Genomic DNA, 144,179 nt, shown 5'->3' with positions numbered 1-144,179 from the left:
AACAATCATGGATTCAGTGACCTCTCTGGCCCTTCTCCTCACTTATGTCTCCTTGTAGGATGTGCTTCACAGACATAGTACAATGTCTTGGCCCTCAGCACTAACATAGATCTGCTACTGATTCCTGAGTAAGGTTGTCTTAACTAACTTGCAGGAGAATACATTTAGCACAGAAAAACTGACAAAACTTTTGCTTTCCTTCAGGAAAGAAAGGGATTTTGAAGATATCACATACTGTTTAAACAGGACGTGCTGGTCCAGACTTCACTAAATGACCTCTTGTATTAGGTGTATCAGCCACAATATGATATACTAATTTAACAAGGCTGAGAGAGCAAGAAGAGTGAGGTGGAATAAATACAGAGCAGAGATTACCACATGCAAATCATTTCTGGCTTCTCTAAAAGGTCAGTCTGTCCTTACTTTGCTCTATTCAGCATATCCGGTTTGCCACAATTATCACTGCCCTATTAGTTACTTTTTGTAAAAGAACACTACAAAATGCATACAGTTTCAAACAAATAACTCCTTTGTGTGTGTGTATATATATATATGCATGCATTTATAAAAATAGATATGTGTATATATATGTGCATATATAAACCCATTCTATAAAGAAAGGCTAGTTACATACAGATATAAGTTTATAGAAAAATTAATATATAGATTTGTATTATACATATAAAGCTATTAGTACATGGATTATTTATATAATTATTGCTATTATCATTATTCTAAACATGTAATATTGAAAATGCCTCCTTGAGTTTTCACACTGCTTTCATCTTATTACCTAGTGAGCTACTGCTTTTGATGTTGGCACCCTTCATATTTTTCAGTTTGGTGTTTGGATTTAAAGGTAATATTGCTGCAATGTTGGTACCATTTGCATTGGCCTTTTAAAACAATAATATTTTTTCTAAAATCTTTATTCACTGAACATATTTTTGCCAGTAGACGAAATCCTTTGTTGACCTTATACTGAACAAGGCCAGGGTTATCTCTTGTTAAGCCATGAACTCCTAATTTGAATTTGTAATGTTTTATGCAAAGACACTTTAAAAAAAGAGAAATGATCTTTTTCTGCATGCTGTACAGTAGCTCTGATGAAGCTAAATTGCACAGGGAAACATATTGGGCCATAGGAAATAAGCAATGAATATTGGGGTTTGCAAAACCAAAGCAGAATGAACCTCTGGAGAGGTGCAGGCTGTACTGGCAGCATGCTAAACACGGTGCAGTGATGGATGATAGATGATTGCCCATGGGAGAAAGCAGAGAATGAAAGACATGTACATACACCAGCACAAAGCTGTACCATATGGCAGCACCCGGGAAGGGAGAGCTGAGGATGTGTCTTGTTCTGTTGCTTCCTCCTATCATTCCCACTCCAAAACACCTTGCTAGTGTGAGAAATGCAAGCAGAAGTGGCATGAAATGCCCTCTGTGGGTTCTGGCTGTCTTTTGGAAAAGAGGGTACAGCTTAGAGAGGATTTGTTTTTGTTTCTCAGGACTTGCAAGTTGATTTAGATTATTAACTTTAGGGCCAGGTTCTGGATGGAAGCTCGAAGCCTTAATTTTTTGAGATGAAATAAGTGCATGATGGCCAAAACAAAAAAGAAGCAAACTAGATATCTGTGTACTTGCATGTGGAATGAAACCCTGGATGTTGGATTTTATTTTTTTTCAAGTTTATTGTTTTACCTTTGTCATGAGATTTAATACTGGGAACCATGAGAAGAAAGGGGAAAAAACGACAGGTTGATTCTGTAAGTGTGGTCGTATTCTCTGGTCATTATGACTTAATGAGGATGACTAGACAAATTAGGATTTTCTGTAACTTTAACGGAAATTCTTTAAGTATATCGAAAGATGTATAAATTCTTCCACAGAGCAGACATGAAAACCAAAAAGTAAATTTCTTCACTCTTTTCATTATTCATTCCAAGTTTTCAGAAAATCCACTTAGGAAGTGTCAGCCTAATTACTTCTGCAGATTTTAAAATTGAAAGCAGAGATCCCCTTTGTAGATTTATGATCGTTAAATGTCTCAATATGATATTTTTTTATTAAAAAAGGTTGAATAAGGACTTTTTATTTTGAATAATGTTATTGCATTGGATGACGCAGAATAAAATTTTACCATTTATTTTAAGGGACTGCCAAATATTGCTTGTTAGATATTTTTATTCCACTTCATTAAAAGAAATTTTTAGAGTACAGTTTAGGTCCGTGATTGATCAAGTACTGATAAACTAATTCATTACGTACTTGAGGGATAGGTAAAATTGCAGTCCTGGCAACTGCAAAATCTCCCTTAATAATTTTCTTGGAGTAGGCTAAGCTGAAGAACTGCACATCAAACGATGATGCAGCATCACATCACAGGGCTCAATGTGCTGGTCTGCTGAGCTGTCTAGGTGAACCCAGAAAGAAGCATAATGATTTATGCATTCCCTTATTCACAGGTAAGCACTGAAAGAGACAATTCTCACCCGTCTAAGTCATTCCTAACTGTGTAAATGTCAATTTATCTCCAGGAATATATGTTAAATTTTGTAACTCTCAAAAATCTGAGCCCAGTGATACTCCTTCTATTTTTTAATTGAGGAATGATGCTAAAAACTGTAGTATTTTCTGGACTGCAAGTTTTAAAAATTACTTGCTTGCATGTGAAGACCTCAAGTACAACCTCTAGGAGACACATCTCTTGATTACCTGGCCATATTAAAGAGAGAAATTAGTCTGAAATATTTTGGATAATGAATTGTTGTGACTAAATTGATAATTGTAAGCAAAAAAGCTGAGAGTTGATATTTCCATCTCAAGGATGACTTTTAAATCCTTCTTGCGTAAGACTGGGGTCCTACTTGTCTAAAAAAGTGATATGCTGTTTATTGTAGTAGACTTTGCAGTATTTTATGTCTACTTATTTTCCTCAAAAATACAAGTCTTTCTCTATCCCAAATATCTATTTAAAAACCCTAAAGTATTGAGGGAAAGTACTGAAAGCAAGAGAAGGCAGCTGTCTTTCATAGATCCTGAGCGCTTGTAGCATATGAATCAACTACAATGTTATGAATACTCAGTGCTAGGAATTTCCATGTATATTTCAATGGACATTTCTATACATAGAAATGTGATCTTTTGTTTCTGAATGTTTGCATAAGAAAAGCATAGAATCATCAAGGTTGGAAAGACCTTCAAGGTCATCTAGTTCAACCATCACCCCAGCACTATCACTGTAACCCCTAAACCACATCACAAAACACCAGATCCAGACACTTCTTGAACACCTCCAGGCAGGGTGACTCCACTACTTTCCTGGAGAACCTATTCCAATTCCTGACCACCCAAATAGTGAATTTAATCTCCCCTGTCACAACTTAAGGCCATTTCCTCTAGACCTCTCACTGCAGGCTTGGCAGAGGAGACCAGCCCCCACCTCACTGCAACCTCCTCTCAGGTAGTTGTAGAGTGTGATGAGGTCCCCCTTCAGCCTCCCTTTTTTGAGACTAAACAAACCCAGCTCCCTCAGCCATTCTCATAAAACATGTTTTCTAGACTCTTCACAAGCTTTGCTGCCCTTTGCTAGACATGCTTGAGCACCTCAACATCCTTTTTAAAGTGAGGGGCCCAAAACTGAACACTTGAGATGTGGCCTCACCAATGCTGAGTACAGGGGGACAGATACTTCCCTAGTCTTGCTGGCTTTACCATTCTTGATAGAGACACTACTCTCTGATTCCAAAATATGGGGGAAATATTTGAAAGAAATCTGTAGTGGTTTTTTTCCAACCATTGTAGATGAATATTGTACACTTTCATGAGTCTGTGGAATTTCTAAGTAGGTGAAATAGTTCTGAACTTTTTGAAGGATAAGACATAATAATCCTTGTAGTGTCTCTGTCTCCTCTTAAGATTTCCTGACAGTTTCATTGAATTGTGGACATTTTTTTAGCTTATCATAAGAAATCATAATTTTGCATTATTGCCCTTACCCTTTCCACTCAGTTCATGCCTCTGTGTGAGAGAAGAATGCTACAAATTCTTTTTCATCAAACCCTACCTCTTACCACTGATGTTTCTGTAACATCTGACTTGCCTGCTTTTTCCTAATGTGATTCAGAGAAATGAGAATGGTACAGCAGTGGACATCTTACAGATTAATGCTGTGTCAGTCTTCAAGGACTTGTGTCTTTTGCTTCAGGGACTCCAGGAAAAATTATTTCTGAATGATCAGTTAATTCCCATTAACTGTATGTCCACATATTCACTGGACAATTGTAACTTGACAATTCTCAAATATGTGTGTCTGGGTAGACAGGAAAAAAATACTGCATTGTACAGACAACTGACTGCAGCTTCGTGGCAAGTCTCCATGTAATCACACTAGATGTGTTTCTAAAGTGTTCTTACAGCATACCAAATTGTTGTCTGAATTTTAAATAAGTATGAAAACAAAGACTCAGTTGCCATCATATACAGATACAGCTGTCTTTCTAAAGCCAGTTTCAACAATGAAAATTATAGCTCAGCTGTTCAATCAACACAGCAGCAGGCAAATGTTGGTGTGAAATATACTCAAAGTAATTTCAATTAACAATAATTAAATTGTATTGGGTTTTAAAATAGAATGCCAGGAGTGGATACGGAGGAGGGGTAAGGTGCCCAGGTCATAAATGCAGATCTGGTCTGCTGCTCACTTGGGTTTTTCAGATTTCTTCTAGGCAATGATAGTATCAGTTGGAACACAGAAATGAACAAAACAGTTAGTGGGAGGATATAATGTGAAGAGGGAAGGGAGAAGTAACATGTTCAACCTGATGGAAACAGAATGAACCCAACCTTTTCTCAGCATCTATTTTCCTCCTAGCCTGGGAGGAGAAGAAGAGAAGAGAAACAGTTGTCAGCCAGGATGAAGATATCACACAGTGGAACAGCACAACTACTGTTCTCAATTTATGGCAGAAAGTATATTCATCAGCACAGAGATATCAGAGCTTCAATAATAATTCAGACAGCTGAATGTTGCTAAAGTGCACAGCTTGGCAGAGGTCTTGTAACTCTGTATTTTTTTTCAGCAAGATGTTTGTACTTATCCTGAAGAATTAGTTGAGCAAATAATTGAATCCAGAAGCACCTAGTTTTCAGTGATGTTCTCAGTAACAATTCTCTGTATGCTTGCAGGTGGGGAGTCCTGACAGATAGCTAGGCAATTTATGTTCTCATCAAAAGAAAAAAAAAAAAAACAACAAAATAAACACCACACTTTACTTTCTGTAGGGATTCTCAAATGCATAAAAATATGGGAGGAATCTTTAAACAGTAAAACAGAAGTAATATAATTAAAAATACAATGTACATGCCAACTAATGCCAGATATTTCTTACTGTTAAATTACAGTAATATTACATAACATGATCAACATACTGTTAACATTCCTATTTTATCTTCATAATTTTATTTCAAATTCATTAATTTTACTTAGCTGCTACATTATATGGTAGAGTCAAACTTGTTTAGCATTTGGGAATGTTGTTCTCAACCTGATTTCTTCTCAACCTAATTTGTTTTCAACTTGTTCTCAACCTGATTTCTGCCAAGTAGGGGCAAATGACAAGACCGAAGCTTTACTTATTAGCAGAACATCCACTCATTTCCTATACTTCTGACAATCTCATTACCATTAAAATCAGATAAACTCGATTTAACCAGGTGAGTCAGGGGGAAGGTAAGCCAATAGGAACTGTAATGAACTTGTCTGGTAGCATGTTCTTTGCTCATAGACAGCTGCAGAGAATGGCATTTTGTAGGAAATCTTATCTATTCCTAAGTTAAAAACAATATATATAGAAATAAAAAATATAGATAGTACTAAATAAGTGTATTACAGATAGTGGAGAGTGGATAGTAAAATGTGCTGAATCTCTGTTATAGATGCATGCATTTAGGTTGCTCATTTCCTGTGATAGTTTTGTTCCTCCAAAAGTTGTGGCAAATGTTAAGCCTAAACCCAACCTTAAATTTTTTTTATGTGAGAAAAGGAAATTGTGAAAAGATATTTACACTTCATGTTTTATGATATTTTTTATGAGGTTTCAAACATGAGATTGACAAACTCATTCCTGGAATAGCTGAGATACCAGTAATTATTAGCATAAACCATGGTGGAAGAAACCTTATGGTGTTTCAAGACCACCGTTAATCAGCTTTTTCAATACTTCTGAAAATTAATAGGATCAAAGTCATGTGTTGTGTTTTTTCCAGACCAAAAATATGTGTTAGGCATTTTGTAGGTGGATTCCTTTCTTTTGTGTGTTATTGGGGGCAGCTTGTTCAAGTCATATTACATAGTGCTTTAATCTTCATTTTAGGCACGGCCACAGAATGATTTTCAAGGATATTTGCTGTTGACCAATGTGAGCAAAGAGCTTGCAAAAGAAATGGCATAGTAAGAGCATAAAGCCAGATTTCTAAGGGGCCTGTCAGTGTGCAACAGTTGACACACTGATTTGCAGACGGAATGACAAAGAGCTCTTCTGAAAATCTGTCCACTTAATATCAGTCTGAAACCAAGTGAATCTGCACTATGGAAATTAAACTCTTCTTTATTATTCAAATAATATTTCAACTCTTCTTTATTTTTCAAATAAAATTATCACAAATATCATCTTCATAAACTCACTTTTCCCTGGAGCAGTATCTCCTTGCTGATCCCAAATCAAACCTTTTTCTTTTTTTCCTATGCATGCATAGATCAAGCTGAATGTTAGATAGATAAATAATAAATCAAGTTACTTGGGGTTATATGTGTTGTTTACCCAGTTGACCAAATTGTTCCTACTACACTGTCCTTCTCCATTTCCACAGCTATTAATACCCTCAGCATGACTTCAGAATTAATTGCCTATTTAGTGCTGTTGTTCTGAGGAACAGTTGAAAACTTATACTAATAAATTACTTGATTAGTGTCATTTGACACAATGTAAATAATTTGTCAATGGCAAGTGTTGTTCCTCTTGGGAGAGCGAAGGTTAAGCAGAGACAAAATAGAAAAGCAAATATATGAACATCAGCATCATTATTCCTGGAAGAGAACATGAATATCTTTTCTTTTCTATGCCATGGAGGTTCTTGTTTACTTTTTGATAGCATTTCCTGATACCCAAACTATTTTCATTGTCTTGCCTGATAAAGGACTAAAAAAGCTACTACGAGTCTGAGGAAATAAATGTTAAAATATTTCCATACTCTGGGTTACAGTAATTGTTGTCCTTAAAAAAAATATACATTACAGTAAAAATATTTAAAAGGAAAAGGTGGATTGTTTAAAAAGTAAACTTTCAAACTAAAATCTCTTTTAGAAAACTTTTTAGTTTTTTTTTTTTCTTTTTTTTTTTTCTGTCTGTATGGAAACTTGTGACTTCCAATAGTTTGCCTGGTATATAATCAATAGGATATGAATTTTGCCATCTTTATAGAACATTTGAGAGGCAGATTTTACAAGATGTCTGTCCTTTTGAAGCTGTGGGATGTACCAGAGTGTAGTCTGAAGAGATGTGGCAAACCCCTTAGAGAGGCATGCACCTTATTTTCCTACACCAACACATTTTTATCTTGTTGACCTCAATATGTCAATTTAAGCCTTACTATACAGTAAATGAAGCCTTCTGAAGGTGATTTTACTTGTTCTCTTCTTGTTTTATTACTCAGTCTCAAGTAATAAAATTATATAATATGTGTTTTCCTTTATGTATTAATTTTAAACAAATACTTTTCATTTGACTTTTACTGTGCAGTGAATGTGGTTTCATGATTTAAGGCTGAATATGTAACACAATAGCATTTACGTTCTCTAACTCTGCCAGATCACAATTACAGTTCTGCTTTAATTTGTTGCAACAAGACGCTTTTGTGTTAATATGCAAACCAAGCTGAAATACATCCTTTCAAAAGAACTGTTGTCTCCATTATCTATTGCTTGTATTTCTGTAATATTTAAGTATGCTAATCTTGGATGATGGTCCCACTGTTCTAGTTACTCTAAAAATACAGGACAAAAAAGTGCCAAATAGTCTGTGCTTGAAGTTTATCACATGAGATAGACATGGAAGGGATGATTTGTGATCATAAAGAAAAAGCAGAGTAAATTACAGCATAGTGGATATGGTGGGTAATCATTGCTCCACATTTTCAACTTTATTACTGTTTCTTAAGAAGGTTTAATGGATTGGGAGGTTTGCAGAAAGATATTGTAGTGCTGATTTTCAAAAACTGAGTGTCAGCATGAGGGAGAGAAAAGTGACCAAAACCAAAAACACACACAAAACCAGCAATGACAGCTGTCACCATGAAGCAGTCAGAATTGAAACTGATATTTCTTATATACTGTAGGAAATGTTTAGAAGGCAAGTGGAATTGAACATCAGTTGTAGAATTTTAATATTACAGTAAAAGGGAAAAGGTGATAAAAGCATTCAGAGATATGAATCATATGGTCAAAGAGACAAATCAGGGATCTGATCTGTCAGACAAAAATCAGAATGGTTAGCAACAGAACCCCAATCTTGTTCAAAGAAAAGCTTTTTGCATTAAATGGAATATAAAATGACAGCTGAGTGAGAATTTCAGTTGTACAGATGGAAAGGAAAGTAGATCCTAGACATCTTCTGCTGACTGATTCTGAAAATATGATAACTTTCAGTGTTGCTAAGTTTCTTGACTCTTTTTGCAGGTGTTTTAGATGATTTTACTAATAGCTACATTTAAGAATAGGCAGTTGTCATAAATCATTCTTAGACCTCTGTAAGATAGAAAGCAGAACATAACTAAACACAAGTTTCACCTGAGTTTCAGGATTACAGAAGCCAAATGATGCTTTATTAACTAAAGTTTATTTTACAAAATAAGTTGTTCAAAGCTAATATTCACCAACAGACTGGACAGTAATTAGGAATGAAATTGTATGACGTTTTTCTTTTGGAAAAAAAGGAACTCTTGAGTTCTATCACATGCATGGTTCTTGTTGAAGACTTTCACATGCCTTAGAGAGATGGTGTCTTTATGAAATAATAAAAAGAAAATATAATACATCTTATTAGAAAGTTCAGGAGATAGGAGCAGACTTGGCATCAGTCTTTACACCAACAGTTTGGAAATTAGGGAAGAAAATTTGTTGAGAGACCATCAGCCTGGGACTTGATGGATCAGTAAACAGGGAAGTTGTTGAACTGAGAGCAGCAAACAAGTAGGGTTTTGGGCCATGTGAGAAGGGAATTTGATGAAGATGTAATGAGTAGAGACACATAACACAAATAGTTGTAGGACAATTATTTCTTAGCCTGACAAGAAAAATCCAGTCATCCTGAAGCTGAAAGTCTGCATGATTTTTATGCTGTATTCTAGTTCAGAGGTACAAAACAGGGAGTCAAGATGTACATACTAGGAAGAAGATCAGAGATGATAAAGATGACATTTTCTTTCATTTAGACTTCATTGTTCCAGACAAGTGAATTATTGACATGCTTTGTGGACCAAAAGAGCCAGCAACCAAAACACTTACTAAGAAACTTGGAAGCATCCAGATGGAATGGTATATCCTGTACATCACATTCACTGAAAACCTACCTGTATCCACAAAGAATAGAAGAGTTGAAACAATAGATTACATAAGGAGAAAGAATGACTAAGATGGTGAGATCTGCCTCCAAGGCAAAGATATTTGCTTAGCAAATGTCCTTATAGATCTAGAGCATTGGCAAGAACTGTATAAGATATTTAGAAAAAGATGAAGAGGAGTTACACTTAAAACTTAGTTCCAAAAATCAGAGAAATCCACACACAGATTTTTTTTGTTTTCAGACTTATCCTTTCTAGTCATCCACTGCTGTCAGCTGGTGAAACATCAAGCAGTAAGCAATATCATTTCACACTATTCAAACATTGATATCGTGGTCATTTACACCATCTGTCACACAAATGTTATTGGACAGAGAAAGCACTTCCTGAGAGCAGTGTTGAAATGGCACTGAGACTCAGATGAACACTTCCCATGGCAAAAATCAAAGAAATCAAAGATACTGTTGCAGACAAAACAGAGGAAGAGAATAGAGGAACAAAATACTTCTGTTGAGTCCTGAAAGAACCTGTTTCAGCTCTATTCCTACCATTCTCATTGAGTCAAAAAGATGAAATCCAGACTAATGCTACAAAAGATTGGCATATTTTGAAGACAGAAATAATGCAGAGCACACACCTTCTTACGTGATATCATGATGCAGAGGAAGAGTATGCATTGCATGCTGTTATATGCTTTGGACACTGCCACAGTGATGGATGACCTGTAACTGCTAGTAAGCATGCCTCCCAGTGAGACCATTCACCATATTCACAGCTTTCAAGCCTCAGTGATTTCTTTTACACTGTATTTCCCTGCACTGTGAAGTTACTCAACCTAACTTGAAAAAAGCAGGCAGGCTAACCACGCTAATGCAGAGCTCAGCTGGAGGGAATTACCAAGCCTTCTCAGCAAGGTAAATTTATATACATTTGTGCAGCTGCAAGAGCCCTGTGCAGCTGCTGTTAGGCTGCCTCTGGTACCTGAACTAGATCATTTAAACTGTCTACAGTACCAGTATGATGCAATGCCATCCAAAGCATGAACATAGCCTACCTCTATGGCAATAAAGATATCTTAAATTCAGTGCAATAACCATGAAACCTCTGAAGCTCTCTGACTGGAATAATTATGCTCCCTTAGAAATTTCTTCTTAAATTTCAAACTTATAGCAAGGCAGTATTTGCTAAAATCAACGCTAGTGGATAGTTCCCCAAGCAACTACTTTATTTAAAAGGCAGAATAAAAAATTATTTCCTGTGTTATCATCACATATTAAGTATTTGTGTCACTGGTATCTCTGGTTGTTTTAAGTAACAGCCAATGTAAAAGTAGATATTTCTAGAGATTTTCCCCTCCTGCTGTTCTAGCCTATCCTAATTAAGCATGTTTGATTTTTAGATTTGGGAGATTATCTGTGGTATTAGGCCCCTACTTGCAAGGGTTTGCAAATCAAGAAACTATGAAGGGGTTTAGGTATTTTCTTCCTTTCCCTTTCCCTTTCCCTTTCCCTTTCCCTTTCCCTTTCCCTTTCCCTTTCCCTTTCCTTTTCCTTTCCCTTTCCCTTTCCTTTTTCATGTTAACTCTCATATTCCAATATAGATATTGTTACTTAAATCCCATAAACACTACTGAACCCAAAAAGTTTCCATGAGGCCTAAAAGGCTTTCTTTTCAGGCAACATGAAAGCAGATGGAGTTAGAGCAACATATTTTGTACAGGTTAGCCTGTTCTTGCAGTACAAAGAAACTCAAAAAAAAAAAAATTGCTAAGTGTCATCACATGTTACTGTCACATGGAATTCAATTTGAGAAGACTGCTTATTTGCTAGTGTAATTAGATTGCATTTCCTGCAGTAGAAAGATGCTTAGCCTTAAGGAGCTAGGGATGCAATTTCTCTGAATGACTGCCTTATGGCTAGAAATTGCCTCAGGAGAAAAAGGAATGACTGTACTTTTGTGCTCAGTGGTGCAAGTAGAATATGGATATCCATCCCATGCCTGTTTAACACACTTTTTGAGGAAAGCTTGTACTTTAAAAATCTTCTATGATCACTATAAGTATTCTGTCCATATGGAAGTTGGCAGATAAACATGGATTACAATATCTATGTTAGTGAAAATAATGTTTATTAATAACTTCCATCTAATATAATTTTACATCAGTTTATAATCATTTTGTGTGCAATTGGTAAGTAAGCATGTGCTTGTATGTGTGAGAATGTGCTTGTATGCATTTCTTAAATTCTCCCAAAGTTTATGCTGGTGCATTCTACAAAGAATACACAGTGAGCAAACCATTCAGGCTAACAAGTCTGACTGGTTAAAATAATGTACAACAGAAAGGGCCCTGAATTTTTTGTCAAAGAAAGGCTCTCAATTTTGAGAAGTGTCATTTCTGGTGGTACAAAATAGTTCAATACATCTTGGAATACTTTAGTCCTGAAAAAAATTGAATACTCAGCACTCATAACTATTTGGATCAGTTAGTATAAAAGGATTCACTACTAAATTTAGGATAGCCCAATTTCTACCAAAGAGAAAGTACTAGTAAGTGGAAACACCTTTGCTGATTTTGCAGGATATGTTTGTTTGTGGAGTTCCTTGAGCTTTCGACTTAGGGGCAGTCCCTTTGTACTAATGACACTGGTGAACACAGAAGGATCATGCTAATGAAACTTGTAGATGACGTAAAGTTGAGAGACAAAATCAGCACAGAAGAGGATTGGAATATTCTACTAGAAGATAAGGGCACAGAGCTGTGAGCAGAAGGCAGATGGTTGAGCTGCAGGTCCACTAGGACAGCTCTTACGAATATGAAAGGCATCTAAGCCCTGTGAAGTAAAGAGCCAAGCATCCTTCTAAAGGAATGGGGGAACAGCAACAAAATCCGTGCAAAACCACCCCACTATTTGTCAATTCCCTTTATGAAAAAGACTGTATAACACTGATGCTTATGATGGCAGGACACCATTCCTATGTTTCTATGTTTAGTAAGTGTTGCTTTCCATAACAGAGCTATAAGTTGCACAGAGACAAGAAGAAATACAAAACCTATTTCATTAAAACTCCTAATAACTGCACTCAGATAATGTAACAATACAACAGTAAGTTTAAGATCCGGTCATGGTTTTGTCTCTGAAGATATTTTTAATTTCTACTTAAATCCCACTGTTGATTTCTAGTTCAAAATACCTATATTTGGAACAAAAATGCAAATGTATATTACCCTGTGAAATAGGTTTTGAATGGGGAAAATTACTCCTTTATCAACTCATTGCAATACTGCTTGGACATGAATTAAATTTCTCCAAGAGATCAATAAACCCCAAAATATTTGTGGTACTGAGGCCTACAGTACAGTAGGAAATGCTTTTCCTCAGAGGTCATGATTCAAAGCTAGGTTAGAAACATCCTTTTTGAGGTGGGAAGAGAGGAGAAACATATGTTTTAACATGCCTGGATTTAGGCTGAAGGTAAAACCACAAAAAAGTAGTATTAAGAAACTACTGTCTTTTAAATGAAGTGATAACTGAAGCGATAAATTGAATCATTACCATAAAAAACCCCATCCCCACCCCAAACCCTCAACAAATCTGAGCTCTGTAGATAGTTATTTGTGTCTTATTCAAGGCAAAAGTTTTGAATGCTGCTTCAGTTCTTGAAATACGTGCTTCACTTCTCTGCTGTGATTTGTCTGTCACTTGGTGGGAGTAACGAATATTTCTCATGAACTCTGCATTTCTAATCTATGGGCAATGTGTGGATAAAGAATAAAGGGTCAATAAATGGCAAATAATCTTACCACTGACAGTTTGAGAAACACAAGGAAATTTCGGTGATTGCAGTAACATTTGTGATTTTTAAGTATTTTTGTGCATCCTTTGCTGTATTATTTTCTTCAGTTGTGCCATCAATAAAATATTAAAAGCATAATACTAAAGTACAGAAAAATATCTTTGACCTAAAGATTACAGAAATTTGTGAACTTCTTGAAAATACATTTGAAAATTGAAAACCAGGTAAAAATGTCAGCTCTCCTAACATGAAAGTTGCTGTCCAGTATTCTTTGAGAGTGAGATAATCAATAAACAATTTATATAAGCACTAGACAATGCTGTGACAAAAGTATACTCTAATTTACAATAGTGAAAGAACCTTAAATAAACAAAGTGCCTGAGCAGATTGAAAGGCTCTGCTCACTTATATAGATATCTTCAAAATTATATATCCACTCAGTGGAGAGAGATTAAGATAATTGCTTTAAACAATGTGAGTTTTTATAAAAGGCTTTTCTTCCCACTGCGACATGAAGCTTTGAAGAGGGTTTCCACAGAGATATGAAGCTTTTTCTTATGAAAGGAGTTGCTCAGACTTCAAACATTTCTCACTTTAATGGAAAGAAAAATAATTGCAGAAATTATAAGCTTGCTCCAAAGGCAAAATTGAAGATCGGAATATGTACATCAGACAAAAATCAAGAGAAACAAAAAGTAAATGTCTCTACTATGAGTCTGTCTTCAGTAGAAATACAATATCTGTATTACAGCTTACTGTAGACTTTACACTATTACCATTTTTCCTCCAGGTAGCATAAAAGATAATTTCCATGCTCTCTAGAGAAATCTCAAATATTATTTGTCTTGAGTAGGATAGGTGCTGACTACTGAAGCTGGCTTTACTTGGTAACTAAGGTAAGTTCCTCTGGTTGTGGGAAGTGTTATACAATTTTCCAGACAAAACTAAGCTCATGAGTTTAAACTTTCTCCAGCCTATTAGAAGCAATAGGTAGAGAGGACAAAGGTAAAAGCTCCCCTTGAGTTTAAGTCTCAGGCTCCTCACTGCTAGAAGCATAAGGACTAGGTCCTGCCACAGCTTTTCTCCTAACCTGCTGCCCCTCTCACCCAGTAAAGGCCTGTGCTGAAGAATTAGGAACCATAATTGCTGAAGGTCAACTAACAAAACTGCTTCCTGACACCCAGAAAAACTATTAATTATTTAAATATCTGCCCATTTTTCTCCATTTCTGTCAGCGAGCAGAGGGGGCTAGCTGCCCTGAGGGATGAGAAGCCAAGACTTTACAGTGGCCCAGCACAGACTGTGCCTTCAGTCAACCTTTAGGTAAACTTCCTGCAGGAATCTGTTGAAAGGATGCGTCTATGTGTCTCTGGAAAGAAAAATATGGAGCGATGGTAAAGTGAAAGAAAACCAGCATTTGTCCAAAAAGGTATTTTTCTTCAGGCTGGAAATTCCAATATTTCAAAATATTTGTTCCAAATTATCCCAGAATTGTTAATTGATTTTTGGTGCATTTTTTTTCTGTTTTAAGTATTCATTATGTCAAAAACCCCCAACCAAACAATGAAAAAATAAAAAATAAAAAAAAGAAGGAAAATGTAAAGCTGAAAATGTTGATACCATTTTTAATTATTAAAGTCGAACAAATGCTTGAAGAAATAAAAAAAAAAAATACATTTTTATTTTCCCTATTGATCATTTGTTGCTTTTTCTACCAGCATGTTTCTTTTAGAATGTTTTGGGTTTTGACAAGTCTGTTTTTATGATTGACACCTGCTTTGCTGAAAAAAGTTCAATATGCCTTAGTGGAGGATTTTGAGTTACAAGGAAGACTATTATAGAACGTAAACAATATAAAAAAAAGAAGCAAAGGGAAAAGACAGAACGTGATACAAGATGAGTATGAGATATGAGAAAGAAAAAATTCTGTGACAACTACATTTATTGGTACAGCCAGAAAGAGCTTGTACAGTTTGAAACTCAAGGGACTGACAGATTCACTGTGTTGCTGAAGACTGAAAAGGGATATAGTATAGCCCAAATACTTCTTCCAGATAAAATTACAATACTTTTATAACTGTGTGAAATACATATTTATATCCTAATTTACTTATATAAATATAGATTCATGTATGTCTTCATGTGATATATACGTATATATACGATATATATGCGTATATATATACATATATGTATATATACGATATATACGTATTAAACACTGTAAGAACTGTAAAGAGTGCTTGTGATGAATAAAGCTGACAACCCAGACAACCCACGGAACTGTGTCTACTTTGAATATATTTTAAAAAATATTTGTGATAGAATAGTGTACTCAAAAAAGCCAAAGTCACTGTTTTGTTCTGGAGAAAGAATATGTGGATTAGCATGCTGCACTATACAAATTGTAAAAATAATGACATTCATAGTACACCATAATTAGCATTTCTTCACACAATGTAACAAACTACTTCTATTTCTTATTACCCTGCTTATCCCTCTTTCCTTCCTCAGCCTTACTGAAAGATTGTCATCAGTTTTTGTGCCAAAGAAGACATGCACAAGTGGTCTAAGAAGAATAAAAATCAAGTCTGAAATGACCAAACCCCTGTTGCCAGTAGCTTCAAGAAGACCAAAGTTATGGGAAGCAGGCTGAAAAACTGAGGGATGAAAAGACTGCAATTGCAGACCAGGGCTGTGTTTCAGGACATGAGCTGTTGAGTGATTTCTTCTAAAAAGGAGCTCTTTCGTGTTAGGAAATTATTTTTAACATAATAATTTTTATTTTTTTTAATATATATTTTTCAATCATAATGAAAGACAGCTCTATTGCTGTAAGCAGTGAAGGTAGAGTATAGACCTGGAAGTCAACGAGTAGAGGAGGCAGACTGGAGAGGGACTTGATATAAAAAAGTCAAACACTTCCACATGTTCTGGTTTCCTCATGAACTTTGTATATTAGAAAAAAATCATCACAGTATCTAAGGAAAGATCTTCACTACAGCTTCATAATGAACAAAAATATAAATGGGATTTTATTAACTTGTTCTTATGATATGTCAGTAATTTGACATCTTCCATGTAGAGCAAAAGGAAATGCATAGGATCAGCAACATGACTGTTGCTTTAAAAATAAAGAATAGTATTAAACTATACTAAGTTTCTAGAATAATATGTGGCAGTGTCTTCATGTGATTCAATTAACTTGTGCTCTTGTTTTCAATAAATTATTTGCTCCACCTACCTTTCAACATCAAAAAAAAAAAAAATTTAGCTATGGATTTTGTTTATTCTTTCATCCTTTGCAGTAACTTGCCTTATGTACAGAGGAAAGTGCTGACAGTTCCAACAGAAAATCACCAATTGGCAGACATAGAGGATTTCACAGATAGCTGGTTAGGTTGTTTCTATAATGGAATATTCACAAAGTTGTGCCAATAAATTAATGACAAATGGAGCTCAAGGCCCCTGCAAGATATGCTTCTTTGCTTCACTGTAGCTCTTACTATTATTTTACTAGTTTTATTACTATTTTACCCCTTCAATGCACTGACTTATTTGTCACAACATTTTATTCAAATTGTTTTGTTTATATCCAAAGCCTTTAAAAATACAAGTTGCAACACAAAACGAGGATCTCAAATGATTCTTCTTTTACAGCAGTATATCTGCATTCTGAGTTAATCATTCCATGAAAAATAATTGGGAAGACAAGAATGCTCTTTGTATTAAAGACTCATAGAATACTTGGATTTGTTTCTTTTGGACAACTTTGCAGCTTGTTCGAGATATTGACGCAGGAACTCTCAGCATGTCCATTCTGTAGATAAATATTTCTACTACACCAAACCAGAAGTACTCTGATGTTTAGCACTGAGACATAAGAATATTTCATGAATCAGAAAGAAAAACTGTTTCTGAGTGCCAAGTTATTAAAAATTACAATTAATAATAATATGCATACTCATTAACTTAAAAGATATAATATTAAAATACATACATTGAAAAATTAGTCTTTGTATATAAAAGAAAGCAAATAAAAAAAAAAAGAGCCTAAACTGTGATTACACAGGTGAATTACTGAAAAATTTTAACACTCAATCTTGACTCCTGTGTGTCTTGTAACATCTCAACACCACAATTAATGACAGAAGTTCACATGTTGTCAAACCAGCAGAACTGACTTAAATGTCTGTCTTTCCTTTTCATGTAATGAAGACAATTGCACCTTTTTGGAGTTATTACCTGCAATTACTGCTTAATCCCAAATAAGTTTAATTGCTCACATAGCAGGTATTGATGAAATATTTAAATTTTCAAGAAAGTTCTTGAATATACATGGAGGAGTACACTGGTAATCCCTTTTCTGTATGTATTCATTGTATTAGGATGGACAACAAATTTAAACTTCTGGACATAAGGAAAGTCCAGAATAGCAGCCAACACAGCTCTTCAGATAGAAATGACCCAGAAAAAATGTATAATATTTGCTATAAACTATTTGGCAAGCTACAATTTTCTCCAAAACTTCGTGAAATAAAATGCATCTTGCTTGGCTGATCTATAGCATACCTTTCCAACTGATTGATCTCCTTGCAGGTTCATGGAAAACCTGAAGTAACTGAACACTGTTTTCCACTGCATTGATCAACATCTGATCAGTTCTCTGCCCTGATATTTATTTAACAGCAACCTATAGAGACTGGCTGGCACAGAAGTCCACAAGGCTCTTGCAGTATCTCAGGGGGTGGTCACCCTTAGTACAGATGGAGAAGTAAGGAAAACCCTATTATGGAGTTATGACCCTCAATTGTAGCACTAGTTTCAAAGAATGAGATGAAGTATACACAGAGAAGAGGAGGTGCACCCAGCTCTGAAACTGTGATCCAAAAAAACCCACACCTTGCTGATCCCATATTGAAGTTTCCAAGTTCCCTAAGGAGGGCTGAGATCACCTTTTTCACTGCTAATCTGAGCCAGAGGTGCCATGAAGTGATTTGTAGGGCCACTCAAAACAGTCAGGTACCCTCATCTGAGAATTTGCACCTGCTTCTTTTTAAAAAAATGAGCCAAGGGATGCAATGCAAGCTTTTTTTTTTTCTTTTTTTTTTTTTTAATATAAAAGTAAGGGAGAGAGAGGAATTCAGTCTCCACTCTAACATCATGTAGACCAGTGCTCAATATTAGTTTTTTCAGCCTATGCTTCTGAAACTCCTAGTCAAGGAACCCATTTTAAAATTTGTATTTCAGTCCAAGGACCTGGCAAGCAAAGTGCTGGCAGAGCAGCACTAACCTGTAGGCCCCCGTGTCTTTTATTGCATATTGTCTCCACTCTGCTGGAATCTTTTAAAGGCAATCCATTTACCATAATGTATTAACATCAAACTTTCCTGGTAAGACTTTTATGTGTTAATTCACAATAAGGTTACGGTGTATTGGTTTTCTAATTTTAAAGACAGATTAAATTCTTTGCCTGTAGTTAATTACCTTGGATTCCACAAAGGATTGACAACTTGCTTTTAATACAAGTATTTTCTTGAAAAGAAAACATGGTTTTGTATCCTTTGTGTTGTGTAACTGATCTGATGGATCTGTTTAACAATCCTTAAAATGCACATGTTAAGTGCCCATTCCTAATTCTTGAATTTTATAGTTTAGATATTAATAGAGGCAATTATCTTCATTACTTTTTTAACATCCTCTGCCCCCCCCCCCGAAAAAAAGTTAGTCCTGAAAAAAACGGTTTTTAGTAGTAAAGTTCATATTCAGTTTCTCTCCCTTCTCACCCTCTCTGGTGTAGAGGGAAGGCAGCTGTGATGGCCGTCTTGGGCAGAGAAGTTGTTTCAAACAGGAAGTCTTGAACATTATTGAAAATTCATGATACAACTGTCTGTTGAAAACAGTACAAAGTCGGAGTACAGTTAAAGAAAAAAAAAAGAGCTATTTTTGAGTGAATGCCTTACTCCTAATATAAATTATATACCTTTGAAATATTGTGCTACAACTCTCTGAAAAAATTTCTCTTTTGTTACGCATAGAGAACATAAGTAACTGCTGAATTAAACATTTCTGACAGATAAAGCACAGATTTTGTACAAAAGTACAGTGAACTTCACTGTACTGGCTTTCACAGAGAAAAGACCAGAATACAGATTTGGAATATGGGAAGTTCTTCGGGATTTCAGCTGACACTTTATATTAAGCCAGTTCAAGAGTATAAGCCAGAATCTTTGATAAAGAATATATAATTTAGCAAGTGTCAGCAGCATTATTTGGGATCATTGATTTCAATGTGTCTAATAAAAAATAAAGTGTTTCCTTAAATAGGACAACCAGCTTGTAAAGTATTTGTAGACCTAACTAGGACTATTTGAGGGGTGGGTGGAGAGGGAGGACAAGAAACAAAAAGCTTCCACCACAACAAAATCAAAGCAACACTGAGACAAACAGCTCTCAGACACCAAGGCCAGAGAACAAGGAGCAGGAGGATGTGCTCCAGGCTCTGGAGCAGAGATTCTCATGCAGCCCCTAGAGAAGACCATGGTGAAGAAGATTGTCCTTCACCCCATGGAGAAGCCCGTGTCAGAGTAGATCTATATTCCCTGAAAGAACTTGCAGCCCATGGAGAAGCCACACAAGAGCAGACATGGAAAGCATCTGAAAGGAGCTGTTACTGGACTGACCACAGCTCTCACTCCCCATTCCCCTGTGCTGCTCATGGGGAGGAGGTAGAGAAGTTAGATGTGAAGGAGAGAAGTTGATCCTGGATGGAAGGGAGAGGTGAAGGTGATTTAGTTGTGTTTTTTTGTTTTGTTTTGTTTTGTTTTTTTTTAATTTGTAGTTCTGATATTTTTTAAGCACATAACCATGTGCAAAGGTAATTTTCAAACCCATTTGATGTCCATTGCCAGCGTGCACCAACAGAGCATTGTTATAGGAAGCATAGCAGCAGCAAAAGTTTCGACTGTTGTTATATGCATACATCTCAAACACAAAAACAGGACCAACTTTGAAGGTCATAATTAAATCTTTTTGTAAACTCACGTCAACTTCTCCCTAACCTCTGGCTATGAAACCATACTTATGAAAACAAAACCCAATGCAGCATTACAACTGGGAGATGACTATCAGAGAAAGTTCACAGTCCAAATATAGGGGAATGGACTTTCCACTGAAAATTATATTTTCTGACTTCAGGAACACAGGTCATGTAAGGCTGATGCAACTTCAGATCTTGCCCCCTTTCTATTGTTTTTATGTTTTCTCACCAAAGAGAGTAACACTGCTCATCTTTTCAACCTATCTTGCTTTTAAATAGTCAGAATATAGAAGCTTAAAATTTCCTTGGTTTAGAGGATATCATTCTGAGGTCATGTGTGTACCTTGTTAAACTCTTCTAAGGGGGGGATTTCCCTCTTGAGTGTATTTAGCAACAAAGCTTCTCTTAAATGCATTTGGACATCAATTGTTTGGAAATCAAATGTTGCTGATTTTAAATGCATGTGTCAGCAGGTCACATGTGGCTCATTGTCAAGGTTATTTTTTATTGTAACTTTTATTCTTGTACTGTCCTTTTTTAGGGTCAGGGCACAGAAAGCTAACTTTATTCCAAAGTAAAAAAAGTATAAAATAATATAATATATATAATATAAAATATATTAAAAAAGTATATCCTTTTGATACTTGTGTGTTCTTAGCCCATTTAATGATAATATTTTGAAGATGCTCACTGTACAATTTACGGCTTTCTTGTCATTAAGCTTAGAATCATTCATTTTTCAGCTTCTGTATAATTGAGAATCAGCCATTTTAAAGATATTCTTTGGTACTTCTCTCAGATTTCTGTGATAATGTGTGTCAATTTCTGTAATGTTCCTGTTTTGATTCTACTTAGAAAACAATAAGATTAGTTGTCTTGAAGACCTATTGTAAAATATTTAAAACTGCTAAATACTCTTGAAATAACAAAACTTGAAGCAAATGAGTACAACAGATATGCTTAACAATTTACTATTTCTTCAAGTAAGTATTTTAAAGATTTTTTTAAAAGAATATTTAGCCTTTTAAAAACTTGTGAATCTCAGGACATCATTTTAAGTGTTCCCTGAGTGTTCATGAATTATATTCTCGTGTTTTAGCACCTATGTTTCACTTTCAAAGACTATATTAAATTGCTTATGTGCATGTTGAACATAAACTTATTTTCCATTTAGTTTACTTGGTACATAAAGAATAGTATACCAACACTTCTGGTTAAGTCTTACGCATTTGTTATATAAGTTTTTTGTCTTCTTCAGCCAATTTTTTTTAAATGGTGTAGTGATATTTTAAATGAAAAATTAAATTATTTAATACTCATAAAAATGCTGGGAAGATCAATTGCCCCACTGCAGATTTATCTCAGTTATTATTTGTTATCATGTGGGTTTCTTGCTTAAATTATGGATATAAAGGCTGAGAGTCACCTAAATATAGACAGCCATTCTTCTATCTCACCTTGATATGAAGATAGGCAGTTTTGTCTTTGATTATGTTTAGCTTTTATGACTGACCAGTCAGGAGTACAGGAATCTTTAGATGCATAATGTTAGGGAGGATATTGCATCTAAAGATTCTTTTGGTGCATGTTTTCTTGTTACATCCTGTATCATTCCTAAGCTCTGTTTCTTCCCACAGTTGAAGAACAAGTCCATTTTTGGAAAGCAGTGTGGTCAGAGACCAACTTACTGCAAAGAAGTACAGCAACAGTAAATATCTCCTCAAATAGGCACAGTGCAAGCCAAACAAATGCATTAAAAGTATTGGAAGAGACAAAAGCAAATAATGAAAAAAATTAAATCTAAAAAAAATATGCAAGTATACTCTGAATTTTGCATAGCTAAACTCTAACACGTGCACTCAGATGACATAAATTACAGCAGTTGTACAGTAATATGGAAAGTCTTAGAAAGGTTGGAGTGATTTTTTATAGGGCATACTAAAATCCTAATTAAATAAAGGCAATCTGATATTTTAAATATCCTATCCAATGCTTATCCTTTAGCTTCAATTTGCTTTTGCAGAACATCACAGCCCTCCTCCCAAATCCAAAGTAAACATAAACTTGTAATTTTTCATTTGCTGTCATTACGCTGTGCATTGTGTGAGTTATTCATCCAATAAATTCAGTTTAAAAATAAAATATTGATGTTTGAGGAAGTCTCCTGAGAAAGACTTACGTGTTTTGAATTTTGAAAATAAACAACTCCTGTTGCTTTTGTTAAGAAACAATCTGCAACTCAGAAAATGAAGTAGATTGCAGAAAAAAATGTTTTTCTTATGTTAGAAATGGGGGAGAAAATTTTTGTTTGTTTTTGTATTCAATCACTGCAACTAATTTAAGCCATCAGTCTAGCTGCTGTCTTAGAATTTGTGGTCACTTAAAGTCAATATAATTATCATCCCCTGAAACCTAACATTTCTTCAAGATACTGTATCTGCATTATACACTTTTTAAAGATTTTTAGTCTAAAGAGAGACTTATCATTTCTAGTCATAAATTATTTATCTAGAGTTTTGGCCATTCTCAATATTTCACAACAACATAGTGTAAAAATATTAAGAATATAAACTTAACATGTTGAAAGAGAAGTCTAGTAAATCTTGAAACCCTCTTTAGCTATTAATTCTTTCAAAGCCCATAAGATACACTGAGAACTTAGTTGAAATTGCTAATTTTGCTGCTTATTTAAATATAATTTTTTTCGACAAGGATTGCATAAGATTTCATCCCATACAGATAAGATACGCTATCAAGCAGGGTAGGGGACTTTTCCCTTTTTACTTGGAATTGCTCAGAAGAACCTAGCTTCTAGTTTGGGTGTTTTTTCCTAAATATAAGTGCAAAGGGATGACTAAACTTCATTATTCCCTCAACCAGGAAGTGTTTTTTTCCTGAGGAGGGAAAAAAAAGTGAACAATTTAAAGGAGATTCAGTGAGGCAAAGAAAATAGAAACTATCTGTTGTCTTTGTGAAATGATAGAGTGCCTGATCAAGTTCTTCATTAGAACAGAGAGAATATTGCAGGGGTGGAGTAGATCTTGTTTTCATTCAGCTTGTTTTCATTCAGACAACCCTAGCGAGCAACAAGTATTTCAAGTGGTCAAGTGTGACAATCCTGCTTAAGAGAAATCCTTTCCCCAGCTCCACTGCAAAGATTTTTGCACTTCTGTGTCTTTCACTCAATTTTTTTTTCCAAGCAATTTTCAGTCAATGTCAGTGAATTAAACCTTTCAGAAATGTTGTGAGATATTGAAAGTAGGTCGTCAACTCTTCCTTCACCTACAGTTTAACCCTGGTGATGCCAAAGCTGTATTGATAAATCAAATTAATTTATTTGGGAGAAAGAAAATATTAAAGCTAAATAATGAGCATTATAATAGTTTAATACATAACTGGAATAAAAATACTAAGTTATTGGAATAGCCATTAGAAACCAGGTTTCCTTCTTCTCAGATGAGTAGATAGTGAAACAGGATGAGTCTCTTCTCCTCAAATTTTTCAATCCAATGAACTTATAGTTCTCCTTTGCAGTGTATATGTCTTCAAAAATAGAAATAGACAGAGATTTCCTACTGCCATGTAATGAACTAATTCCCCAGGAAAATAGGAGAGAACAGAACCAGATTCCAACATCCTGAGTGTACTATTCTGAGTTATGGGCTGACCTCTCTTCCTAAACAAAATTTAAAGACGGAATACAAAAACAGGGAATGCTAAAAAAGAAAAGGAAAAAAGGAGGAAAAAAAGAAATATCAGATTGAAAGGGGATTGGGCAGTGAGAGATAAAACTGAGCAGGTGTGTCCATATAAGATACGCTAATAAATTAATAAATTTATTATGTTTAATGGGTATAGTGCTTCCTATTCTTTAAATAGATTGGTTATATCTGTAAAGTGTGGCTTTGTGCAGTACTGAGAAACGCATCACAGTACCTTTGAAAATATTATTAAAAGCAAGAAAACACCAGTTGTGTCCAGACCAATGTTATTGTGAATGCATTTTTTCCTATTTCTATACTACTATTAATTAGAGGTAGTCAAATCCAAATGAAATATATCACAACATTCTCCATGAGATGAAAGTAAAAGCAAAGCAGGAAATATATTTGTAAAAGGTTTTACATGAAAGCAGCATTGTATTGCAGCTATGGCATAGCTTCTTCTCTTAGTAGCACGAATGGCCAAAACTGACCATTGTTTCTTCAACAAAATTCTGGAAAGGAAATTCCTTATTTTATAAACGAAAAGAAAATTCTAAGTTTTTATTGGCTGTTCTCTGGCCATCATCCAAGCGTTTACACTTTTTCCCATAAAACTGATGACTCAGTCTGACTTCAATGCTTCTGATTCTGTTAATAACATCCAGGCTGGAATTTACAAAGGAATCACAAGTCATGAATTAAGAATAATGATGTGCAACTGAGCTCTTTCTGCTTCCACTGAACAAATGAACACTAGCAGAATAGCTTTGAAAGAATGAAGAGAAGTGTTCACGTGTTTTAAAAGGAAAATAAACACAGGAACTACTATTCCTTTTATGTATAGTTAAACATATTTAATCAAACTTTTCCATTTGTTTTTGCAAAGTCAGCATCTCTTCTAAAGTTAATAAGAAACTGAATGCGTTTTCTGTGGTATTTGCATATTTTCTTTCCTTATTCTATTCCAGGCTGTATTAATTTTAATGGGTTGGCTTATGATTTTCCATTATACTGTAAACTTATTTTTAAGGTTGATTTTATTTTGTCCAGTGAAAGTAAAGATTCCTACACTGTGCTTGTAGAGAGTTATTTGCACTCTAAAGGAATTATTCCACAGTAATTTACATCTTCAGTGAAAAATAACTTGTGCTCTTTTGTTTGCATGTTCATCATCTTGCACATCAGGTTTTTAAGAAAAGGAGATAATGCTGCTTTTAAGAACATGAGATTTAAACTGGTCATTATTAGTATAAATAATATACTGTAACAAAAATAGCTTATAAAACCATTTTGTAATAGTATATTGAGCTCAAGAAGCATTTGGATGGTACTCTCAGGCACATGGTGTGACTTCTGGGGATACTCCTGTGCAGGACCGGGGACTGGACTTGGTGATCCTTGTGGGTCCTTTACAACTGCACAAATTCTGTGATTCTGTGATTTTCCATTTCCAGTATGCTTTTTATGTGCATGCTTTTCACAAACTGTCTCTCTATATATCCCAGATATATGTCCTAGAAGTTACATACTGATTAGAACCTCATGAATGAAAATAGCATAAAACTGTACATAGTAGGCATTTGCCTATGTGTTCTTAATTACATAAATCAAATTTTAATCATCCAAGGATTTCTCCAACTCTGAAAAATTGATGTTTCTTCATGTTCTTCCAACTGCTTTGTAGAAACTGTTCATTTCCAAGGAAAGTTAGCTGCCATTAAAAAAGTCAAGCAAGAAAATTACTATTTCTTTTTTTCCTTGAAAGAGTCAGTCATATATTCAATTTTCAGATAAATAATTTTGAGTTTTGTATAATTTTTAAATATATACTGAAAGCAAAAGGCATCAAGTTAAGATTGTCTTTCAGTAATATTCAGAAATTCAGTCAAACTTTGTCTTTTAGAGACATCTAATGCATCCCTCATATCAGATGGCACAACAAGTTCCAGTTATCTTAGCTCATTATCACATTTGCTTTGTATCATGTGCTGAAATAGTTCAATACGTTTGGGATGTATTGGATTCACTCTTCATGCGTGGCAGTGCTCTGTGCATGTGCTGTGCTCATTTCCCAGGACTACAGCGGACCTGTAGCCCAAGGAAACAGAAACTGAGTATCTCACTGCTAGAACAGGCAGGTCTGTGACTAGTATTTTGCACAAGGGCAAGACAAAGAGGATATCATACATCTTTCTCTCTTCCCCCTTACATACCACCCAACAGTATGCAATATTCATGGTAATTTTGAAAGAAATGGTAAAATTATTAGTCTAGGCTTTGTGTGAAAAACACAGTCTCCACTTCATCACTCGTAATTGCCAGTTCTTCCCTGGAGTGGAGTGATGCAAGACAGCTTTTACCTAATATAAACCTGAACAATTCTGCTATAGTAAATGCTCAAACCAAAGATATTCTTTCAACAGCCCCTTAAAGCTTAATTTTACTCTTTTGCTCCTTTGTGTTTTGACTGTGGTTCCTTTAGCTGGAAAAAAAAAAACAAAAACAAAAACAAAGGTGTAAGCCTGCAATTATTTATGTGCTCTGAGATGCTCTTTCCTCTGAGAAGACTTGGATATGGGAAAGAAATCTTTCCTGTACAATATGATCCTGTGCTGCTACTTTAAACTCCAGAGGGCAAGTACTGATAATAAATAATTTTGAGGTTGTGTCTTCTCAGTGGTTAAACAAACATGCCTAATCGGCATTATAACCACCAGTGCCATAAATATTAGGGCCCTGGAAAGGGGGAACACAGGGACTCCAAATGACTTGTCTGTTATCTCATAGCAATTAAAAAAACACAAAGCTGCCAGACTAAAACTGGTATTTTAGCTTACAGGTCTCTGGCACTATTGCGTCTCAACCTACAGGAGAAGTCATGTTATCTAGATTCCATGTCATCAAGTCAAGTCTGAAAACAAATTCTCAGTGTTGCAGTGGACAATGGATGTCAGGCTAGCAACACATTTAATTTGAATTAGATGGCAATATGTATAATTACAGCAACATCTAAATTCATGGTTGATAATTGCAATAATAAAAAAACTACATAATACAGTACTCAGTATAAACATTTTCCAAACCCACCAGTTTATGGCAGACCACTCAAAGGTACATTTTGGTGAAGATTATTTCCATTCTGAAATTTAACCCCTAGTCCCTGGCCATATAACCTAGGTTTGTTTCAAGAAACTACACCTTTTCTGGATAAATACAAAATACTTCCTAGGATGTATGATGGCTTTTAACCAGCCATTGCAGTAATGCTTTCTCTCTCTATTAAATAGTTAATAAATGAGATTGCAATCTAATCTGCTAGGTGATGAGTTCAAGACCCTGACTCTAGTGATGTGTACAAATTTAGATCAGGGCTTTGCCCTTCAATATAGAAATAATTTTATTACCTATTACTTGCAAAAACACTAGGATACATTTTCTAAGATTGTATGACACACACTGCAGGCACCAAAGGCCCGGATAAGCACCCTATCTATCCCCACAGATGCCCCAGGAAAAAAAATATAAATTGGTGTGAGTATGCAGTAATACTCCTTTGATAAATTCTCAATAACCATTGAGCTGAGTCCCAGGGGCTTGGTGACAGAAGCAGGATATTCCTTGGTGTACATTAAAGGCCATGTATCCTCTTCTGTGAAACCATCCAAGCCCCTTAGCACTGCTAAAGTTTTGCAGCAAGGAGTTCCACAAGTCCTCCATGCATGATGTATGGACACGTTTTCTTTAGTTCCTTCTGTACTATTTTATTTGATGCCCTTTTGATCTTGTAGTAGAAAAGGTGGTGGAAAATATTTTCTTTCCCCTTCTCTGCATTAGTCTTTTTTTGGTTTTTTTTTAAATGTGAGAAGCAGCCAGTCAGAGCATGAAATTAAACAAGATGTTGCGCTCTTCAAACTTCAGTAATACTCTTTGTTTCTTGTAGCTTATATCAGATTTAGATAATTTTGTTCTGATTTACTTAATTGGGTTTCAATCTCATGTAATGTAAGAATTTAATATAGTTTAGGAAATTTTGGGGACCAAATTAAAAACTGAAAATATTGCCTTAAAATGGAAGTTTTAAAATGGGCTGCAATATTTCTAGCATACAGCAAAAGATATTGAGAAAGCAATTTGCTTTTCCCTTATAAATATATTTGACAAGTTTTCTAATACTCCATTAGAAGTCTGACATTTGAGTCAAACACACCTAAAAAACATGTAGACAAAAAAAATTGATATAATAGAAGATGGACATGAGTTGATTTGTATGAAGATAGCTTAAGCCAAACTTAACTACCTAATCTTTTAACCAGTGCTTTTCTAATGATGATTTGAGAAAAATACTCTTAGGCAGATGGTGTCATTACCTGAAGACGTAAATCTTCATAAAACTACTAATGAAGCCAGACATTTTCCTACAAGGTTAAAACAATGTTATATTGTTGCTTGTCCACTTTTGTGAAGCAAAATACATTTAAGAAGAATGTGCTGAACTCTAGAAACCACTTAATTGAGATTACCCAGAGGATGACTCATCATTTTGATTATCAGTCTCTTAAGGTCTGCAGTCAGGTAGCAACAGTAGCAACTATTTTTCTAGATCAACAGAGCTTTAAAAACTCTGTAGCTACAATTTGGTTTGTTTTTTCTCTCTGTCAGTCCTTGAATTAATTTGGAGCTTTACAAGAGTTTACTCAAACCACTTGTGAGCATCACGTTTGGAAGTATTTAGGGAATAGCATAGCAAGAGGCTTATTTTGCAGTAGATAATGAGAAATCTTTCTTGGTGTTCTGTAGGAAAGATGACATTTTGAGCAGCATATAAGGGGCATTTGCCACACAGGATTTCTATTACATCTTCACTTCCACTGGTAATTAAGCTAATTTTGCAGTAAAAGTCTCATTTTAGGCCAGATGGTGACATTATTATGTTTCTAGGTAATGATAGGTGACAGTATGTAAGAGGTGAGAGGACAAGATCTCTTTCCCTTATTGTAATGTCCCATGCCTTCTTTTGATTCCAGTCAGAAAGCACAGAGTACATCATGACTGCAGAGAGTACTCTCCTTTGATTTTATCTTTACTTGTGAACTATGCTGTAGAGGTTAACTAAAATTTACTTTTTATTTTACTGTATTTTCTGCATAATTTTCTGGACGTTTAATGCAATTTTTATTGAGCCAATATATTTCAAAGGTGTCTATCTGTGTAACTTTCTGTGCTCTTTCTTTTTCTTGTGGTCACATTTCTTTATATTAGCCAGTAAAATAGGATATTTTCATATAGTAACACTGACTGCTAACAAATTACAATATTTAAACTCAGAAAAAAATTCCACAATCTCTGTGCAATAAAAGTATTAATTAAAAAAAGACTACTTAGTAGAATGTACCACAACGCCTGATTGAAATATGTTTCGCACATTCATGTTTATTTAAGTTGTCAGTGGCTAACAGTGTTTTACAAGGTGCAGCAATCTTGTCCTGGCAGAAATTTAATTCTTTATATTACTGAGCTTTCAAAATATCTTTATGTACCTGGAAAATTAATAAAAAAAAAATTAATCTAAAATCTGAACTACTGATATGAATCCATCACACTGGATGCAAATTATGATTCCATGTAATATTACAGTGAGGCAGTTTCTGTCTTATTTAAGCTTCAGTCTCATTAGCCTTAGGCTAATATTAAAACCAAGATCTAAGAAAAATATTTCTCTATTGCCTCTCCTGTCTTTGGAATGTATTTTCATTTTAGTATCTTCTAAAATGTTACATGGTTTATTACTTTTTTTTTCTTTGTGGAAATTATTAGTCTTACATTCACTGTAAGTTTGAGAATATTTTGTTTATCGAGCCTGGAAAACATCTTTTTCATTGAAAAGTTTTCCAGCTTTTCTTGGCAGGAGTTTTCCTATCTTCTAGCAGATCTAATATCCACCAGGCAAATCATGTCTGATCACAGAATTCGTACATGCCATAGTACCCTCTTCAGTTTATGACCGTAGCTCATTTCATTTGTCTTTAGATATAATCCATCTAATCCCATCAGTAACTGCCTTGATATTTTTCACTAATTTTGTCTGTTTCACACTATTTTTTGCTATAAATGCCCCTCTATTCTTCTTGTATCAGTGTGTAATTGGGTTCATTTTCTCCACTGGTACTTGCTGAAAAACCTTTTGATATTTTAATTCTGTAATATTTTATACTTCAATTGTTCTAAGACTCAAGATAATCTTCTCAATATTACTGTGACAAGAAACGTGCCACCATCTTTGCACTTCCCATTTGCTGTCTGCCCTGCCTCGAGAGTCTCTTCTTGGTTCCTGTTCTGAAATCTGTCTTTTAAGTGCTGAGATTTTCATAGGGAACTGCACAACAACAATAGATCAATAAATAGGCCAATACTTCTTTTCCCCCCAAGAATATCTTAAACAGCTTGATTCACTTATTTGTTTGCTGCCAGCCAGCATGGCAGAGAGCATCATTCTTCCCATGTCACTACTCCTGTCTTAACCACCTGAATAGAGAATCACGGAATGGTTTAGTTGGAAAGGACCTTAAAAACCATCTAATTCCAAACCCCCTTGCATGTGCAGGGACACCTTTTGCTAGATCAGGTTGCTCAGAGATCCAACCTGACCTTGAACAATTACAGGGATGAGGCACCCTGAACTTCTCTAGGCAACCTGTGCCAGTGCCTCATCACTCTTACAGTAAAGAATTTCTTCCTAATATTTATTCTAAACCTACTCTCTTTCAGTTTGAATCCATTCCCCCTTGTCCTGTCCCTACATGCTCTTATAAATAGTCCCTCTCCATCTTTCTTTTTTTCTTCCTTGAGATCCTGGAAGGCCACAATTAGGTCACCCTGAAGCGTTCTCTTCTCCAGGCTGAACAAACCCAACTTTTTCAGCCTTTCCTCATAGTAGAGGTGCCCCATCCCTTAATCATCTTGGTGGTCCTTCTCTGGACTCACTTAAACAGGCCAATACCCTTCCTGTGCTGGGGACTCCAGATCTGCATGCAGCACTCCAGGTGGGATCTCACCAGAGTGGAGTAGAGAGGGAAAAATCACCTCCCTCAATCTACTGGCCACACTCCTTTTGATAGGAAACATAAAATATGAAAGGAACTTGGATCTCACTACCACCAGTTTTCTGGTCTTCACTTGTCCTTACGGTATATACCTAACTGCTGGAAAGGAACCAAGCCTCTTGGAAAGTTTCCAGCTTGAATGTTTTAAGTATATCTACCTAGATCTCAGTGTTCAAAATGTGTTCTTCTTAGAAACATAAGTGATTTGCTGACAAACTTGCTTATGGAGTCTTTTTCATGCTATTTATCTTGCTTGTACTGTTGACCTTATGTAATATTAAGGTTTAGAATTTAGTTCTAGGATCCTATCAGTACTTCATTTTAAGTTGCAGCATTTAAACAGTGTAATAATGGACAAGAAGAATATCCCTATGCTTGAAGTTGGAAAGTATTTCTCTGACATTTTTGTGGCACTTCAACACTGTTGTGATTGTTTCAGTAGAAGGTATGAGAGGTGGAAAGGAAAGTTTTGGGTTTTTTTATTTTTGTTACTGAAAAGTACCTTGGGTATTGGTTTTGTATGCTACTGAGTTTCATTGGAAACTTCGTTAATCATGTTTCATATGTTTATTGATATCATAATTTTGAGTAACTTCAATTTCTCTTATTCTGACTCCCAGACTCGCATTGACAAAAATTAAGCTTTTTAGCTTTATCTCATAAAATATCAAATATACAACTATCTTTCCCCACCTCTTCTTATATGTACAACCCAGTTTCTGTACAGCTACTGTACACTACAAAATATGTACATGCCATCTTGTGGTTTTCTGATATGGGGGTTGTTTATATCTCTGTTGTACCCTTTTCCACATGTAAGTGATAATGTTGGATAATGATGGTTTGGTGCATTCTTAGGACTTTCTCCTCTCAGGATGTCAGTGTTCCATTTTCAGGATAGGCTGCAGACACTTGCTTAGACATATAATATAGCAAAGCATAAAAACAAGGTTTCACCTCAAATGATCTTTATTTTTCTCCGGTAATTTTTGTGATAGAAGGCTTTTAGAATTTTCTAAATTTTAGTAATGAATAATGGATGGTGTAATTACACAGAAATAGTATTTAATTATTTTTTTTTCTCTGCACAATATGACCTATTAGCTACACTTATTGAGGCTCATTAAACTGCAATAGACAATAGCACTCACAGTGTGTCTCGGTCGTGCCAGAAACCTTTGATACCATTCTGTACTGTTTGACATTGCTTTATTATGTCTGAGTGACTGCAATGAAACATGAACTCTATTAGAGCTAAAATTAAAAATTAAAAACTAATTAATATTTGAAATAAATCTTACTTCACAATCCTAGCATTGTTCTCGAATGATAGCACATTGTATTCTTTCAGTATAATTTTCTAATGTATTGAACTACAAGGAATAATTATTTATTAATGGAAAAGCATACAGAATGTTAAACACATTTAACTAATTCTACTCATGAGCCATAAACCACCCTTTGCCCCAGATTAACACCTTGAAAAATGTATAGGATTGCAAAGGGCTAAAGAAACCTGAAAATATGAATATGTAAATGAAAACTATCCACTCAGAGTGACAGGTAGCAAATTTTGAAAATGGAAAGGATTTTTTTAGAGGGAAATACCATATGGATGAGGAATTGTTTGGACGGTCACATCCAGAGAGTAGTGGTCAGTGTCTCAATGTCCAGATGAAGATCAATTATATGGGATGTCCCTCAGGGGACAGGCACTGTTTAATATCTTCATCTGTGTCATAGGCAGTGGGATGGAATGTACCCTCAGCAAGTCTGCAGATGAAACCGAGCCAAGCGGTGAGGTTGACATGCCTGAGAGATGAGATGCCATGCAAAGGACAAATTCAAGAGGTGGTCCCATGTGAACCTCATGAGGCTCTGCAAAGCCAAATTAGATTAGATTAGATTAAAATAAATATAAAAAAGAAGTTCTTTACAATGAGAGTGATGAAACACTGTAACAGGTTGCCCAGAGAGGTGGTAGATGCCCCATCACTGGAAATATTCAAGGTCAGGCTGGACTTTGCACTTAGGCAGCCTGATCTAGTTGAAGATGCTGCTGATCATGACAAGGAAGATTGGACTAGCTGACCTTAAAAGCTCCCTTCCCACTCGAGCTATTCTATGATTCTGTTTCTATGCTACAAAGCAAAAGAATGAGTAGAAAACCTTCTTGTATTAGTAAATAAGAATTCATTCACTCATATCAGTGAAAAAGCTGAAGGACTGATAAAAAAATAAAAAACTTCCAGTGAACTGAGGACCCAAAATATCATAAATGGCAAAACTTTATAAAGTTAATGCTAATAAAGTGCTATGAGTAATACTGTTCACTATCTGCCTGAGACAATCTGATTTGATTTCTCTATTTGTTCTTTTTCCTTATCAGACCACCAGGATTCTAGCCAACATCCCCTTTTGCTAAAACAAGCCTATGTCTTTGGATGTTATCCAGCCTTTGCTGAAAGCATAGTGACTGCTTTATTTTTCCATACGGCTGTTACCCCTCAGTATTTAACCCATACTTGGTAAAATACATCTGAGTACCAGGAGTGTGGGAAGAGCTACTTAGGAACAAAACTATTCCCTTTCAGTTACTTGTGGGAAAGGATGCTGGAAAAAGAGGTATAATTCCAGGGTATAAATACTCAATCAAATTCACTCTGTGAAATCACAACCTGACTTTAACAAGAGCAGGAAAAGTCAAGTATAATCTCTGTAATGAATATTAAGAAGCAAAGTTGTGAGGTTGCTATCAGAAACCTGTGTACCCAACAGCTGAGCTAGTTTGGCAAGCTTTATTGGATTACGAATCAACTAATACAGAACTACAATACAAGAAAGATCATACTTTCCTTAGCACCTCATCTCACTGGACTTCTTTGAGAGCCTGATGATGTAATCCCAACCCAGACAAACATCCTTTATACATCGTGGCTAGCTCCATCCTGTGCAGTGGGTGTCAGATGAGAGGAACAAGTATTTCTGTGAGTAGAGTGCACAAAGGTTTAAATATCTCATTTGAGAAGCAGTTGCTCAAACTGAGCTGAAAAGGCATAGAGATATTTAAATGTGCCTATTTAAATATGTAAAACAAACACAGAGTTAGATGAGTCATTTAGAGAAATCTTTGCAAGGTCTTGGAGCCTTACCGAGCTGGTTAACCTCCTTGAGGATGAACCATCTCCTTGAAGTGAAATAAACTAGTGACTACAAATATGCAGGGGACTGAAGTATCCCAGATATACTATTACAGTCTTCATTTACATCTACCAGACTCTTCCAATATATTGCAACAAGCAAGAATTACCAAACTGAACTTTAATTCGATTAGACCATCAATCAGGTTTTAATCTAATTTCTATTCTGAAATGTGTAATTATCTTGGAATCTAATCTTCAGATTAGATAATGGCAGACTGAAGTCTTTCATTTACCACTTGAATTTGTGTCAGTACATACTACAGTAGTGCTGGGAGAAAAACAGACTGCTTAGTAGGAAATACCATTTTATGCTGATACAAAGAAGTAGTTTAGAGATGTTGTCTCTAGCACTGCGTGTAAATGTCTGGAGAACAACTTTCTCCAATGTAGTGTTGAGGATAAGAAGGTTGCATAAGGGTGAGAATTGCCTCCAATTCCACAAATCTACAGGTATTGAGTCAGATTTTTTTCTTTTTGGTGACTTGAGAAATAGTAGTTTAGATGAGTAAGATAGCTGTACTTGCTAGTTAATTTTAGGAAAAAGAAAAACCACTTTAAAAAGCCTAGGAGAGTCTCTCATCTGATTATCTTTTCATTTGAAAAGCAACAAACCAAAGTCACTTGTACAAATATTTGGCAGTGATATCGGCTAAGATCATTAGGAGCTTTAAAATCCCAATGAATTCTTGAGGACTGGCAAGCTGCCAGTGTGACTTTCCGAAGTCACAAGCCTAATGCAGATTATGTAAGACTACATACAGACAGAAGACTAGATAATTCCAACTGTTTGACACAATTTAGACATACAGTATTCAACTATACTGTATAAGAACAGTTACTATATGGGATGTATTTAGTATGCTGCAGGTGCCAAACTCCAGCCTTCAAGTAATGAGAGATATGATGCAATCTGGGATGGAGCAGCTGCTTAAAAGTATTAATACTGCATAGGAAAAGCAATTGTTTTTCTGGGCCTGTCAGGCTGGCTTTGATTAGAGAAACACAGCAGAAATATTCAATTAAACAGTTTTTTTTTCAGAAAAATGGCCTATTCACCTTGTTCTTTGAGCATTTCCAGTGTGGAACTGGTCCTGTATAATTTCCTGTCAGACTTGCCAAATCCTGTTGAGTTTTAGCTTTTGTCTTGCTTCCTTTAAATATTTTTCATTTACAGGCCTTTTAACAAGTTGAATTAATGTGACATCGCAATCATTGCTGAGTGAATAACAAAGCCACACCACAAGGACCACAGCAGAAGGTAAGGAGAATGCACTAGTAGCTGTTGCAGAGATCTACATAATTTTAGTTAAATTAGTCTTGTCTATATGGTGTGTAGGTGTCTTTCAATTTTGTATATTTTTATAAGCAGTGGATGAAATGCCTTGTTATATTTAAGATGTAGCAGTATAAATCTCCTCTCATCAAACTTTCACTATATGACTGGTTGGATTTCCTGTAAGATGGAAGTTCTTTTCTAAGGTTCTGAGACATGACTGACCTTAGGAGCCCAGAGTCCTAGTCCAGACACAGTAGAGGCTTTCAGGTTCATTAGACAGTCCTTTGCCAGTTCACTTGGGAAAATATTTGAAAGCACTAGTCCGGAGCAACCATACTCCATCAATTTCTGTTATTCAGGGCTTGTGAGTCAATGAGGAACCTACCATCTTCTCAGAGGTATTTTACACATTTAACTCACTGTTTGGTTGTAGGAAGGTTTCCGGTCAGAGACAAAACAAACCTCAGATCCTTTCTGTTTCCACATTTCTTTTCAAATGTTAATTAGAGATAAGACAAGGAGGTGGCATCTGGGCTGTGAGTTCCCACACTATAGTTTGTCCCTCCTTTCAAAATTAGAGGAAACACAACAAGTGGGCAAAGAACATGGATATTCTATCTTCATGTTGGGGTGAAGTACCTCCAGACTAGAAAAACTCAGTGCATTGAGGGGCTGGCACTGAACTTACCTGCTTGACTTTGAAACCAAGGACATAAGTTTGTAGGAGTGCACACTTTAAACAAGCATGTTTGTAATAATAGTTGTACAAATAATTGGCTGATTTTCTTTCCACTTGCCATCCCTGGAATGAGTAACTAGTGCATGCTAGATTTAGACAAATGAGTAGAAGTGTGAGAGTGCATTACAGTGTATTTGCAGAGGGTAGCAACTGTATTTCTTGAACTACTAATTTCTTTTGTGAGTCTCTAATTTTTTTGCCTTAGTATTTACCTTCTTAGATCTGTCCTACTCCTAACTGTGATAATATTGCCATAATCTCTATGGAGAAGTATGATTTTTACAAGACAATAGACAGCAGCTGTCAAAATGGAAATAGTTACTATTTGTGGCACTCTAAGAAAAAAAAAAAGTCCTCTGCCAGTTAGAATGGCTATTCCTTCCTGATTCTGAATTTTCTATAACCTGTGCATAGCTTGTTTGTTTCTTTGTATATATTTGTTTTTATACCTTTATCAAGATAACATGAATTGTGGAAACATTTAGATATGATTTCTTCAGCTTTGCTAGCTTTGCTGAGCATGACAGGGTGGAGGATGCTAATTTTAGCAGAGATCAGCTGATGCATATTGTTATTCCTGGAGAAATTTGGTCATGTGCCCAAGTCCTTTCAAAGTACAAAGCATGAAAAGTGATGTTAAAAAACTCTTATTCCTTGTGAATTTGTGGCAGTAGGTCTAGTCTTTTGCTTCACAGTAGCCTGAGTCTTCCTAATATTTTTCTGATTCCTTTACTTTCCAGACTGCTCAGTCAGAAAACCAAAGTTAAAAAATTAACAAAGTGTTAATGTGTAGTCTGTAGGTTCCCTCATATTCAACTTATAAGGAATACAACCTTGTTCAAAGCACTGAAAAATACATGTACAGCATTGTGCATATGGAATGGGTAGAACTAACTGAAGTTTCTCATTTTTGCTTCTCTTTTAATGTAAAAATGCCAAATAGATCTCAGATTTTTGGACACTAATTGTTCATACCCTTTTCTAGTCAATATGGTATAAAATTTAATAATGTTCCTTTTCATTTTTCAGTTACCAAAAGACTCAGTTATCTGTAGGAGAGCAAAGTAGTAACTTAGAGTGAATCTTTTAGACAGGAGTGTGTCCTAGAGGGACATAAAAACTGGAATCTTGATGTCTTGCTGTGTAAATGTGCCGAGCCTTTTTATCTGAAAATTTTGCTTAGTATAAATTCCCAATTCTTGTATTTAAAATAAAACAAAACAAAAACATCCCCCAAAAAAAACCCACAAAAAATACACACACAAAAAAACCTACAAAAAAACCACAACAACAAAAAAAACCACCACAAAGAAGAAAGCTGTCCTTCCTTAAACCTTTTAAACACAGCTGTCCATCATGAGATTCATTTGCTGCTGAAATTGGATCACTTTGTGCCTGAACAGATACCCTGGATGCTCTTTCTCTCAAATGGTCTCTGTAGAGTCCTTAAATATAGATCAATGTTTCTGTATTTTTATACAGGCTTTAAGGGGAGTATAGAAAGTAAATGCTCTGTTCCTAGATCTAGTAATGGGTTGTTATATTTAGAGAGATTTCACAAAGCAATTCCCTACTGGTTTATCACTTATTACCTAAAGGACCCTTTGGACTTAAGTTGATATCCCTCATTCTTTCCTACTTGTCCACACTACTAGACACAGATAAAATCCCCGAATTCTTTGTAAATATGGAAAGAGCTTCCACTGATAAAAAGACTACTGGAGACAGCAAGCAGAGCTGATAAAAGACAATTAAGGGATTCCTAATAATAAATTAACAGTGTTATGGAATAGGAAGGAGTGATAGTCTTACTTAAGACCACATATGAAATACTTTCTGGAATCAAGGTCAAACCTCACCAGGTGTAGTATTTCAGTTTAAAGTATCATCCTAATTATCATTCTTCAGGCCTGGTAATTTCAAGCAAACAACATGAACAAAGAGAATTGGACAAAACTCTTATTTTAGATTTTTCAAGAATTCCAAAACTCCTTGTGCTCCTAATTCCAGATTAAGTCGCAGTCTTATCAAACTGGTTGCCAATAGATTTATTTTCTCTTCCAGTTCAAAGGAATAAACCCTCATTCTTGTAATTTTCTTTGATGTCCTTTGAACTTTCCAAAATATTAATCTATTAGAATCTTGCATCTAGTGTTATTGATCCACACAATTGATTTCTTTAAAATATTTATGTAGGAAATCCATAGGGTGTATACTGACAACCTTTGAAACCACACATCTGCCTTTGGGTTTTAGCTAACAACAGAAATCACTGAAGAACAGAACAGAAAAAGAAAACCTATGCTAATGCAAATTTTAAATAGGATTCTGATTCTTGAATAAAAATTAATTAAAAGATTCATGCTCATTTTCAGTACTATGTAAACTTTGCCTGTGTACTCCCTGATTATTAGTATTAAATTTTAGAAATGAATGTGTATGAAACCATTGCTACAACATCCTGCCTATAATTTACAGTAGTTGAGGTGGGAGGTTGGTTTTGGTTTTTGGTGGGAGTTTTGTGGTTGGATTAGGTTGGTTTTGTGGGCTTGGGTTTGGATGTTTTGGTCTTATTTTGTTGTTTTGGTTTGGGCATTTTTTAATGGTGTAAAATCTATCAGAGCACAGATACAGAAAGCTCTATATTTACAGTGTGCTGAACTAAAAGTCTATATCTAGACTCTTCTGAATTTCAAATTTTTGCACCCTTACAGCTCTGGGTGTGGATGTAACTGCTTGGGCTGATTTCTGTGGTATTGGAATTTGTGAACTTGTAGAAACATTTAACTTTTTTCTCACTTACATTGCTTTTTAAATTTCCTTTGGTTTCCCTCCACCTCTTCCAGAGCAAATAGAAAGAAGAAAATTTAGAATACCAAGACAATACCCTTGTACCTATTTTTGATGGAGTTTTGCACAGTTTAAACTCTTAGATTAGGAATGATCGGGATCCAGACTAGAAGTCTACATGAAATAGGAACTGCATTAAAATATTACTTTATAAACAGGAAGAAATATGGTAAAATTATTTACAATTTTATGAGCATGTAGTCTGCTTAGTGATGTGATACTTGCTATCAATCTCCAGTGAGTTCTTTAGGAAAAAAAGTGTTTTATTTCCCCACAAGATTCAGTATTAACAGAGCAATAACCTAATAGGGGACCAGTATTCTGTGCTTCTTGTTAAAGGAGCAAGAGAAAAGCTAATGTGTGCTGTTATATTGTCACAGCTGAAACTTTATAAAGATAATGTGTGTGTTTGATGCTTAGGAGAAATTATCTTTGAGATAAGATCAGAGAATTACAAAGTATTTGATTTGTGCTTTGAACACAAGCAGAAATTAGTCAGTTGCTGTCTATTCACACAGGAAGCTAAATGCTGACAGTTTTGTTCTATATGACAAATACAACTGCAGATATATGACCTTGATTTCCATAGTTAAACTCAAGGGCTTTTGAGCAAATTAAACTGCAATTAAAGAAGGCAAAACAAAGAAGTGTGGATCACTGCTCTCTGTCAGGTTATATTGATTGATCTGAGCAATCACTAACACTATTTCATTTTCACTAATTCAATAAGATTTCTGGAAGTGCAGCACACAGGTATGCACACAAACAAGAAGGTGGCTTAGTTACTTGTCAAATTGTTTAAGCCAGTGGTAATCAAAGGACTTGTTCAAATATAATGAAAAAATAAATCTCATTAGTTACAACAGATACACACACAAGGATGACTAAGAGAGAAATGGTTTTGTCAGAGGTTTTAGGGAGAAAAACAAAACCTCACAACTAAATTTATTTATTATTTCGAAGTGTTACTATCAATATCCTGACAGTTATGTCCAATAGTGTAATGGGCTTCTAAATTCCTTGTTTGGCTAGACATAAACAATAAACTCATCAAGATTTTTCCTGTGAAAGACTTTTAGAGAGCCAAAAGGTATACACTGTAAATAACAGATTTCCAGTTATTATTCTGCACCCTGGTATGCCAGAGGCTCTTCTGCTTCTGACATCAACGAGTTTAATAACCCATTGACCATTTTATTATAGCCTTCATCCAGAAAAACTTTCCTGGCTGCTAGCATGCTAGCCTGTTTCCAAAGTGACTCAGAAATGTCTCGGAAACAACTAATAAAGGCCTCACTGTGTTTGAGATATTTGCTTGCAAAACTAGTATCTGCTGGGAAAACCTGGTCTGTTAAGAGTGAGATATTCATCAATTTCAATACAGAAATCAAGTCAATTTCCAGGTAAATCAATTTTCAATCAAATTAATTATTTTTCAGTTTTGAGTTTTACTTACACCTTGTTTTATACAGTGCCCCCCTGAATGAAACCAACTTTCACCATGAGTTGGTAGTTAACTGGTGAACTAAATCAAGAAGAAAAACTGAAATATAAAGCCAGATCTGTTCCTACATCTGGTTCAGTGTAACTCAAAGGCAGAAATGAGTTGTTAGACTGAAGAAGAGCAAATCTTTTTCCTTTAGAGAAAGTGATATCTTATGCTGTCTAATGTTTTAATGAAGTTTTGAGCTAATTCTTTTTGCTTCTCTCTGGCAAATTTTCCTGGGGTTTTTGTTACAGTCCTAACAATCTCTTCAAACTGCAAGGCTTTTTAAAGCCATCTACTTGTTACAACAGGACACTATTTAACTCAGCTTTTTCAGTGGCAAAGGTTTGCCTGCCCTGTCTACTTATCATGAAAGACCAGAATATTTTATCATGCGTTAAAAAGTTGAAAACATTATCACTGCTAACAAAATCTGATCATGAAACAAGAGCAAGTCATAGGTAAAGTAAAAGGAGTGAAAAGATGTACTAGGCAGAATGAAACTCAGAAGGTTTTAGTATAGTTCAAAACCTTAGAAGTAGAAATCAGATTCAGAATTAGCTTTTGAACCCCATCCTTAAGTTAAATCACCTAATGTTGGTATTTAAATATTAAAAGGTAAATTTTGAAATTTTGGGGGAAATTAAATTTTGACCCACTAGTGACAGAATATCGAAGTGAAATGCCAGGACAACATACTTCAATCCTTGTATGTCACTTGGCAAACCTAAAATATGTCAAGTCAGTAACTTACTGTGGCTATTGCTTGATAAAAACTATGCAGGATGTCCTGGATCATATCTTTATCAAGTGAAACAATTACAGGACCTCTAAATATCCTTTCTATGCTTAAATAACCTATACTTAAACATCTTTTGGATATTTTTTTTTTTGATAGTAACTGTGCAGTCATGAACACTTCATTTCAAATTTGGAATATATAACCTTAATTTAATCTAGCTTTTAGTTCACTGAATGCAAATGTATCCAATAAAATAAGAGCTAAGCAAACTGCATTGTGTATTCAGGTTTTCCACAGCTTTTACAGACCTTTGCAAAACCAGTTTTAAAATGTTTTCTTGCCTTTCTCAGTGAGAGACTTTACTACTTGGTAGGGCAGCAGTCAAAGATGGTTTTGTAAGGAAAACTTCTAGCATATGAAGTAAACTTTAAGTACTATTATGCAGATCATCATTTAGAAGCCATTTATATCTTAAACGGTGGTGAAATCAATTCAAATGAATATGTTAAAATATTTTAAAAGATCCCAGCACTCTCAAGAAAAGTTCTGGAATTTATTTATTTTAAACAGTTTTTGATGTCTTAAAATGAGACAAAGATTTCTTATTGATAATTGCCATTTTAGATTTCAAAATCCAAAGTTTAGATCTTTAAAATCTCCTCAGAGCTGCAGAGGTTCCAGTACATCTAAAGTCCAAAATTTTAATGCCCAAAGGACCCTAACAAGCCAGTATTTCTGAAATGTGTCATATTTCTATCTGACAAAATTTGATCGTTTGATGCTATGTTTACACTGAGGGTCCTGTGACATTCACAACTCAGCAATTTAGATGCACTTTTTGGTTCAAAAAGCAGTACCAGCAGCATGTCTCTAGCCAAAATTTGAGAGAATGCATGCTTTTATTGCAGTCTACAATCCACCTGGAAAACTCACCTGGAACATACGAGACCCGAGACTTCTCTTGTCCTTTTCTACTCTTCCCTTCTTTTCCCTACATTGCCTCTCCGCTACCATCTTCTATGCCCTTCTGTTTTCTAAATTCTGATTTTAAAATTAATTGTGGATCATTTGTGGCTGAATGAAATCATAAAGCCTCATTTCTCATATGATGATAGTCTTTAAGTGTTCCACTCCATCATTTTGGAGCAAAGCAAGATTTTGGCCTAATTAAGAATGTTTATGGTAGTTGTATGCAACTACCCTAGAATCAGCTTATCATAGGATACCCTAAAAATTACATTTTCCATTGCCCAGTACAGCCAGGCTGACATTTGATTTAAGGCAGTAGGTAATTCCTTTAAACACTGAATTACCTCTTTGTGTAGTGTTAGCAGATGACACAAACCTAAGTCTTGTTTCAGACTTACACTTACCCCACTTCAGTACTATGAAATCACTCCTTGTTATATCTCATTAAGGGCTTTGCAGATTCAAACTGATGATGATGAGCTGAAAAACCTCAGATAAAAGAACTGCTCAGAGACTTTGCATCTTAAGCAGCAAGGTATTCGTTTATTCAATGTTGGGAGCAAGCCAGCTCAGGCTAGACAAACTTGCTGGTCTTGAAAGTGCAAAAGCAAGCCATTTTATACACTTTAGATACATGGTTACACCATCTAACATACCTAATACTAAGTAGGCTGGTCTCTGGGCAGAGACTCTCCAGAACTTTCTTTGGACATGCACAGTCTTCTACTCTGAGGGTCTTCTTCCTGAGCCTTCATCCCATGGGGGTAGTTCTGACATTCTTCCTCAATTTGACCTCTTCAACTTTCTTTGTTAGGTGACCTGAATTCTTCAAGCTTGCAAAATCCTGCCTCTGGGCCTCCTACATCTAATTCAAACATCTAGTTTGCCTGATTTATTACCTTGTGGTCTATTGTATACTACTCCTTAGCATTTTTTCTATACTAAGGACTTTGGTCCAGTAAGCAGAAGACAACATGATATTAACCAGTGCTCTCCTGGCTCAGCAGGGCAAGGTATACCAGCTGAGCCATTGTTAACTCTTTCTGTGCCTTTTTGCCATCAATGATCATAGAGAGAGCTAAAGACCTTATAGCTTTGATGAAATCTACTATGAAAGATTGCATTTAGGATACTAATTTTTACTGAATGAATGACAAATCCTCTTCCCTTTTTCACTGAGTTTTAATGGCCATTAACTATTTTAAGGATTTGGGTCATTGTTCATATTTAACTAACTCTTTGTATAATGAAAAAAAGTGATTTTTTTTTTATTTTCACTGAGATCTTTTGTTATTCTTGAATAGAAAAGCAAGGACATTTTTTTGCAGACAACTATCTTGTTACCTGCTCTTGTTGAGTTATAACTTTTTGTTTTAACTAGTATACCAATATGTTTTAATAGAAGTGATGCCATTTATGGTGTGAATATGAGCTCTTACATAATTTAAAGCCTCAAGGCCACTACATATTTTGGCTAACAAATAAGGAGTCCATTCTCCTTCCCTTTCTTCACTAATACCCAGGTCCTACTAGTTTCCCCTGAGAAGAAAGCAAGGACCAGCTTTTACATGTATTTTGTAATGAGCATTTTGAATCATGCACAATCCTTATGTGTTCCATTAACACTTGGAACAGACAATTTAGTTATCATGAAAATCTTTTGAAGTGTTAATGACTAACATCTCTTTTCATCTTCTCTATAATTTCAGTCTCTCCTGAAACATGTGTAGTTATCAGGAGCAAAGAGTATCCTTAAACCCACCTTGTCATATTCTTTTCAACTCTCACTGAACCAAGAGTTCCCACATCAATTCAAAACATCTTTTTCTATTCTATGTGCCTTTTTTTCTCACTTCTTTACAGTTGCAAGTACAGCAGTTTAGAAGAAGTTGGCCTAGAGTTTGCATATGGAGAGACAATGTTAGACAATGACATGTAGTTAAGTAATTTTTCCTCTTGACAGTGGTCTGTGCCTACCTGTGTCTAAAAGCAGTTTCCCTGTGTAAAAAGAAATCAGATTTCTGATGTCAGTGACATACTGTATTTATGACAAACACACAAACACTTAAATAAATGGATAGTAAACAGAAACCTGACATTGAAAGAATAATTACAAATTTATCATCATTTATAAAAGAATATTAATTCTATGACAAGTTTAAAAAATTATCTTTAAAATACATTTTATGATCATTGGTTGGAAAGAAAGGCAAATAGCAAAAATATGTTTTTCCTACTAATCCACTATAATAAAGATTTTAATCAAGCTACGCATTTTTATAATTTCATTTGTCATAGTATATGTCTACTGCAGTCCTAAAGGAGCTACCAGGAATCTGCTGTGTAACATAACAGTAACTGTCTGAGGTTAAGAAATCTCTTGATCAAATTATCAAGATGACAGGAAGGATTGCAAAGGCTGAATAATTTTAATATTCTAGAAAAGTAGTAAGAGCAACCCATTAATTGTTAATTGGATCTTGGCAATCTTAAAAAAGATAATGGATATATTTTAAAGCATACTTTTCTATTAACTTTTCATATTTATGTTTTGCCTTTTCTAAAGCTTCCAGATTTCCTTTGCATCTGATTGAAAAAAAAAAAGGCAAATCTCTCATATCCCATATAAATACCATAGCTCTAACAAAGTGCTACTGCAGCTCATCCAAGAACAGAAAAATATGAAAGAGGAAAAAATATATATTTAAAAGAGAGCACTTTAATGCCTGATGTTATGGAGAACTTATACTGTGTATCATGGATTATACTACCAAAAAATCTTTCTTTGTCATGTGCAACAAAATCTGAAAAGATAATAATCAAAGTATTAAATTATTATTAAAAAAATAAACAAATGTTGTTTTTGTAAATACAAACAAGAGTTATTTAAATTTTAGTTTGATTTGCCTTTAATAATCAAGGCAAAGTTTACACTCATTGCCAAAGGCCTGAAGAGAAATAAGATCAACAACAGCCGAAACACTGTCTGCCAATTTGTCTCCTTGTTAGATATATATTTATTGGTTTTATAAATCCCTTTTCTGAAATCAGATTATGACAAGATATAGTGAGATCTTTGCAGCCACAGGGTACCACTTCACACTGAAATAAGCCTAATAATCTAAACCAAAGAAGATGTAGAATCCTTGAGACAAACTCTCACTTACTGTCAGTAAGAACTGAGCCACTACATTAGCCATGGAGAGAGGAGGATTTTTAGATGGCAAAACTACTATACAGTAGTTCATGAACAGCAGAAGTCAAAGGTGTATTTCACCTCACCTTGTACAATATAATGAAACAATTTTTGCAATTACTGTAATGCAGCTGGGAATAGGATACTGAATTTTTATTGACTGAAAACCTGCTGAAACAAAACGCATTGAAAAGACAGTAGAACTAAGCAATAAATCCAATGTATATTTGGGTAATTGAATTTTGAATATTCACGGCAGATGATTTCTCTGGATGTCAGAAACCTATGTCACATAGCACTGAGACAATTTTTCTCATTACTCTTTCCAATCAAGAAATTTCTGTCTGCCTATAATTTAAGGAATTGACTTGTCTGATTTGCCTGTTAAGCATGCTCTCTGGAGTACCTTAATGTATGGTTTATTCTTTCTGTAAAGTCTGATGGTTTATGACTCATTTTCAGGTAACCTATTTACATGGATTTGTTAATGGAAAGGTACTAGTTCTGCATGAGTTGGGCATCCCTAACTTGAAGACAGTAAGGTCACAAAAGTATTTATAATTTTGAGAAAAAGGCTCCTATGCTTAAAATATGTCGGTTGTAAAAATCTGGATAATGAGGTGAAAACCTTTTTTGTTAGTGCATTTTTGTATATTTCTTGTTCACATAAACACTTCATTCATTCACATCTCTTTACTTGTAATGTCAAGACCTGTTGGTAAATTCAGAAATCTGCTTTGTCTCTGAAAAATTATTGGACGTTGTCTTGGACATAATCCCCATTCCTTCAGACTTTCATTGGATAAAGAAAGTAAGATGGCTTGATAATTTATATTAGTGCCTAAACACAAATACCTGCACCACCTTGTACCTTTCTGAAACTAACAAAACTGCCATAAAATTTTAAATTATTCATGTGGATGTATTTCTTTAATAGGATAAGCATCTACACCTGCCTTGTATTAACAGTGATTTTCCCTTAAGACTGCAATTATCCAGCTGGTAAACACAGAATGGTCTCCTTAGTTATTCCTGAGCTTAAATGTATAGAGATTCATCCAAAGTGGTTCTAACAAGAGAAGTGTGAAGTTGTTTTGAGTATCAGGAAGAAGATAATCTTAATACTTCCACCTGTTGTTCTCAATGTGTTTCAAAATAGGACTGAATGCAAGGGTAATAATTCATATATGAGTGAAAGGCAAGTTATGGTGCACAGAGTAACTAACGCAAGATGGGAGTATTGATATTATGTGGTAGCTTGAGCTCCTGCGGGGAATTTTTGAGTTCAAGTTTGCTGTGCTATCACTGGCACATGCCAGACACTTTCCTAATCATAAGCACTTATAAATGTTTCAGAAAGTATTTTGAGCATATGAATAGAATTAGACTATGTAGCTGTTTCTTGAATCCTAATAAATCTGATCATGTACTTTTACAATTCAGTGTACTAACTATCTAAAATGCAAATGAATGGAAGTATAACGCCCTGTTGACAGTAAATATGATCAGACTTGTTTCTCTATGAACTATTAAACCATATGACAGAGAACTTTGCTTTAATGCTTTTGAAAGAAAAAAACGTTGCTACAGGAAACGTATACTGGCTCTAACTTTTGGAGGTCTTCTGAGAGTGTTTTGATAAAAATAGATCACAGTAGAGACTGAGACAGAAATGTGCTCAGAAAGAAGTAACTCTGATCTCATTTTATGGCAAAACATTTTTGTTGTATTGCATTGTTTCCCTGTGTTGGTGAAAATATTATCACAGGGTGATTGCTCAAGGTCATGACCTGCAGACAGAAGATATTTTGAGTGAGATTTTTTCAGTGGAGACAAAAACCTGTTTTAAATCTTATCATCCAAGTGAATACCCTAACCTTTACACTTAAAAGTACACGTGTAAATTGATCAAAGGTTTCTATTTTATTTTGAATCAGAAAATGGAGATAAATCATCATGAGAATCCAATTATTATCTTCTGCTGTTCTATTTACAGATCTTGTAGCTTAAGGCAATGATCTATATCAGCTTTAGAGAGGATTACAACAGTCACTTGGTACTTCACAAGACACAGAAACTGGAGTGGTTGCTTATTTTCAACTCGTAATAAGAAAAGGGCCCAGGACCTGCTATTAATATCAATTTGTCATTCATGTCACTATTACCAGGCTGCCTTTAACAACATTCTAAGTGGCATTTACCCATGAACTGGTACTTGAATAACTTGTATATTGAATCCTTCATAAATAAATCACTATCAAAGCTTTCATATTCCCCAACATGTGACTATACTATTAGCAACATCTGTTTTCCTACATGACCTTTTTCAGTATATTCAGAACTCTCTTATTATTCTTGACACCACCAGCATTTGACACCATGTGAAAAATTCCAAAATGAGTGTATGCCTGTGTAACTGCTAAATGAAATCTTGTCTGACTTTTCATTACCTTTTTTATTCTCTTTTTGCTATGACTATCCTGTAGAAATGGTGGATTATCTGCTCAAGGCTATTTCTTCAAGGAGTATTTTTACATTATGGAATACCCTGGTGATTTTGAAACACTAATGTTATGTTAATATATCTGACAATGTAAGACACTCTTGTGACCACATGAACACTAGTCAAAAACCTACATATATCTTATAATCTCATTTTTCAAGCTACTAAAGATTGCAGATATAAATTGCCACACATTGCTTCCCCCAAGGACATTCAACTGTAGGTGTCAAAGCAGAGAAGACTAATTAGCCACCTTTCACTACCTCAAGGTCAGAGGAACAGGTTTTTTGTATCTTGCATAAAGTGATAATCTACATTTTCTTATGGTCAAACTGTCTCTCCCCATTTTCCCCACCCTGTACCATTGGTATGGGCAACCATGAGGAAAAGAGAGGAAAAGACCGTGATACATAAGCCGTGTTTTGGCAAAGAGCTTTGGCCATCATCAAATCTTTGTGTAATAAGTTATTTTCTTCAGGGAGTCAATTGATCACAAAGTCATCTTGGCTGTATTTTGGTAAGTGGGTAGTCTAAAATTTAAGTCTGTAATTTAAATGTGTTTATCTTCATATGTATCATCTTTTTGGTGCATCCCAGGATTCTGCAACTTTAAATATTAAAACCATCTTGTACTTCTATGTCTTTAATGTGCACATGTGGTAAATGAATGTCCATCCTCATTCAAACTTTTCTCTTATGATGTCTTTGAAATAGCCTAATGCTACATTAATGTTGAAGATCTTCATAATTTCTAAAGCAGTGAGATGGTTGCTCATTAATAGCTGTTTAGAATTTCACCCAGTGTAATCCAGTCAAAATTGTTTTCTGTAGAGTATCCTGTAACAGTCAAATTCTGCACTATTCATTATTTATCTAACCACAACTATTTCACAATTTAATAAATTAAAACAATCTCACTGTACTCCTGTAATTGATGACACACAGCTACAATGCTGAGGCATCTATTCTTTTTTTAAATGTATTTATTTTACCTGTGAAAACATGACAAATCTTCAAGCTTGGCCATGGTCCACATCCACATTATGCTTTGAGTAAGGCAGATGGAATAGGTATGTTTTCAAGAGAGAATGGGCTTCCTTTTGAGCTGTAGGAGAATGAAAGCACATTTGAGACAGACACTCCAAAAAGGAGTTCTGGTTACTCTGGAATATGGCCAAAACTTACTAATGCAGTTCTTAAAAATGACCAGTTCATAATGAGGCAAACACTTCCCTTTAATCTATGACATCTGTAAGGCACATAATAAAATAAACTTACGAGCTGGCATCTTCAGAATGATTTTATTTTTCTCTTCATTATGTTCTCCCTTCATTTAGTCAGTCATAAGATAATAGAACATTTGCTCTCCTCCAAGTTGCAGTGTCCAAACACAAAATTATTTATATTTTATATATATATATATATATATAAAAGAAGAATCTAGTAAATCTGTAATTAAACACAGGGGAAAATATGAATATCAGTTATGGGTCCATGTTAAATCAAGAAAATAAAGGAAATTCTGATTGTGATTAAGGACGAGAGACTGGCTTGAAAACAAGAATTTAAATAGCTTATTTTTATTTTTTTTCCCCAGTGTTTAGCTAAGAGCATTGCACTGTATGTTGTGGTGATAACAAGATTTGGGGTTTATCATTCAATGCACTCAAAATACATGTAAATTCAGAGTACACTGAGGACAAAGTAGCAGCAAAACTTATGAATGATTTGCATTTCTTTCTTTTTTCACCTTGAGGCATACAAAGAAAGTGAATTTCATTCTTTCTCTTTTACATATGGTGCTTTAATGTGGCATTATGAAAAAAATATAAAAATGAAACAAGCTCTATTTTACATGTTATTATGGAACAGAGGAAAGATTTGACTCAAAATGCAGCTTTTATTATAGCCAAGCTGCAAATTTTTCTGTAAAGTTCTGTGAAATGAGCCTTAGACTGTTGGTTATTTTGGGATTTGTTTGGTTAGCTAAAGTTTCCTTGCACTCTTCACAGCAGTATGTAGCAGACCTCAGTTGTTGAATTAACAGTTCAGTCCCTATATTGATTAAATTTAAGCTGAGATTTTGCCTCTGGGAAATGAATCAGATAAAACACCAAAGTATATATTTCAAGCACTAAAGCTATGTATCCTATTACAGGTTTTTACTCAAATTGTAGAATAAGTACTGGCCATGGGACATTACTGGTGTCTCTACAGTGAGAGTGGAAGTCAGGATTTCCAGACTCTCTAGCTACTCAATATTAAAACAGGGATTCCAGATATCCCAGGAAGGGTGTTTGGTCAAGAGAGAATCTTCCTGCTCACCCTAGAGTGGGATGAATGTGAAAACTCCAAACTCTTATGGTCATTCAAGGACACTTAGGAAGAAAAAGAGCCCTTGAGACTTCCAAGCAACTCAGGGAACCTCAAATATTGCAAGAGCTCTGTGGTCACCAAGGTAGAAGAAGATTTCTTGTCAAGATTTCTTTGATGTTTGAGAATCTGTGTATTTCAAGTCCTTGTGACCTGCCTTAGAGCACACAGGGGGAAGAAAATTTTTCAGGTCTTTTTTATCTGTTAATTTAACTAAGTGCCTGACAGAGAAACAGGTAGTTTGAAAGAACCAGTATCATCCAGTGAAAGCCTAGTAAATGCCAGTACTTGACCAGCTATTCACATGATATGACCAAGGCTAGGTAAAAATTTCCTTCTTTTAAGACTTATACAGGTTGCATGCAAATAATATTTTACATGCCTTTAATTTAAAAAAAAAAACAAAAAACTGAAAAGCCTGCTAATAACAAAATTTTAAACAATTATGCATTGCATAAAACTAAGATCTTGTTCAATGTCCTCTCCCTCACAATCATTAAGAGCACCTTCTTAAAGAAAAAAAAGAAAGAGGAGTCTTATACTCCAGATCTCCCAATTCACCCGATTCATGTCACTAATAATTCCGGGGGCCCTCCATCTTACCTTCTGTCAATAGTCTCTCACGAAACCTATAGAATCTACTCAGTTTCTTTCAACACACTTCCTATATTTTGATCCATATTTTTTTATTTTGATTAAGTTTTTTCAAGATGGGATAAACAGGACTACAGGCAGCATGTAAGAATGTATATTCTAACCAAGTTCCTATTCATTTTTTTTCTTTTCCTGATGGTGGCTAACATTCACTTTGTCTTTTTGACAGCTGAAAATTCTATCTGATAATTTCGAGGAGCTACCTAAAAAAAATTCAAGAGCTCTTTCATTTATCATCATAAAGCAGAGTCTTTTATTGTGGGTATGTCATTGGGTGATTTTTTAAAAATTAATTACCTTGTGTTATTTCATTTGAGCTAATCTGCCACTTTATCTTTCAGTTTCTCAAGGCTTCATTCAAATATTATAAGGTCCTTTTATAGTACTGCACATTCAGTTTTGACCTTTCCACATGATTTTGTATTCTTAAAAAGCTATATCACATCTTTTTCAGATTTATTTGTGAACATATTTCACAACAGAGATTCAAAAAGGTCTCTCTCTAAGAAGTCCCTATAGTTGTGAAAACTGACCATTAATTTCCATGTTTTGTTTCTTACCACAGGCAAATCTTGCCTGGCATTTCTGACATCTTAGTTTATCTACGAAGTTTTGTGCAGAATATACTGAAAAAGCATGAATACTTTATTAACCAAACTACTTTTTGTTTTCTCAAAAGTTTATTACTGTCTTGGAGGACTCTGGTGGAAGTATCAGACATGGCTTTCCTTTACAAAAGCAGTATTTATCCTCAAGTCAGCTCTTGTTTCTACCATTTTGCCCACTGTTGATCTCAGAATGATCTACAGTTATCCAACTTTATTTCACAAGCTGGTATTGCTATGGTCACTACTTATGCTCCTAACACCAACTCCAGTTTAAGAAGTACTTCGAACTGATGCATAAAGGATACTTACAGAGAGGGAAAATCCTCACTTCCTTTGTAAGGAAAACCAATAAACAGAATCTATCTTCTTTTTCTGCTAAAACGTTGGCTTTCTCACATATTCTATCTATTTTCTGTACCTGCCTTGTATATCTGACTTGTCAGGTTTTCTCATTAAGCTATGAAGCAATGGAACCTAAGTGAACACAATCCCTTTTCAACTACATCATGTAGTTCTGATTTTGAGAATAGTATGAAATCCAATACCAATCCTATTAAAATTTTCATCTTGTAACTCAGAATGTGAATGTGGCTTGTGGTGGATTTTTTTGGCAAATACAGCATTTCATTAAATGAAACGAGTGATATGTTGATTCGGTCCAGACCTACTATGGAAATTAAAGCTGTTCAATAAGACTTTTAAAATTGAGATAATTTATTTTCAAAGGGTAAAGACAACTTAGTGATAAATTTAGGTCCATTTCTTAAAGTGCATTTCAAAGAGCAGTTAAGGACAGTATACATTTTGTAACAGATACCATACAAAAAAGATCAACATGGTGTAACTCTCAGAGCATAATTATATTAACTTTTGAATTATCTCAGAAATATTCTCACCTGTAATTTCTCCTTTTCTGAATGGCAGGTGAGTTTCTGAATATTTTGAAAGTGAACTTGTAAGATTTCTGGTGAATATTACTTTACTATTTTCACAAATGCCATCATCTGCTTGTTCCTGAGATTTATCAGAAAACTTATTAGAAAACTTAAGGAGTATCTGGGAATTTTTTAGATTCCAACAAACATGTTCTGATTATAGGCCGTGTTGCTAGACTTTACCTTGATATTATATGCTGTGCTTTATATGCATAAAAACCTCTGTGCTTACTTTGCAATTTATATTTTTTCTGGCTTATTAAAGCTTTATGCAGAAGTGGGTAATAAGAGCAAAATCCTGACTAGGAAACAGCAACCAAAACAGGTAAGGTGAGCAATAGTGAGGAGTATTGTCTTGTGCTGTACTAGGCAGCCAAGAGGAAAATGAAAAAGAAATACTTGGCAACCCAAATGTCTCAGGTAGTTGTTGACATACTATATCTTATATCACAAGCACCATAAGTGCTGTAATTTATAAACTACTGAGAAATCACCTAAAGTATCCCATATAGAAGCTTGCAGAGAGAATAGTTTGGCAAACTTCCTCTGCAGGTAATTTAGAGGAAGGAACTCTGAATGTTAAACATGCAGCTTATGTTTTGGGATATCTCTCTTTTTGGACTCTTCTTTTGTGATCTCTGAGCCAAATAATAGACTGATGATAATGTTAAGGTGAAAAATCTAATTCCCTTAATGAAGGAGTGAGCTTCAACTGAGTAGCATCTCTTCACCCTTCGTAGTGTAAGCCCAAAGTCTGGTGTTGTTTAAACACACTCAGCTGATCTATGTCGTTTTGTCAGTATATGGTGGATTTGAATTTACATCCAGAGAGATTCAGGTTGAATATTAGCAATAATAGGTTTACTGAGGCATGGAAAGAAATTGCCCACTGAGACTGTGTTGTCTCCTTCACTAGAGAATTTAAGGACTGGTTATATAAACATGCATCAGGAATGAAAAAGATATAGTTCATCTTGCCTTGTGCCAGAGAACTCAATGACCTCTTAAAGCCCCTCTCAGCTTTATTTTCCTATGATTCTGTGAAGATTTGAAAATAAATACAATAAAAGCTTTGAGATGCTCACAGACTGCAGTAAAAGAGCTATATAATGTTTTGAATAGATTGCATCAATGCTGTCTTCCTGGGATTTTTGCTAGGTAAGTGATTTTGAACAACAGCTTTTCTGAACACTTATGCTACTGAATCCCTCAATTTATTTCCATTGAAGCCTTTATTCTTAAATCCATATAAAGAAATTAGGCACCTGAACAGAAGGGAACACATTCTGATCATTAGGAATCGAACAGGATACTATAAATGCTAATAAATGTAAATACCTCAATAAAGAACATTCCTCTGATATATACCATTTCCTATTTGACCTTTGGAGACCTTTTTCAAATCTGACTGCTTTGCAGTCATATGTACATGCAAATCCCAGAAGGTTTTAGGAGTATTTTCTGGCTTCCAAGCCTTTTAATACTGCCAATGGAAAAAAGAAAGTTTTCTGGGGTCAAAGCCTCATTTTGTCATAAATTTTAGAGATGAAATCAAATGATAGCATTAATTGCTGCAATGTAATGCAGTTATGGCAACATGCACGAAATTGAAAATTGCCATAAAAAATAATTGAAAACATAAATATAACAAAAATTTAGAATTTAGTTATGCTATGTGTCAGCTTATTTTATATCCTAGTAATATGTCTCATTTGTATAACAATAATATAAAACTTAATTAATTTATCACAATTGATTTTTTCTTGAAAGATTTTTTTTCCCACAAGAGCAAAGCAATAGCACCATCTAGAAGAAGCATACTTTCAGTTATGTATTAGTCTTTTCATATCTGTATTTTTTTCCTCCATTCTTTCTACTGGCTGGAAGATAGACCTAATGTGCTTCTGTCTCCTAATTTGGTCAAATTTGCATGGACTTTTAATACTTTTATTAATAGCATGAAGTATCAAATATTTAAGTTAAAATTATATTCTTCCATTTAAAGTAAGGTCTCTACAAAGCTTTTCAGTGAAAAAAAATCACAAAGGATTAGTTAACAGGATTTTATTTCTTTACATCAGAATGAGAAATGGCTCAACCATTCTTGACATTTTTACAAAGTGGGAAGGTAGAATCAGATATTTGGGAGAAAAAAGCCTACACAAGTGGTTAAAGCTTAGATAAGCATAAGAAATTGCAAATAGACCCTAAAATTAAAAAATGCTGTAAAACTTGAGATAAACCTTAATAATTGATACACCTTCTAAGATTTGTGCTCATATTGATAATACTGGGACAATATTAACATGTCACGTGACAGTAGTGTAGCTTGCCAAAAAATTTGTCTTATATAATAGTATGATAATACTGATAAAATTTTCTCCCGTGAAAAAGATGGTGACATAAAATTTTATCTGTAGGCAAAGAATAGTTAGTCAAGTGTGCAGTACATCAAAAGCAAGTTTCACTGATCCTTATTCAGTGAATGGACAACTCAATGGATGGTTAAACTCATTCTCTGAGCAGAGAATGAATGATTGAACCTCCCTCTCTGGGTATCTCTGCTGGTAATGGAAATTTAGAAGCCAAACTCAGTAATACTGTTAGAATGGATATTAATGCTTTACATTTGGAGTTTCAGTCTTTAATTCTTCAACTGATCCTTCGTGACACCTGAGATGAAGAAGTCACAGTTTTTGTTTTGCACCATTCAGTGTGACTACTACAATTTGAGTATTTCACTAACATTGAGTACTTGATATTTCATTGTTTTGAGTATGCAGTGGACTACTTTGTGGTTTTTCTACGTTGCAAACACAACATCTTATATTTTGGAAGGGCTGTGATTTTTTCAGTGCAGCAGTCTGATGGCAGAGGTTTGTTTGTTTGGTTATTTTGTTTTGCAGGAGGGGTTAAATTAATACAGAATGACTTGTTGAATTGAAACTTACTGTGGCAATGCACTAGTTTTGTGAAAACATCTTTTGGGAACAGTTTCTTATGTCCAGCATAAGGTTTTCCTGGAAAATTAAATGCATAAAAGACTGTGGTCAGCTTCTTGATAATTACATAAGATACAGCACCTCTACTTTAAATCTGCAGTCTAAATCAGGAAAAGCAAATACTTGAACCAGGATTTCTCAAATTTCAGATGCAGGTTTTCTGTCCAGCTCTTTAAAAGTGTGTGTGTTAGAGAAGGCAAGGTCAAAGTGCTGAACTTTGTAGCTGAGAAGAAAAGGGAGTATTTTTCAGTCCTTTGCTTCACAGTGATGATAAAAACTTGTGCCAGTTTCTTAAATTTTATCTGACACTCCTGCAGGCTAGATGTATAATCTGCAACAAAATTTTGATTTCTTTTTTTTTTTTTTTTTTTTTAAACTAGAAGATTAAGACCATTTTCTGTGTCTTCCTCCACAGAATTTGAATTGATTAGTTTTCTTGGGTCCTGGCCATATAGTAGCAACTGAATTAGAAGTTATGGAGAAAGTAAGTATCATGAGGAGGGAAGGACAAACTTAGTCTGTGTTTCTATTAAAGATATGTTCCTTTTAAGTCTTCTTGCACAAGCTGGAATTTTATCCACATGGGAAATGTTGTGGTGACACTTACTGCATTACTGCAGTTCAACTATGAGGTGAGATAAGCATCACAGGCATAAGCAATAAGGCAGAACTGTGTTGTGCAAAGGAACTCTGGACATAGATACCTGAGCTAGCCCCAAGCAGTGCTGATAAAATCACGTGGCACATAGAGCTTCCTGTTGTAGAGGATAAACCCTGTTTCTTATGGATGCCTTGTAGCTCAAACTTCTTCAGGCCATGGTGATTACCCTGTTAAAGATTTCTGTTTGACAATGAGGGGATCAGTGCTGGTTTGAGGCCAGCTATGTGGGACACTGCAGACATACCTGCTGAGACTTTAAACACTTCACAAGGAGACTGAATCCCCAAAGGTGAGACTGTAAAATTTTGGTAGAAACCAAGCTGCCTTAAATTCTTGTTTCATAGAATCACAGAATGTTTACAGTTGGAGAGGACTCTTAAGATCATCTAGTCTAATCCCACCGCTAAAGCAGGTTCACCTAGAGCGGATTGCACAGGATTGCAGCCAGATGGGATCTGAATATCTTCAGAGAAGGTGACTCCACAACCTCTGCACAGCCTGTTCCAGTATTCTGAACAGTTCTTCTTCACATGCAAAGTACCTTCCTTGTGTACAATCTAAAATTTGGACAAGTTGGAAGTTGTAAATTTAAAAGGCATAGAAAGCACTTCAAAGCTTCAAATGAGAATGACATTTTGGACCTTACACCTCCTGTGGACCTATAGGTGGCAATTGCCACAACTGCACAACTGAAGTCTGGCATCTTATACAGTGTAATTATGGTGAAAAGGCCTATTGTGCACCAGTTGACATTTCTACTCGGCACAAATTGGAAGAGAATCCATAAGAAAAATGGTGCAGCATAACCAACGAATATGGTATATGATCTTTTTTTTTTCTTTTGAAAGAGTTTATAAATAGCAAGAACAGGACACATGCCTTTAATATATTTTGGCTTGCATTTAAAATGTATTAAATGTAATTGATTTAGACTTTTTTTATTTCACATTCTAAGTACAAAGAATCAGGACATTAGTATTTAGTGTTCTTTTAATTAAAATAGCAGTTTACTCTAAGCCCTGGAATTAATTACTTTTTGAACTGCTTCTCCGCTTTGCTAATAATGTTTGACAGTTTTAAAATAGAATAGCTAAACTTGAGGCTAGTCAGTTTAGTGGGCTGATTCAGGATACACTGAGAAAGCTGAAATGTAATTTTAAAACCTGTCATGTGCAAGAGCGTACTATTCATTTAACGATGAAGACCTCTGTCAAAATTTGCATATGCACACTGTGAGTGAAAGGCCATTTAAAAGATGGAAATTGAAAGTAATTTTAACATTATTGACTTAATGATACTACATTTGTTCCTAGCTATAACTTTAAAGAGACCTGATTATTTTTCCATGAGCTCAGGCCTTGTAAAGAAATAGTTTACTTTCTACAGGAAATGTGTACTAAAAATGCTGGGTTTTAACATATTTTGCTTAACTATAAAGAAATGTTACAGGACGTAAAAGACAGGACATGCATTTTGAACTAGAAACTGAAAAAGTTTTCACCTGGTAACAACTTCTTTGTTTAAATAATAGTCAAGGACTCTGTATTGGTAGTTATCATCTTGGAGAAATTGCAACCTTAATGCACACTAACATAGCATACCAAAGCATAATGCAATTACTTTACCTCATTTAGAATATTTTGATAACAGTCTCCTAAAAGTAAAGCCATATATATGCAGAACACAAAAGACACTCCAGATAGCTTCAGGTGTTGGTTAAGTAGGCTCTTACATAAGACAACAAACTTCTAGAAGCAGTAAAAAACACCCAAGTAAGGCCAGCCATGGCACCAGTGTGTCCTGTGCCATTGTAGACAGGGACTGGCTATGTGAACCAGGTGGTTTGCCTGCAACTGGAAGCTCAGCAGCACACAGCCAGTCACTCACTGACCCCCAGTGGGATGGGGGAGAGAATGAGAAAGGTAAAAGCAAGGAAACCTCTGGGTTGAGATAAGGACAGGGTAAGAGGTAAAGGAAAAGCTGCTCATGCAAGCAAAGCAAAACAGGAATTGATTCACCACTTCCCATTGGCATGCAAGTGTTCAGACATCCCCCGGAAAGCAGGTCTCCATTGCATGTAAGAGTGACTTGGGAAATCCAGTGGCATTGCTCTGAACATCCCTCCCTTCATCTGTCTTCATCCCCAAAGTTTTCATTGCTGAGTGTGATGCCATATGCTATGGGATATCCTGTAGTCAGTAGGGATCAGTTGTGCCATCTGTGTCCCCTCCCAATTCCTTGTACACTCCCAGACTCCTCACCAGTGGGGTGGTGCGAGAAGCAGAAAAGGCCTTGACTATGTGCACATGATGGTCAGCTATAACAAAAATATCATAGCACCATATAAACTACCATAAGGAAAATTAACTCTATACAAGGTACAATGCTGAATGAATCCTACCCTGGTGGAGGATGTCTCTGAGTACTTTTGTCATGTGACTTCAGGTCCTCAGAAATTTTTTAGATTTCTACTGTCAGATGTTGACCTAGTATTTAGTAGAGGAGCTTCCTACATCTATTGGTATTTGTAATGAATCAGTTTTACCAAGACAAACTAAGTCTACAGTGTTACCCATTAATATCCAAGCACCTCCATTAGGAGTACATCATACTTACCTTGTATATGTATTCTTTCCATCTCCTGTTAACCTCTTCCTTTCTCCCCATCTCAAGATTAGGCACAGAACAATACAATGAAAGTCTAACCTATGCATTAATCTAGAAGGTAGTAAAGATAAGACTTCATTTGGACTAATAAATGTGTATCCAACATCTTCAGTGAAGTTCTGTTGATTTACACCTGTTGATCAAGCCAGAACCAGGGTTCTGCTTCTAATTCAGTTTTCCCTTCTTACTCTCATCTCATTCTGGTTTTAAGTCCATCATTTATTTACTTGTAGCTTTGCTGTGTGTGCTACACATGTAACTTGTGTGTTAGATATAGCAAAGCTGTTGACTTGGAAGTTAGCAAATTGCATGCAATTTTCAAACTAATTTTCTGTAAGAGATTATTAATAAATGTCCTTTTTGAACCAGGTCTGCTGTAATTAATATTTTCATGGAATCTAACAATAACTAATATAACTCCAAAATGCGTGACCTGCCACTGCCTCTCTTACTGTCTCACAAGGATGAAAAGTTTCATAAAGACAGCACAATCCATGCATTTCTTTCCATGGCATGATATTACAAACATTCTACTTAAATAATAAATATGATTCACCCTGCCTCCCAGGTATAAAAAAGACTATTTGTCTTAAATGGTAAATTGAGCCCTATTAACAACAATTCCCTGGAAAAATGCATTTAATTACAGTGTTCCACTGGAACACCAATGAAAGAAGAATTAACCAAACTTTCCAATTAATCCTTTTAAGATTCCATACAATTATGTAGAAAAACAGGGTTTTTGTCTTAATAAAGAGGTAATTTCTTTTATCAATAACAAAGAAAATATTTAATGAGCTTCAGGAAAACATACAAGTATCTATATAACTAAATTATACCTTCTCTTAAGGTACAATGAAGAACAAGTTCCTACAGTCCCTACATATGTCACATTATTTTTAAATACAGTTTTCAGGTGGGATGCCCATCGGTCATTTGCATACATTTACCCTAAACACAGTTATAGGAAAAGGGGAAAGATGCAGTGGGATGGCTCAGAGGTAAGTGCAGATGAATCAGCTAATAGTTAACGTCACCAGAACATGACTGTACAGTCTACCCTATATGCGTCAAGTACTGAGGTCTCAATGGCATCTCTCATGGGACTGCAATTTATTAACACTATAGTTATCTGCCTTATTTGCAGACATTTTGAATTTTCACATGGCAGACCAACAGGCAAATAAATGTTTTGTTTATAATTTTCAAATGCCTTCCTTATCATCTTAAGCTACTTAAATACAAATCTGATAAAGAAGAAATTCTCTCCATGACTCAAATGGGAAAGTTCTCTTTCAGAAGAGCAACAGGAGGGAGGCACAGAATTGTCTTACTTAGATGAGCAGGAAGTTCCTTCAATTCATCATCAGCTTCTGTTGGCTATCTACAGGCACAGGAATGGACACTTGATTTTATCAAAAAATCCACAGTACAATTTACATTTCATTCTTTCACTTTGGAGCCTTGCAGTTTTATCAGATGCTTTCATTCTGGATTAACATTTTCTTCAGCTGGCATCCTATGGGGAGAACTCTTTTTCACCACTCACTTTTTTTCCCCTAATATAGAGTAAAATCTCTGCAAGGACTCCTTTTAATCCCATAAATATGGAGATGAATACTCTGACTGGTACGAGTAGTCATATTTGAATGGGCACAGATCAAAGAAGGTTGTTATAGACCTCAGAGTTGGTTTGTTTGTAGTCTTCATTACACAACATAAAGCAGTGCTGTTATGAATACCTAACTCAAAAATTCTGCATATGCATGTTTATGCACAAATGTAGCATTTGATTTTAGGAAGATTTAAAAAATGTGAAATATAGTTTAGGATATAAAAGGCAAAGCCCAGGTATTTTAGACATTTGAAGAAGTCACAATATTTTGCTTGTGTAAGTATGGATCACAGAGGAGCACATTATTCCATCCAAGGGATTACCTTCAGATTAAAAAAAAATCAACATTTTGAACAGTTCTTAATAACTCTTTGCATCTTTTACTATTATATCGTTCTTAAATCTAACAGTCTTTCTTAGTAATAAGTAGCACGTTTAATAATTAGAGAAGTACTGTTAAAATATTTACCATTATTTACTAATGACACTTGTAATTTATTACTTCAGAATGTGCTAGATCATTTTAATTCTTTAATGTTTTCCAACACAACATTCTGCTGAAAACAGTGTTGAAATTACATCAAATAAAAACATTTAATTTTGCAACAGGTCTTAATTTATTAAACCAATTACTGGTTATATTGTGCTTATCAGGTTTAAAGGGTAACCCTTAACTATGGTTTAAAAAGCTGAATCTTCTATCTCAAAAGTGGGCCAGTTAATGTTATGTGGTACTCAAATTTAGTAGCATGTTCTTACTGTAGTATTAGTGCTTTGGATTAAACTGATCTACATAAAAGAGATTTTTACTTCCACATCACATGCCCATTGTGTGGAAACTAGCTGGAAGTTCTTCTTCAGAAAAAATGCAGCTCACAATTTTTAAATAAGTTTTTATTGTGTACTAAATGATAGAATTTTTTTTAAACAGTAAGTTATCTATTTTAAAAACTAATTTTAACTTCCGCCATTTGTTTATAATTTTAAATTATACATATTCCCATGGTTTATCTTTCACTGTTGTCTTCAACTTAACCTGTTATTGATGACTCAGAGTATAATCTTGGGGAAAGTTTTACCATGAATTTCATGTACTCTTACAGTTGTTTCTTTGAAAACCGGTAATTTATAAATTCTCTTGTTTGGTTGGTTGGTTGTTGGTTGGTTGGTTTTTGTTTGGTTTGGGTTTTTATTCTTTTTTTTGTTTAACATAGGTTACTCTAGCCAGAGAGTAGTAATTACAAAATTTCTACTGGGTGACTTGGAAAGGAGAATTTTTTTTCAAATATTCCTCTTCAACAGCTTTCTTCCAACTCACCAACATGTGAATGACAGAAAACCCCAAACAAAATAAGACAAAACAACTCCACCAAAAAAATCCAACACAAACCAAACCAATTAACCAAAAAACATATTATGTACTAAGAAATTAACTTAAGAAATGCCCTTATTCTTGAAATAGTAGAATCACTGGTTCTTGAAACCCTTACTTTAAGTAGCAAATATATCTCCACCTAAGTATGGGAATTCTGGCTAGTACTTTTGCAACTGTCATTTGCTGCAAAGAGGATAGCTGGCAGTTACTTGAGTGTTCTCCAAACTTTTTTTAGTAGCAATCCCCAATCAGTAAAAGATTTTCAAGTATGAGCCCCCAATACGTGTTTATTTATTTGTAAAATGCATACATGAACTACTGTACTAATGCATTTTGTACATTATAAAACATATACAAAAATAGAAATTAGAAAGGATGAGATAAAGATGAAATGAACATTTTTTAATATCTATTTTTTTAATTAATGGTGCAAAAAGTATTTTCTTCCTGCACCCCAGTGGGTTGTATTGTGTAACCCGTGAGTGCACAGTCTGCCCCCATTTAAGTGACCTCTATTCTGCATAAAGAAGGAAAACTGAGTACAGTAGAAAACCTTGTCCATTCCTGTATCACATGAAAAAATACTTTTATAAATTCATTCCATTTCAGTGAGACTAATCAAACAGGAAGAATTTAAAAAAAAAAAAAAAAAGAGAGAAAAGAAGAAATAAAAGCCAAGTGTCCTGTAGAAAAGAAGTCTCTAATCTCATTGAAATTTTGTGGTATCATGTAAATCCAAGTTGCACTTAGTAAATCTGAGACTAATTATGAGAAACTGCAAATAAATTGTATCAGATTTTATTTCATTCCTCGTTTAAACTGCTTTCTTCTGATACTGTCTCCCAGACTGGCTTGCAGAAGGGAAACACACTTCAATTTTCAATTAAAGTTTTTGGAAAGAGGTGTTCTAGCTCTTTTGTTTTCAGGAAAGCCTTTTTTGGAAGAGTCTGGACTCAGAGTCCTCTCGCACTTACAGGAGTCACATCTGCGAATGACCAAAAAATAGATAATGAGAGAATAGAGATTATTTTAAGGGATTAAAAGGTTCCATTATTCTGATATCACACAGGGAGATATATATTATGCCTCTCGGTAGGTGTTTCATCACAAATGAGTGGAGTATATTTCAGTATTTCTTGTTTCAATTTATAGCACTGTTGGAAGAAATATTGAATATTTCACATTAATAAGGAACTCGGGGCAAAAGGAGACTATCTGAAAGGTGAAGTGGTTGGTCGGTACTGAGCTCTCCTTGCCTGCTCTGTGTCTGTTTTAAGGGGTATTTATTCAGCACTAGTTTTACTCTCTTCCTTTGGACTGCATGTCCTTTAGAAATTGGAAAACAGACTGTGTTCCTGAAGAGTCAGCTTAGTTTCATCCATAAGTAAAATAGCTCACACTCTCAAAGGCTGACCCAATTTGCAATCCAAAATGTGGTAAGTGGGGGCAATTGGGAAATTCATTTTAGAACCACGCTCCTAATCTGAACTAAAACATGAATGTGCTGATCAGCGATTCATTTTGGTGTTTCCAAATGTCACACTGTGTATAACTGTGTTATTCCCAGACTGTAGTTTGGTCCTGCTACATTTTAGCAACAAATATAATTCACAAAGAGATTGTGATAAAAAATGTGCATCTGTGATTATATATGACAGCAGAGAATCCAAAAGAAAACACAGAGAAGTGAAATATCACTCTTGTATTTCTTCTTTCCCACCCTCAGAAGCAGACTGTTTTCCATAAATCAGGAAGCCAGTACCTCCTCTGCTTCATAACTGCATTGTTTCTTACAGTTAAAGGAGTCTTTTCTTAGGAATGTGAGAGAAACTCATGGCTACTTTGGATCCTTCCCATCTTTTATGTACACAAAGAAAAATTAATTCACTTGGTTATTATAGGGTATAGTTAGAACAGTTGTCAATGGTAGAACTGGGTTAAGAAAAGACTATCCAAAGTGGCCAAGAAAGGGAATAAATGCTGAACAGCATTTATTTTTTAACAGTTTTTTTAACTGAGACATTAATTTACAATTTTAACTGAGACTGAATAATCTCCTCTGATTCAAGCAGAAAATAATCCAGATACATTGTCTCATTTTCTTGCTACAACTGAAAGCAAGCCAATTCAGTCCTGAATATTAAGGATTTTCTTTTTCTCACTAAAACTGCTCACCTGCTTTATGCTCCATTGTCCCCCACTGCTTACAGAATCACAGCATCATGGAACAGCTGGGATAGGAAGGGACCTCTGAAAGTTGTCCTGTCCAAACCTCTGCTGAAGCAGGGCCACATACAACCAGTATTCCTGGACTAACTTCTGCTATTTAACATATAAACACATAGGCTAAGAACAGAAGGGGTGGAAGCAAGGCAGAATTTTTATGTTCTTTTCTTGTGATTGAAACACCAGCATAACAGAAATTTAGAATTTTAGATTCAAAAGCTTTTCTTCTGTCTGTTTAAGAAATTGTCCAATACTTCACATAGATCTCAATTGGCTGAGTTTTTGTATTGATTTTTGGGCAATTTGTTTGTATACTGCTGTTTCTGACAAAACTGTTCGAAACACTTGCATGCATATTTGTCTTTTTTCATTTAAAATCTCAATTTGAAAATGTTTCATAGAGTTTAAATTGGTCTACAAATGGGTGATCTCCTTTCTGCCATACCAGCCATCACTGATCAGTGTCTTAGGTTAGCCTAAAGATGTTAGACCACAGGAAGGAAGTATTTCATATCTTGCTGAATAAAACATTCTGTGTTAAAACATTCTGTAAATAAAACATTCTGTGTATTGCCCAAAAAATCAATAGAAAAACTCAGCTGTGAATGTGAAGAGAGAGGCTGACAGAACATGCTATATGAAGAGATTGCCATATAATGGATGGTTTAAAACTACAAAGAATAAGATTGTATGTACTGAATAGAGGAACGTAATTATGTGTGGTTGTCTTGCTTATTTTTAAAAACAAGATTTCACCTGACAACCAACATAGAACTAATAAAAGTGCAATTCTAATCTAAAAGTGTAGCTGTCATTCCATGTAATAAAATAAGGCATTGTTCTTACTCTAAGGTAAATGCAAAACATAAAAAACACCCTTAAACTCATTTAAAAATCGATAGAATTCTTATCAAGTAAAATCCAAAGGCTTCCAAACAACACTAAGGTGCCATTTGAAAAAATTGTTTATGGTCATTATGTTTTTCCTTTTTTTTTTTTTTTTTTTTGACTTTTAATGTTTGATTAAATGTGATTCACTTTCTCTCCTTTAGTTTACTGCCTAGTAGAAGTGCAAGGTTCTGGTGATTGGCTAATTAAGGATGAATAAAATGCACACTATAAAAATTTATTCATACAATACTAGGGTAATGAAAGATCACTCACCACAGTGGGTGAGCTACTACCTTATTAGAAAAAGCATTTATCAAACCTGACATAAACAGATTTTGCAACAAAATGAAACATAAAGCCAGTAAAAGGGTAGTGAACTCTCTACAGAGGTGAGATCTGCTGAGTTAGAAAGTGATTTTGACCAGTGTCTAACTTCAAACCCTATGTCCTTGCTTATAAACACATTTGAACAAGCTTTTAGCATTCCACTATGTATATTCTGAGATATCTCCTTAAGGTCTCATTGCTAAAGAGAACATCCAATGGCCAATGTGGCTATGCCTCAGCTATTTTGTGGATTTCTCCCTCCATAATGAGGGAGACTGATTACATTTTGGCATAAACATACTTGGTAAGTACGACTTGGTGTTTCTCAATACTACTGCAATTGTGTCCTTAAAATTAAGAGTGACAATCAAAAGAGATCTAAGAACTTCAGAGTTGAAAACACCCTATTTCAGAAAAGGAAAAATGTTGAAACTCACTGTTATATGATGTGACACAGCACATTTCACAGAACAGCGAAATCAGCTGTTTTGTGCCTACTTGTTCTATAACCTTTTTTTTTTTTTTTAAAGTAACTATAGCTTGAAACTTAGCCATATGGATGTCTGCATCATCCTGCAGAAGAAACATCTGACTATGTATAAACATTCTTATGACAGGTTTCAACACTACCCTTTTTCAGTTACTCTACTGTTGCTTGACTAGAGGCAGTCTGAACATCTGTATTATAGAAGTTTATCCTATGGATAAATCATGTGACTTTCAATTATTGGACAAATAAAGTTCTATAACTTGTGGTGGAAGAGCATAAGGAAGGTCAGAGAAAGTGCTGAGAGGGTTAGAAAGCAAAGCAGGACAGTTTATTAAGATTAACAGCTGCAGACTCGATGTTGCTAATTCACCTAAAACATAGCTGAATCCTTTTGTGAAGTCTTATATCTTCTGTATTCCTTATCATAAGTAGCTTACTGCAGAACCCTGCAGCAAAATCCTGTTCTCTTCTCACACAGCAGGAATTTGAAGAGCTCAGTCAGGTTGGCTGGGCTGAGGGCTGGCTGGCTGGTCGAATGGATGAATTCTGGTAGCCAAGATCACCTCAGACTTACCCTACCATGCATGCCGCTACTGCTGACTGCATTCTATGCATCAACAGAAGACACAGTCTTGATTTCAGACTACGGGGCAGACAATCCACAACCTGAAAAAAAACAGAGGTTCTTTATTAAATTAAGGCGATTTACTGGGAAAACCACTCAATAAATAAATAAATAAATAAATAAATAAATAAACAAATAAACAAACAAATAAATAAATAAATAAATAGTTAAATAAATAAATAAATGACCAGGCTTTCTCATCATTCACCTTCCAGAGCAACCACTGCTTCTCTGTGCTGTTCCAAAGGCTATAAGGGTACTCACCCCATTAAAAGGTGTCCTAAAGACAACAGGCCTCCCGGCTACGGTGTCACTGCCCCCCAGCCCGGGTCTACCTTCGGGCTGGGGGACAAGACTCGCTCCGGCCCCAGCGGTCAGCCCGGCCCCGCGGGTGCGGCCGCCCGCTCCGTGCCCGGCCGCGGGGCCCCGGCACACGGTCATCGGCGCCGTCCGACCTGCGCTCACCTCCCCGGTACCTTTCCGCACCCGCGCAAAGGAGGACCCTGATTGTATTTCGTTTTTATTTATTTATTCTACAGCTAAATTTTATTTATTTATTTATTCTACAGCCTCATCCCCGACACCCCCACACCACTCCTCCCTCCTCTCCCCGCCCCGGCTGCGCTTCCAGACACACTTTTCTTGTGTTAAACGGCATGAGCATCAGGTTGCGGGCAAGGCGGAGTGGGGCCGGCCCCGCCTCCGAGGCACTGCTGCGGCGTGGGGTGCCCGGGCTGGCGATACCTCGGGTCCCTTGGTTCTGCCCCCATCCCCGCCGGGGTCGGCGGCTTACCCGCGCCGGCTATTCCCCAGCCTGGCCGCATCAACGGCGGTGCAGAGAGCCCGGGGGATCCTATCCGGCTCCCCTCTCACTTCTGTAGCACAAATCTTCCCTTCTCCTCGGCCCTCCACGCCGCCTAAGCGGTGCGCTTTGCCCCTGCCCATTCCTGCCGCCCTCCCCTCGGCCCGGCCGAGAGTGCCGGGGCCGCGGCGCTGAAGGAGTGAGGTGCCGCTGCCGCGGCTCTGCAGGGCCAGCTCCCGGGTCCAAAGGGGGGAGACAGCCTTCTCTGTTCATCCACTCCTCCTCCCCCCTTTTCCGTTGAGAACGTTTCAGCTTCTTTCAGTACTCTTACTACGTTTCCGTACTCTGTTCCCTTTCCTTCCCGCCCTGACCAATAGCCCTCCGCAATCTCGTCAAACGGATGGGTGTTTGGGGTGGGACGTAGCTGGGGAGGATAAACCTCTAGAGGTCTACACACGGGAGGAGGGCGGGAGAGAAAGAGATTTTGCAGTCGTTTCTGGGCTGATTGGAAGAGGCAGTCGTTATATGTATGGCTGGAGGATTAGCAGATAAACTTTTATTGCTCCCTTTTGTGCGTGTGTGTGTGCGTGTCTGTATGCGTGCGTGGTTGTGGGTGTGTAGATAAAGAAGTCGCCTCACAAGGGGGAAAATCTTTCCAATTTCCCTTTAGCAGGTGCAGGTCAAGGAGGAACTCATGAGCATTCTGTCTGATCCATGCACTGATTAGGGGAGGGGAAAAGATCCCTCTCCTCTTACTCTTCCTTTCCCAGTTTTGAAATCATTCCTTCCCCACCACTGCCGCCCTCCCATCCATCCCCTCCCCTTCCCCTGCACTGAATGAATGGAAGAGTCTCCAGGGCTTTCTTCTGCTTCTCGCCCTGGACTGAAGAAGTGAGGGGGCATCTATCTATCCTCATCCATCTCTTTCTCGCTTCATCCATTCTCGAGGGGATTTCAGATCGTGCAATGTGTTTCCAGCCTCTTGCCGCTGCTACCACTTGATACTATGCGACGCGCAGGGAGAGGGTTTTGCAAAAATGGATTTATTCTATTTTAAAGGATTTCTTCTCTAATAAGGATCTCATTGCACACAAATATGACTAAATCCCCTATTTGGTAAATCTTTCTCTACCCCACCCCTCCTCTTTGGGTTCCCTCCCGCCCGCGCCCCCACCCCTTCAGAGGAGCAAGCACAGGGAGCTGATGACGGACCCATTAATCCCTTCTTCAATGCATCAAAAGAAGCCGAAGGGCTGGAAGTCGCTGGGCTCGGAGTCCTGCAGGAAATGCTTCGATCTGCTTTTGGTTCTGTATGAAACTGGTGACTAGGGGCTCGGCTCGCTCCGCCGCCGCCGCCCGCCGGCACCTGGATGCGCGGGCCGCCGCCGCCGCCTTGCCCGCCGCCGCGATGCAACGCTCCTGGCGGTGCTGGTGATCGCTCGGGTGTGATGGGATTGAGCCGGCGGTGATCATTTGAAGGCGGTGGGGGAGAGCGAGGGAGAGGAAGGGCTGCTCCGCTGTGCCGTGCGTGTGGGGGCTTCGGGATTTTTCTTTTTCTTCTTCTTTTCCTACTTCCATCCTCTCCCCGCCACTGGAAGTCCTCCCGTATCTAAATGGAATTAGTGGAGACCGAAGCCCCTTGTGTAAGGAACAGACATGACCCATGGGCGCAGCTTCCTTCACAGTGAGTATTTGTCTCCCCCTTCCCAGCCCACCACCGCCGGCCGAGCTCCCCCGCCGCGCACGGGCTCCTGCCCTCCACTGCCCCCACAGCTGGCGTGACGGGACGCCCAGACTTCCGCGGCGCGGGGAAGAACTCTCCCCAGGCACACGCAGCGCTCTGTACACCCCCGGTGCAGCGGTGCCCCGGGAGGGAGCCCGTGTCTGCCAGCGCCGTGGGACGGCGGGACACGCTCCCGAGGGCTGGAGGGTTTCACCTGGGCGCGACGCATCTGGTGGCTTTTGGCATGCCGGGGTGGAGGGGGCACGGCTGCGCTACCTCAGCCGTGGCTCGGCCCGGCCGTGGGGGTGCGGGGCAGCGCAGAGAGCGGGCAGCCACAGCGGGCACGCATCCCGCAGGTCTGGGCGGCGGGGGCGGCCCCATGGGCCGAAATCCTCCAGGAGTAGCGAGGAGGCACCGAAATGTATCACCTACTCGTCGAACACCCGCAGGGATCTCAGGCTGCGCGGGTGGGATCCCATCTCCCACCTCTGTTTTGCGGAGGCTCCGCTGCACTGAAGGGGCTTGTCTGGGCACGGTGCCTTCCAGCACTTCCCCCTTCGCCCACACCTGTACAATAGCGCTATGGCCAGGTATTGCTCGTCCAACAACTCTTCGCTAGGCTAAGCCACGTCTGTGTGCCAAATCACAGCCTCCTAAAAGCCTAGCCAAGAGATAAATCTCTTGATGTACAGCTTGTAATGAAAAAAAATACACAGGTCCAAAAAGAGGAAAGATGCGTAATCAGAATGGCACTAGAAAGCATGATTATAATTACAGCCACGATTAGGAGGGAAAGGAGGAGGAGGAAGACAGTGAGAATGCAACAAGAATTTTGGTGGAAACTTCTTTAAAATAATTCCCAAACCGAGATAATCAAAATATTGTTGCCATGCTGCCAACGCTTCCCAAGTGACAGTTTTCAATGAGTGAAGGTTGCGTGGTTGGTCTCTTCGGGGTCGTTTTTTTTTTGTTTTTTTTTTTACCCCTTTGTGAAAAACACTGTTCTTTTTCTGTGGCTTGAGGAAGAAAAAGGCAGGCAAGGGATCATAGAATAAAATGGTCTGCCTTGTCTGCTTGATTAAAATATATTGTGCTGTCATGTCCCATGAAGCCCATAATTTTAATTACTTTTTGACAATATACATATTTTGGTGCCTTTGGTGTTAATAACACTAAATCAAGAGTTTTGTGTAGGGTTTTTTGCGTGGTTTTTTTGCGGTTTTGTTTTTGTTTTGTTTTGGTTTTTTGGTGTGAGTTTTTTTTTGGACGTGTTGTGTGTATGGTTTTTTAATATGGGAGAAGTATCTCTCTTTATCAAAATGTTAGATGTGGTAAGTACAGAAGAAAAACCACAACAAACTTAATCTCTTAGTCTCTTCTTCTGTATTAGATTTTATTATCAAGATTGACTCCTTATTAATAATCAATACTGACATAATGTCATGTAAGTATAGCTTTGTGCTTAGGAAAAACATAGCTCTGTGATTCGGAAACATCCTTTCTAGTGCTTACAGCTGAAACTGAAAGACCTGTGTTTCTTTCTGTAATCTTGGTAATAACCTATCTATGACTTGGACCAACTCTGTACTGAACTCCATTTTTTTCCATACAGAAAAGGAGGGGAGAGTGATTAGATAAAGATGCTTGAAACGAACCTATAAGAATCAGACATTAATTGTTATCAGTTGTCTAAAAAGAAACATTTCTCACATGGAGTTTGTTTGGCTATTGTGCGTCCTATTTTAACTTCTATATATTTGTGGGCAGAAGGAACGCCAGCAGCTGGTTCCATATTCTAAACATCAATCCACCTTACACTATTGAGAAATTAGGCTTTGGCTGGTGAAGATTACAGGCATAGATACAGTATGTTCACTGTGTGAAACATAGCTAAAGTAAATCACCAACTTAGTAAATGGGTGATTCCTGCATTGCCTTCAGATTCTGACACAGCCAGCAGCAGAGTCCCAGCTAGCATATATTTCCAGAATTCAACCCTGAGGAGAGTAAGGGTATGAATGGCTGGGTAGCATTCAGATCTGAGCAGAAGATGTAGTGTTCTCACTGAATGCCCATGACACAGAAGAGTTTTTAACTATCAGCACTGCCAACATCCGTCTCTAGGGGCTGTTAGCCTGACTAAGAAATAGTGAATATGCTGCCAAGCCTTCATTTCCCCCGAATTTCAGCCTTTCCCTGCTTAATAAGGCAGCCACCATCTATGTCTGTAACCCTCTGTCACATGGGAAAGGTCAAAGACATAGAAACAGATACCTCGATGCCATCAGAATACTGCAAATATGGAGACAGCCTTCCTTCATGGTGAAAATTACACACAATTTGCAGTATAAAAGCTGAAAATGATGAAAGCACCTTCTTTGAAAGGATCGTAGTTACCATCCCATGGTGGCCTTTCGTGTTTCTTGGGGTTAATAATAAGAAAGTTTGCCATTGAATTACATTTGTTAAAGACCACAGGTCCATCAGTTCCTCATCATAATCAACAACACAAATGGCAGCTGATTGATGTATAATGCTCAGAATAAACATGCAACTTAATCTCTGCCTTAACTTCAGTGCAGCCTGGGCACTATGTTTGGGCTTAGTGCCAAACTAGCTGGGGTAAAGCACCAAGCACTCCAAGAACTGATGGATCTGTTCTCTTCTGCTCTTGCTGTCCCACTTTCTCTGATAGCCAGAAGAAATGAGTGATGACAAGAAGATCAGTTCATGATTTCTTTATCAGGTAGCTAACTAGTCACTTCGATCTTCCAAATCAGTACCGTTATGACTGACCAAAGTGTTTGCCTCTTAGCCTTTTCCAGTTTAAGTGTTATATTTGGAAACTATTCCCAGGAACTCAGTAATTATCTCCAAGTCGAAGTCCATCTCAGAAAGGTCACATTTGTTCCCAAGAGGAATAGTTGTCCTATCGTGGTTGGAGATAGGAGATTTCTATTTGTAAAATGGGCTGCAGGTTCACTGCAGCACAAAGCAACACCCCACTGACAAGTCAAACAAACTAGATTAATGAGGCTGTTAAGCATACACAATAATTTACTTCACTAGGGATTTGCAAATGCTTCGATGGATGTGAAGAACCCAACCCCTCACTTCTTTCATACTCCCAGTACTCATTTTCAAACTTTATTATGCTGTAGTGAGAGACATTAGTGAGTACAGTGGCACTGAAACTTAACAGGCCTTTGTCTCCCTCTGTTAAAAGCAAACACTTTTCTATTACTGACACATACTGTGATTATACAAATATTTGTAAAAATATTTTTCTTTAATATTAAAAGAAAAGAAAAATGGAATGGATTTTGTTTTAAACCCAAAAGATCTTCTCTTTATTTGGATACGTTTGCAAAGAAAAATATTTACAAGAATAGGCTACAAAGAAACTTGTTTATGCAAAATTTTCAATTTAAAGATGCAAGTAAACATGAAAATTTTTTTTACAGTAATTCTATTTAATTTGTATTCTTGTAAGATAGATGGGTACAAATTGATTGCAGGCACAATCACACTGTGATATTTAATTCATATTTCTCTTTCAGTTGTAGCAAGTCTAATCATCCTACATTTGTCTGGGGCAACGAAAAAAGGAACAGGTAGGTAAACTTCAGACTTTTTTTTCTGACGGTATATTAGAGACCAAAGTATGGATTTGAGTTATTAGTTTAGGGTTTGGAATTTTTAGTAGTTCATTTACTTTCAGTGTCTGTGCTTTGTCTATGTATTCACATGCCTGGACATACACAAAAAAATCGAGTACTGGCAGACTCGACTGTAACTAAAGACTAAAAGTACTCCCTAACTAAAGACAGTAAAGTACTCCCACTTTCAAACTGGGAAGCCTAGTTTGGGCATGGAGCTACATACACTTAAAATATTTTTGCTTGTTGAAGTATAATTAAAAATCTGAGCTCGGGTATTGTGGGTGCATTTGTGCAGGGTGGGTAGAGAAAGCTGTTCTTGAAAGCCTTGGATGATCAGTGTGATGAAGCCCAAGCAGGGTAATGCTGCTAAGCCCATTGTGTGTCTGAACCTGCGTCTGCATGCACAGTCCCTGCAGGCCTGAATTCATTTCAGGAAATTAGGCTCCGTGTCATACTCTGCCTGGATACAGACCAGGAAGAAAAAGAAATGCTTGCAGACTATGAGTCAAAACTCAGGTGGTTAAAATCACCCTTGGAAGGTGCCTGTTTCCCTCCACTGATTGTAAGAGGAAACCTCAAATACCTGACTCTACATATCAGGGGCTTAAGTTAGATGGGACACCTTTGGTTTTAGGTGCTCCTTTGGAGCAAAACCAATCTAGAACCTACTATCTTTCCTTTTAATGGCTACCTAGGCATATTTGCCTCTGAAGAATCTATCTCATTTTAGCCTACTTGTTAAAGCATGGTGTCTAGGAAGGGTTCCTGCATCTTCTTCAGCTTGAACAGACCCAAACCTTTGTCTCCAGTCTCTCTGCCAGTGTGCAGAAAGGAGCGCAAGCAACTCAGGGCTAGGAGGAAAGCAAACAAGTAGGTCTGACTCTGCTCTCTGATGATTCACCTAGGAGGAGGAAAGTTCTTCGATGTGATTCCTGGCCTCAGAGCTATTTATTAATTGTACAGCAAACAGCAAAAATCTATGAAATCTATAAACCAGATTTCAGGAATTCCCCTGTCTACTTCTGTCCAATGAATATAGAATAAAGATGCTGCAGATTTAAAACAACTTGTATACACTATCTTAATTCTCTGGTTTTTTGGTTTTTTTCTCTTGATTTTGTGATTCCAATGTATTCCTGTATTACGGCATGAAGCTTGCTAATAGAGAACATGCTTGAGGTTTTTGAGATATATGAGTGGGAAACTTATGTCTTCCATTTCTTGAGCACATGCTTTCCCTACAGGTTATTATTTAAAAAAAATACATATATGTCTCCCCCAAGATATCCAAGCCTCTCCTCTGCTTTGAAAAAAATGTTTTGAGTAAGAATTATATATTTGTACTCCTAAAGAACTACATTGTTTTCCCCCGGGTCCATGATCATACCCAGTCTCAATGGGAAAATAGCTTGAGGCCACTGACAGAAGGGACTGTTTTATTTATCCTGTAAGAGACTTCTAAGTGTCACATAGACATAATAATCTGTGAGCTAATTGCATAATGCTTGATGTCATCATTTCACAGAAAAGCAAACTACTTCCGAAGGACAGAAACCAGTGCAGTGTGGAACTTGGACCAAATATGCAGAAGGAGGCATCTTCACTTCTCCAAATTACCCCAACAAGTATCCTCCAGACAGAGAGTGTGTCTACATTATAGAAGGTGACCAAATGAGGAATCTTTGTATTTTATTAGTAACTGCATTAAAAAAAAAGTTTTACTTTATTATATGTGAAGAATAGGTAAAGTTGTGGTAGATAAAGCTCATGATAAATCTTTTCAAGACACAAGATTTAGAGAAGCTCTTGATTTATATCTTGACATCTCTCATAAATTAGTTCAGGTGGTAAGTATGCATGACTCAGTACTAAACACAGTACAATTTATTTCAGGATATTCAGAGAATGAATAGAACCTAAAATGCAGCCACATTACGGAAGAATATTATAAAATGAGTAGTAAAAATGGGCACAGGAAACAAAAATACTTTAGACATTCATTGAAATATTTTAAACTTATAATGGAATCAGGGATGACAAGCATAGCTAGGCAAAGTACACTAAAAGAACTCATACAGAAAATATCAAAATAGTGTAAAAATTATTTTCCATCTAATGGTTCATGAGAGTTATTTTACTAAAGATTCAGGTAGTATCAAGACAGATTTCCAAAGGTTAGAGCTGATTAAATTGAATTAACTGTATTAGACCCACCTCCGCTATGCCCTTTTAGAAAGGCAAAAAATCACAGCAAAATGACTGAATTCCACTTTAGTGCTAGGCAACTTTACTTGAGTCAGAAGTAAAGAGGTGGTTATAAGTAACAGAGCCAAACAAGGTCTTTAAAGAAAATTTATGTCTGTCAGTCTTCCCATAAAAGTATGAAACTTAAGCAGACCTTTGGTAAACATTTAAATTTTCTCATAGTTAAGTAATTATTTTAAAATATGAATAAATTTAATAAAAAAATATGAATGTGTAGGTTGAATATGTACAACTTTTTTTTGTTTCTTTGTTTGTTTTTTTGTTTGTTTTGTTAGATCCAGGACTTTTTGCATCCGTTGATCAAATTATTTAACCTTCTTGGGGACTGGGAAGAACTAAGCTTGTTTTATCTTCAAAGATCTTAAATACAGGGTGTTTTATCATTAAAGAGAAAGGGTGTAGAAAAAAAAAAAAGAACATTTTCGTAAACTTTAGTCCTGTATCTCAAGTGTAAGATATTCCTCCTCACAGTAAGAAGGTGCCTGAACCCCTATTGTTGTAAAGACTTTTGTTTTTATCATAGTAATTGAGTACTTATAAAAATATAGGTAATAAGCTGAAAGGTGGCAAAATACACTGTTGAAATAACCCGATTTAAAATGGCTTAAAATTGAAATGTCTGTAAACAATTTATGAAGGCAAGATTTAGTCAACCAAGTTCTATAATGAAGACAAAATTTCACGTTGACAGGTTTGGAGTAATGTATAGGAAAAAGAGTAATTCAAACTTAACAGACGTCTTGTTGTTATATTTCATGGGAAAACTCAATCTGCTAAAAACAGTTGCACATAATTTTTTGTAGCTCTGATATTTTCATCTTCCCATCCAGCTGGATGGACAATTTGGATTGCAACTGGACATTTTGAAACCCAAAATTAAAGCAGCTCTATCGGTGCATAATTTGATGAGAACCATGGATATTGCACAACATTTTCAGCTCTGATTGCCCCGTGTCTATTTCTATCTTCTAAAAAAACCATGAATAGTCATGTCTGGAAAATGTCACAAAAATGAACAGAGATATAGTAAGATGCCTGAGCAGTAATATTTTTAATGTGGCAGATTTCAAAAAAGGCAAAGAAGCACTGAAAGTTAACAAAGATTATTTTTTAAATACCATTAAATTACAAAAAATCATTATTTGTCCATACTTATTCTTTTTCAATGTGTAAAAATGGCAGAGAATGATAAGAAGGCTACCAAGTATAAACTTTTCCCCATATCTTTTATATTCTATGGAACTCATTGGCATAAGGTATTGAAGTTAAAAGATTGCAAAAAATGATTAATTATTTTACTGATAGCAATATCTTTGAGATCAGATAATAATCTATGAAAATTGTGGGTAATCCTGGCTAATGAAGGATGTAAGTATTTTAGACTAAGGCAGAAACATCTCCATATGCATTTTATTTTTATATTTAGTATTGAAATTCCAATATGCTTCAAATAGCTTCTGGGTGCTCTTGAATACCAAGTACTAAACTAAAGGGATTGTCTATGTGATCTGTAATAGCACTGCCACATTGCAAGTCTCCCCTTCGTATGTCTTAGAAAGTTCAGCATACCAGGACTGTATATATACCATGCTGAAAACTGTGTGATGTGAGTATAAATGTATATATGAATCACTAGCTTCCTTCCTGACTCCTTCATTTTTTGCTATCAAACACACTCTAGGCCAAATTCTGATGGCTTCCTTCAAATGCAGTTCCTACTGACTTTAGTGGTCTTAAGTAAAGACTCCAACATTTAGCATGTTGTAGAAAAATTGAATTTCATCTCATGTTACAACTTTTTTCCTCCACATTGTAGCTCGTCTTAAATGTATGCAAGCCTTTTATCATGTCAGAATTACTTTGGTGAAGTAAAGGAGTTGGAAAAAGTAGGCATGATCATAGACTGAATATCTGAAAAAAGAAGAGGATTTCTAACTGCAGAGACTTCTATCCTAGCAGTCAAAGATTAAGCAAATCAAACAGCTAGAAGTTTCTTAGATATTTTTTCTTTTTCTCTTTTCTTTTTTTTTTTTTAAACTTCTGTTTCAGTAGCAATGATAATTAGCTGTTGGAGCAACTAGGAATTTTAAAGCCCAGGTTGAATGCCTTTCTAAGAGAAATCCTTTAGTTCATCTAGAAATCATGGACTCTGTACAAAAACTGTTATGCTATAGAAGAATGTCATGAACGAGTGCAGAATAGCTGCAAACACTGCAGCTTGGTGGGGAGGGATGCACCACCACAAGGAACTTCTGATGAATCCCATCTGCCTTTCTAAATGCAAAGGGAGTTTGTTCTTTTTGTCTTTTTCTTTCAGTCTTATTTGGCGTATAGAAGACATAGGAAATAGCTGAATGTACACATTAAACTCCCTCTTCGGCCAAATTGCACCCTTATTTTGCATATTCATGGTTCTAACCTGGCAAAATTCACAGCTGCCCAGAGCAATTGCAGCAGTGACAGCATTAGCCTTTGCCAGACTGCGGAACATTTGGCATGTGTGCTACAAATGGAAATTTGCACAGGAGATTTTGTAGGAGCAAAGGCTTTTGCTTGTATTAAAAATATTTGGGGAGTGGTATAGTCATACTTTATACATTATAATTTGAGAATTGTTTTGGAAATTCTGTAAGTGAAGTACTTGTAAGATTTTATCAGTTCATTAGTTTTTAATAATTAAGCGTTTATTTATAAATAGAGGTATGGACCAGAATTTATTTACATACAGGTATGAAATAAATATTCCATTTTATGTGTCTGTGGACGTTTAGAGTTAGCACTTTTGAAGGTCTTCCACGTTCTCACACAAGACCATTAAACTCTTTAATCCTAGATATTTCACAGCTGTTAGAAAACATTCACGTTATCACTGTAGTATTTCACAGTGATTTTTGTGTTCAAAAAGTTGTCATCAAAACAAAAAAAGAATCCTTTTTTAAAAGGAGGATGTATGTGTCTTTCTTATCAATAATAGCAGGACAACCAGAAAGACTGAGGATTATTAAAAACTATTAGTAGGGTAGCAGCTCAGAGAGATGGGCGTAGGTGTTAAATTCAGTTTCTCATTTCCATGCAATGTGGCAAACTGAAACAGATTTTTCACTTAACTTCAGCTGTCAGTTACACAGACTTAGAGACTGATCAGAATTAAAACCTTAATTGTGGGGTTTTGCTGCAACTGTTCTACTGCAAGCTAGAATTGGGTACCTTTTTTGTTTTCATTGGATATAAAATCTCAAGACAGCACTTGTGTAAGATAATTAGGTGAAAAATATGACAAGACACGAAAGCATTAAAAGTAGTCTTTCCTTGGTATTAAATATTTTTGAAGAAATGTAATTGGTAGCTAAGTATAGAAGATTTTTGAGATTTGAAATAAAATAATTTTATGAGACAGTTTCAATATATTTCATTTGGAGTTGACAACATCTTTTCCTGACATCATAGCCACAGAAAAAGTTCTGAAGATGCAAATGGGCTTTACTTGTGAATAAGGATACCAGAAATGACCACTCCATCCTGCCTTTTCTGATTAGATGACCAGATGCCAATCCAGTCTGGAAGAGTTGCATATTCCAGATTTTTTGTTTGTTTTGTTTTTCTATAGGTACATACACATTATTATTAATCATTATTCTGAACTTGTTCTCATTTTATTTCTCTAAGTTTTACTGTGACCACATATGCCCAACTTTGTTGCAAAAGCTGTGGCACAGGATGTGTATTTATACAATAGCTACTTGTTTTAGCTTGTGTTTGGTGAAGAAATCCTTAATTAAATACAGATTATAAATCTGAAATTATACCTTTTTTTGCTAAAAAGAAGCTAAAGTTGAGAGTTTGTATTATGTGTTTTCATCACTTATGGTCATTTCTAGGAAGACTTAATTAATTTTGTATCTTCTATAGATTATTGCGAACAAAGCATTTAACCATTAACTAAATGTTAAGATGAAGCACAGAGGTGCATTCAAAAGCACGTGATGAAAAGGTGCATGATGTGTGTATTGCATTCCACAGTTACACACAATTACATAAACATGAAGTGTTGCATTCCTCAGGAGAGTCAGGAGAAAGGAGCTTGTCCTGTTTGGATTAGCTTGCAGAACAGGCTGTGCCATGGGCAGTTACCTATACTAATGCTTAAAATAGGTTTGGATGTGCTTACTGGCCTCAAGGCCCATAGGCACAATTGCACATGTACATTTCAACGCCTTTTACCTTCCAAGTTAAGAGTACAGATACAAACTACTTGGTGATACAAACTACAAGTGATCCTTGACTGATGTGAGCCACCACATCATGCCTAAGAATGGGGTTTGGCAATTTCGACTTGGCACAGCCAAAGTGATGACAGAATGTGACTTTTACATTTAAGGAGTGTGAACAGGCAGTGTGTCCAGCTCCCAGATTCAATTCCCAGTCTTGTTTTATTTACCAATGGAGAAGTGGTAATGACTATTTAATGCTCCTTCCTTAGAGTGAAGTAGCCTGTACTGATGGGAGGTTTGGGGAAAACTGAAAACTCTTGAGCCCTCCTTGAGCTGATGTGATTATCTCTGATCCTGTAGCAAGATCTGAGCTTCACTAGGAAAATCCTCATCTTTACTTAGTTGAAAAATAAATAAAAGTAGAGAAATGTAAACTATAGCAATATTCTGATTGTAAAACTAGTCTGCACTGTGAAATTCAGAGCACTACACAGAGGTTGTGGAAATTGTGTTTTTCTCAGGTTGTGCATGTCTAAGCTACAGCTCGGAAGGGGCCTCATACCCATTTTTAATGTATGTTATTTGAGTCTGAGATTTAGAGAAGACCTGCTGTGGGTTTAACTATGGGCCAGCATTTGTAACCCTCCTCTTGATACAAAATAAGGCAGTGAAAAAGAGAAAGTTTATAAAGGCCAAGTATGTTATAATAATGGCATAAGCTGTTTTTGAAGCAGATATCTCTTCGGGGCTGTGGAAAGCAGAGCAGCCATACAGTGGCTATGATGCTGTCTGACACAGTCGTGGCAGAGTTACTAGTTTGTGGTGTTGACACATTACAATAAAGCTTTAGGTGGGTTAATAGCATAACATTGGAATAGAGTGTGTATGTAAGATTTTCAAGCCATAATGAGTATTCTTAAGATTACCTAAGGCATTGTAAGTATGGAGTTTCTGATGCCTAACTCTGCTGTCCTTAGGTGAATGATGAACAGTTCCCAACAAATCCCCTTAAATGGAATAAGAGCATGAAAAATATGATGCCAGATTGAAACGTGCTGGTTGCTCCCTTCTGCCCTAAGTATTGCTTAGTTAAATTTAAATCAATATTTGTTATAAAAGTGTGAAGTCAAGGATAGAAACATCTGAATAACAGTAATCGATGATATCTTCCAGGTATTCAGTCTTTTGCTATAATCAGAAAAGATCTACTTTGGTCTTCAAACCTCACCAAGGATAAAATTAGTAGGATCTTCTTTACAAGCTTTAATATCTAATTTTATTTTTATTTTTTTTCATACTTTCAAAGTAGTTTCTTTTACATGAACTGTGAATTTGATGCAATGACATGAAAAGCTTTATCTATTGCTTTGTTTTTGAATTTACATGGGCAGAAAGATCACAAATTTCCTGTAAATTGGTATAAATAACAAGTCAGTACTAAGTACTTCCCTAAATGTGAATTTCTTCAAATTGAGAGCAGTAAAAATGGTTTATTTCTTATGTTAAATTTAATGTTTCTGTAAATATCAATCACCTAATTATATTAACATTGTAAGCAAAGCTGTTAAAATAATCTTTCTTTTCAAATAATGAGTTTTATTAACTTCTTAAATGCTTCTTGTCAAACAACACTGTAATTATTTACATAAGATAGTTGTAAAAGGGTTCTGACTGTGTGCTTTTATGTAAAGATTTCAAGATTTACCTGATACCTTCTTATTCAGTTAATTTTAAATAGTCTCTCTTCTTATGTAAGTAATGAGTTTATACCAAAAACATCAAACATTTCAAAATCCAAATGAGATCTAAGTTCTGGTCATGTTAATAGTTTTGTACTAATCTTGAGGAAAGAAACAGAGAGATACTGACCTGCTGGAGTGGCAGCTGTTTCCATGTCAATTTTATGCACCTGGCTTGGACTTTGATCTTACATGTTTTTGTGTGAAAAGAATGGTAACTCAGGCAAAGCTCTTAGCAATTCCAACCTCTTCCAATATGTGTAAAGTGTAGGACATGATCCCACGAGAGGCATAGCAAGCAATGACACAACAAATCTTTGCCTTAGCAGAAGGCTTTGTCAGCAAAAAGCTCTAACACACCATGGTCTAGACACTGAAGGCATACAGTTTTTGCTATGGAAGGATTAAGCATACGAAACAGTGCACCTAGGGAGGTTGCATCTGTTAAAATTTATAGACTAAACCATGATGTTTTTTTCTCCTGTTAAGGAAAAACTATAGTTCTACCAGTAAATTTTTTGCTTTATGCAGGAGATACCAGGGAATATTTGTTTTATAGATCATTCTGACTATCACTAGGCTTAGTATCTAACAAAAAGGATGGAACTTTTTCATGTCTAATTAAGTGACCACTATGAATTTCCTTCAAGGTTTTCAGTATATCATTTGCTCTTTAGTTATTATCTAGTTCTTTCTTAAGTGAGAGTTAAATCCATTTGTCCTTATGTTTTAAGTGAGATGATAAGAATTCTGAGTATAAGCAGTTACACTCCAGTTTGTCATTGACTGCAATACATGGAGGAACATGATCTGCCCTTACTGTAGCACAATTATGATCAGCTTCTTCTTCATTACCTTTGTGGGCAATAGGTATAAAAAGGCATTTTGATAAACACTCCTCCCCCAAATATAACAAAAACATCTTTTACCAAATCTGTAGGTTTCTTAAAAAGATTTTTTTATGTGTTTGAACCAATTTTTCCTAACTTTATTTTGCTTTGTATCACAGATATCTCTCTTATCTTTGTTAAGCACTACTGTCAAAAGCACTTTTTTTAAAGGAAAACAATAGACAAGTAATTTGACAGTGTGAAATCTATAAAACATATAGATATACTAATTTTCAAACAAGTTTTTAAGCAAAATGCTGAGGCATACAAAATTGATATATTTGATTTTATTTAGTTTGCTTTAGTTTTGAAGGGTTTTGGGTTAGAAAATAATATGATCATTTTCTTTTCATCTTTAGCTGCTCCTAGACAATGCATTGAACTACACTTTGATGAAAAATATTCCATAGAGCCTTCTTGGGAGTGTAAATTTGACCATATTGAAGTACGAGATGGACCTTTTGGCTTTTCCCCAATCATTGGACGTTTCTGTGGACAGCAAAATCCACCTATGATAAAATCCAGTGGCAGATTCCTGTGGATTAAATTTTTTGCTGATGCTGAACTAGAATCTATTGGATTTTCTGCTCGGTATAACTTTACACCTGGTGAGTACACATCATCACACTTTTTAATAGAAATAGCTTAACATAGTAACTTTTCCAGTGAAGTGTAATCATACTGTTGAACAATATCTTTAACTGAGACTATTTTTATTATCAAGGAAAGTATTATTAGATAGGACAGTGATAAAGATATGTATCTTTAACATAAAAAGTAAGGCTTTTACAAGGAAGTAATTTTCAGACTGCAGTTTTTAAAAGTATTGTTTTCAATTGAATTCTATTACAGAAAAGCATTCAAAATGTTAAGTGGGAAGTTCTGTGTTTTATACTTGATGGTTACACTGTACAACTTTTCTTTCAAAAAGATCATTGATAAAGTATTCTAATAAAAAAATGTAATTATGTCAGAAAATTCCATCATTGCTTTTCCACTTCACCAATCATTTCCCCAGCTGAGGAGTGGAATAGTTTTCCCTTCTCAATAAAGCAAACTATTACAAGTATTGCCAGAGGAAGTGCAAGATTCATATAGTAACATGTATTAAATATTTCTCTAAAAAGCCTGTAAATATTAATTGTAATTACACACTTATTTCTCGTCACTTTTTAAATTTAATTCATTAAAGTGAAACAAAATTCATATTCATACTTCCTATTAATTCCTTTCCTCTCCCACTTACCAGCAAAAGATTGCTGATTTTAAATTTCTTTTTTGGCTGCAGCTACACTGTACAGCACTGCACTGCACTACTGGATTTGACGTAGTTCTGTACCTTCTTATGTATTGAGTGATGAGTCATACTTTAATATAGCATGGTCTAAAGTGCTGTAATTATTACATGATTTTGTCAATTATGTCACTATTGTTTCAGCTAACTTGTTGTATTAGGTCAAACAACATTCTTTAGAATATCTCCTAAAATTAGCAGACCTGAAATTCTTCTTCCTTAATTATTCCAGGGGCCTCACAGAAGATGGCAGGAGTGCTTGCTCTATGTGTCTCCTCTATGTAGTTTTCTTTCACTAATGCAAGGAAAATAGTTATGGAATCAACCAGCATAGTTCAGTTTTCTTTCAAGTCAGGGATACTGTTTTGCAGAGGGTAAACATATTTAGAAGGTTCAAACAGCAACAGAACACAGAATTTCTGCAGCAAATAGCCTGAGAGCTAGATATATGTATCTATTATTGTAAATTCAAAGACAGTGGACAAAATTTTGCATATTCACTCTGTAAAGTGAGTTAAACTTTTAGCTCTCATTTACCATGGACCTGTGGGCTTTTACCCTTTCCCCACCCTGTGCCAAAAGTTCTTTGCTTTACATTTCTTGTCTTATTTGTTTCAAAGAGTTATGCATTTTGGTTGAAAAGATGTTCATATCACTACCTGCAGCTTATTCTGTCTAAAAAACTCTCAGGTAAAAGACAATTTCATGGATCGTATTTTATCCTCATTCTTTTTCTACTGTTGTAAGGAGAATTTCTACACAGAGATCAATGCTGGTAAATTGCCACAGCAGCATAATTTATTCTAGACTTCAAATGGAATAGCTATCTTTTTCCTTTCTTCTTTCTCATCCCCCCCCTGCTCCCCCCATATATTTCAATAGAAAGCTCTGAAAATAATAGAGGATTTCTAGGAATACCGGCCAAAATGAGAATATGATTAATCTGACAAATGCAAAACAGTACTGCTGCCTTCTCGATCACTGGTAACAAGAAGCAGTTTGCATTCAACAGGATTACTCAAACAGTCTTTTTTTATGTAGGCATGGATAAGACGTGACCTTTTGTGATCTATTGTCCAAATGTGTGCAGTGGGAAGGGTCGCTCTCAATTCATAAAAATGAGTGATGGTTTTCAAGAGTGTATACAAGTAGCATAGGGAGGACTCCACTACAGAAATTATCACTTAAACCACCTAGATCCATCTTAGGTAGTGAAAACTTATGAAATTAAACTATGAACAAAGAAGATAATTTTTGGCTAACCTCTCTTTAAAGAACACGAAAATGATCCAAAGCAAAAACTCATTTGGAAACTATCACTGTCTAGAACCACTGAATGCTCAGGGGAGGTGGGTTGCCACCCATATGACTTGTCGAAAGCAGAACACTGTGCCTAACTGCAATCTGCATAGAAGGCTTTCTTCATCCCAGTGACAAGTGTAACAGAGCTATTTCTCTAGTAACAACAAACTTTGAGGGTCCCCACCCACCCATGGAGTGTTTCTCATATGCCACTTTTGAATTTGAGGTCTTGATGGAGGCTCTGGTTTGATGATAAAGAGATGTGACATTAAATGTGTGGGCAAGATTTAAGAAAAAAAAACCTAAGTAAATTTGACTAAATTGAAGCTGCAAGCATTTATTGTTATTTGAATGGCACCTGGAGAAACAGGGAAAGAAATTATTTACTATGTCTCCAGAGTGTATAAAAACTGGATGAAGTTGAAAATAAGATCAATTAGGGTACCATGAAAAATGTTGCAATGAAGATCTATTAGTCTGTGCAAATGGAAACAACCCTGGACCCAAGGCATTTTAAAACTAGTTTGGACTAAGTCTTTCGAAAAGAAAGTATAAAGAACAATCCTAAGGAATGGACTAATATTTTGCAATTGCTAGAACTTTTCTGTTCAATAATTTCTTTGACTCCTTGGTATTGAAATGGTTGGAAATCCATCCACTGATGCAAAAGTCCAGTAGGGACAGGAGGTTTAGGCATTTTGAAACTAATGCAACTCTCTTATCATAAATTCTGTTCCATTTAAATAGACTTGTTCAGAGCTCTTTTCAGCAGTCTAAAAGGTGAGATCAAGCAGAACAAATAACTTTAATGACAAAATCAGAGCTACACACAAAGCCAATACAAACGCACCCAGTAAGTGGTAAAACTATTGACAGTTTTTCAGAATCAAAGTTCATATTAAGAGAATAATTTAGGTTTTAATTTTTGTGATTTTATAAAGTATAGGATTAAGCAAGGTGTGGATGAATGAAGCTGTATGTGTGGTTTAAGGATAGACTATTTTCAAAGCCAAACTTTGAGTTAAGGGGAAAAGTAGTCATCTTCTTTTACGTTATTACAGCTGAATACCAGTAATAACGAGATGAAATATGGATGTAAAGTACATTTTCAACCATTTTGTACACATGAGAGTTTATAAGCAAATCAAAACTTACTTATTTTTATATACTATTTTAATTTTAGTTTTTATTTTTAAATTCTGATTAACTGTGATCATTTCAAAATAGAACTATCTGAACCTATGAAACCTTTGTAAATGTGTACAAACATTTTGTTGGCTTTTTTTGTTTCTCTGATCTGATGTATTAAAAAAGTACATATCAGACTACGATACGTTCTATTTACTCTCTTTAATTTTGAATTCAGATGTGATTGGCTAGATAAAGACCCATGAGGCAAGTGCAATGATAATTTGCTCTTCCTCCTGGTCTGCCATTCTTCAGGCTGTTGAAAGGCCTACACCTGAAATTTCATTTCACAGCTCTGGGTCCTTTGACTCAATCTGTTACACTCATTTTTCCAAAAAGGTTATGTCTCAGGACTATTTTCCAAAATGATGGTGAATCACTGTTTAGTGTAGAAAAAATTAAAGTACTACTTCAAAGGGACTTACAATGACAAGTATTCTTTAAAATGAGTCATTTTTTTATTGTAGACAAGGATTCAGACAGAGAGAGGCTATGTTTATTTGAGCTTTCTTACTCAGCTAGAATAATCAGATTTCTGTTTATCCTGGTCCCTGATTTTGCAGGACAGTGGCTTAAGATAGCACATCATTACTTTCAGTTCCTTTGCTTAGTAGAAGCCATCTGTGTTTTTATTTAGCCTCATTGATATAAACGTCAGTCAGTAGTGTTTTCTGTTCAACTGCCTGATAATGGAAAAAGAAAAAAATATTTATGCTCACATGTTCCTAAAAGTTGAGTATAAAACACTGTCTAATCAGAATAACAGTACTTTACATCCCTATTGCAGTGAATGTCAGAGTAATAGAATAATTGCATTGTCTATCTTGAGGGAAAAAAAAATGCAAACGGCCCAAATTCTTTCTGGTTGGGGAATTTGCACATTTTAGACCTCATGAAAAATTTAATGTGAATTTCTTAAATTGAATCACAGTTCTAAAGAACTTAGATAAGAGATTGTCAAATCATTTTACCACCTAATGCCCATGTCCTTCCTTGTATTTAAGGAAGAGATGTTTCCCAGGCGTCTATGACAACCAAATACTTGTGTAAACTTGCTTAGTTGTTTGTATTTATTTGTTTATGTTCCTGTTCTCTTCCAAACTGGTCTGATTGCTTCTAAATTAGTCAGCAGTGACAATCACTTTTAACCAACTTGCAGTCCAGTTAAGGTTTTTCAGAACTAGCAAACAATGTGGCTTTGAATGTGGCAATACCTTTTCCTTTGGGATCAGAGTTGGTTTGAAAGTAGGAGAAAATGTAACTCTTTATTTGAACTTTTGAGCCAGAACCTCCTGATGTTACAAAAAACTTAAAAAGTGTGAATCTCATTTATCGAGGTAACTAGTCCTCAGCACTTCAAATTTTTATAAGCAGTTTGATTTATGAACTTTTAGTGTGTTCATACAAGTGTACTTCATAAAAGTCAGGCTCCTCATTGCTGTTCACAAGGCACGAGGGCATCTGGTCTTGTGAGTGAGAAGGAATTTCTCACGTGTAGGATCATGCATTACATTGACAATCATGATCAGTTACATGAATAATGTCTTTTCAAGGGAATTTGTTTTGTGCTGTCCTATAGATTTCATTATCTTATAAGAACTGTAGGTTGAGGCCTAGAATATTTCAGTATCATAAATATGAGAATGTAATGTGATAATATGTTTATTTGAAATTTCAAGTGAAAAATAATTCCTTATGTGGAGGAAATGATTATCTAGAAGGTCTCATGGGATTCTCAGGTCCCATATTACCTCTTGTTATCACATACTTACATTTTTCTTTTGACAATACCCAAAAGGCAACTTACAGAATTTCCTGGTTTAGAAATCCCTGCATGCTGGGAGATCAGATTACCAATCAGAACGAAACTGAACACTTAAGTCCCTATTTTGTTGAGCTTTGATGTAAAATAAGAGCAATAGCAATATAATCTATAGTTGTAAGTATTCTAGAATTGGAGTAAAGAAAAAGTACAAGATTTTAATTAACTAGGGACATTAGAGTTTCATTTGTATTGACTGTGAATATTGGATTGAAGGGGCTTTCAAGCCTAGTGTTGTCTCTCACACTGTGACTGCAAGCAGTCAGTTTCCAGCTCATCTCATAACTCTTTAAATTCATATGCCTCTATAAATAGATCTTAAAGGACTTTCCAAGTTAATTTTATTTGGGTATTTTCTGCTTCTACCATTTTTATTTAAGACCTGTTCCAGGATGCAAATTATTAGGAATGTTCTTCTGATTTCTTACCTAAAATATAGCCTGCTTATGTCTTTGCCTTCTTACACCAAAGTTACTTGTTAGCTATGAGACCTGTTTCCTCACCAGGACTGCATGCCACTGACTTATGAGCTTAGAGGTGACAGTCATCTCTATTTTAAGTTGTCAGTTTCCTTGTCTATACAAGTCACAGCCTTGTGCTGTTTTTTTATTCTACAGGCTTCTTGCTCTCCCTGCTATCTAGTACTATCCCTCTTCTGTACAAAAATTTCTTCACTGTGTTTGTTCCATAACAAGTTGAACTCATGCTTCTAGAGAAGGTTTACTAGGATATTATACAGCTGTATAGGTGCAAATAATTCTACTCTACCTCCAGAAGAAATACCTTTCATGATATGTATCCAGTCTCACCAATAACGGTGATTATGGTGTTTCAGCGTTAAAGATTATTTACATAGGAATCACATTTCTCTGACAAAAAAGTCTGTGCTTTTGGAAGCACCTGGGAGGAATCTTTAGCAAACTTAGATGTGCCTTCAAAATTAATACTAGAAAACCAACGTTTTTAGATAAGGCTGCATTTTTACATCACCACTGTCATTCCATAAGTAGTTTATATTATTACTTGTTATAGAACAATTAAAACTAAGTCTTAGAAACAGTAGAAGATTTTCTTTTAATTTGGTCCTTTTCTTATGTTCTTTTCCCTAAGAATAAAATTTTGGCTTTATGCAAATACTATGCTGAGTTAGTGTAACATTAGGTCTGATCTAAAGTGATTATACTTTACTTTAAACCCTTGTAAAATGTGGAAATAACCAGTGGGCCCTGGACATTTGTTTCCCCTATTAATTCTTGATTTCTCCGTAATGTTTGTGAAGCACTTGGAAATGACAGAGCAAACAGAAAGTCTTCCACTAGTGTTTGTAAACAACATTTTTTACAGTGAGAATTTTCACTAATACATTCAGAATAACATCTACAAAATCTGTTGTTTAGTGTCTTCCTCGCTAGTTCTCATTTAAACATTATAACATTTATTTCTTCAGGGAAAAAATTAGAAATTTCCTGCCTCATATATAATTAATAAAGAGTTTTTAAATACTCTGCAAAGTTTTCCCAGATCATCTGACTTCCTCACCTGACAGATTTTCTAACAGATCATACTGGGACACACTCTGAGCTGGTTGTGTTGTGGCCTCATCCTGGTCTGCAATAGTTTGTCTTAGTGTGTTTGGAAATGTGGATGTATGCAGAGATTCTGCTGACATTAAAGCAATTCTTTTTCTTTAATTATCCAATGCTTAAACCATTACATTTTTATCTTTATGGATTGTATCTACACGTTTCTGAGGTGTTACTGATATAGCAAATAAATCTTAACACTCACCTCAGTGTTTTTGTCTAATCAGCCTGACTGTGGCCTATCTGTTAGGCAGGAAAGCTATATTTTAGTCTAGGCACAGAGTTGCAACTGGTCTGATTCTTTAGCTGTCCATATATGTTAGATGCAAAACCATATTTGTATCACTTGTTTCCAGTCACATATTTGCATAGGTTCAAGTAACTCTGATTGTCCTTTTTTTTTGTTATCTTCTACTTCTTCTAAGGAGGCATTACTCAATTCTATCAGTAATAAATGAAGATCTTTATTGAGATATGTAGCTTTCCTTAATAGATTCTTAACTCTTTGAATAGTGCTTTTAGCTAATTCTCCTTAAAGAAATGTGCACCATCCCTTGTTAGAAATATCCAAGTTCCCTGTAACTAATAAAAAGATCTCTTGGCCAACAATTAGTAGCTTTCAACATTTGAGTCTTTGGAAAACTAATTAATGTTTGTAGAGCTGAACATTTTTGTAGTATGTAATGGTTATTAAATTATGAAATGTGTCAGATAAGTATATCCTTTCGCAACCTTTGTTGTGTATACTCATCAACTGTCTAGAATTGATTCATATTCTGAGGGTAATATTCATATTTTTCATAAAAAGGTCAATCCAGAGCTTCTTTTGTTTACAAGTACTGAGGTTAATGTTATTGAATATTACTTCTATATTTGTAGTTCTAGGAGGTCTATGTTGTCATCTTAATATATCTTTTGCAATATTGATGGCTCGACCAATCTTTATTTGTTTACTATCTGTTGAGAAATGCAGACTATGTAATTCTTCCATTTCAGATATCACATTTGAGCTTCTTTGATGCTCAGATCTAAAGATAAGATCATGCTTCATTCAGCTTTGATACAAATTTTGTTCTAAATATTTTGTAAATAGGCTTAGGTGGCTCATTAGAGTCTCTGTGCCTTTGATCCATCTTCTCTTTTTCTCCTATTATGTGCTAAGATATCAAAGACCCTGTAGTCTTCAATATCATACTGCTGTCATGGGGTAGAGAAATACTATCATGTGCAGTTCTTTCCATATAAGGAGCAGATTAATTCAGTGATTTCTTTGAGTAGGTGTCATCTGTATGGTTAAATCTGGCCAATGTGTGTGTTGCTAGACGCAAACATTGTGGAAAATCAAGAGCATGAATCAAGTCTCCGAACACTCAGACTTAGTCCTTTTTTGAGTTTTTTCCTTTTTCCTCTTTCACTCTCTCTCTGTACGATGATAACCTACCTCAAACTAATGACAGGTTCTTTTTATCATATATATTTTTATCTTCAACGTACACTGAGGAGTTAAGAATAAATCTCCTCTAGTAAAATTGGCTGATGAGTTGTATACAATAGATGCAGATGTATTGTCCTAAAAATGACCATTAAAATTGAGGAAGTGAAAAGTTTAAATTTTTAAGCCCAATTTCAAAATAAGTCAAATTTTTAAATATGAAAATCTGTAAAGAGTTATGAGTGGCAATAACGAGTTCATGCAAGAGTCACATGCTTAATGTGGGTGTTGCTTAATGTTTATGAATGCTGAGTAGATTAAATGTGGGTTTTTTTTCCTTGCAACATTAATTCACGTTAGGCAGAGATATTCCTAATCTTTTGTTTGGGAAAATCAACAAGTAATTTTTTATTCAATTTATATGTGATGTGTATATATTTTCAGTTTGCACATTTTTTTTATCACGGCAAATCCAAATATTAGGTGTCCTTTTTTTTTCTCTGCAAAACCTGTTCATTTCACAAAGGCCCTCAGGCCAACTAGGAATAACAGCTATTATAATTTAACACTGTAATCCACCAAAAATCTATGAAATTACTTTCTGATATGCCCAAGGATAATTCCCAACAACAGTTACTTAAGCTTACTGTACTCAAATGCTGCACTGACAAGCCACTAAATCTAGTCCCAATTTAGCAAAGAACTTCAGGAAGCCTACATTGAAGCATGTGCCTAAATCTGGACAATCTCCAGATTTGGGTACTTATTTAAATGTAGGTATGTTTAAATACTCTTCTCTATCTTTACATATGCTGCACTAGGTCAAAATGAAATATTTGTTAATTTTGGAGAATGGAACCAGTGTTTCTTCAACTCTTCACAAATTAAAACTAGTTTTCTACCTTCACAAGGATGATGTGATAGAAATGCATCAATTCAGAATTTGTCTATTTGACAAATAATAGACTAATATAGCCTTAAGTAGGTTTAATTTACTAATTCTCAGTTTTTCCTTCTCCTTTTTTATTTTTTAATATTGTGTTACAATAAGCTGAGTTTTTGTTGGATCATTATTTATGATTTGTCTTTCTTTCTTTGCTGTTCTTCCTGTAGATATCCTTACCCCTAAAAAGAAACACCTTGGAATTGTCTGAAATGAAATAATTTACTTCAACCATCTTCTGCTTAGAACATAATTATTTCAGATAAGCTTCTTTTGTCCAACTCAGTCAGTCAGATTTACAAGTTGTAAAATGAAGTAATATAAGTTCTGCAGCCATTTGCAATGAGTACTGGTTCCACTCCATGGATTTAAAATTTGAAAACATAAAAAAAGGTTTCCAGTACATTTTTACTACATTCCTACTACTTGAACTTTTGGTAGTGCATCCATTGTCAGAGGGACTTTTTAAAATAAAAATAAAGAAGTACATATGGATAATTTTTTGAAAGGGACAATTTTATTATTATATAATAATCATATTATTCTTCCTCTGAAGATCCTTTTTGACTATGTCAGCTGCACATTGTTTACATGATCCCAACATAGTCTCCAATCCACTAGGAAAATTAGTGCCTGACATTAGGATTTACTCAACTAGATAGTAGAAGAGATTTTAACTTCAGTGAGACAAAATGTTTTGGTCGGGTGTGCACAGTGTAAAATGAACTTTTGATTATTTTTTTTTTAGTATGTGTAGGGTGATGAGATTTACCAAACAATTGAGAATGCAATTGAACAGAATAAAAATTGTGAAAATAAATAAACAAATGCTTTTGATCAACATTTAAAAAATATTGCTTTAGAGGTCATTACACATTAAAGATGCAGAAATTTGAATTTATTTGAATACTTTGATGTCAAAAGACTATCTAGTAACCAGCAATTTGCGTTATGAGTAAGATGATAAGAAGAGAGTTGCCAAATTTATTTTGAGAATTCAGATTTAAATAAACTGGTGTCCGTGGCAAATTTGTACTAGCATGACAGAAGCAGGCAGCATGAAATGTGTTATTCTAGTCACATATCAGTTCCCTAAATGACACTGAGAAACCAGAAGATGTTGTGTAACAGGACTTACATACATCATTTGCCAGATGTTATCTGATAGTTGAAGCTCAAGAGACAATGTTATCAAATCTGCTGGTTGCAGTATGTGGGTTAACAAAAGATTGTATTATAGCACCTCTTGTTTTCTCCAGATTTTTTTTTTCCTCTTCCTTTTATTTCTTGTAGCTCATTTCTCAAGTCTATGGGAAAATTAATATTAAAAGAGAATGCAGAAAATGCTTACTAAAAATATTTTGTTCCTAAAAATTGATTTCACTGTGGGAATTAGACGGTTGGTTATTAACTGCTACCAACTATGAAGTCTATACTGAAATTCTACAAAATTAGGTTATACTTTTGGTTTGTTTGCTTGTTTGTTTTTTAATAAAAAATGCATACTAGGTTAGGATTTTAAAAGTCAAATTTAATTATATGTGCATCCTCCACTAGAATAATTTGGGTTTAGGTTTAGGTTTTTAGGTTTTTTTAGCATTTAGGTTTTATATTCTAGAATATTGCATGTCAGTGATATTCCAATATAAATATAGAAGAAAGATTTACCAAGTACTTTTAAATGAAAGGTTTAATTTATGTTTAACTTTATTTCTTTTTATCTCTAGAACTTTAAATGACTCTTAAATAAAGCTAGGAAAAATCCTGCTGTTAGGTAGCTCAGGTTGTGGGCCTAAGCCTCCTTCTTTTCAAATCAATATTAAAATTCTGAGTAAATCCAGTGAAAATCAGATTGTTGCTTCAGACTGGTAGATTTTGAATAGAGGATAAGAAGAATGCAAATCTGGTAAATTCTATGCAAACTATATTTTTTAAACCTAAATTCTCAAGTTACGATAATAGAATTAAAAATGTACTGATATGTACTAAAGATAATCACTGGTTAGGGATAGCTGAATCTGGAGTTTCTGGTGTGAGAAAAAGTCAGCAGTAACGGAGTTATTATAGACTTGAATCTTACTCAATTCGTATTCTAGGTTCCAAATCTCCACTTACCCACAGACTCATTTGTTTGTTGCTGTTCATGACAAACCACTTTGAGAATCAGTTAGTGAACACAGAGCATGTGGTATAAATGATACTCAGCGAGGACTGAGGATCCATAAGGAGAATCTTGTTTAAAGGAAAAAAATTTCAAAGATTGAAGAAAATATCCTCTGGTTTAGAATTTATTATCATTTTGATTTTAGCATGTGGGCATGTGGCAAAACATATCTTAACTATTACTCATGAGCAGAAATCTTTATTCATTAATTCAAGTGGAAATATTTTGGGCTAGAGTTGGTATGAATTACGTTTGGTTTAGTTCAATACATAGTAAAGCATACAGTAAGGCTGTTCTCATGAAAATAATAGAAGTTCCAGCTGACCTTATATCTTGTTTCCAACAGTTTATGTCTACTCCAGGTCAGCATTATGAATTAAGTGTTGTTTGGACTGTTCTCTGTCACTTTTAATTGTATGAAATTGGAGAAAAATTATCAATTTGAACAAAGGGAATGTCACTCTCATGAAGTTATAACCAAAAGGCAAAAACTTGTCTGTAAAGCCTTGCTTAACCAAAACTTTATCAAAATGTTTTTCTCCCATACTGTCAGTAGAAGTTAAATTTCATAATACTGGAAAAAGTGGAAGGACTGTTGCTCACTTCCCATATATATTATTTATATCCTTTAATTATCTAAATGTTGGCCTGTATAATTAAATGTAAAACTCGTAAGTTTGTGGGTAATTTAAATAGGGAATTCACATTCTAACACACAGTTATCTTCTTTCTGAAACACTATCCTCAGAGAAATCTGCTCCCCTATGCGTTTAAAAAGATGACGAAACAAAAGGAAATGCAAGAATATCTCCAAAGAAGCTCCACAGTATACTCTGTAGCTAAAGCTCTTGAAAACCCCTCCTCTCATTCTGTAGACAGGGTTTTGTACATTTGGTGAAACTGCTGTGGTCAACAGCTCAGTACACCCTGAAAGGACAGTTTCTAGGCAGAAAACCTCCTAAAAGTATCAGAAGAAGGAAAGATCTGGTGTTACTGAAAAATATACTGCACTGAATTCTAAAATAACAGGACAGAAGACTTGATTTTCCTACACTTGTTCCTGGGTTTGATATGTTTCTTGGTGTTGATATGCCCTCCTCAGCAATTCACAGAGCTATGTGGGTTTTAGAGTTCCTCTTCTTGTTCACTGAAAGTGTCTGTGGTGAGCACATATTACAATTGGAGTTGACAATTAGGTTTAACAAATCGATTTCACTCTTCCTTTGATATGTTCTAGGGTCTTTTTCTTTTTTTTTTTTTTTTTTCTTTTAGTATTTCCTTTAGAAAGAGAACCTTCAGGCTCCAATGGGGATGGAAACCTAGATTTTTCTATTTGATCCTAAACACCAAGAGATTTCTACTTTGGATATAGAATATACTGAAAACATCCTGTGACGTTTTTGAATCATACAAAGACTGTTATAGGAGAGTACCAGAACATAATTCATCCAATAACTTTCAAAAATCTAACAGTTGCACAGTAAACTAACAAATAGCTTTTTGACTATATGGTTATTTCACTTGTTTCTAATCTAAGGATTTTATTTTCTGGAGTATTTTGTCTGTTTCATCTCGTTCTGATATATGGCCAGATGATTTAGCAAGCAGATGTTTCTGCAAACACAACTCAGTTCCCTTCTGGTGCTCCCTGACACGATTCTTCCTTTAGCAAAAGACCACCTGGTCCTTTGCTAGACTATAGAAGAAAAATATTCTGAGACAGTGCAAGAATTCTCTTGTTAAAGTGGGAAGTGAACTCTTCACATGCTGGAACTAGAGGAGATATTTGAGCTTCTCATTACAGATGCTGTTATCTTCAAAAAGATGGCATCACTGGCATGGCCAACTACAGCAGAATATTAGTAGGTGTAAACACTATGTTGATGTTTCTTTTTTTATTAGAAATGTGTCATAACTTTTTTATTGGAAATGTGCAGTCAACTACTGGTGATGCAGTACTATTTGAGGTAGCACAAATAACATATTCTGTTGACTATATTAGCTCTAAAAGATGTAGCTATTCAAAAGAATACTGCAGTGAATGTATTCATTCTGTTGAATGTCAGAGGTAAAACTAGGAGAAAGTATTTCTCCTATGATAAAACAACAAAGGCTATTTTGTATCACCAAGTTATTCCTGTAAGATCCTTCTGTCCTGAGAAATTCACTCTATGGACTGATACAGCATGAATATCCTGAAAAAAAATATGCAGATTCAGCACTCAATGGTAGGAAGCAATAATGTGTATAAATAGGTTCAATCTGCAGAGGTAATGCTTGGCAATCAGTTGAGGCTAAACCCTCTGGGTCATTTTTTCTCCTAGTCTTCTGCGATGAACTTAAAGTGTTATTTCCTTAGACTGAGCTAGGAATCATCTGTAAAAAAATGAGACACATCCCGAGCCCTAGTAGTATTGCCCTGAAATTGCATGAGTAAGTATACTTAGAATTCAACATTATTCAGGAAAAGCACCATAGGATCACACATCTCTCTTCCTAGTCAAGTTCAGAGACCATTAGTCAATTACAGGAAGCCTCTGGGATATTATCTTGGGGAGACACATACAAGGTGCTGCCCTTGACTGATAGTCAGTCCTGGCGGTCAAGTCAGCTGCACTGTCACAGCAAGGCTGCATTACTCATATAAAGTGGACTCCTGAGTTCATTCAGTCTTGTTTCACACGTTTTTTTCAGAAACCAGCAGATGAAGGTACATACAGCCCTTGAAATACTCATCATAGGATCCTTTCTTCCTTGCATTTCCACAAGCAGTGTGCTACATAAAGGGTTCTGCAATCTCTACTTTTACAGAGAACTATACCTCACTATTCAAGAGTATAGGACTGGCTTAGACTCCCAGAAATCACTGTAAAAGAACCTGACTTTGTAAACATGAAAATAAATAACTGGTGGCTTGCTGAATAGAGCAATTAAAAACTCTCTTTGCTTTTCTACGAGCATTTACATGTAAAATCAAGTCTTTAATAAGTTCTCTGACAGTGAAGCATGTGCATGTGTTAAAATTTCTTAAATATTGCATAGATAGAAGTTGAACGCCTATTTCTAGTCAAAGATAGGGAAATGAAAAGACATATCTACAGCTGTGTGTTTAGTGAGTAGAAGTGGAGAGTTTCCCTACTTAACACTATGAAATATATTTTATGTACTGACTACTTGCTGTATGCATCCATTAAAAGGTTTTGTAATCACAAACAGCAAAAACTCCTTTAAATCTCAAATACCAACACTTTGTAGTGTATAGTTTGTTCAAAAAAATTCCTCCATTTCTCATTTTTAGAAGAAAGCAAAATACCACAAAAATTAATCAGCACCAGGATTTTGTAGTACACATTTCCTTCATCTTGACTTTTAACCATGCAGTAATTGGTCATGTTCTTCCCTGTATATACACTGGACTTCGGACATTAAAAAAAAGTGTAATTAAGTATATTGTAGTCCAGATATATTTCACACTAACTCAATCTTCCATTTATTATAAGAGGTATTAACACATTGACCTAAATCTTTTGACTTCTAAGAGTGCGATATCTATTAATTTTTATCAGTGAGAGCAGCAGGTTTGACATTGACAGGGTAAGAAAGTACCCAAATGAACTTTATATGAGAAGCTAAAGAAATAGATTAATAAAATGCGAGAGGTGTACTCACATTTTTGTGCATTTGTAAGAAAGAAAATACTCTAATTTTTCTGTATTACAACATTACTTTTAGAAACCTTGTGCAATCTGTCTTTGAAGACAAGTTGAACGGTTTTATAACTGTGTTTTTTTATTTAAAATGTGATCTTTTAAAATTGATTTGTAACAATAATTACCAGCTGCACATCTTGTTGCTAGTAATTAGTTTGAACTTTATGCCTTTTCCTTGTCTCTTATGGAAATCATTCAAGTAACAGTATTTTAAACCATTCCACTTTCTGTGCAAATGACACAGAGTGAGGGATTACATGCATACATGCCATAGGCACATAAACATATCTCAGCTCAGCAATAACATACGATGTTGGGGTGTACTTGTGAACAATGGCATCTACATACTTTTTGAAGACTTAATCCAGTTAATGCACAGTCCCTTTTTACTTTACAATTTTCTTTAATTCGTAAGATTTCTGAACATGTTAGATGCCCTAACCCCTTACAATTGACGCTCTGTTTTCTCATTTAAATTCCATGTTTGCCAGCTGCTTAGAAAAGCCAGACTTGTTGCATAGTAACAGTAAAATTAAAAATAAAGAAATGTAGTATGGTTTCCATGGGTCAGATTTGGAATAGATTCCAAAACCAATATCCAAAATATTTAGTCTCCCATGAAGACCTAGTGGACCATTTTGAAACCAGTCCTAAATATTTCAGTTTTCTCCAGGTTGGATATGTATGCACTCATGACTAAAAACAATTCCACAAGAATAAGTCTACATTGTGATAAAAATTTGTCTAACTTCTGCTTATACCTTAGATAATAAGTCTAGTCTTTTGACTGGTTATTTCACTATTATCCAGCTCTGGTGTTCAGTTATTACAAAATCAGAGGATCACAAATTGTCTGGTGTCAGAAGGCACCTCCATAGGTCATTTTGTTCAACCCCTTTTTCAAGCAGGGTCACCTAGATCCACTTGCTTAGGACTGTGTCTAGACAACTACTGAATATCTCCAAGGATAGAGACTCCATAACCTCTCCGGACTACCTGTGCTAGTGCTCAGTCACTCTCACAGTGGAAAAGTGTTTCCTGATGTTCAGTTGGAACCTCCTGTGATTCGGTGCTCATTGCCACTTGTTCTGTCACTGGATACCACTAAAAAGAGCCTGGTTCCCTTCACTTTACAGCCTCCCTTCATGTTTATGTACAGATTTGTAGGACCACCTCTGACTCTACTCTTCTCCAGGCTGACCAGTGCCACCTCTATCAGCCTTTCCTCATATGAGAGATGGTTTGAACCTTTAAACAGATTTATGGCCCTTTGCTAGACCCCAGCAGCTCCACACTGCTTTTGTTCTGGGGAGCCTGGAAGCCGTCACAGTGCTCCAGATGTTGCTTTACCAGTATCAAGTAGAGGGGAAGGATCAGCTCTCTTGACCTGGTTGGCAGCACTCCTCCTAATACAACCCAGGGTACTGGTGGCCTTATTTTCTCTAAGGATATATTATAATATCATATTCAATGTAGTGTCCACCAGGACCCCTGAGTCCTTTTAAGCAATGCTGCTTTACAGCTGGGTGGTCTCAGTATCTTCTGGTACGCGGGGTTGCTCCTCCCCAGGTGCAAGACGGCACTTTGCCTTATTGAACTGCATGAGGTTCCTGTCAGTCTGTTTCTCCAGCTTCTTGAGGTCGCTCTGGATGGCAGCATGACCCTCTGGTGTATCAACCACCCCTCTCAGTTTTGTGTCATCAGCAAACTCTGTCCCATTATCCAGGTTGTTAATGAGGATATTAAAGTGGATTTCTCCCAGTATTGACCCCCCTGATGCCTTACTGGTCTCCAACTTGACTTCCTTCTAAGTTGATCTATACCATCACAGGCATGGTCCACCTCACTGTCTGCTCATTCATTTTTTTTACTATTTAAGAAAATTACAGATTACTATCATTTTCTCCGTAGGTCACTGCAAAGTTTCACATTCTGCTTGTTTTCCAGCAACTCTAAAAAACCTGGTACAGTTTTTTACATTTCATAAAAAGTTTCAAGTGCTTTACAGTAAAGCTTATAATAAATAAACATTTCAGTAATCTGTTATTGTGGAGTGGGTTGTAATATATCACTGGAGGAAATAACCTTTATTTGGTTGAGTTTACTTTGTTTTAAAAGAGACTTTCAGTGCTTCAGGAAAGAGGCACAGAACTCCTTCTGGATGTAAGGTCTTCCATTTGCATAAACTTTACATATTTTCACAATTTTTATGAACATTCTAGTTTTTCTCTTTACATACTTCATTTTACTATTAAGAAGATCCTCATAAAAATATCTGCATGTATTTCATTGCCCTTAAAGCCTATTGCATCTTACTTTTCTCTCTCCTTATCGGTGCTCCATCTTCTTTTTCATTCTTTTTCTGAGTTTTCCTGCTAGGGAATTTTTCCTTATGGGAACATGATTTTCATCTCTCTGTTGGAAGATCTAGCCACTCAGTGTTTAGATATCATTAAAAGTGTTCTGACTCAGCCAGACTGAGAACAACAATTTGATTGAATTATGTACAGAAGAGCTGCTAAAGACTAATCTATTTAATGGTAGACAATTTAAAAATCAAATATTTACTGGGTAAATATGCTTAAACGTGGTTGAATTTTAAGCATCTCTGATAATACATTATTTACAGATTTTATTATAATAGTATTGGTATTCTGGCAATGGTTAATGAAGTATATCACCTCAGGTGTCGTAGATTTTATTTCACCATCAGTCTTGAAATGTTGAGAACTTGCAAAAAGATTATTTTTCAAGACCGAGTAAGATGTACCATATTCCTAGAATGTTAAGAGACTGTGCGCTTCTGTGTGGGCTGTTAGCAATGTTACTGTATTGTTGAACAAGAACATACTTTAAGAATTGTTTTGTGCTGCAAAGTGCGTGGTCTAGATTATACTTCAGCCTGGATTCTTGCTACTGGCACTACTTTATATGAAAATACCTTCATATGGGGAAGATCCTGGCAGGACCTTTCTCGCCTTCTTCCTCCTTTGTACTTTGCTAATGTGGTAGAGTGTTTTCAGTAGATCAGAGTGATCCTAACAAACTCAGTAAAAGGAAGAAATGCAATGGTTACGTGGGATACAGCTGGGATGTTACTTTGAACCAGAAGTAAGTTTCCTCTAAGTATTACCTTTCAGCATTAGATATCAACATCCAAGTACATTAACTGAAATATTTCATTTCATTTGGTGCTGTTGATTATCATTTGTATCTACTGATCTATAAAACTGCTTAACAATTAATGATAATTGCCTACTCAGTTATATTTGCAGTTCCAGAAGGTCATAAGGATTTATTTGTGATTTATATTGTGCAATTGTAAATGATAAATGAGAAGAACAACAGCAGCCTGGTTATAGAGGAATAATTTAAAAAGTGATTTTACAACTCCAGTTTTTGAAGTCAACACATTTTGACCATTTAGGTTAAAATGGCTGATCTTGCTTACAAAACACTAGGCTTTTTCATTATATTATTTGGTTATGAATCTTACTATCCTGGATGGACTAAGAGTAGAGGGAAGCAGGAGTTTTCGTAGTGGATTGGTTGTGGGTTTGGTTTCTTTCATTTGATACATCTCCTACTTCCAAACTTTCTCTTCATTGTTTTATTAATAGTTCTTTCTACATTGTCCCAATTCTGAAACAAGATCAGCTCTATGTGTAAATGAGAAAAACAGTGCAAAACATTTGTTTTAGGTAGAAAAACCATGCAAGGGATAACAATTTTCTAGACAAGAGCAGTTTATTCTAAGAAATCCTGTCTTAAAATACTGTAGTCTCTCACATTTCTGATTTCGGACAGTATCTTCAAACTGGGCCAAATTTTGTGAAATGATGATTTTTCTATGGATTGTTGTTTATTGAATCACAGGTCTAAGGCCAAACTTATTTATTCTATTTATTACACCTGGCTATAAAAGCACGATGCAAACCCTCTCAGACAGCAAATATAATCATGTTTATCTGATGGAATATAGGACACATATTAGATTTATTACCTTGTTAACACATTGTATTCCACTGTAAATCCTTATGATATTTTTTTCCCAGTAAGGCCAAATGGATGCTTCTCACAAAGAAATGTCTCCTCTTGGTCAGTGGGAATGGTAGAGTATTCAAAAACATGTAATGAAGTTTAGATTTCTCTAAGATTTAGTTAAGTTCAGTGTTATACTGTAAAATGCAAAATAGGCAAAAAGATTCTGAATGGGTCTGTAAATATATCCTCTTTCATTAGTCTGATGTATTAAAATATCATATGATCAGCTGTGTGATGTTCTCGTTTGCTAATATACGCAGAAATATTTTTTAACTCATTTTTCTGAAAGAGAGAGACAGAGAAAAGCAAGATTTCATAACAGAAAAAAATAAGTTGCTATGATAGTATTAGTAATTTCTGCATTAATAATTAGTGTGTTGCCATAGTTTTGAAGCATTTCTCATTTCCAAGAAGTATATGTATAATTATATCACTGCAGTACATTATCAAATTTTAGCACATTGACATTAAAGCCTAGATATTGAACAAAACTAATTTTATCTTTCTCTATTTTTAAGATCCAGATTTTAAGGACCTTGGTGTTTTAAAGCCATTGCCAGGTTGGTATGTTGGTTTTGGGTTTTCTTCTAACTTGGAAGCCTTTATGCTCTTCTGTAGAAAATATTTTTGTTTGCTGTTCAGGTTTCATTTTTTCTGGTGTTTTGTTATTCAGTTTGTGAGTTTGAGATGGGAGGACCTGAAGGAATTGTGGAATCTGTACAAATTGTCAAAGAAGGAAAAGCTTCTGAAACTGAAGCAGTAGACTGTAAATGGTACATCCGAGCGCCACCCCGATCCAAGGTCAGTCCTTCATCCCCTTGCTGATTTGCCATTTAATTTAAGAAATTGACTTTTCTAATATATTGTGCATTTCTTAGTACAGTCAGATCTTGTTCAATAACTTTACAGCCTTAACTGTAAACTATTTTTTTCCTTCTGCTGTGGAAGGGTAATTTGTCATCTCAGCCAAAATAACCACCTTTCTCTATAAATGATGGTGTGGGTAGTGCTAATGTGCCTTTTGTGCCATAAGTAATTTTCTTAAATTCATCTTTAATTTTGCTCATATTTTTAAAGAATCAACATGTTTTCTTAAGAGGGAAGTAATCTTATAATTTTAATTTTCAATATATTTCAAATACCTAATATAGAGACTACTAAGGGAACACTGCTGGCTCCCTAAGGTCATCATTGTTTCTCATCTGGGAACTGTGAAAATGGACCCAAGGTAAATTCACGTTCCTCTGTATAAAACCTTTAGTTCCTTTGGTTTAGAGCCACAGATGAAAAGAGATAGCGTTCTCATTTCCTTCCCGCCACAGACAGCAAACCATGCCTTTTTAAGATGAGAGGGCTGCAATGAATTTAACAATACCTTTCCTGGATTCTTCTTGATTTCCCCTCTTATCCGTAGCTTATCAGTTATTACATGCATTAATTGTTGCTGAAAAACTCCTGCTTCTCCTCTCTTTGCAATTGGAACAGCTTTGTGCCTCCCACCTGCTTTTATTCACTATGTTAAAGAGATTTCACAGTGTACTTTTTCTAGCTGTCTTTTTTGGACAGGAAAGGTTTTACAAGGTAGAACTTATATATGTACTGATCTCTGCTGTCTTTAAACAGATAAGGGGTTTTGTGTGTAATCTCAGAGAGGAGACTGTACTGGAATGTAACTGTTTCATCATCAGTATAACACATGGATGAATTCCGAAGGGTTCTCTCCAGTAAGGGTTTCCAGAAGAGAAAAAGTCATTAGTATCAGCATTTTTCTTATGGGAAAGCTGAGGAGAAAAGTTGGCTCATAAAGACTACAGATAAATTATTTCCAGAATATACTTTAATCTCATATCTGGGTTTTTACTTTTTGATAAATTTAATATTGATAGGGGTTTTCAATTAAGTAGATGAACTTCCTGCTTTGTTATACCAAGCAGTGATATGAGATGACTGGGCTGATGAATGATTATTAGGTATATTATATATAATTTACATTGATTCAGGACACCTCCCAGTTTCAAAACAAGCTTAGTGATGAACAGATTGAGAGTAGCCCTGCTGAGAAGGTCTTTGGGGTAAATGAGAGGCTGGACATAACCTGGCAATGTGCGCTTGCAGCCCAGAAAAACAGCCGTATCCTGGGCTGCATCAAAAGCAGCGTACCCAGCAGGTCGAGGGAGGTGAATCTACCCCTCCACTCTGCTCTTGTGAGACCCCAGCTGGAGTGCTGTGCCCAGCTCTGGGCCCCCAGAATAGGAAAGACATGGGCCTGTTGGAGGCCACAAAAATAATAAGAGGAATGGAGCACCTCTGCAGTGAGGAATGGCTGAGAGAGTTGAGGCTGTTCAGTCAAAAGAAGAGAAGGCTCTCTGTAGACCTTATAGCAGCCCTCTGGTACTTCATAGGGGCCTAGAGGAAAAGTGGGGACAAACATTTTAGCATGGCTTGTAGTAAGAGGACAAGGGATAATGGTTTTAAACTAAAAGAGGGTAGATTTAGAATAAGTATTAGGAAGAAATTTTTTATAATGAAGGTCTTGAAACACTGGAACATATTGCCCAGAGAGGTGGTCAATGACCCATTCCTGGAAACATTCAGGGTCAGGTTGGACAGGACTCTGAGCAACTGGATTTAGTGGAAGACATCTTTGTTCATGGCAGGGGAGTGGGACTAGGTCCCTTCCAACCCAAACTATTCTATGATGTACTTAGATATTTGTAGAATAAAAACAAGTAAACACAAAATTAGAATTGCACTTATTAGAATCAGCACAAATAAGCCAACAAAATTATCTTATAGCATTAATTCAAATTCATAATTGGTTGATCTGGTAATGTCATTGTCATGTTCTTACTTGGTCTAACTCCAAAGTTCTGTATGATTAAAATACCTCCTAAAAATCCCATATTTACTTACCTGTAGTATTTATCCATACTTCAGTTCCAATGTAAAACTACAAATTGGGTAGCTACATAACCATAAACAGAGTGTGTAACAGAAGGACACCACACTAACTGTTAATAGAGGGTTAAAGATTAACATTCATTAATTATTCCATACCTACATTTAGTTGTGTTGCATTTCAGGAAGAGTATCCTAGCTAAAGGGCATCTGGAAGGGAGAGCAACAAGAGAGTTTTAGAAAAATAGAAATAATACTAAAAGTTATTTAATGTAATCTACAAGATTTTGTGAAGGAGCATGATATAATAAAAGGCTTTTACAATGAGGAAGGAATGCTCTAATGTCCATGTCTGTAGAATAACTCATGGTCCCACACTCTGAGAAAAAGTTTCAGGTTAGATACTAAGGAAGAAAATTTCAAACAAAATTTCAAACAAGAGTGAGGGGATTATGATTGGTTGGGATTATGAGTAATTGGTTGAAAAAGTCTGTTTAGTTAACATTGCTACTGCAGGTTAGATAACAACATACGAAAAATGGGAGAAACGGTGCTAATCAATCCTACCTTTAGACAGAGAGTTGGAATGGTTCATCTCTTGATGGATCTTACTGTTCCCATCTTACAGAGCTATCTGGGTAGAGATTGAGCAATATAAAAGCATATAAATCAGTGTTTCCTAACATGTGGACTTGAAAGATCTCACAGCAAGCTAGGAAAAAAAGTTTTCAAGCCTAGATTCATCTTTGAGGGGTAAGTCCATTTGAACTTTCTTAGTCAGTTTTCAAAAAAAAAAACCAAAACAAACTATATATACACACAGAAGTATATATGTTTCACCATACTGGGACAGGTTGAAGAATTTTCAGATATTAAGGAAGGAATAATTGAATAAATTCTAAAGAAACTTCTGTGAAGTAAAATTTATGATAACATTTTTTATGTGTCTTATTGAATTGAGCTTGATTCTATTGTCCATGCTTTGCCATCAGCTTCCTTTGTGCTTATCTAACCTTGAACTAATTACATATTCAGAACAATTATTTAGTGACATCATTTTAATTTATGTCAGCTTGAACCTATGAAAACAGGGAGAACTCAGTAAGCATCTTTAAATCCACATGTTCCTGTACTCTGGGCTGCACAGTTTGTTACTGGGAATTATGCCTAAAAGAGCAGAGTTTGTGCTGGATCTTTCCATCTTTAGCTTCTTAATTAAACTGTGCCAGAATGTGGGTTGCTTGCAATTGCATTTGGCTTAAACTCATCCAATCTAAACTGTCTGCAGAAGCAAGATTCAAGTCCTTCCTTTGGTTTCCAATTCAAGATTGAAGCCAAGCCTGAGCTCAACGTATGAGCACTGAGATCAGCCAGGGAGTATGAACTTGAGATCTCTGAACCTGAGCTCCAAACTGACAGTCTGGGTCTAGTGTTACTATCCTCAGTGAGCTGGAATGAGACAGAGGACACCAAATTTCTTGCACATACTTAGAACAGAGTGATCACTGATTACCTTGTATAACAAAAACCCCACCCAAACAAAACAAACAAACACCCATCCCCACCCTCTCCATCTCCCCCACTCAGCGTAAAAAAACCCAAACACACAAACAAAACCAAAACCAAAACCCCCACCCTAAAAATGCATGCAGAACAGAAACTTTCTGTGAGTGCAGAAGGCAGCATAAGGCAGTTTGAACACCACTTCAACTTACATGCAGACCTGGAGTCTTATACTTGAAAGTGACTGGTTGAAAAGTATGTGTTTCTCATAATCGTTCAGTCAATCGCTGCTGTGAATTTAGAGTTCAGTAATATTGGAGTTTCTGCACTTCATGTAGAAGGTGACTTCAATCAGTAATCAGAGCAAGAATGCATAATTAAGAAGTGAGATGCTGACTGAATGTGCCAGTGCACCCAGAAGAGTAAAGTTCTGGAGGAACATGTCCATCTGAAAATTCTTCTCTGGAGAACAAAGCCCAAAGAAAGAAGTGTATAAGCTTATTGCATAAGGATTTGAAAAACTTCAGAGATATCATTGCCTACAAGCACTGGATAAGCAAAGTTTCTGTACTTAGGAATAGAAAATAAGAAAATAAAAAGAACTGTAGTATTTTATTACTTTCTGTTAAGGGTGGAATTTTGGAGACTAATATCAACAAGTGTTTTTCTACATTGGATGTGTCAGCAGAGTTTGACAAGGTCTCCCAGGCAGATAGAATGCATGTTTGTACTCAAGTACTGCACCCTTGGGTGAACAACTTTCCCAAGCATTGTGTCATGCTTGCTCTTTCAGAGGTTCTGTAGAAAAAAAAGACAGCAGAATGTGACAATAAGATTAATAAACTGTTTACCAATACGATATGCTGGGAAATACCAATATGCTAGGAAAAAACAGTGAGTAGTGCTATTATAAGCACTATTACCAGAAGCTCTGGGCAGCTCAGGAAACAGCATCAAAAAGTACAGATAGGCAAGAATGAATTTGAATGTAGTCCAGTGGAAGTAATCTGTTCTGGAGGAATACGCAGGAAGTACATTTATTCTGAGAAAATAGCAGGGATACCCTCTGTATTTATATCATGAGAAAAAAAATCAAGTTAGAAGCTTTTTAGACAAAGTGATGCCTAATTTTCTTGCCCCACCTGAGCAAGCTGTGGGGCAAAGAAGATATCTTTATAGGTTTTAGAATGAAAAGATTGAGAAAACCACAAAAGATTGAGGAACCAAAAGTGTCAATTAATGAGCATCTAGTTTTGACATATTATTGCAGTACCCTTAACACTAAGCTGCCTGGGAGTGGTGACGTTTGCTTCAAGCAAAGCCGTTGAGGAGCAGAAGCAGAAGCAGGATGAGGCTGGGCATGGGCCAAGAGCCCCAGTGTGACCAAGACACTTGCATATTTACAAAGAATAGGTACTGCTACCTGGCAGAGGCTCTAAATCGCTTGTCACTGTTGTCATGCTAGACCTCGTATCCTCGCACCTAACCAAATAAAGAGATGGTTCCTGGTGCCAGACTTCATATGGAGTGTAGTCCAGAGAGAGATTAGCTTGTTGTGCATGCATTTCCAGTTAGGAGGAAACATGCAGTGAATCAAACTGACTAAACCAAAACATCTTCTGCTCTCCCATGTGAAGTGGAAACTAGTGCTCTTAAATGAGCCCTGCAAGAAAAGCAGTCTAAGCTGTCAGCACTGGCAGGCTACCATATCCCTAATTTTTGTAGGCTTCTTAATCAGGTGTAGAAGAGAAGCTTTAAGTAGTGCACTAAAATTTAATAGGAGCCATTTGAGTTTTAATTCTTAAAATATTACAGAAAAATGAAATTTAGAGACTGAGCAACCTAATAGCCAGAGTCTCTTTTGCAGGCTTCAGATGAACTCTATCTCTGAAAAAGCTCTGAAGCTTGCTAACATACAGATAATGCAAATAATATTATGAAAGAAAAAAAGCCCAACACATTTATATGACATCCCTGGAACAAAGTTGAACAAATTATATTTAAACAAGTAGAAAATATTGTTTATCTACATTAAACTATTAAAATCACTTATTTGAAACAATTTTCTTAGATGAAGGTGCAAGACAATTACATGTATGTAGAAACTCTGCTAGCAGGCATGTTAATGCACATGTCAAAGTAACACTGACAAAACCACCAGTTTTAAGTTCCCGTGAATTTATTCCATTCAGATGTAGAAATATAACCAACCTCAGCATCCTCAAACCAAATAGTTAGTAGGAAATGTGATAAAAAAAAAGCTACTGATGAAAGTATAAAACATCTGCCAAAAGGAACTGCAGAATCAGGATTTGATCTACAGTTTTCAGTGTTAAAGAGCAGAACAACACCAAGGAGCTGTAAAGGTTGTCATTTGCAAGCATTTTGGCACTGGACTAGAGAAGAATGAGGGTGACTTGACAGTTAGAATAAATGTCAGCTGTTGGGTAGTCACCAGAAGTTTGAAGAAACAAATAGGACAAAGCGAAGAAACCCAAAGAGCTTCACTTGTCCAAGAAAATGGCGTTTTGATGTCTGAGCCTTGCCTGTGAATCACAGGGCCTTAGAAGTACTGTATAATGTTGTCACCTTTGACAGACAGTATTCTTCCAGCCCCAGAAGAGAGGAAAATATGAGGTATGGAGTTCTCTGTTTGCACAATATGTTCCCAGACTGGTAACAGAAGGCCCAAAAATCTAAAAAACACCCAACCAACCAACCAAAAATCCAAACAGAACATGTACTGTTAACACTTTTATATTGAAGTAATGTTGATTGAAATAAAGTTTAAGATCCAAGCAAGAAGACAGGACACATCAGAAGACAAATTCAAGCATCATCAGTAATAATATGCTTTTTAGGCTGGTATACCTTGGCACCTTGTTGCCTTAAAGGAGATTAATTAGTGTTTGCACAGTATGCTTTAAAAAACAGGGCTTCTGAGGCCTAAAGACTGTATGTATCATCTTGAAAGCCCTTTGCTAATTGCATAGAGCTGAAAAAGATGCAGGATCAAGCAGGTGCTGTAAATGATCACTGAGCAATGGGGAAGGACATAGGATGATTTAACCCAGTCCTGTGGTTACAAGTGAATTGACTGAACCAAGAAGCTGAATATGCGAAATCTGGACATTATGCTTGGATGGAGCTGAGGTTTTTCTCTTATGTCTAAATTACTTTTGGCATCTGAACGATGGCTTTTTGTTTGTTTGGTTTGGTTTCGTTTAAGGGAACTGAGTGTCTGTGCACATATATTAAGTCTGATGCGCTGGGATATGGTTTGAAGCTTTTCCTGACTGGTCTGATCAATCATGTTGTCAGCCCTAACATTCAGTGATTGATTAAAAAGCAGAACTCATCAAAAGTGATTCACTATGAAGAGATTATAATCTGACCATTTTACTGAGGTTTATAGATTATAATGGGTTATATTTTTTTTGCTAATATGTGCAGTCAGAGATTTCTGTTGTGTTCAGATTTAAATTAAAAGAATAGTAAAACTTATCCAGCATTTCTCTTTTTGATTATTTTTCATGATTACAATACAAACCTTAAATGTGACAAGACAATTATTTAAAATATAATGTGACCGATAGTAAATTATATATGCCACAGTTTCAGTGAGGCTTAATCAGTTTTGTTGCTAATGACATTGGCATTTGCAGTGACATCTCAAAACTCAGTAAATCTAATACTTGAGCAGCCCACTCTTCTAGGTAATGTGGAATGGATGATTTGAGAAGAGTGTCTTATTAAAACTTTGCAGCAAAAATATGAAAGAAGATATAGCAGTTATGCTCCTTTCAAACAAGATGTTCTCTTCAACAAGAATGCTCCGATTATGGTAATATAATGTGTCAGTATCTATGGAAATGTTCATTTCAAAAGCTCCTATTGGCATCAGTGAAAAAATTCTTAATGAAAGCAGATGGTGATTGAGTTTTTGACCTCTTCTTTAGTTCATTTGTTTTGTTTCAGGGGAACAAAGTTCCTTATCCACTACTGGTAGAAGTAATGGCTAAAGTCTCTGTAAATGAAATAACCAGAAATATTGATAATTTTTATTTCATTTTCTTAATAATTTCTTTTAGTGAGATCCACATACCAGTGAAAGTAATGAGAATATTGCCACTGATTTCAAAAAGCTATGTATAGGGAACATTTTGCATTAGGTAAGAGTTTGTCATATAATCAGTTTTATTCTTTCCTCGGGGAACTCAATTTATTAGTCATTTTCTTCTGCCAGTGTGGGTCTTACAGCCAGTGACAGGAACAATGGCAAATATATAGTTATAAAACCATAAAAGTTGGCAGAGGCGTGCAGATGCAATTAAATTATTCCAGCTCCTTAAAATAAAATCAGATCCAATATCAGATTGTCAGTGTATGTAATGTTTCTTGTTTTTGAGAATTCACTGCAGTCTTAATCCAAAGGTCTCATCCAAATAAGTAAATGGAAAAATACCCACTGATTTCAGTGAGTGTTGTATCAAGTCCTCATTATTTTATATAAAGTTCTGGGAGTAGTCATCTCCAAAGGAGATTTTGAGAATGAAAATCCAGCTCACCTCAGAATATCAGAAATTTTTTAGTCTAATTTAGGAAACTTCATGTCATTGGAGAAGGTGGCATCTTTCTTCTGAAGGATAGACATAGATTTTTAAATCAAATATTTCTTTCCAATGGTTCCAGTAGCTATCAAGTCTGTATATGTTGTTAGCTGAATTTCTCACACAGAGGAATGAACTGGTATGACTGACAGCAGAATTCTGTCCTGGGAAGAACTGAAGGTGTTGGCTTCTTCACTGAAAGATTCAAAGCAAAATGCTAAGTTATTATTCACTTGATTCCTTTTCAGCATTTATGACTGCTACTCTAAGAAATATTTTACTATTTTATAAGGCTAGTGTGATGCCAGAAACTAGAGAACATCAAATGATAAACCCATAGAAATAAGATTTTGGCTATACTGTTGTATGAATAGGATGGTTGAACAGAACAGGAATAATTGATGAATGGTGGAAATTGCTGTGAGAGCTGGTATTTTGTAACCCCAGTGAGGATTAGCACACATTTCTAGTAAGAGTGAGAACTCATAAAAATTGCATCTCAGCACTGAAATGGGATACTCTTTACAAGCTACACGTGTGCTTACATATATGTATGTGAACATACACTTGAACATATAAATGCATGTATATAAGACAGCAGGGTAGAAGTAAAGAACGTGAACAAGCATGAGAGGTCTTTCACCCAGTAGGTGTAATTTTACTGTTATTCTGTAGTCACATTATGATAATTTTTTTCTGGAGTTAATAACAGCTTTCCTGAAAATGGAATAGATAAAAATGTGATAAAAATGTGATGCGATACATTGCCTTATATCTGTGTAGTCTATCATGTGTATATGGTATTTTGTAACATACAGATGGTATACATATGATAGGCATATATAGTGTTAAAGTCATGATTCATGACAAAAATATGTTGGAAACTAACTGTTCTTCTCTGTGAGACAGCTATCTGACATGCTGTGCTTCCTGGAAAACAGTCACGTTTATACAATATTGCATAAAATCAGCTGCAGGAGGGTTTTGTTGCATTACCTGTAACAAAGCTGGCAAGCACTGAAGTGCCTGTCTGAAGCAGACTAATTCTGTTAATGGAGAAAAAGAAAAGCAAGGTGTACATTTAACTCCCTGTACTAAGTTATGCAGAGATGGACTATGGACTGTCTCAGCAGATTCACAGGAGAGGCTGGGTGCCAGGGCTGCACAGCCTGTTTCTTGTTTGAGCAGGAGCAACGCTGGTGTGTCCAAACTATGGGCCAGTTGCTGGGTGTGGGTATCACGGCTCTGCCTCTTCCCATACCTCCCTTCCCCATGTGAAATCTTTCTCTGTCAGGACAGTAGTATGTATCATTCCACTGCTTTACTGGAGCAACCAACAAATGAAATGAAAAACACTATAAAAAGTATGCCTTCATGTAAGATATTTCCATCTGAATATTTCTTTGTGTGTTGCTGTTAACTGCTCCATTTCATAGAAATCAATAAAAACAGTTTCTTAATTTATAGTATGCAAACCCCAAGATAGGTGGTGAAAGTAGAATTCACTTAGTTGAATTTAATTTAAATATGTTCCTCTGAATTCTCCTGAATGATGGGAGGGGTGGAACATAAGAAGGGGTTAGTGTAAGAAATAACATACTAAAAGAAGCTGTGGCGAGCAAAATGAAACTTAGTATACCAAGTTTCATTTACTAGTAAAATTTTTTTCTACAGGTACTCTTTTTAGAGAAACAGTTATGCAAAACCTAACAAGGAATGAAAATGCACCATAATGTGCTACCTCAAAAGGCTTATAAAAAAAATCTGAGCTATTATTAAACAGTAGCAGATTGCTTAAGAGCACCTAATTCTCAAACCATAAGAGCTTTAATGTATTCATGAATTGAAAGGGTGAGTCCTGCTGCTACTAGGGTATGCTATGTTTGTGTACTTTATGTAAATTCAGAATAGTGTATTAAGCAATTGTTCTATGCATGTAAAAAAATACCTGATGTCAATAATTTTGTTTCAAAAAACTTATATTTTATATCTAATACAGTGGGGGTTCTTTTTAGTTATTTTTTCAAGTGGAGATGCACACAGCTGTATGCTGGATGTTTACTCTCTTTTTATATTATTTTTGATGTAATTCACCCTGAAGTCTCCCAGGTACCCTTGACAGTTTGATTATGTGTCATGTGTCTATTGAAAATACTGCTTGCCTTCTTTGTTAATGGAATATTTGATTTTGCTTGTATATTCAAATGCTTTTAAAATTAGTGGTTTTTCCTGTTGAAGTCCATATACACTTGAATATCAAATAATAGCCTTTTGTCGTCACCCCTGCTCCTTTTTAGGTAGATTTAAAGAGTTCTTTGCAAAAGGTACTATATCTATTACTTTATGAGACAACTTAGCTTGTATGCAAGAGACATTTCCTAAGAAACTTTCTAGGTTTCCAGAAGTTTCCACAAAGTAAGCCTGATTTCAACCCTAAATTATGAAGTCATATACCACAAACTTTTGTTTAGAAGAGACAAGATGGTGGAAAAATTGCTTGAGGGATAGTAAAAAAGGTAATGATTGAGTTCTGCCTGGCTCTCAGATTCTCACTTCCTGAGCCGGTGTAGCAGGGACATAGAAAGATGACACATACTGACTCTGGGGAGGGAGCTGCACTGATTTGCCTTATTATTTTCCATGCCAAGCATGTAATAGACCAATATCGTGCCAAGCAGTGAAAGAAGAAATTTCTAGCTTGTCTGTCCTTCAGCTTGAAGAACTGTTATACATATTTCCGAAAGAAAGGTATATATTTTGAAATTAGGACCTTATAACAAATAAGAACAAAAAAGTACCTAGATTTTCTGATAGATTTGAAGCGAGACAAAATACCAGGAAGTACAAATAATACTCATTACATATTAATGCCCTTACAAGGAAGTGCCCTATGGATCACCAGCTCCAGAAAAATTATTCTGATGGTGGTGGTGTGTACTCTTTCTCCTACAAGGTAGAGCAAAGTTGTTTAATGTTTTTCAGTCATTCTCAAATATCTGTACATGTTGCCTTTGTTGTTTGATTGATTCATAGATCTATTTGCGATTCTTGGACTACGAGATGCAGAATTCCAATGAATGCAAAAGGAATTTTGTAGCTGTCTATGATGGAAGCAGCTCCGTGGAGGATTTGAAAGCAAAGTTTTGCAGCACTGTTGCTAATGATGTAATGCTGCGGACAGGTCTTGGTGTGATCCGCATGTGGGCAGATGAAGGCAGTCGAAACAGCCGATTCCAGATGCTCTTCACATCTTTCCAAGAACGTAAGACCCTAATCAATGCATCTGCCTTTCAGTTTGTTAAAATGATACCAGTCTAGAAATCTGTTAATATTTTCTTCATGCAGAGTAGTTCGCTGAAGAATGTTGCCAAACAAGCTGTGTAAATATTTGGAACAGTTTTTATGCCATGCATTTGCAGTGAGCAAGTAATTTGTAATGCAGTAGATAGACCACAAGATTCAAAAACAGGAAAACAAGTAGAAGCAGTCATGACCTGTACAGTCATATGACCATGACTTTTGTCTGATCCCCAAGTTACCAGGGTGCTATGCCTCAACTTTTCCTTACACAACATGGAAAATAATAAAGCTCTGAAGGTTTTTTCAATTATTTTTACATATTTTACATATTTCAGTTAATATTCTCTTTATGTGCCTTAGGTGCATTTATTTGTTTATATGAATTCTGGACTCAGATAATAAGCAATAAACAGAAGGTAGTTCTAGCCAACTTAAAGAAACAAACAATCAAACCAACAAGAAAAACCTCAACAAAACCCAGTAATTCCATTCACTGAAAATTATTGACCGAGGTAATCCTGTGAAAGATATCAATTCGTTTTCTTTGGTGGAAATAATACATTTTTGGTCTCTTGAGAAAGGTGTACATGCATTTATTTTCACATGCTGGTTCACGTTAATTTTTAATGTTTTTTTGGTTTGTGCCTCACATATCTGACAGAAAGATTTCTGCACAGCTGTCAGTGGTTATAATGAAGGCTCAATCTTACCAAACACATTCTTCATCTGCATTCTGTGTGTGTGTACCCTTCAGTGAGGCAATGAGACTCTGTTGAGAACAGCCTCCGTAATTCTTTAATTATGGCTCTGATTAAAAATTTCTGACAGTTTACATGCCTGAAACTGCATGCGCCACTGTACTCTCACACTTGCAGTCTTAGGATGGATTATATTTTTCTTACCTGCAAATTAGGCCAGGCTCTAAAAGATTGAGAACCCTCAGTTGAGATGATACTGCCCTTTTCTCATTTCTGCAACTGGAGATGTCTTGAATATTCAAGATCTGATTCATTTTTTCACAAGGCATCTTGATCTGTTACCTTAGAAACAACTGCATAGACACTGGAGGTTCACAGCATATAAAGAACTGGAGAGTGAAACACCATGATGACTAACTTGAAATGAAGGTTTGAATAAGTGTGTGTTCACCAATCTCTCATATTTAAAGGAAAATAAGGAAAAATGCATGTTATTTTTCTCTTACAGTATTCCTAATATATTTATCTGACATACTACATCTTATGAGCTACTCTGTTCTTGTAAGCAGATGACAGTTTATACAGCAAGGTATTCTGAGTAGGAAATTTGAAATACTAATAAGATGTGTTTTCTGTGAATTCACTCTGAACAGTCATTGCTCACTAAAAACCAAAAAATTATTGAAGGCTAAATTGTTCTTTGAAATATGTCTACGCAGCCTGCTCATAACTAATAGAAGAAACTGCATCTGTGATTGTAATGCTGGAAATTGACTTTAAAGATTTAAAGGTGATGCAGATGGTGCTTTCTGTGTCATGTCAGTTGTCTGTAAGTCCTGCCCTATGCTGCATGCTGGTGCTGGCTGTCAGAAGTCAGCTAGAACAGATGTCAGTGAGACACACTGTGAGACACGGCTCATGGCATGTAAACTGCAACGTCTTTCAGCGGCGTGTGGGAATAATTAGATCATCTGCATGGAAGAGAGGGAATGTCAGACCTCATTCAGGGTGATGTGCATCAGGGAACAGACACCTGTGTCTCTATTCGGGGACAAAGATGAAAAATTTTGTGTTGTTCATCTAGAGTTGAGGAAGGAACAAAATAGAAGATTACATTTATGTTGCGGTTCTGTGCAGAGCAAAGAGTGCAAAAGTAGAATTCCTGTATTTACTGCTCCTGTCAAAATGACCAGGAAGTGTTGTGATTTGTTACTCCCCAAGTTCCTCTCCTTAGTGTGGAGTTAAGTTGTTGAGTTTGACTCTTCCCTTACACAGGGCTCTGTGAACTGGAAGTGGTATTTTTTGGAAACAGGCTATTGAGCCTGAGCAACATTTTCTTTCAGTGTAAGTCTGTTCGGTGTTAATTCTTGTTATAGAGCCATTTCCTGGGGATGTGACATTTGTGTAGAATAAAGAAGTCCTAAAGAGATTTCTTATATGATTATTTTCATATGGTTTGATCATGGCTTCCAAATACATTTGAAATATGTATGTATTTTTTGTTGGCATCTAAAAAGTGGTCTTACAAATTTCCAAACCTTTAGCAATGATACTTTCAGAGCAATAGTGCTATAAATATGTCTGAAAGAAAGGCATGCAATGCATGAGATTTCCTATGCCAGAAAATCAGGAATGATTCTCACGTCATCAAAACAGTAGTAGAGCTCTAAACACTTAATAACCAGTTAATTCTTAATGAGTGATAATTTACAGCGATGCTCTGATATTTCATTATCAGCATTATTAGCTTTTCCAACTGTCATGTTGGGATTTGTCTGCTTATGTCCTTATCTTTTTAATATTTAAGATATCTTCTAAGCATAATCATATTTTTTTGTATGGCAGTCACTATCTACACTAGATTTTAAATATCCAATAAATTAATATAAGAATCAGAAAAAAGAAAATAAGAAACCTGGTGTCATCAAAAGACACATCAAAAGGTGTTCATTTGGTAAGAAGACTTGAAAAATGAGTCTTTGTTTTTTCGCCCACTGACTAACTGTTCATTTCATTTTCCATGATTGGAGAGTGATCTCCAGCCTGATTAATGACAGACATGCTACACCTACAGCTTCTTCAGGGAGCTGTTCCTCAGCAGACACACCTACGCTTTAGCCTAAAAGAAGATTTGTAGAACCAGGGCATATGGGATAAGAGAAAAACCCTCTGTATGCACAGCAGGCAAGATGTTTGCTCTCTCACATCTGACTGCTCTTTGGTAGCACTGCTTCCTTCTCTGCCCATAACCCTGCACCAGAAACCACAGACGAGAAAGACATCATTCCTTCTCTTTATTTTATTGTTCCTTTGAGCTCTAAGCCTGTTTTTAAAGCCCTGCCACATGTGACTTTTCTAATGGAGCACAAGTTCTATCATTCTTACTTTGTTTTTAATAACAAAAACTGTACTTAGATAGAAATTTAAGGCCATTGTCAGAAGAGTAGTGAGCAGTTTTATCAAGTAACAGCACCCAAGTCCTTGTTTACAGGCTTGAAGGTGATCACCAGCATGGGAAGTGGGGAAAAGGGACTTCAGGTATGCAGTGTTAAGGACTGTGTTTGTTGTGGTAAAGCTAAGGGATACTATTAAAAAAGGGAACATCAAGTTGATGTTCCCCAGGTGGGTGTCGGTCTCTTCTCCCAAGCAACCAGCAGCAGAACAAGAAGGCACAGTCTCAAGCTGTGCCAGGGGAGGTTGAGGTTGGATATTAGGAAGACGTTTTTTACAGAGGAAGTAATCAGACATTGGAATGAGCTGCCCAGGGAGGTGGTGGATTCACCATGCCTGGAGGTTTTTAAGATGAGACTGGATGTGGCACTGAGTGCCATGGTCTAGTAACCACGGCAGTCTTGGAACAAGGGTTGGACTTGATGATCTCGGAGGTCTATTCCAACTTGCTTGATTCTGTGATTTTATGATTCTATGAAGTGCAACATGTGAACAGGCAGTTTCCCTTTTCAAGGACTAGGAATATAAACAGATTGCAGGTTTGGGTCTCTGCTTCCACACTAATAAATTAAAAGAAACCACTGCGATTGCCTCCTTACTGGTGAGCACTTATCTGTGATTTTCTTCCCCTCTGTGCTGCTTGCAGTTACCTCTAGTAAAAAACGCTCCCTGCCTAAGCATCCCAATGACTCTGAACAAAAAAAGGTTTGTGGTTCCTAGAGTGCATAAACTGGACACAGACTGGAGCTCTGAGCACATGCTCCTGAGCTGCCATTCTCTGGCGAGTTTGTATATCAAAAAATAAAAACAACCAAAACCCAACCAGCCAAAGAAAAAAAAAACTTGGAAAAACCAAAACAAAAAACTAAACAAAATCAAATGAAATTAAGCCAAAAAAAACCCCACAACAACCAAAACAACCAAAAAACTGAAACCAAAACCAAACCAAAACCAAAAAAATACAAAAATCCCACCCCAAACAAAAACCTATGAAACCACATATAGATATTTTTTTATAAAGACAAGATTATCGATGTGTATCTGATATTAACTATCCATAAAAGTTACATTTATATTGAACAGACATGTGTGAGGATGACTGGGAAAGAACACTGAGTATTAAGCACATTTCATTTTCAAGTTTCTGTATTTTAATAAGACTTTTGTTTTATTTCATTGATGGCAAATGAAAAGATAATAATTTTACTTTAGGTGATATACTTGTAGTGTACAGTACTAAAACCAGCTTAATAATTTTATAATTTTAATAAGTCAACTGAAACACTCTCTTGGTATGACTGATGAATATTTTTTTTTAAGAGGCTGCTAGAAAACTTCTTCCTCCTTTTCAAGGATGATTCAAGGAACATTTGAAGAATTTATTTTTTCTTCCTCTCGTGGAGGAAAGAAAGCTCTGTTTTCCAGGAATTAACAACAGGAAAATCCAAATGATCTGTACTTAAAGAATTCATGTGCAGAGCATGATGCAATGAACTGTCTTGAGTACATGAAGAGTAGATGTGAATTGTCTAATGACTTCAGTGTAAAACGTTTGTTACATCTAACCATTGTTAAAATTTCAGAATTTTCCCATTTACCCTTAGGAGGAAGCAAGACCTCTCAAAAATGTTATGACAAGAGGGGAAGGGGGGGAAGAGGGGAAGAGAGATAAGACTAAAAATAGCAAGTGATGTAGGGCATTTGTTTAAGATTATCGAATCCTGGCCTGAAATCCTTGCCCTGAAACAGGCTCAAAGGGTAAATCCACACAGTTCAATGAAGTATGACACAGGCACCCAAGCTAGGTTGCTCAGAGCCAGTTCACACTCCAGAAGCAAAGGAGTTGCACTAACTCTGTGCAGTGCTAAGAAATAGTGTAAATACACTGGGGAAAGCACTGCACTGAAGTGGAACAGCCAGGCTTTAGACCAGTTCCGTAACAAGTCTGCTATTAACTCCATCTTGTAAAAATGTTTTGACCTGGCCACATTTGTATTTTATATCCAAAGTAACCTGAAATACCCAACAAAATTATGCTCAATGCACAAAGACAATGTAGTTTGTTATTAATGTGATAATATCACAATAGTATAGTAATCTTTGATAACATGGAATATTTAACTTCTATACTGCTTTCTAAATATTTTCATTTTATAGGGTAAATTGGAATACATTACTTGTGATATTTATTTTAGTGTCTTAAGTGAAACTAGTATAATTATATTTTTAAATATAAATTATAACTGCTTTTATTTCATCTTGCTTTGTTAAAATGGCACATTGAAGAACTATTAATACACTTTATGTTTCTCTGCGTTAAGGCTATTCAGGATTAAAATATTCATTTTTCATTAATAAATAAAAAGTATATGGACACATGCATTTCTAAAACATTTCCATAGTAAGAAAATATAGACAACTACATTGGTTCCATTTTTATGAATTTGAAAAGCAGTAGAATCATAGAATCATAGAATCATAGAATAGATTGGGTTGGAAAAGACCTCCAAGATCATCAAGTCCAACCCCTGATCCAACTCTAATTACTATATCATGGCACTAAGGGCCATGTCCAATCTCTTTTTAAAAACCTCCAGGGATGGTGAATCCACCACCTCTCTGGGCAGGCCATTCCAATGCCTGATCACCCTCTCTGTAAAGAATTTCTTCCTAACATCTAACCTAAACTTCCCCTGGCAGAGCTTGAGCCCATGTCCCCTTGTCCTGTTGTTGGTACTAAACACAAGCTTTTCTGAATAGTGATGGTAACCTTATAGAAATATGAATTATATAACAATCTCTTAATTTGTACTAGAAACAAAATATACAGCAAATAATAGAAATAGGGTTGTTATTATAGTTGTGGAGTTTTTTAAGTACACATTTCCTAAACCTGAAAAAGACTGGAATATCATTTTTATTCCTGTTAAATCACTTGCTTGTGTATCTTCTTGGATAAGGGCACCATCTTGTGTTCAGTATAAATACTTGTTGCAAAGAAGATTATGTTACATTATAATGAATTCAATAACTATAAAATTTGTTTGTATATTAAGTTACAAGGTATTCTTACTCATAGCATACACGTTCATAAAAAGAAAATATCATCATTAAAAATAGAATGAAAACTTTTGAAGTTTTTCATTATATATATGATTTTATATAAACTGTAATTTTGTATTAAAATAATTCTCAGTTCAAATCCAATCTAGAAAAAGAGCATTTGATAATATTTTTTCTTTAATTAGTGATTTAATTTAGATGGTAGTATTTTATACTGTAAAAATTAAAGAATTTATCATAGGCCTAAATTTATTAAAACACATCAGTTTGAATTATATGTGTAGTTCTAATTTGCTCATGTTTGGTATAATCATTATGAATTGTTCATTCTGCTGAATATGCTACCTCACCTATTTCTAAGCCAGTACCTTGGCAGAGTTTGACTCAAGGCAGCTTTGGAACACAGGAGAAATAATATAATTGTGTGTCCCAGCTGTTACTATTAATCTAATTATGAAGTCACCTTTTCCAGAGAGTCACGAAGGGGTTGGAAGGGACTCCAGGATGTGGTCTAGTCCAATCCTTCTGCTCAGAGCAGGGTCAGTTACAGCAGGGTGCTCAGGGTTGTGTCTCTGGTAAACAAGCTCCTGAATATTGTTTGACCAGCCTCAAAGTAGAAGTTTATTCTTGGATTTTAAAGGGAATTTTTTATATTTCGTTTAGTTCTCCTTGCTTCTTGTCTTGTCACTGAACATCGCCAAGAAGAGTCTGGTTCTCTCTTCTTTACTTCCTCCCATTGCATATTTGTATGCATTGACAAGAGCCTGCACGAGCCTTCTCTTCTTCAGGTTGAACAGTCTGAGGTCTCTCAGCCTCTCTTCACATCTGAAGTCTCAAGCCTTAGAGGGGAAGGATCATATCTCTCAACCTGCTGACAATTCTGTTTCTAATGCAGCCCAGCATGCTGGTGACATTCTTTGCCACAAGGGCACATTGCTGGCTCATGGTCACCTTATTCCATAACAGAACCTATTCTGCAAACTTGCTTTGCAACAGTCAGTCCCCAGCATGTACTAGTGCATGAAGTTATTCGTTCCCAGGGACAGGACTTCACGTTTCCTTTTGTTGATCTGCGTGACGTTCCTGTCTGTTCAGCCTGTTGAGGCCCCAGTCAGCACAAATTTAAAGAGATAATCAATAGTGGCTTCACAATATTAGCCAACTTATTCCCTCTTTGCAGCATCCTGAACTTCACCATCTCATACTCACTGCAGCCAGGGCTACTCCTGACATTCATATCCTTGCTTGGCTCTTGTTTATAAAAGTATGAGGCACAGCAGAGCTACCTTCATCATCTCCTTGATTACCTATGTCAGGAAGTTATCAGGGCACTCTGTAAACTTCCTGGATTGCTTGTGTCCTGCTGTGTTGCCCTCCACAGGGTTAAAATCCCCATAAGGACTAGACCCTGTGAATGTGAGGCCATTTCTAGCTGATTTCATTGACTTCTTGACCCTGATCAAGTAGTCCAGACACAAAGTATAATATTGGTAGCTGTGGGCTGACACTGGGCTTTCCACTAATCATGACCAAATAACTCTTACTTGGCTCCTCACTTGAGTGAGCTTTCTCTATTCCTGCTACTCACTCATATAAAGGGCATTTATATAGTCATGGGGGAAAACACAGAGTGATAGAGCATGGCTCCTGCTGTGTGGAGATGCTTGTGCTGTTATATCTCGTTAAAGTTAATGATAGCAGGGGCTTCCTTTTATGAAAAAATTCCACATGCTTGATGTCACAAACCTTAATTGCTTGATTCCACTCCCATCCTGAGTTCTCTAACAGCTTCAGGAAAGCATCAGGACCTGATCCATCTTGCTATAAAAGAATCCTGTTTACTAAAGGTTCATTTATCTTTTTGCTATTACTGGAATGTCTTTGATGCAACATCCCAAGACCTCATTGCTGTGCCTTTTCAAGGGCAAGAAAAGAAATTCCTTCAATGTACAATGTGACTGACAAATTTTCAGCTTCCCTAGATACGTTCATTCATTCCAGCAAAAAGCCTTAATTAGAGTGGGAGAAATATATTGACCTCTTGTGCATCTTAATCAATCCAGGTTCATGGGACCACAGAGAGACTACTTTTATAAATAGGAAAAAGAGGGGGCTGTTTGTCATTAGTTTTCTGAATCTTACATTTGTGTTTCTCTCCTGTTAAGTTTGCTGTACCTCTTCTGAAATTGCTTTGCATCACTATTTATCTTGTTTTGACATTTATTTGCTTACCATTTTGTTCCTCCACAGTTCAACAGCACAATTCAGAAAAACTGAATTTTTCATTAATTTTTCTTCTTTTATCTTACCTTTCATTTCCAGATCTCCCTGCCATCTCTTTGCATAATTACTCCTTCCTTTTAAATCTGCAAAAAAGTCTATCTTTTTGACCTTATTTTTTCTCTCATGTCCAAAACATTTCCTAATATTTTTCATTTGATCTTGCTATTTCTTTCAGTGCAGAATGCCTGACATCTGCTTTTCCTGTACAGTTCTCTCTTTCTTCCTCTTCCTTTCACTTCCTACCTACCTTCCTTTAGTTCTCCTTTTCTACTTATCACCACTATACTTCTGAATTTCTTTATTTTTACCTTGCACAACTTTCCTTTCTTCCTTTAAATTGCTCTCTTTTCTTTTGGGATTTGTTTTTCCACTGTTAATCCTTTCTTTGAAGGTGCATTTAGGATTAAATCAGACTGATTTTAAAGCGGCAAAAGCAAGTCATAGACATCTAGGAGGTTCCACCTGCTCAGAGACAGCACTCTGTCCCCCCATTTCACTTCTAAGGTCCTTCATGCCACTCTGAATGCTTTTTGTCTTTTTTTTTTTTTTTTTTCTCTTCCTTGTGGCTTTATTAACATAGACTATCCCAATCTTGCAGTTGGGGTTTTTTGTTTGTTTGTGTTTTTGTTTCTCCTGGTTGGTTGGTTGGTTGGTTGGTTTATCTTTGGTTTTTTCCTCTCTTGTTCCCATGTCACTCCTTGTACTTCCTCCATTCAGGTCGTATTTTCTTGCACACTTCCTACCTATTACCATGTGTTTTGAATGGGTGACTCTTTAGATTTTCTTAGGTTTCTCTTTTCCGTAATTCACTTCCTCTGTTTCACCTTTTTTTTTCTTAGAGTAGACAGTGAGACTCTTTCTGCATTTTGGAAAGAACCAGTCCCAAAAGTTCCTCACGTCACCTGGAAACAACTAGTGTGGAAAGATGATTATGCCTCTGATGTGTTATGTATATGAGGTGTCGCATCGTGATGTGACACAATATCCTCCAGGCTCAAACGTCGCTCTCCCCAAATGACAGCAACAGATAGATAAGGATGGTCCCAAAGTACCCTTCCTTTCTAATGTGCACGTGCTGTTCTTTCTGTCCATTTTAAAGTAGAATCCTTTCTGTAACAAACTTACAACCTCATCAGGTTCACTGCAGCTTAGGAGATAGTATATCAGATCTTAAAAAATTTAACAGTGAACAGAAAAGAGCTGGTTGATGTCTTCAGCATTGGCTAAGAGATATAGTATATGCATACTGTTATATCTGAGTGAGCAGTTACATATTTGAAGGTGTACACTTTGATTTTGATGGCATTTACTATTTATTTAACAGACCATAACTCCTCCAAACAAGCCATTATAGTCAGTTATGAATATCTGAACTTAAACACTTACTGAAAAGTGGATTTCTTGACATGATATATGGAGTCATTAAGTTCTACAATATAAGTACTTTGTGCCATACTTAGTTTGCAGATCACTAGAGCAGTTGTCTGCTCTGAGCCAGTCTCTGCACTGTGCATATGTGTTGTCATAGGAACTGATTTTAAAGTTGCAGAGGAGAATAATTGCTAGTGAAGCATCAAATTCAAAGTATCAATAGTATGAGCATCATAACTTCTTTCTGATTAGTTAAGTCTTAGTTTACTTTTTAACTTTCCCTTAAAAATAATTGCAATAATGCTTTTGGAATGTTTGAACAAAAAAAAAACATAAGGTGGTAATTTTTACTGATTTAACACTGATAAAGTTTATAGGTCTTCTAAGTGAAGGAAGGTCTTCTGGTTTGGTTTTAATAAAAGAAAAATGGGTAATTTATCTTTACTGTGTTATATATTTTTGGAGTAGTAGCTTCATAATGCCAACACCTAATCATCTCCCAACACTTCTGTAAACAACACAGATTATCAGCATGTATGATTCCTTCTGAAGACCTCCAAGTAGCTTCTTCAAAGTAATAATATATGACCATCAGTAAAGCCTTTTTCCTGCAGTTTTAATCTGCATGCATCTTCTTGACCATGGGCTTCAGGGACACTGAAGACTGTTGCTTTTTTTAATCTTCATACTTGTGATCAAAGGGGTCCTTCTTAACTGTAGCCTTTCTCATTACTAAAAGATTTTTAAAATAATTTTACTTTATCTGTGTATAAATGCTCAGGCACCATTTAGAGGGGCCCTAAAGTGAGTTCTTTGAGTCACACAAGTTTTCTTATAAAGTCTGAGTTTCAGCAATGACCTTTAAAAGAAATGATTTCCTATACATTGGATATGTCTGGTGGGCAGTTAACTCTTTTCCTAGCAGCCCATAGGGTGATGTATTTTGGATCTGTGGCTAAAATTGTTGTTAACACATCAATGACTCCCCATCAATGAGCCCATCAACAGGCCAACCCACTGCAACCATGACAGTCAGGCTAAGGGAAAGTCCAGTAATCTTAGACAAAGTTGAAAATCTCTTGCCACAGAGAAATAAAAAGTGTGCGACTATCAATTCAGTGCTGTCAGTGCTGCGTGTCAAATAATTATTATGGTCAAGGAACCTGTTTTGTGTAGTTTTATCCTATTACAGATTACATGACCTCTCCTAGATGTGAGTATTGCAGAGCACTGAATGCTTTGCTACTTAATATCAGCTTTTTCTCTCTTGTTTTTAGCCCCTTGTGAAGCCAACGCATTCTTTTGCCATAGTAATATGTGTATAAACAATACACTGGTCTGCAACGGACTCCAGAACTGTGTGTATCCCTGGGATGAAAACCACTGCAAAGGTAATGTGTAGGATTGAAAAAGCCAAATCATTTACACTGCATGAGATGCAGCAAATGATCCTCAGTTTCTTGTAAAGTATATGCCAGATGTGTGAAAACTCAGGAAGAGTAATTCAGGAAGAGCATACATCAAGCAATAGAGAAAACAAAGGGAGGCAAAAAATGGCAATGGATTTTACTTGCAGTGTTTACATTCATTATGTGTGGTGTTGCATTGTTTACATTCTTCTGGCTGGTTATATGCTTCTGGGAGGCTTTCTGATCACTTGGTTTCTGTTTTCCATACAGTCTAAAGTATAATTAAAAGTAATGTTTCGGTTCATTTGTCATATGTACTTTTGTAGTGGAGTTATGGATGGGCAGCAGGTGTCTTTTAGTTGCGTGCTATGCCCATAATAGCCCGTGTGGTTTTAAAAGCCAAGGTGAAGTGAAATTAACACTGCAAGAAAGCAAAGAAATCCACCTATAATCAAGAGAAATTGAAGAGCAAGAAACAAGCACAGGAAATCAGGTGTAATGTCTGTTTCATAGGGAGGGAGGGATGTTCCTAACCATGTGTTGACAACGGTTTCTACATGTTGCTGTGTTTCTGGAAAAAAAAAAAAAGTCAGCATCTGTGTTGTCTGCAGGGAAAGAGCTTAACTAACTTACATTGCAGGCTTGGGAAACAGTTTGCTTCCCTCCTGCCCACCCCCATCCACCCCCATCCCCCCCGATGCAGATTTGTTCCTGGAAACATGGGATATGCCAAATTTAGGAACCAATCAAGAAAAAATTCAGAATGAGGTGGATTAGTACTCAGCCCATAAGTCTGCTGAAGCCTGTAAAATCCTGACAGGCAGTGCAATAGGGTAAAACACAAATGAAAGCATACTTCAAAAGAACACAGCTAAACTGTGCCATAACATAATATTCTTCAAAGAAATTAAACATAAAATTGGGAAATAATTATTCATTCTTTAGTTCTTCAGAACAGAGGAAAAGAGAAAACCTTCATGACTCTTAATTTCCAGAATGATTTTCATCTTCCTTTTGCCAAGTATCTTTTTACTGGGTCTTGTGCCTTTATCCTCTCTTTTTTTTTTTTTTTTTTTCCTAACTGTGAAAAGAAGGTTTGCTGATGCCAGCAAAAAAAAAAAAAAAAAAAAAGGTTGTTTGCTGCAGTGCTGCTTTTTCTAAGTCTGCTTTTTCTCCAGAGTCTGTGTCAGTCAGTTAGAAAAACACTGGGTAAGAGTAGGCAATGGGGAGTACTGAAAAGTTAATTTTTGGAATCTAGCAGATTCTGAAGAGATGGATGTTACTGTTTTGGTGCCAATAACTTTCATTTCAAAGGCTTTTTGTTAAGTTCTTTGATATATTTTAGGTTACCAAGAAAAATTACACTAAACTGGGTGTTGAAACTTAATCACAGTTGTCGAGTCTTGCTATGCCTGAGAGAAAAAGATGAGAATGCTTTCACTGGAATTTCTGCAAGGCTCAGTCACCATCTCATGTGCCTGCAGCCATTTGAAAGCAAATCACAGAGAGAGATGCACAACTGTAGGGTGACACTGGTTTTGTTTTTATTATTTTATTGCATATTTTTGTTTATCATCATTCACAATGCAGAATTTGTTGACTAACCTATTAGAGACCTTTGAGTAAAGGGTAGTAGACATGATCAGCTCTTGTGTATTTATGGGTGTTTAGAAAAGTTTTGGTAATGAATAAAAAAAAAAGAAATAACTTGCACCAATTTGGTTTTTTCTTTTCTGAAATCTCAGTTTGAATAACTTTTCTATTTTCTCCTGATTTAGCTTTTTCATTGAAGGCTGTCAAAAGTCCCAGTCAGCTCACAATTACTAGGACTTCACCACAGTTCACAACGCAAAGAAGAATTTCTTTTTAAATCCTGTAAAATCTTGTTCTTTCATTGGTCCTAATGTCCTAGTTGCATATGTTTACTGAAAGGGACAGAAAATAATGAAGAGAACATCTGTAACAGTCTTGGGGGCTTTAGCAGGCAAATGAAGTTCAGAGGTGACACTGAAGCCATCTGCTTGTTACGGTGGTTGCTTTTTATAAAAAAGCATATATAATTCTTGCCATTAATTAAGCTTGCAATATACCTTGAATAAATAACTGTCCAAGTGAATAGGCACACAGAGGACTTGTGTGTTGTTTATTTGGCTTTCATGAATACCTGATTTCTTTCTCTTTTCTCTTTTGTTGGTGAGATTGATTAAGTGAACTCAGACATATACTAGGCTCAGCTTTGTAGTAATCTGTGAACTCATCATGGTTGTTTTTATTCCTGAACTGCAATTAATGCTGTGCCTTTTTTTTTTTTTTCCTACTGTCACACAGAAAAAAGAAAAGCTAACCTATTGGACCAACTTACCAATACCAGTGGGACTATAATTGGGGTGACTTCTTGCATTGTGATCATCCTCATTGTTTTATCTATTATAGTACAGATCAAGCAGCCTCGTAAAAAATTTGTCCAAAGGAAAACAGACTTTGATCAAAATGTGTTCCAGGAGGTGTTTGAGCCTCCTCATTATGAGTTATGCACCCTCAGAGGGACAGGAACTACAGCTGACCTTGCTGATGTTGCAGATGACTTTGAAAATTATCATAAACTGCGGAGATCCTCTTCAAAATGCATTCATGACCATCACTGTGGATCACAAGTGTCTAGCATTAAGGGCAGCCGTAGTAACCTCAGCACAAGAGATGCTTCTGTCTTGACAGAAATACAACCCCAACCTGTAAAACCACTTGTTCAACCCATGAACAGGAGAAATATCCTTGTCATGAAGCATAGCTACTCACAAGATGCTGCAGATGCGTGTGAGATAGACGAAATTGAAGAAGTACCAACCACAAGTCACAGGCTGTCCAGACATGATAAATCTGTTCAGCGGTCAGTATCAATAGATTTTTGATGAAGACTATTGTGTAAGGACTTGATTGCCCAAACATATGCCCTCTTTATTCAGTAAAGACTTTTTTTTCTCCTTTCCTTATTGTTTAAATTTCTGTTTCCTGATAGCACATACCATTACACTATTTCTCTTCCTGCCTCTCTCTCATCTCTCCTCCTTGGTTCCTGAAGGATCCTGTATCTCAGCTTTACATATCTACTTCATTTCTTCTTTTTGTTTTTACTATTTTGCACATACCCACATGCATACATACACAGACCAACAGAGAACAGGTACAATTTTTAAAAACCAAAGAAGATTGTGTGAATTTAGTTTTTGGAAAAGTTTCCTTGTAACTGAGGTGGCCTTGAGTATAATCCACTGTTGATCTAACCATCTCTAAATCAATACATCAGTAAATAAAAAATACATGTATCCATTTTGGTGCATGACACAAGAATGAGAATCACAATCCTGGGGTAAGGAAACTCCTTTTATCAAGAAACATTAACTTTTATATAATGAATGAAAATATTTTCAAATTTTAATATATCTGTTCAATTATTAATCACAGTATTTTTGTTTGTCATACTAAGATAGATAGACAAATTAGAACATGAGGCACCATAGTGAACTCATATATTTACATATAAGAATGAAGTTAAAAGGAACCTTTGCTTTCAATAAAAAAGTAAAGTTAGCATGATATTTTTAATAAAAGAGCTATATTTTCAATATATTGCACTGATTGTAAATATGAATGATTAAAAGTTTACAAGTAAAAGAAAAACAAAAGCATTTATGAGCAATTCATTTAAAAACCACACATAACCTTTTTTAATATATTTTTGTTTTCTCTTGCATGCATTATTTATGGATTTCTCTTGAGTGTTTACATGCCCTCCATATTTTCTTTGCACATTAAGGCATTTCTGTCTCTTTTAAAAAAAAGTTATTTGAAAATTTAAATCTAACTGCATGCCTATGTAAATTATTTCATGAATATAGATCAGTTCATCAAAGTGTACTGTTTATTAAGTACGTATATGCATATATTTCTTCTTTTCTATGCAAACACTATTACTTTGAATGAAATAGCCATAACATTCCAGGTTCTGCCTCATTGGGTCTCTAAGCAAACATGAGTCTGAGTACAACACCACTAGGGTCTAAGAGACAAACCTGAGGTAAGTAAACTTATCTATACAAAAATTGAACCATCTGTTGCTTTCCATTTCATTTGTTGTTTTTCTGAAATGCTTATTAGGTCTCAAACTGTATATCACCTTGTATGGAGAGAGCCAGGGTTGAATACTAAGATAACTGAAAGACAGATGACCACTTTAACATTGCAAACTAAGCAAAATTTGTTTCTTGTTTATTCTTGACAGTACTGTAATCAGCCCCAGCTAAATTCAGTCTTCATTCCAAACACATTATAAAGTCAGGCACTTTGCATGGTTCTTCTGTTTCTTTTTTCTTATTTATGAAAATAAAATTTAGAGTCCCAGCACGTGAAATAGTACGTAAAACTTGGCAATCTAACTCAGGTCAGTAAGATGTAGAACTAGCTGCTTTTGGTTGTTGGGGGAAGATTATGTGAAGAGTTGGGGGAAGAGTATGTGCTAGTACTGGTAAGTTTAGAGATTCTGTAGCATTGATGTTAATGTTTTCAAATTAAACTTACTTTTTTGAGTCTTTTCCTAGACTTTTCATTTTGCATAATTTTTATCAGCACTTAATCTCAATAAACATAATCTCAGATGTTGATGATGGATTTATAGATAGCTGCTAGTCTTTCAATTTACATATGTGTATATATAAACATAGATATGTGTATATACATTTTTATGTGTATATATGTATAAAGCAATTTTACAGTGAAAGAATCCATTAATGGTTTTATTGCTTGTAGATAGATTAAGTAAATATTTTTCTTCATTTTTTCTTCAGAGAACATATTTTAACTTTTTTTTTTTTTTGCTTTCAGACAACTATTCATGCAGTCATGAAAACTCTGAATGGAAAACTTTATAATGAATTATCTCAGCTGTCTGAAATAGTGGAAAATTTTCTAATTTAATTTCATTGCCTTTATGCAAATTTAAGAAATATAGGCATATCTTAATTCCTTAGCAAGATACTCCCATTGCACAGTAATATATTTCTTTTGCAATTTTGTTGCTGGCCACCAAGTGCTCCTTAGTTATTAAATATATTTGGAGATTTGCTACAAACTTGAGGAAGAAATTAGCTCCTATGACTGACCCTTTTTTTTTTTTTTAATCATAGTTTTATTTAAGTTTATATGTTTTATGTCTGGTTTCTACTTGTATGTTTTGTGATATGTGAAAGAAGATTTACATTGAACTTTTGTTATATGTACATTGTTTTCATTATATAGACTGCTTGAGAATAGTGCGCTCCTGGGTGATTTTGAACATGCTACAATGAAAGGTGAAACTATCGTCCTTGGAAACACCAGCTAGAGGTTTTATGGACTCTCTGACCAGCTATTCTCATGTCATGACAAAATTCAGCAATCAGTGTTGAGTAAAATTACTAGAAGGCAATAAGACTTTGGTTATTATGGTTATCAGTCATTTCTCTTTTTCTTTTTCTCTCTTTCTTTTGTTAAAATTTAAATTCCCAATTTCAGGAACAATTTATTGAAATCAGGTATTTAGCCATTCATAATCACTTCAATAGAAGCGTTTGTTGGATAAGCATCTAGCAATATGACTGAATTTGACATTGAGAAATTAATCTGCATGTTTGTTACTGAATATTTGAGTTGGCAAAAATCCCTTTATTAGATACATTGTAAAAAGCATGCATTCACAATTATTGCTGTTACTGTTCCATTTCTGTGTCATATGCTTGCTACTTGTAATTTTTTATATAAAAATACATAAAAAAATGTATAATAATTTCGTACCTTGAGTTTAATGGCAATGTTTTCTTTTACCTAATTTATCAATACTGTGTAATTTGTGAGATTGAGCTCAGAAAGTATCTTCTAGGAACTTGAAACCCAGATACAGAAGGAAATCATCTGTCTCTCATCCCTCACTTACTGAAAAGCAAAATACATTATTTTTTTGAGATTTAAATGGATTCATAATACATAAAGCTGATCACTTAATTTCAGTTCAAACATTTGTGATAAACAGGGTGTTCTGTACTCTTAATTAATTAATTTCCATGATAATTATTAAGAATTTTGTTTCAGTGTGGTAGGGTGGTACATATTTATCAGTTGCACAAATGTTGCGTCTAGGTTCCGATTTTAGAAATACAGATATAAACCACTTCCTTATGCAAGATAAATTATATTTGTAATTCAAGCTACATACATTAGCAACTGACACCAAAATTACAACTAAGTTATAGGTTGAAAAGCCACAATTATGTAAAGTTAAAAGTCCTCATATTTAAGAACTCAGTAACCATGCATAAAATGCATAGTTTCATTATCTATTTAAAGTGTTATCTTCCAAATTCTGTTGTAAAACAAATCCCAGTTCCTTCTTAAACATCTTGTGTCATTCATGGATGCTAGGTTTCTCTATAGAAAAATGTTGCTAGATTTATTGAGAAAAACTTAAAGAATTGCATGTATCTTCCCAAAGTATAAAAAGATGGGAAAATAGAAAACCTAAAAGACTGGCATAAAAAAGTAAGGTGATCTGTATGAGCTATTTAAATATATAAGACATAATTTGTATAACTAAAAATACAGAAAATTTGATTTCTACAAATATGATTTAGGACTGATATGAAAAGTTGAAGGGTTTCAGGTATTTGACTACTTTTTTTGTACACTATATTTACAGTATATTTTGCACCACTTGTTTTTAGCTTGATTAAATTGTTTGCTATCACATATTAGCTGCAAAAAACACTCCTCTGTCCTCTGCAGTCATTGAGAGTCATTGAGGCATCCCTCAGTTACAAGGGTTTGTAACATGCACTAATAGTTCATTTCCAGATCAATATCTCTTTACAGTTCATATACTTTATCACTGCTTTTTCCCTTAATCCTCATCACCCTTTCATAAGTATATTATGTTAAGATATTTGCCACATCCATTTTAAAATAAAGGAAGAATGGAAGACTTGTTAGGAGAAGTGCATATACAGCCAAACACATTTATGCATATTTATAAAGATTTGCTAATGGAGATAGTGTATAAATAAATATATAAGGAGTAATCTAAATATTAATTTAGCTTTGGATGAACTGTATTGGTTTCAGAAAAATGCTTAACTCTTGGTTTTTAAAACTGCTATATATTTAAGTGCCTAAATCCCCTGAAACACAGGTCTAGTCCCTCCTGGACAAGTTCACAATAAAATTAATTTTAAGATTTGTCCAGTGAAGTGCTGACTGAAAGAACTGAACTGGAGAAGACATGGATTTTAATAATTACATTGCATGCACATCTTTGTTTTTTTTTTTAAAAATACCTAATTGTGCCACAGAAAAAGAAGGGAATAACATAAAAACCTGTGTACATAGAGCAAGTCAAACAAAGTTAGAAAGGTAATACTTACTTGATTTTGGAAACTCCTTTAGAAATATGTTGTCTAGTAGCTAGGCATACCCTTAAACAGAAACAGCATTGTAAATTACAAAAGATCTGTATGCTGGGGAACAGGGTCAATTTATATCTATTAACAATATAAAGGAAAATAAATTCAAACCCAGATTGAATATTGTAATTGAAATATTATGTTTGAAATATTCAATTCCAAGGAATTAAATGCTTTATATAGTCAGTAAATAATAGCCTAGTCCACTATATTGCAAATAGGAAAAAAAAGTATTATCACATAATATCACACAATAGTAGGATATCTTAATGTAAAACTCAAAATATTAAAATAAAAGTAGTTATTGCTGGAAGTAAACAGCTTTCCTTTCCTATGAGTATTTTCTATTATTATGAAGCCACTCTTTTAAAAACAAAAGGCAGTTCAAACAAGCTTTCTGTTTATGGAAAGAAATACTGGCTTGTTAAATTAACAGTATATGTGTTAATGCTGTATAACAACTCAGTAATTCACAGTGAATTAGCTGAGCTGGTAGTCTTGGCTTCATGTAGCCTTAGCTATAACTAAGAATGGTATTTACTAGATCATTTTGGTTTGAGTGGTGCAGCGTGTTTGATCTACAGTTATGTTGACAGTATGTTTATTTCTCATATACTTTTTAAACATTAGGTTTTGTTGTAGTGCATTGCAATATTGTTCATAGTTTTGTGTTTGTTTTGGTTTTTTTCTGCCCCCATAGGTGTAGTGTTACGTATGTGCTTTTCTTTTTGTATGATAGTTGTTGAACAACCACTCCCAAACATTTTTTCTCTGCTCCAGGAAATATGACCTTTTCAGTTTGTGAAGTCTTTTCTGCAGCATCATTTAAAAATCCTTTTGTAAAGTCCATTTTGTAAACTATTCTCATTTATAGCTTTTCTCTCTTCATAATTTCTTGAAGAAAAAAAACACACACCATTCTGATAAATGTTAGTACCTTATTTTTCTATTTTTCCCAGTTTTTATGCTGGAGATACTGTCTTGAACCTAGCAATAATGTAATCACTGAGAGGGAATAAGAGAAAGTAGAAAGGTTTCCTGCTCAAGAGAAATTGCTAGAACAAAACAAACAAACAAACAACAGGTAAAGAAAAAAAACACAGAAAGGTATCATAATTAGAAGAGTATGAAGTATCGTTGCTCATACACATTTCCAAATTTGCAGACACATATAGGACAGATTAATTCTTTGCCCACCAAATAAAAATGTACTGTCCATGTCCAGCTCCAAGAGACAGGATACCTGTGCTTTATAGAATACTCTCCTACAGACAAGAAGTTGGCCTTTTGTGTTTTTGTGTTGTACTTTATGTGTGTCTCCCTTCTGCCACAAAGATATTCCAGCTGAGGGTGCACAGCTGAAGTCCTAAGGGATACTAATGGACAAAAACTGCACAGGTCCTTTGAACACAGAAGTCTGTATCTGATCTGAAAGTATTTTATCTCCTCACTCCTGACTCAGCATTTGATGTCTAGTCTTGGACTCATGACTCCATTGCTCTTCTTCATTGTTACCTCAGGATCATCTCTCTTTACTCTTTGATGATCACTTTACATCTTTATCACTGCTGCCTTTCATTTCTGCCCACAGTGAGTTTAGTTCTGTTCCCATCTCTCCTCAAAATTCACTGAAAATGCTGAAATCCTACCAGCTCACTTACCATTTGCTGCTGTTGCATTCCACCTAGCTCTTTCCCATCAATCACTTCAGAGCCATCTTAATTGTACCTTGCCTATAAATAGCAAAATGAAAACATGAGATCTCAGCATATCCTGATCACCCTTAATTCATGTAGCGCAACAAAAGCTATGAAGGTGCATTGGAGTGGACTGGAGTATGGGCTCATTAGGGGTACTGGATTTGTATTTTAACGACTGTGCATCAGTGTTGTCTGGGCTGTCTACTTCTGGGTTGACATGTCTGCTCCTGTGCTAGCCATACCTCATTGTGCATCCATCCTTTTTCTTCTCATAGTTTACACTATTTTCAAATAATTTCCAGCCCTTCTGTGTTTCCTTATCTGCTTTATTTATATTAGTGTGTACCACCACACAACATAAATCCTTGTCTTAGCCTCCTTCACATACCTATTGAAACAGTGCCTAGCCTGGCAAACATCTGCTAGTGGTGTGGCAGAGCTATAAGCAGTGTGGTAAGAACATCAGCTACCAGGAGAAGCAGGAGTTGCTGCTTCCATGCATTTTCTTTGAACTGTGCTGATCCACAATCTCCCAACAAGGTCACTCTGGGAACAAAGGGAAGCTGCTCTCCCCTTCAAGCAATGAATCGTAACTAGGAGTAGAGAGACAATTTAAGAAGCCAATGAAGAAAAATGGAAAGAACGATACTGCTCAGATTTTTTTACCAAAGTAACAGGCCCAAGCAAAACTGTGCAGCAGCATTTTATCTCTTCATTCTCAGATAAAGAAAGACTGCAATTCAAGCCTTGTTTTTCCCAGGGAGAAGGATGCCACAACTGTGAGTACTGACTCTATCCAGAATCTGGAAAGACTTAACAGTTTCTTGTGTAAATGTAGGCAGACAAGGACTTACAGGGCCTATGAGGGTAATCTTGTGCTGCCATACATAGCATCTGCAACACCTAGTTATTTAGATCTTTTAAGTTTTCTATTCTTCAGTTGATTCTCCTCAGCTCCAGTGAGATACATAAAAAACACGCTCAACTATTTAAAATACGGTAGCTTTACTGGAAAGCAATTACTTGGTATTTAATTTAGTTGGATGTGAAAGGTAACTATGGTGCTTGCTGAAGCTGTTGTGGGGAAAAAAAAAAAAAAAGACACTCTTTATGCACAGATCCTGAATAAATATATCTGGTTAAATGAACCATTCAGTTGCATCAACTGCATCAGTAAATAAAAAAGCTGTCCATCCTAGATTTTGCTTATAAAACTGCTTATAAAATTGTTTCAGAGTCTAGTCAAATTCTCCCTCTAGATCCTGCTTTTTTTTTTTCTGAGTTCAGTGAAAATTTTGGTTTGGAAAAATGGTTTCATTGAAAGTGAATGACTTTCCCCAGTTTTAGTGAATCAAGGAATATGATTTATATGGGGAAAGGAGAGCTTCATTCTCATTTCTTAGTGCTAGAGGGGTTTTCAACACGGAGCAGCATAAGCTGCTTTCTCCCTTTGTTTGAAAAATCAGTGATTTAAAAAAAATAATACTCTATACTTAGGTGATTTATGTAAGTTTGAAAAAGGAAGTAAAACAATTAAAAGGAACATCAGAAATCTAAAGTAAGCATATTTTTCCAATGATCAATAAAGCAATAATATTTTAACTTGTAACTGTTAGTTACAAGATTAACAGTTGAACCCTTGGTTACCCTACAAGCCCAATCCTAACCCCAATTTTTACAATAAATTTCACATTATCACAAGATGAAGTTCAGCTGACGAATATGAATGATCTATATTTGCATACCAATTTCAAATTATAAATTTAACATTTAAAAATCTGTATCAAGGAGCTGGCATCCTTTATTTTAAATACAACTGATTTTCCTGGTCAGAAAGAATTACTGTCTTTTTTTTTTTTTTTTTTTCCCCAGAGCCAAGTCTCTGCATTTTGAGTTTTCCTTGCCAAATGGAAGAAATTTTTAATCCCTTTCTAACTTTTTCACTCCCACATTAAACTGACTGTTTTGGTGTAGAAAACACCCATGGGTAATTTTGTTTGATATTCCAAGCATATCTGGCACCTCTTTTGTAATGAAGCAGTACATTACAGGCTTTGCCTGCAGGAGGAATTTCTCAACTGTTATCTTAAGTTGCAAGGCAAAGATCCAGACCAGAGAATTGTGCTGTCATATGAGAGTAACTTTAGTGACATAAAGTATCTTGCTAACTTTCAGTGTTTTGGTAGAAAGTCTACACCAATCTAGGAAATTGTTATTTATTAGTAATAACATAGATCTTAAATTTTTAGAATATTATTATGACATCTCCATTTGTTAATATTACTGTTTCTCTGTTGATTGGAGAATGAAGTTACCATGGAAAATTTACGGTTCATAGCAGAGTGGGCCAACTGTTATGTATGCTAGGGTTTTCAGATCTGTGTTTTCTTTACCTTAAATTCATCTAGAATTCTTAGTTTTACTCCTCCCTTTTGTACTGCAGACTTTTTAATCTGTGTATGTCTATCAGATTGACATGACTTTTGCAATTCAGTAGTTTACGGGGACTCAAAAAGAAAAAAATATTAGCTGTGATAGCATATTACATACAGCTTTTTAAAAAAGGCTATCAAATGTCATTAGAGATTAACTGGATCAGTATGTGCTACTGCAAAATTATTAGATTCAAGAGGCAAACAAATAAAAATAAAAATACTCTAGAAGTTCTGCATAATTTTATACCCCTAAGATTTTATTATTCAACTGGCTTTTATCAAAAGACAGAAATCTCAACAGACATAAACTTTTATGGAAATCTCAACAGGGACATAAACATTATATAGCATAAACTTTTAAACACACATCAGTTTGGAATATATGGAGAAAAGAAAGGGAACATTTAGAAACTGGTTTAATGTTTTGAGCTTCTTGTATCTCAGAATTAAACAGTTTGCACAGGTTCCTTTCTGTAGAATCAGTGCATAATGATGAACAAACCATTTAAATGGGAGGTACAAAATGTGATATTTAAGAAGCAACAAAAGTAAATCATGGAAGTGAAATTGTTTAGAAATATGGTGAGTGATTCTATACCTAGTAAACACATTTTTAAGTACTGCAAAATTTAACAAGTTCCTTTGGTTTCCATACTTTTAGGCATATGGTTTAAAGCTGTGACATACCAAGGGGGTAATAGCTAATTAAGTAAACAGGAAATTTCTTTTTTTAGAGTTCCTGAATTAGAGTCTTGTCATCCAGTCTGTGAGGGTGGGCTCACCACCCTCTGTTGTCAATGACACTAAATAGGTTGATTATTCAGTGGCTCTTCTTGACAGACCTCTTGTCATTTTTGTTAGGACTGCAAAACCCACCTCCAGCTATAATGGTAATAACAGAAGTTAGTGGGTGATGAAGAATTTGGTCTAGTTAAGCCTTAGCTATATATCTTTATTTTCTTGTAACTGTCTCTGCATTTTAGCAATCAAAGTAGAAAAACACAGGGTAGCTAATTTAATTTAATTTAAAATACATTCTATCACTCTGTTTGGATTTTCTTTAGCATTCTTGAGACATGTTCATTGATAAACACCTGTCAACTATTTCTTGTTTAATGCTATGGCTCAAATGATGTTTAGCTTGAGCATGAAGTTCTGAAGATATAAATTTTGGTATCTAACCTTGTTTCCTGACATGTATTAACATTTTCAAAGCTCTCCAGCCTCTCAGGAACTGTTATCCAGCTTGGAGCTGACTATTGTCAGTGCTGAATACCAGCTGGCTGAGAAGAAAGAAGAAAAACTTTGCATGTGAAGATTATTAACCCATTTTCTCCATGAGAAGGTCAGTGTGAATACTAGAGCTGAATGGACCCTTCTACTGCTAGGGAGAAACAAGACTAAAATTTCAGCTCACTAGTTTGTATTTTTGCCATGTGAAAATAGTCCTTCAGTTTCAAAGTGCATACAGAAGTGGAAATCAAAGAAAGATGATAAGAAAAAAAATCCTCCAAAACCCTTACAATGGTAAGTAAATAAATCATTGTACCCTGGTGCATATAATTAATGTGCAGCATAGCATGGAGTGGAACCACTACTGTTTCTTTTGGATAATTTGCAAATCTTCTAATGAGTTTATGGTGTTTGTTTTTATACAAGGATCAGGCATTCTCTGCTAACATTTTAGTTATGTTGTCTTCATCTACTACCAGAAATTAGGAACTCTCTACATTCCTAAATAGTTTTGAAAGATGTTAGGCAGACAGTTCCAACAAGAACTTCTGCTCTGTATATTATATAATCAGTTAGGAACAGGAACTACAGTGTGGAACTCCTGTTGAGCCTAGCAAAACATTGCACAGCTATGACATCTAGTCAGTATTGTAATCATAGTGCATTGTTTGAAAAATAGGAGAAAATGCAGTGATGTAATATAAGGTCACATTGAAGGACACAATCCACAGAACCCTAGAAAATGACCTTTTAGAGAAAAGACAGTGCAGAGTCATTTCTGAGGAGCTTGACTTTGTCCTTTTTCATATGCTGATTTCTAAAATAATAATAAACATTGTAAAGGAGAAAGGGAGAACAAAAGCATACAGCACATTCTTTTCTTTCATGATAATAGTAATGCTTATCTCTAAATCTACTGCTTGGGTGATGTATTGTTTGGGGAGAATCCTGTGCTGATACAGGCTTTCAATCATGACATGCAGTGCTGATGCTTATGCAAGTCTAGCCCAAGACTGTTATTGAAGTTTCATAAAATTCATAAATCCAATAAACATGAGAATATTACAGCATTTTACCTTTGCTGTTTTCAACAGGAAATACATTCTAGATTACAAAATTTGCAGGAAGTTCAAGTTTGAACAAAAGTCACGAATCTCTCCCCCCTCCAAGTCATGCATATTGTGAAGATTAACACAGACTAATTTGTAAAAATGTGGTGTATATGCTGACATATGCAATGAATTTTCTAATGTGGCATGCTTTCCATCACTTGCTATGCATATCTTCCAGGTACATGGGTACTCCATAATGAACACAAGAGCTTATATGTCCCCAGACAGCAATAAGCAGTCATCAGATGGCTGCAAACTGCAAATGTGCCTAACCTAATGCTGCAAGTATTTGGACTGATGTGTAATATCACAAAGAAGTTAGACAGAGAAATACAAAGGAAGGCTTTCATCCATTTCCAGAATATTTCATGCTTGGCATTAGTAAAAGTATTGAAATTCCTATGATGATGAATATATATTAAAATGATTTATCCATTTGTTTTCTGAAGATGCTGGTAGTGTTTTATTCTGCGGGAAAAAAGATGCAACTAAAATGTTTGTAAAACATCTATTTAACCAGATCATGACTAAGGAAACTCCACGCTAACTTTATTTGTGTTTTTTGTTGATTTCTATGTCTTTCAGTCACTCCTAATGGAATGTTAAAAACTGTTAATCAAAGGTACATAATGTCTCTAAGTGGAATCTTGCTTCAAGATTTTGGATGGGTTGGACCCTTTCTGGGTTAAGTACAACAGGAGCCCAAGGAAAGATGGGTACTTGGCATTTCCCCAAACCTCTGACATTGCAGGGAGAGCAGAGATGGAAACAGCCTCCCCTGAAAAGCTTCAAAAGTATTTTTAGAGTCCTTAACCCATCAAAAACCAAAGTGCTCTAAATTAAGTCCCTCTTCTGTAAAAGGTCTGCTTTTGCTGCCATCAAAAACAATATGAGAGGCACATTAAGGTTGTCTAATATTTTTCTAATTTATTACTAGGTGATTACTCATCTACATTAGTTTTCATGAAATAGAATTGCTCTCTCCCTCAGAAGCCGATCTCAGTGTCACAGAGAGCTCTGCAAGAACAGCTTAATTTGACTTACAGTCAATTAATTTTAGAATTATTTCCATTGAGTTACTTGAATTCACAACTTCAGGTAACACTATCTGAAACCTTCCAGTTGAAAGGAGGCTCTGATATTGCTGTGATTCTGTTTCCATGTTTCAGTTCTGCTATTCCAGTAGAATTTAGAAGCACTTGTTTCTGAGGGCTGGAAGAAAATCCCAAAAGAAGAGATAGTCCCCTACGTGAGTCTCAGCAGTCTCCCTTCCTCTCAGCTCAGTCACTTTCGCAGATGACCAAAGTAAAAGAGGTGGCAGCAACCAGGTAGCAAAGAGGTAGCAGCTGAAGGAAAGAGACCATGAGGTGGTGGTGTTGGAAAAGGGAAATTGAAGTCTTTTCCAGGTACATTTTTGCTGCTCCTTCACCAGTAACAACTGATAAAACATCTTGCAAACAGTAAAAGGGAGTGAAGTTTTCATTTGCCAACTCTTCCTTATGTGAACTTACACCTTATCTGAACTTACAGCAAGTGCCGACTGGCAGAAGGGACTATAAGGACAAGGGGATTTGTCTTTTTCTATACACCAATTCTGTATTTTTATTTAGTTTTCGAGGAAAAATTCAATATTTATTGTGTTCAAATAGAGCTACCTTATCACCAAGGTGTTTAGACACCTCAGATTTCAGTGCGGAACAAGTTTTAAATACTTCAGTAGGGCAGTCAGTTTCTACTGGCAAGTTCAGTGTCCAGTATTGTTATTTAAATGTCAAGTCAAAACTATTCGCCTTTTGAGTACTTATTTCTTTTGATCCAGGTCAAAACAAACTCAATTACCTATGTCTATGATGGATTTCAATAACTCCTTCTCATTTTTTTTTGCTAAAATGGGAAGATGTAGGGAAGAAGGTTAACATATTTTATCTGAAGTCAATTTCTAATTCAATTAGTGCTTCATCTTGGCGCCATTGAACTTACTGGGCTTTTTTCCACTGATTTTAAAAAGTTTAGAATCAGGCTCATAACATGCAGTTTCTTATTTCTTCCAGATAACCAATTAAAATATTAAATATCTCAGTGTGAATGCTTCCTTCTTGTCTACCTGCTCCTTGATATTGTGTTATTGCTTTTTCTTCTGTCCTTCAGTAAGTTTCAATTAAGAGTTTCTTTTGTGTGTAGGTAAAGGGGGGGGATGATTAATTTTAAAACTTTTCAAGATATGCTTTAATTTTGATGTTTTTTAATGAGGGGAAAAATTGTGAACATTATTTTTTTTCTGGTAGATGTCTAATCTATGAAATGTGCTTGCCTGACCATGAATTGGAAAGTGAGATGACAAATAATGCGTATGAGAGCAAACATACACTCTGTCTCCTCTTTTAATTAAAAACAAAAAAAAAGAATGCATTTGATTATTAAAAATCCTGGTCTATCAGACTCTCCAGAGAAAATAAACTTCCATTATATTTCACAGAATGCCCATTGTGCAAACAAGATTAATATTACTGATAGTTAGATTAATTTCTGAAGCCTCATTACATTCATATCCATTCATTTTTCTTTTTAAACCTGTCAGATCAACACTTATTATTTTACATCAGGGACAACTGAAAATAAGGCCTTTTGATCCAGTTTGTGACATTGGTTCCTGTGCCTGACAGTACAGGTGAAAAGAATATGATATCAGGAACTACAGATTCAGATAAGAGCTTGAAAGAGGAGATGTGTGCAAAGCAGCACCTCTAAAAGCATACTTGAATGCTTTGGAAGTGCTGAAATATGTGAGTGCTGGAAGCTATGGGAGTGCTGGAGAGAAGAAGGGAAAGAGAAGGGAATGAGGAGGCTCAGGGGGCATTGCATTGCTCTCTACAGCTATCTGAAAGGAGGCTGCAGTGAGATGTGGGTAGGTCCCTTCTGCCATATTTCAAGCGAAAGGATAAGAGGAAATGGCCTTAAGCTGTGACAGGGGAGGTTCAGGTTAGGTGATAGAAAGAGTTTTCTCACTGAAAGAGTGGTCAGGCATTGGAATAAGTTGCACATTGTGGTTATGGAGTCATCATCTCTGGAAGTGTTCAAGAGGCGCCTGGGTGTCACACTTGGGGATGTGGTTTAGGGGCGATTATAGTGGTGCTAAGCTGACAGTTGGACAAGATCTAGAAGGTCTCTTACAATACTAATGATTCTGTGTGGTTCTGTGATTTGACTTGATTTTCATTTAGATTTGTTCTAGCGACCATGAACTTGCTTGGTTGCAGTGTATGCACCAGTAGTACTGCCTGGCTAATATTTGAACAAATGTATATTTCCCTCTGTTCAGGTAAATATTTAGAGAATGATAATTTTGGTCTGAAGATTCTGCACTACAGTTATAGACTTGGGCCTTATATACAAGACCAAAAAGATACTACTTATCTCTCTTTTGTGCAGGTACACAGAAGATATTGGTGTATGCAAGATGAGGCTTGAGGACCTTTGTAGAGCATCTGAAATTAAAGAAAATTTAAATTTTTGCTTGGATTTAATAACAGTAGGGGATAGAAGGGAAAAATGCAAAATCTCACCCCATCTACTGACATGCCAAGTCAGTACAAAGTTATTTCTAATACTGTGCAACGTAATTAAGTCTAATAACTTTTTTATTTTAAAAAACTAAATTACAGTGTTATTTTATATATATCTATATCTATATATATAATATATATATACAGAGTACAGGGTGTTAGATGCATGATAACAATCCCACTCCTTGTAAGAATTAAACTGTTGGCTATGTACAAGATCTTCTAAAGACAAAATTCTCTTTGAAATTTATTATGGCCTTGTTTATTGATTTATCTAGGTCTCTAGGGGATATTACAGACTGATCTGTCTCAGATTTATATTGAAAGACTCTGAACTGCTGAAAACAATCTATTTAATGTACAAATGCTTTTGTCTAATTGTTAACTTTAAAACTAGCTTAAGCAATGTATTGATGTCATCACACCATTAATTTTCCCCTCTGATTAGAGTGCTTGAGCCTTTTCCTGTACAATTTAAGTTCTTTACTGTAGATGCTGTAAGGGTTAGGGTTAGGGCAAGAAAGAATTTTTCTCAGTACAGCATTGTGCTGTGAAATCCTCTTCAGTAAAGCATTTTATCTGGACTAATATTGTTTTTCTTCTGTCTGAAAATCAATGTGGAGTGTTTTCTATGCACTGTACATCCTGGACAACCTCCAGAGTTTCAAGTCTGGCTGGTGTCACTGTGAGACTCTAGGGGCAGGAATTTAATATTTGTTTAGTTAAATAAATGGGAACCATAGAAGAAGAGATTATTTATAATCCAATGGTACAGGCTAATTTTAGTAGCCAAGCTATATATGAATCGAGCAAGCCTTGCTAAACCTTACTTAAAGAGCTTTGGTGTCTATTGATCTTGCTGATTGTAGCCATACCTTTCATCTCGAAAGTGATAAATGAGCATCCTTGGATAAATTGAAAACCACATTAAATCAAATTAATGTCTTTTATCTAAACAAATAGATGGGGAACAATTTCATCTATTTTTGCTGCAGCATATAAACTGCATGAATTTTCTTCTTTTTTCAGCAGACGCAGGTGGTGGGATGCTTTCATTTTCTCCATCAAGTTTAAGAGACTATGCTTTGAACAAAGCAAGACTGAGTATAATGAATTTCAACAAGAATGAAGGGATGGAAGAAAAGATACTGAGTTAAAATGAAATCAGGCATTGTACTTGATTTGTTCAACAGACTTGCAATTGGGATAGCCTTTTAGTTACTAAATACTGCATTCTAAGATGAAGTAGTGTATCTGGTCAGAATTTAATAGATGAAGTAGAAAAAGCAATACATGTCACAGACACATCTCAAATCAGGTGTTCCTTGATGTTGCTCATGACTGTGTGAGTTTCAGATGTCATTAAATTTATCCTGTAGTGCAAGACAAATTTTCCTTTGTCAGAAACTGGCAAGATTTGAAAAATTATATAATTTTATTTTACAGTAATCAAATTATGTATATATATGTATGTGTATATATATATATATATTTTTCAGTCATCAAGGTAAAGAGATCCAAAACACATAATTTTATAATAATTTTCAAAAACTTTGGAGAGAAATGCATGAGTCTGAGGCGATTCACATCATGGATCCAAGTGTTTTTTCCATATTTTGT

At 35.7% G+C, this 144,179-nt stretch overlaps 1 protein-coding gene across 7 annotated transcripts; it reads left to right on the top strand.

Annotated features, from left to right (window-relative positions):
- Positions 1–68,102: 68,102 nt before the first annotated feature.
- Positions 68,103–130,850, top strand: NETO1 (neuropilin and tolloid like 1). 7 transcript variants are annotated; one of them, XR_007629940.1, is made up of 11 exons: positions 68,219–69,158; positions 72,758–72,811; positions 74,385–74,522; positions 82,324–82,572; positions 101,965–102,006; positions 102,120–102,247; positions 113,491–113,719; positions 124,901–125,014; positions 127,361–127,919; positions 129,019–129,107; positions 130,325–130,850. XR_007629940.1 is itself a non-coding variant. In XM_050324096.1 (11 exons), exons 1-10 carry the CDS (start codon positions 69,131–69,133, stop codon positions 129,091–129,093), a joined length of 1,578 nt encoding a protein of 525 aa, XP_050180053.1. In that variant the 5' UTR covers positions 68,219–69,130; the 3' UTR covers positions 129,094–129,107; positions 130,325–130,850. The 7 variants fall into 7 exon arrangements, 5 of the variants coding, with proteins under 5 accessions (XP_050180129.1, XP_050180053.1, XP_050179967.1 ...); XR_007629939.1 differs by having other exon boundaries at positions 129,911–130,850; XM_050324096.1 differs by having other exon boundaries at positions 129,057–129,107.
- The last annotated feature ends 13,329 nt before the right edge of the window (positions 130,851–144,179 follow it).

Source organism: Myiozetetes cayanensis, unplaced genomic scaffold (genome assembly GCF_022539395.1).
Source record: "Myiozetetes cayanensis isolate MyiCay16 unplaced genomic scaffold, myiCay2020 scf1, whole genome shotgun sequence".
Classification (NCBI taxonomy): domain Eukaryota; kingdom Metazoa; phylum Chordata; class Aves; order Passeriformes; family Tyrannidae; genus Myiozetetes; species Myiozetetes cayanensis.
This window is presented reverse-complemented; position numbering and strand designations above follow the sequence as displayed.

Bases quoted from the DNA above. Each gene is read 5' to 3' on its own strand.
- NETO1 (XM_050323831.1), top strand. From the start codon at position 69,131: ATGACCCATGGGCGCAGCTTCCTTCACA. The intron at 102,248-113,490 runs GTCAGTCCTTCA...ATTGATTCATAG, and splicing joins GAGCGCCACCCCGATCCAAG to ATCTATTTGCGATTCTTGGA. The intron at 125,015-127,360 runs GTAATGTGTAGG...ACTGTCACACAG, and splicing joins GGATGAAAACCACTGCAAAG to AAAAAAGAAAAGCTAACCTA.